Source organism: Dermacentor silvarum, chromosome 4 (assembly GCF_013339745.2).
Source record: "Dermacentor silvarum isolate Dsil-2018 chromosome 4, BIME_Dsil_1.4, whole genome shotgun sequence".
NCBI classification, from domain to species: domain Eukaryota; kingdom Metazoa; phylum Arthropoda; class Arachnida; order Ixodida; family Ixodidae; genus Dermacentor; species Dermacentor silvarum.
In genome coordinates, this window is record NC_051157.2 from 143878885 (window position 1) to 144010121 (window position 131237).

Sequence of the window (131237 nt, forward strand, 5' to 3'; positions counted from 1 at the left end):
GATACCCTGTGGAGTGACAAGGTGGCCTAAGAACTCGATTGTAGTGGCGCCAAAGACGCACTTATTGGGATTAATGACGAAGCCGTAATAATCCAGACGATGAAACAGGGTGCGCAGGTGGTCTTCATGCTCAGGGCCCGATGAGCTTGCGACCAGGAGGTCATCAAGGTAGGCAAATACGAAATCGAGACCTCGCGTGACCTCGTTGATAGTGCGCTGAAAAGTCTGTGCGGCGTTGCGCAGTCCGAAAGGCATCCTTACGTAATCGAACAGACCAAATGGGGTGGTGATGGCCATCTTTGGAATGTCAGCAGGTTCTACAGGAATCTGATGGCAAGCCTTCGCTAAGTCAGTCTTAGAGAAGATCGTGCACCCAGCCAAATTTGATGTGAAATCCTGTATGTGAGGAAGTGGGTAGCGGTCTGGTAAGGTGTGGGCATTGAGAGCGCGGTAATCCCCACATGATCTCCAGTCGCCAGGATCTTTCTTCGGCACCATGTGGAGTGGCGATGCCCAGTTGCTGGAGGAAGGCCGCACAATGCCAAGTTCAAGCATGTGCTCAAGCTCACGGCGGGTGATGGTGAGGCGTTCTCCAGATAGTCGACGAGGTCGTGTAAAAACGGGAGGTCCAGTGGTCACAATGTGGTGAGTGACGGAATGCTTCACCGGTGACTCTCTGGTGTGCGGCTTCGTGATGTTGGGGAAGTCAGCGAGTATTTTTGCATACGGCGAAGCGGGTGTGAGAGCTCGAAGGCTCGTTGACGAGGAAGTGCAGAGTATACCGTTGATGGATAGGCGCGTGTTGAGATCGATGAGGCGATGAGCATGCATGTCCACAGCAAGGTTGAAAAAACTGAGGAAGTCAGCTCCAAGAACAGCTTGCGAGACGTCAGCGAGGATGAAAAGGCAGCGGAACGTATGGCATAGTCCAAGGCCAAGTGTAAGAGAGCGTTGGCCGTATGTGGGAATGGCGGAGTTGTTGATCGCTTGGAGTGGGCAGGTCTGTTTGTTGCGACGGCGATCCACACAGGAGGCCGGTATGACGCTAACCTGGGCTCCTGTGTCGACGAGGAAGCAAGCGCCAGTCATCTTATCGGAAACATAGGAAAGGCGGCATGACTTTCGACCAGTACCACTTGCCGCCGTCAGTGGCCGGTCGTCGCATTTCCCGACCAGGAGCACGGGCGAGTGCACTTGCGAGCAGAGGCCCCAAATCGGCGATGGTACCAGCACATGGTCGAGGACGAGCCGTCCCGTGGCGCGTCGGTTGTCTGAAGTCCCGGAGAGCGTGGAGACGTCGAGGAGCGACTGTGGAACTGGAACCTGGATGCCGATCGGCGATGCGCAGGTACGAAGTCATCGAGACGTCTGACAAGGGCGTTCAAACGGTTGTCGATGCTCGCGAGCGCGGGGTCTGCAGCGGTGGCCGGTGGCGACGTGGTCACGGCGTTGAGGCTATGTGCCCGCGAGTAGTCTGCCACTCGATCAGCCATTTCAGCGAGCGTGTCTACTGGGACATCTCCTGCAGCGACGAGGACCGGGACCATGCTCTGCGGTAAGCGCTGGAGGAACAACTCTCGCAACAGCTTCTCCTCTTGAGGGGCGGAGGTCCCGCCAATGAGCTGGCGCATGCGTCGCAGGAGCTGGGATGGGCGACGGTCACCGAGCTCTGTGGCCGTGATGAGCTGTTGGAGCCTGCTGTGTTCAGACTCGGACTTGCGGGAAATGATAGCTTCCTTCAACGTGTCGTAGGGATGACTAGGGTGCGGCGAAGCTAAAATATCTGCGAAGTCTTCGGCTACGTCCGGAGGTAAGGAGGACACCAGATGCCAGTACCTGGTCTGTTGGCTGGTGATTTGCCGTAGACGGAAGTGCACCTCGACCTGCAGTAACCATGTGCAGGGGTTGTTTGGCCAAAATGGTGGCAGGTTGACGTGTTGGATCGCAGCCACCGCAGCACTGTTAGGTCTGGCGTCTTCTTGGGCGTCAGGACCGGTAGGCTGGGTGGAAGAGCCGGCGGGATCCATGCGGGATGGTTGGGGTTGCGTGTTCTTTATCGGGTCACCGTTAACTGTCGGAGCTAACACGAGAAAGATCCAGCCCTGACGGCGTTGAGTTTTCGAACTGATTTTTTATTCTCGCTCTGCACCTGCCGCGCGGTCGAATGCCAACTTCTTCCTTGACGGGCGCCGCATGCTGAGGCGCTAAAAAAGCATAGATAGTTGGGCCCTGGATTGTGTCCGAAGTACCCCAAGAATGCCAATGCATTAAAAGCAAATAGTTTGCATGCTCGAGGATATCCAACGGTATTAATAAGAACACTTCCTTAGTGAAAACTGGAGAGAGAGAACTAAAGAACTATAGCAGCTATTAAGGGCTCCTTTAAATGGACACTAACGGCAAAAAGTTGATCAGCTTAGGCTGACTTATGATGGTTTACTGGAATTTAATCTGAGCTTGTCCAACGAGAAATTGCATAATAACCGAGAAAACAGCGAATGAAAGGTGAGCTACCCTTTCGCAAGGGACGACGTGGCAGCGATGACGTTAATATCTGCCAAGTTTCAGACCCTCCCCACCCCGGGGGGGCACCCTTCCTGTCTTTCCCATTCACGTCACTAACTACACCACAACGTTCGACCGTCAATACCCGATAGTCATTCTCCATCAGAGAAGACCGATGTATCTGACCTTAGAACTGAGAGTCATGTTGATTGGTGTTCATTCACTGTGAACTGCAGCACGACAGGCTGACGGCGGACAGAAACGAAGGGAACACATACAGAGCGCTGATGCTCAACTGAGCTTCACTTTAAGGAACCAAGAATTATAATAATATGCATGCGTAGACGTCGACCTGCCCGTTTCAATACACCGGCTCAAAGCTACACGCGTTATGCAAATATTCCTGCAGCGTTCTGCCGTCTGTGCGGTAAATTTTGTGTACCGTGTGCCTTTGTTGTGCAGAAGCGAGTGAAAATATTGAACAAACTGGGCGTTGTGTAAATGTGAAATTAGAGCACCAAAAATACAAAAGCAAGATCAATAGGCGCCTTTAGCGCAGCACTACATTTCGTGCGGCTGCATTCCTAAGTTCCAAGAGACGACTGTCACTGACGGGCATAACGACAAGGGTAAAAAACCAATTCTAGAGGACTTCAACATTATTAATAACAAATAAAAATGCGTTAGCTAGGCGCTAGCCTCATTGAATTGGAAGGAGGTAGAATCCTTCCGGAGCAATCATAAATCACAGCATGTTGGCAACGAGAGCGCGCAGTACCCTTCCATAGATTTTCAAATTTGTTGTTGTATTATTGTTGTTGAGGTGTTGCTGAAGTGCACATGTGCGGAAAGTAAAAGAGAGGGGAAGGAGAAGACTGCAGGAATGTTTGCAAAAATAGCTCATGTTGCTTGAGCCCAGGGCCGGTAATAATGAAACGCGCAAGTCTACCTCACGCGTAAAATTTGGTCCTTTTCTGTTCCTTCAAAGAAAACTCGGTTGAGACGTAGCTTTCTACAATTACTAGAGGTAACTGTGACGCTGCTGTTCTTCAGCCACCATGGGAATTATGGGTAGTACATGGATTTGTCTGATCTTCGTGCTTGGGGCGTCATACATTCTTGTGGCTTCGTCTATCACGCTCTATATGGTCCTTGGTTGGACTGAATTTCAAGCAACTTATGATTTTTTAAATGGAGAAGGTAAGAAGACTCCGCTATAGCACGCATAATCGCCGATAATTGCAGTGGTTCCGCTTGACCATGCGTGTTTGGCGTGACTGTTTCAATATCGGCCTTCTGTGCTAAAGAGGTCCTGCGTTCGAATCCTGCTGTCGGACAATTTTAGTAATGTTTACTTAATGATTGATAACGCAGTACTTTAAAAGAATAGTGGCTGCAAATTCACGAAGTCATTGAAACCCAGGAGGATGAAGTTTAGGCAAATCCATGTACTACGCATCATTGTCACGCTGGCTGAACTGCACTGCTTGAAGCTCCCGTGGACACTATATTTATTGTACGAAACTCTGTGGGTTAAGTGTAACCGCTCTGTCCGTATTCACATCGTTTCTGTTCGCTGTCCTCCTGTCTCGGTGAAGATCCCAATGAAGAAATATAACCGTTTAGCTTGACCTTTCCCCCCGCCCTATACTGAAAAGCTAACATGCGCTACAACCTGCATATCTACTCAATAGCGGCATCCGCACGGCGCGGTGGTTCTTTGGATACCTCTCACAAAAATTGTTATAATTATACTGTCGTGTTTCTATTGACTTTCTGTTGCCTTTGGTAGAATGTCTGTTGATAAGCGATGGAATGCAATGCATTATTTCTGTAAGGGACGGTGATGCGCTGCACAACAAGGCACGCCGGATTTAATTCGCGGCGGCAGCGGCTGCACTCTGACCGGGACGAAATGCAAAACCTTTCGTCTACGTTGCCCTGGGTACATGTTAGAAAAATCGCAGGTGGTTTAAATGTAATGCGGAACTTTTCGTAACGGCATCCTTCATCACCAACTCTGCACTTTTGGGACATTATAATCCATAATTTATTTTTAGTACAGTAGACAGTTGCCAATCAAAACACCAGAGCGGGGACGTCATACTCAGGTACCGGCTCTGCGTATCTAGCACGAAAAAAAGAAAGGAATATAACGTTTCCCTCATTTTATTTCATAGTGAAAGAAGACCACGTGGCGCGAAATTAACAACAGAGCTTTAGAATAGTGCTTTATATTAGTACTCTCTGTACTTTATGAAAGAGTGCTTTAGTATTGCTCGTTCGTTTTCCTTTAGGCGGCATCTAATCATGCACGAAATCCAATGTATAAGAAAAAATGTTTCTTTGCCAATCAACGACCTGTGTACAGAGAGCGAGTGAGAAGAATTGGTTTCATAAAGGTATAGCCTCGGATTTAAGAGTGACGTGTAGAAGAAGGCGCCGTGCTCACTCTAAATTATAATTAAATTATGGAGTTCTACGTGCCAAAACCATCATCTGATCATGAGGCACGCCTTAGTGGGGGACTCCAGAATAATTTAGACCACCTGGGATTTTTTAACGTGCACCTAAATCTAAGTACACGGGTGTTTTCGCATTTCACCCGCATCGAAATGCGCCTGCCGTGGCCGCGATTCAATCCCGCGACCTGGTGCTTAGCAGCCCAACACCATAGCCACCAAGCAACCACGGCGGGTTGTGCTCACTCTGCAAAGGTGATGCTCAGTTTACTGAGCGCAGCGCAGATCCCTTCAAACTGCTCGAGCGTCACCTCGTTGACAACGTCTTGGTAGAGCTGGCGCGTCAACAGCACCAGCGTCTTCCTGCCCACCGGCGGCCAAGGTCCCGAGGCGACGGCCCGGTAGACAATCCTGTGGCCGACGGCCTTAGTGTCGGTTCCGACCACAGACTTGAAAAGCTGCGCCGGGTACTCAGGGTCCTGGATGCGTGCGTCGTCCGTCATGGCTCCTTCCGTGTATTCTGAAGAGAAAGGCCAGTGGGAAAGAAAAATAATGAAATGCAATCACGTTTATACGGCATTTACTTTTGTCGATGTATGCTAGAGTCGTATTAGTGATGTAGGAGAAAATAAAAAAAATAGTGTCGCAGTTTCACCCGAAAGGTGAGGCATCAATTGCAAATTAGTAGAGAGCTATATGGAGTAAGGATAGTAGTTTTATCCGCTGTATAAACTTGGACATGCAGCAGTACCAGCAACGCGCAGAACTGTTGTCGACGCCGTCGGCATTTTGCCCACGTTCGCACCGATTGCGCGCGGCGTTGGTGACTGTTGCCGGTGCCTCTGGCGGCGGCTCGGAGGTTTTCGACGAGATCAGAACGGGACACTCGTCGAGCAGCGTCGGAAGTCTTTACCACCTTGTCGCCTCGCAACCTTTTTATATAAATACATATTTGGTGCCGCAGCTAAACGTAGCCTACCCTCCCTCCCTCCCTCTCTCCCGTCCCCCCAGGGCCTCTCGCGCGACGGAAGAAGTCGCGTTTGTTCTTCGCCATGCGTTCGCTCACCGTGAAAGCGAGCGTCCCTCGCGCGCTTTCACTCGCACATACAGCATACAGCGCGCAGTGACGATTTCATTGCCATTGGACTTTATACGGAACCTCACGGCGACGGCGACGCCAACGGCAGAAATCGGTTTAGAGTCTCCATATAATTGCTATCGCAATAAAGGCATACCCATACTCCAGTGACTATTATATTAGATCCAGTTACCTTGTGCGAATGTCACTCCGATTCTCACGTCACCCTTATAAGCGATGGCATGCTGGTGACCTCATTCCATCTGATATCGGATGTTTAGACGTGATCGATCGTACCGGGGGGGGGGGGAGGGGGGAGTTTCAGTTGTTTTAGAACACACGCTCTTCGTTATAGTCCAACCACAAATAAATGAGCACGAATGCATTCTCTTGACTGTAAACTGCTGGGGTCATGTCTGCACAGTATGCGAAGTGTATAGGTGGCCTCCATCTGCCCCTCCGCAGCTCTTAATTAAACTACGAGTGCAAAGCAGACAGTCTTTGCTTGTATTATTATTAGCCAAAATAAGGTACATGCAGGTAATTACAAATATACGTACTATTCTACGTACCTCACACTATTTTTCCACATAGTCCCCACATCGGTTCAGACATTTGCCCCACCACATCACTAAACTTGAGATGCCCCTGAGGTAGAATTTGTCCGGCTGACTGTGGAACCACCGTGAAACTGCTGTCTTGGCTTCACTACCTTTTGCGAACTCACGACACCACCACCTCACACTTCTCAAAGCGAGACACCTTTCCCCATACGTGGGCTGCATTTCCCCATGGATTTTGATGGGCGTTCGTCCCTTGCTCCATAGAAAACGAATCACACTTCGTTGCTCGTACGCCGGGGACGTGTGAAGCACAACCGCCATCTTCAAGAACTGACAGCAGCGCCGTGCCACGGAGCTACCGGAAGATAAGGCCGGGCCAGTTCAAGAAATGTCCACCTCTGGGGAATGGATATGTTGACTTCGCATTTACAGCCTTTATTTGGCTAAAAGAAATAGGGGGCAAATACTCTCCGATTCGCCTTAGTACATGACCACAAGTCAACGCATGTATGCGGTACAATAATTATGACCGGAGACTTTAATTTCCCGTCCATTAACTGGTCTTGTAAAAACATCATCGGGTTACTGGATGACACACCGCTTGACGTAATGCTGGCATGTGACTTAGAATAACTGGTGCTTGACGTGACCAGCGAATGCAGTCAAGGTGGTAATTTGTTTGTCAGCAGTAGCCTAAATGACTATGATCTAACAGTAGAAGACGGCATATCCGACCACAATATAGTATTACTCACGCGCCCGCTTACACGTTCTATTGAAAATTGCAAGCCAGCTTTAAAAAACAGTGAAACATTTCCTTCATGCGGATGACCAGTCAATCTTGGATGAGCTTTGGAACTGTGATGATCGTCTGCCAAATGTAGACGCAGCCACATTATGCAACAAATTCAAGGAAGTTGAAGTTTTCTATAACTAATGCCCTACTCGAGGCATCTGTTATATTCGCCTAAACTCTCGGATCGACCGATATATGTCACACATTATACGAAGGCTAAAAAGACTAAACCGAAAAAAAAGAAGAAACGTAGTGCAGATTTGAATCTTTCGGTCGGGCTTATGAAATACGCTATTGTCTACCAGACAAAAGTATTTCTCTGTTACATTACCGCACATGTGTGAAAACAAACATGGGCAGGTTTTGTCATTACATGAAATGCATCAGTGTTCACGTTGATAAGGTAATAGAATTGAATTGATTTTTACTGAATTCTGGGGTTTTACGTGCCAAAACAATCAACCTCTCTATATGGCTTTCATAGATTATGAAAAGGCATTTGATTCAGTAGAGATACCAGCAGTCATAGAGGCATTGCGTAATCAAGGAGTACAGGAGGCATACGTGAATATCTTAGCAAATATCTACAAGGATTCGACAGCTACCTTGGTTCTCCACAAGAAAAGTAGAAAGTTACCTATCAAGAAGGGGGTCAGGCAAGGAGACACAATCTCTCCAATGCTATTCACTGCATGCTTAGAAGAAGTATTCAAGCTCTTAGACTGGGAAGGCTTAGGAGTGAGGATCGACGGCCAATATCTCAGCAACCTTCGGTTTGCAGACGACATTGTCCTATTCAGCAACAATGGAGACGAATTACAGCAAATGATTGAGGACCTTAATCGAGAAAGTGTAAGAATTGGGTTGAAGATGAATATGCAGAAGACAAAGATAATGTTCAATAGCCTGGCAAGGCAACAAGAATTCAGGATCGCCAGTCAGCCTCTAGAGTCTGTACAGGAGTACGTTTATCTAGGTCAATTACTCACAGGGGACCCTGATCACGAGAAATAAATTTACAGAAGAATAAAATTGGGTTGGAGTGCATACGGCAGGCATTGCCAAATCCTCACTGGGAGCTTACCACTGTCTTTGAAAGGAAAAGTATACAATCATTGCATTCTACCGGTGCTAACATATGGGGCAGAAACTTGGAGGTTAACAAAGAAGCTCGAGAACAAGTTAAGGACCGCACAAAGAGCAATGGAACGAAAAATCTTAGGAGTAACGTTAAGAGACAGGAAGAGAGCGGTGTGGATCAGAGAACAAACGGGGATAAACGATATTCTAGTTGACATTAAGCGGAAGAAATGGAGCTGGGCAGGCCATGTAATGCGTAGGATGGATAACTGGTGGACCATTAGCGTTACAGAATGGATACCAAGAGAAGGGAAGCGCAGTCGAGGACGGCCGAAAACCAGGTGGGATGATGAAGTTAGGAAATTCGCAGGCGCAAGTTGGAATACGCTAGCGCAAGATAGGGGTAATTGGAGATCGCAGGGAGAGGCCTTCGTCCTGTAGTGGACACAAATATAGGCTGATGATGATGACGTGCCAAAACCACGATTTCATTATGAGGCACGCCGTATTAGGGGACTCCGGAATAATTTTGACGACCAGGGGATCTTTAATGTGCCCCCAATGCACGGGACACGACGGGCGTTTGTGCATTTCGCCCCCATCAAAATGCGGCCGCCGCGACCGGGATTTCTTCCAGCGATCTGGTGCTTAGCTGCGCCACACCATACTTTGATCACACGCACGCGCGCACACACACGCGCACGCGCACACACCACCCACCCACCCACCCATCCACCCACCACCCACACACCCACCCACACCACACACACACACACACACACACACACACACACACACACACACACACACACACACACACACACACACACACACACACACACACACACACACACACACACACACACACACACACACACACACACACACACACACACACACACACACACACACCACACACACACACACACACACACACACACACACACACACACACACACACACACACACACACACACACACACACACACACACACACACACACACACACACACACACACACACACACACACACACACACACACACACACACACACACACACACACACACACACACACACACACACACACACACACACACACACACACACACACACACACACACACGCGCGCGCGCGCAATTAATCCGACAGTTCGACAGTTAATCCCATCGGAATGCTGGTTTTGACGATATAGTTTAGAGCTACGGTGACCAATGCAATGATTAAAAAATAAGTGATTGGATTGACGGGCATAGTGAAAAACAAGCGTAAACACAGTTGTTTGACGGCTGCTCATGTCTTTGTTCTTCATTGCGGTGCTTTAGTAACCATTACGTCGCCTAAGTTCCGATCATTGGCTTTTCTTCCTGCCGCTAGATACAATAGGGTAGCAGCTGCTCTTCCACGTTGCGCCTGAACCTACGGAACAATTGAGGAAGCTCGCGTCACCCCTTTATCTGTCTATCTACGATGCGAACCTCTTCGAGTATTCCTGCGACTGCTGTGCCGTCATGGATGCCACCCCTTATCGACACTTCCCGATATACGGCCGGAATCCACTTTTTCAAGAGCCATTAAACGCCAAGAATCTACCATACCATCATACTTTGCCCCTGCTGACCTTCCACGTATGCCCCCATGGGTAATGTCCAAAATACGGGTACGTCTATCTATTCCCGGAATTTCTAAAAAATCGCGAATACCTACCGTCGGCCTCAGACATTTAACACTTGAATATATGTCGAAAGAATATGACTCCTCGGTGAATGTGTATACAGACGGATCGGTCTCGTCGTATGCGTCTGGTGCGGCTTTCGTCGTGCCTGCGCATCAAGTCATTCGACGGTTTCGTCTGTGTAACAAGACGACTACAACATCTGCGGAACTAGCGACAATCAGAGAGGCCGTTCAATACATTTCGCGACAGCCTCCTCAAGTAGGGACAGTCTTCAGTGAAGAAAAATCGGCTCTGCAACTACTTAGACTGGTGTTGAAAGAAAGCGCTTACAGAGTGTTAGCTCTTCAAACTGCCGAGCTATACACTTGAGCCCAAGAAAACGGCCACCACATCACATTTCAGTGGATTCCCAGTCACTGTGGTATACACGGCAACGAACTGGCTGATGCCAAAGCGAAGAAAGCACTCGAAGAACCAGAGTCAATACTTGCAATTCCTTTTTCAAGAGCGGACGCCAACTGCCTCCTCTCCAGTGTCATCCGAAAATCGACAGAAAAGCACTGGGGCAATCCGGATAATGGACATAGACGACTACAGAGATTGGACCCTACCATGGAATTTAGGCTGCCACCGATAATTCAACGCAGCTGCGCCAGTCTTCTGCACAGACTAAGACTAGGGGTAGTGTTTACGCGCGGATACGTGCACCTCATGCGACGCACCGAGTCTCCAGACTGTGAGTTGTGCCATGTAAATAGGACTATAGGTCATGTGCTTTGTGGCTGCCCTAAGTACGCGGAAGAGCGTCAAAGGTTGAAGAAAGACCTTACGCGTCTCGACAGCCCACCGTTGTCGGAGGACGTTATTTTAGGCCCTTGGTCAGACGCTCAATTGAGTTTCAATGCCATCCAGGTGCTACTGAACTTTTTAAAAAGTACGGGCCTGGACTGTAGGATTTGACCATGCCAAATTGCCATATGTTTTACATCCTCCTTCTCTCGTCATCGTCACCCATCATGCGCCTCTTTCTTCCCTCTTTCTTTCTTCCCCCAACGCCGAGTAGCTGGCTACAGGAATTTACCTCAGGCCGACCTCTCTGCATTTTCCATCATTAAACTTCTCTCTCTCTCGTCGCCAATTGGCAGCGTCAGCTAACGCTTTTATTTATTACTTTGGATCCGACAAAAGCACCGATGGAGTTAAGCAAGAGCGAGGTCACATAAATGCTGATGCAGCACCATGCGGATGCGGATACATTAAGACTGCAATTATTGTCCGTAAGACTGCAATTATTGCCCGTACTATTCCTCAGTCTCTATCGCAGTGTTCGTTGCCGCATGTGCTCGGGCGTTCGACTACTGAGCATAACTGCGTCACGCATACATTTGATTTGCCGGAATGGTCTTGTTGGAAGCGCCCACGGCACTTTAGAGACAAAATGAATACCATGAAAGCGCTTTTGCATGGCTGCAGAAGCGACAAGCACGTTGATAACACGCTGAATGCAAGGAAAAAAAAGCCGTCAGATCCCACGCCCTGTGGAAATCGATGTTATGCGAAGCAGTGTGCCGGGAGCCTACCAAGTTAACGAAACCACCATGAGAGCACCTAGACGTAGGCGGCTAGCTATTTCCTGACCTACACTGAAACACATGTCGTGACCTATCATTTATGTCCGAGCCAATTTCAGTTGTTTTTGAGTGTTAATCTTTTTCGCTGTCATTGTCATTTTTGCTGAGTCATCCTCATGACTTCTACCATCATCATTTAGTGTTTCATTTACGTAGTACCCACGTCCGAGCACATTTCAGTGTTTTTGAGCAGTAATCTTTTTTTTTCGCTGAGTCATTGTCATTTTTGCTGATTCATAGTCATTATCGAGTCATTATGGTATGCTACTATCATTATCGTTACTATCATAACCATACTTGCACCCATTAATTACCATCATTAATTCTCGATTCTTTGCCACGTTTGGGGTTTTTTGACCCCTGAGAGCACCAAGAGGCTGTTTCATGACCTACATGACACACATGACATGACATTCATATCATGATCTATAATCTTATGTTCGTCATACACTCTTGTCATACTATGCCAATTTTGGTACGTACCAAGTTACTTCTTTCTGGGGTTTTACGTGCAAAAACCAGTTCTGTTTAAGAGGCACGCCGTAGTGGAGGGCTCCGGATTAATTTTGACCACCTGGGGTTCTTTAACTTGCGCTAAAACGCAAGCACACGGGTGTTTTTGCATTTCACCTCCATAGAAATACGGCCGCCGCGGCCGGGATTCGATCCCGCGACCTCGTGCTCAGCAGCGCAACGCCTTAGCTAACTGAACCACCGCGGCGGCTACGTACCAAGTTAACGAAACGACTATGAGAACACCAAGACGTAGGCTGCTAGATAGATAGATACTCTCAAAGTGGCAAATGTTCGCCAAGAGATTATCGCAATTAAAAAAAAAAGAGAGAGATAACATGTGAAAGTTGGTGAGGTTTATTTTGCCTTCTTGTACTGTGCCCCAGCTCGACGGATTCTCGATGAGTTGAATTGAGTTGAGTTCATTTATTTACCACATACATGGGGTTTCACATAAGTGGTTGGGACGAGGGAAAAAAAAGCTGCATTAGAAACAGCTTGACTAGCACTACGTCCCCGGTTCACTAAGGCAACATGGCAGTAAAAGAAAAATGAGAAAAATAAAAATGTCAGTGTCAAATGAGAATACACATGATATACACATAAAACTATTAAAAAAGTGAAATTCAACTTAACGTATTTAACACAGCGTGCTTAAAAAGAACAGAAGTGTTGCAGAGTGTGCGAACATTTTCATAAGAAATTTTGAAATTATAAATGAAATTAATAATTCAATAAAGGCAAGCAATAGTTTAATGTTTGAAAGCCGCAGCCGTAGTAGAGCGGCTTTCAAAACAGCGTGTTCTGACAGCTTCTTTAGAACAGCGTGTTTAAGCCAGCCGTAACTTGTGGTTCATGGTGCGTATCAAGAAACTATACCAAGAAAGACAGTAAAACAGCGTTCCCCCGGTCCCAAGGCGAGCGTCGTAGCCACTAGGCTATACAGCCACCCTTGAAGAACATGCATTTATGCGAACGATATGATTGCGTTCGAGCGTCGTCGTCTTCGTCCACAGCTGGCGCGTTCGTACGCTCGTGATGTGCGAGGTGAAGAGGTTTTGCGCGCTATGAGAGCGAGAGAGAGAGAGAGAGAGAGAGAGAGAGACGCATTCACGGAGCGGGCCTCCTGGAACGCGGTGTCGGCATTGGAACGCGGTGTCGGTGTTGCAAGCTGCGCTATGCAACGCGCAGTGACGGCCGTAAGGGCACGTTCACACTGGGGAATCTGGCGTCTACAGCGAACGGAATTCTCCTGCCGCCGAATTTCGCGCCGGTCACACTGCTAGCCCACCGCGCCGCCGGAACGCGATACAGCGCCATCTGCGGTGTAAAGCGCTAACCTACAAACAAGCGCCGGATATACCGGATGTGCCCGCAGCCTCGAAACTGCGCAGTTATCTCCGCTCGTGTAGAGTTCGCGTGGTTTTATTTTTGCGCCTCATCGCTGCAAGCAACGACAATGAACCCTGAGCAAGAAGAGGCAGTACTGCTAGGCTTGTTGTCAAGCACCTTTCTGGCGATGCATGACGCGCAGAAGCATTCGCAGAAGAGACGACGCCAGCGGCGATGGTGTGTTCATGCTGCTTTGCAAAAGCGCGAAAAGCTTGGTCACGCCACCAAACTACTACCCCTTCTGCGAGATCACAACGTGGAGTACTACAGAGAGTAAGCTCAGATGTATTGTTATGCGTGATAACAAATATTAAGTTTCGGACCAATTCGATCAGCATTTACGACGTCGCGACAGACACGACTGCGACAACGCGCGCGCGTCCGACTCGGCCGCCATCTTCGAAATTCTCACTCGCGCTCCGATTGGTCCACGGTGAGGGAATCCGGCGGCGGCTGCCGCAAAAATCGGTCCGAGACCGATCGGCGCGGAAAGGGCTATTCCGGCGGATCTCGCCGCCGCCGAACAGGGTTCCGCGCCGCTCCAGACGCCGAATGTCTCAGTGTGAACGCGCCCTAAGTCCGAGATGCGCGAAAAGAAGTTATCATCCTCATGAGTAATAAGATGAAAAGTTCGCGCGCACTTCCGGAAAATGCTGGGCTACGATCGCACAGCTTCGCTGTTTCAAGCGTTGCGCGGCCGAATGCAAGGTTAAGCGTTTTTTATTGCGATAGCAATTATATGGACACTCAAAAGCAGATTTCTGCCGTCGGCGTAGCCGTCGCCGTCGCCGTCGCCGTGAGGTTCCGTATGACGTCAATGGAGATGAAATCGTCGCCGCGCGCCGAACGCTGTATGTGCGAGTGAAAGGGCGCGAGGGGCGCGCGCTTTCACGGGGAGTGAACGCGCGGCGAAGAACAAACGCGCGTTCTGCGCCGTGCTCCCTTAAGGGCTGCAGAAGTAGGCGTCTCTTTCCTCCTTTACAATCACCATATATGTAGAGCAAACGCGCCTTCTTCCGACGCGCGAGAGCCCGTGGGGGAGGGGGGAGGGGGAGGGAAGGGAGGCGGCGTTTAACTGCGGCACCAAATGCCTATTTATATCAGAGGCTCCGGCAACAGTCACCAACGCCGCACGCATTTTGAGCGAACGCGGGCAAAACGCTGACGGCGTCGACAGCAGTTCTGCGTGTTGCCGGTGCTGCTGCATGTCCAAGTTTATACAGCTGATAAAGCTAATATCATTACTCTGTATAGCTCTCTACAAATTGGCTATCGCAATTGATGCTTCGCCTTTTAGGTGAAACTGCGACAACTTTTTACAGTATCAGATCTAAAGGAACTTAAAGTAATAAAGTGTATTCATATAGCACATTTAATTAAATTACATTATATTTAACGTATAGGTCTGAAGTGTGTGAATTAAATGATAGGTTTGCAACAGAACGTAGGGCCTTTCCTTGTAGGATGAGAAGATTATTTACGGATTTCTTTGTTAGTTGATGCGCCGAACGCGGGTGTTACTTTCAGAAAGCAAGAAATATCGCTGGCGTCTAAACACGATTCATAAAGTTAAATTAGAGGCACGAACTAATCATCACTTGCTTGAATGCTAGAATACTTTTAGAAAACGTGCATATGACACCAAATTAAGCAATAGGTGAAATTGGCGTGCTCTAGTGAAATCGTAAATGCGTGAACAATATCTGAATAGGCAACCGGAATTGAAAACGCGGTGTTGTATTGCACCGTGATTGGAACTTTTTCTGCAGACATGAGTGAGTGGAGGTAGGAGCCTTGAGCGACGTGGCGACGCAACTTGCGGTACACCAAAACGCACACGCACCTTTCACTGCACCCACTGCACCAAGTTTTGACAAACCAATCAACGTGCGCTCAAACGCGACAGTAGAACTTCTGCGTTGGAAAGCGTTAGCATACTCCGGAGAACGCTGGGAGCGCTGAACCGCGTTTATTGCCGCGCAATACCGTCTCCATTGTGTTCTTACTTGCATGAAGGCTTCCTAAGGCACGCGAACTAAAAGCCACCGCAGCTTTTTTAACGCGAGAGCGTTAAGGGCCCCGTGTCGCAGAAAATGCGGCATCGGCGTCTGTGTCGGTGTCGGCGTAAGCATCTGGCAGAAATAATCATACCGAACCACATCATCCCGAACCACCCCGACCTCACGTGGCACAAAGCGTTAGTGAACCAAAAAATTGAATTTCCCAAAGTAAAATCCGTCAGAAAAATCGTAAAGTACGACTTACCCACAAGCTATACAGACGTGACAGCGTCGGATTGTAATTTGGATATACGAGAAAAAAAAACTGATAAGCAGCCAGGGATCTTTGAATGCTATCGCGTTCCACTCTTAAAGGCGAAGCTTAAGCGACCTCCATTTCTGATGGTGTTTCGCTTTACTTTGGTTCTAGGCAACATTGCGGGGAGTGTAGAAAAGCCGAGCATTCCTAAATTTGGATCGGGCCCCATATCGCGGAAAATACGGTGTCGGTGTCGGCGTCAATTCAGTCCAATAACGCTATCGCGTTCCGCTCTTAAAGGCGAAGCTTAAGCGTGCTCCAAGTTTTTACCGTGCATTAACTTTTTTTTTCGACGAAGCCAAAGTGGCTGGCTTATGTAAATGAGCGAACGTTAAACAACCTCGGAGATCTTTGAACGGAAAAAAAAACGAAAAAAAAAAAACGCATGAGCTGGGTGGTGCGGCCTTTCCCACTCTATTTGAGGACGCACCTTTCGTAATACAAGATTTCTGTTACCTCCTCGCTCAGCACTTACGGTCTACTTTTCGCAAGGCCGACAGCATCCACATTGCGTGGGGGGACACAAGCGCAGCGCGGACACTGGGCCTCTTCGATTATCTGTCCCTGACAGTCCCGGACTGCCCGAGGCAGCTAGTGCTTTCAGCCAATGAGCGTTGCGTGTGCAACTTCTCGGACAGTCCGAGACTGTCAGAGATGGATAATCAAAGAGGGACCAGGGTAGGCGGTCAGAACCGGTGACCGTGCGAAAACAGTCCGAGTCATAAAAAGAAAAAGGAAGAAAGAAAAAAAAAGTGCAGTGGTGATTTAGCTTTGAATGCGAGAGAAATGCGGTAGTATTGCGCCGCATCTGTTTGTGGTCCCGGATCCAACATGATTTAAACCACCTTCGCCACATTGATAAGTGTTGGTTCATGAGCTCACTCGACACACCTCCTGCCTCTTCGGGAAGCGAAGTGCAATTTGACGGTGGTGCGGAGTAGGGAGCCTACATGCAACGCTGTGTTATAGGCTCCCTAGTGCGGATCAGACATGCACCTTCAGTTGCACCGAAGCGCTTCATACTTATAAGCATGCCTGCGTGGTGACCGGAACGGCTAGCGACCGCGTCTCTTCTGTTCGCTATCTGAAATGCATACTATATACGAGGCTACACGATTTTCGTCGAAGGAAGGCTCCTTCTAGTTGTTGTCTTGTAAATACTAATTCGGAGGTTGCTGTACTCACCAGTTGGGACAGCTGTCGCGCTCAGCGTCTGCGTCGTCAAGCACACGTCGAGAGACTGCTGACGTGAGTTGCGAAACAGCGGCGCTTGCCCGGCCTCGCGCTTGGAGATGCAGGTATGATGATAGTGATGATCATTAATCCTTCAAGAAATGGTTTGAACGCCCATTGTGGGGAAATGAAAAAAATTGAACAAATACAAATGAAATCGGTCATACATGACAAAAGGAAAAATAGAAAATGCTTATGACAGTATAGTCAGCTTTGCAGAAAAAAAGGAACTAAAAACAGTTATAGCAAAGCAAATACATGCAAAATATTGGCGCGAACATGCATATATTTTTAAAGAATAGTGGCTTCCCTGAGAAAGAACAAGATGCACAACGTAGTAATAAATAATTTGTGTATTTCGCTAAATTTAGTTTCTTTCTGCTTGGTGACGCGTACGTAAGTTTTTCAAATCATCACATACGTTATCGCCTCCGGTACTGGCATGACCAGAAAATTCGCTGTTGTCTTTTACAAGACGATTTGGCCCAAGCTGAAATGCTGTACTGACACTACGGTGGACGTCCACACAAGTACAACTCAAGTGGACGAGTGCGTGCGCGCGGGAAGTGCTGGACAAGGCGTTCCGCATTTGCGTTAGTTTTATTCAGAGATATCAGTGAGAGTTTCCGCAGTAAGGGAACCCAAAGTGAGGGGCCGCTATCAGCCGCGCGTATGAAAGAACGCAAGAATTCCGATGCATCTCAAGATGAATGGCGACGTTAATGCGATTAGCATTGAAGCAATGCTGCGACGCTGTGTATTTCCGCCGCCGAAAAACGTCGTATCCTCCTAACTCCATGTGCAATAGATTGCACATTGCCTTCAACATTTATGTCGAAATTCACTGCGAAGTGATCATTCTGGATTTCAAGTATGGTGCATGCGTAACGGTAAAACAAGTGATTCACTCATATTCTTGTCATGCGCTTTCGAGAAAATTGACGCTCAATTGATCTAGACCTCTGTGTGGTCCCAGACGGCCGAAATCAAGCTTGAGGTGCGTTTCGAAATCACTGAGATTGTGTGTGTGTGTGAGTGAGAGAGAGAGAGAGAATATTATTGACTGTCCGGGATTTGAGATTGTGAGAAAATACCGGACGCTGCAGCCACGTAGCAATGTACTACACGTATAGTTACATCTTCATCTCTGCGTTTAAGCAATGAAATGCAATTTTACCATAGCAAAAATGAGGAGATGGTAATTTTTTTTCACGTACATGGAGACGCAGCTTCTGACATCTAACCATGGTATCTAAAATTTTTTAAATTGTCAAGTTCATAACGTAACAACAGACAGTAAAAACCACCTTCAAGAGCTATTATATCCCATAGCTGTGTTCGGGTATCGGGAGAATATATGAGGCGTGTATGCAGCCGGTCTCCTCTAACGCGCGTCCCTCTGGACAATTTGCGCCACCTAGCGCAGTCGCCACTAATCCCGCGCGTTGCACGGTCGACGCGATAATATGAGTGAAAGACGCGGGTTAGATTCCATCGAGCACCAGAGAAATCTCGACGTTTTTTTTGTCATCAAAAAACAGCACTTACCCATTTGCACTTACCCAGTGAACCAAGTTAGCGCCAATGAGTTTAACTGAAGAGCGGTACATACCAGTGTCGCATACCCATTGACCCAAGTTGGTCCGACGGTTGGTCTCGAACTTTGTTCCCTCCGCGCAGCAGCCCAATGTGCTCTTACGATTGTATCATGGACTACCCGGGGGCGGGAAGGAGGTTAGACGCGGTCAGACACGCAGACAAACTCGGTGAAGTTGCAAAAAATGTGAATTACATAATTAATAGTATAAATTGTAGTAACGATATTTCTCAGTTTTTGGTATTGGGCCGGCGCGAACCGAACATCTAGAGGTGCTTCTTACTTTTGTGCATGCGCACAGGTAGCTTGCTATATTTCTCGGTCCCCAAGGGATGAGGTGGGACAGGGGTGGGGGTTGAGTTTAGCCGCTTGGGTACGTTATTTCTAAAGCTTGCCGATGTACACGTGACAACGCTCCGTAAACGGAAACTACGGGAAAGTATCCGTGCACGTCTCTCCTAAAACCGTCCATAAACTTGTAGGCATACCAATTAACACGCATAAGGTCAAGCGCGCACAAGCAAACATGAATGCATCTCACTCAATGACCGCGGAAACCCGCTTTCAAAACACTGGAGTTAGTAAGCGCGGGGGCAGCAGCCAGCGAATTGACCTTCGTGCCGCCGTTCACCCTAACGTGAACTAAGCCGCGAAAAACAGCGTAGGGTGGACTCTGTCGCCGCCGGGTATGGCTATCAAAATCCAGCATCCCGAGCGGGCGCGCGCGTACGCCCCCCCCCCCCCCCCCCCCCCATCCCTACCCTCTCTCCGGAGCGTTGTGCGCGACTGGAAGACGGCGCGCTTCCTTCCCGCTCCCTTTCCTTGCGTGCGCGAGATTGAGTCGCGATCGGTGGCTCACCTTCGCACGCTCTCTCTCGCACATACAGCATACAGCGCGCGGCGACAAGATTATCGCCCTTGGACTTCATACGGAACCTCACGGCAACGCCGATGGCAGAAATCCGCCTGGACTGTCCGTACAATTGCAATAGCAATAAGATATATAATTAACTATCATTAATTTACTTTTTCAGGAAGGCAGCGGATTAGCGTCAAGAAAAACTTGGAGGATGCTTAAGCTTCGCCTTTAAGAGTGGAACGCGATGGCATTCAAAGACCCATGACTGTTTCTCACGCTTCCCGGCAACTGCAGCGTATGTAACCGCAATGTTTACCGGGAAACGCTTGCGGCGAACGCTATGCACGAAGGCAAGCTTTCTGGTAGAAACGCGGCCTCTTGCACGGGCCGATCCCGGAGGTAGTGCACAGCCGCGCCAAGAAAATTACCTCATTTACAGGTTTCTGTTATTGTTTCGCACTTTTAATATGCCAGTCTGAGAAGATTTAACATAAGCGTCATGCGCTGTCGGTGTTTTGTTTCATGACCTATGTTTAAGACTTAGAGATTGACTCCAACCAAATAAGGAAATTTACTAGCCCGACGTTTCGGAACCAATTGGGCTCCTTCTAAGCGGCACACCGCCACCTCCGAAGAATACCCCCTGAAGAAGGAGCCGAATTGGTTCCGAAACGTCGGGCTAGTAAATTTCCTTATTTGGCTGGAGTCAATCTCTAAGTCTTAATCAATTTTCCCAACCAGACAGGTAATTCTGTCGAAATATTTAGCTTCATGACATATGTTTGTGGGCTGTCATTCTCAAAATTTCGAGGAATAACTTTGTCAAGAATGTAAGACAAGTTATGAGCAACTTTGTGATAGAATTGTGTGGCAATATAACCCGCATATACCACATGTCAAATTGCAAGGCGTGGCATATCATTGTCGTCATCATCAGCTTATGCAGAGGTTAGGCAAATATTGCAAGGCATGGCTAGCATCGCGTCATCACCATCAGCCTATTATTTATGTCCACTGCAGGACGAAGGATTAAATATACATAAATATATAGGAAATCTTCGCTCACGGACAACGACGCCGACACCGGATTTTCTGCGACACGGGGCCCTTAACGCTCTCGCGTTAATGAAGTCTTTCACCATCAGCCTATATTTATGTCCACTGCAGGACGAAGGCCTCTCGCTGCGGTCTCCAATTACCCCTGTCTTGCGCTAGCTGATTCCAACTTGCGCCTGCAAATTTCTAACTACATCACCCCAGCTTGTCTTCTGCCATCCTCGACTGCGTTTCCCTTCCTCTTGGTATCCATTCTGTAACTCTAATGGTTCACCGGTTATCCATCCTACGCATTACATGGCCCGCCCAGCTCCATTTTTTCCTCGTCAACTAGAATATCGGCTATCCCCGTTTGTTCTCTGATCCACACTGCTCTCTTCCTGTCTCTTAACGTTAAGCCCAACTTTTTTCGTTCCACGCTCTTTGTGCGGTCCTTAACTTGTTCTCGAGCTTCTTTGTCAACTTCCGAGATTCTGCCCCGTATTTTAGCACCGGTAAAATGCAATGATTGTACACTTTTCTTTTCAACGACATAAGCTCCCAGCCAGCATTCGGTAATGCCTGCCGTATGCACTTTCATTGCTGTGCAAATATTCAGTGGCTGTACAGTGACAAAAGCAGGAAGTGGACGTTCATGCCGAGGTCTAGAATTGATTACGTCATTTAAGCAATTTATGTCAGCGGTAGCAGCGCACGAAATAGAAGCAGATGAAGATGTCAGCGGTCTCGTTCCCTCGCGGCCCGGCTGCACCGAGCGCGTGATCAGAGCACGAACGCAGCGAATGCTCGAGCACCCGTTCGTCCGACGTTCTTCACCGACGACCTTCTCTGACGAGCAAGCGGCGACCCCGTCAAAATATGGAGCCTCCCCAGTGTGAGTAGCTCTGATAAAAGTATCCCACATTTTCTGTTCCCTTGGCCACTGTTACGTGCGTGTTGCCAGCATGGTAGCGTTGAGTTGGCCGGGAGTATGTGTATGACCTTAACGGTCTCGGGCTTCCGATGCGGTCACCAATTATAGCGAGTGTGAGCGAAGAGAAGGTTATGCGAACGGGGACAGAACAGATTTCATTCCAAATCTAAATTATCAGTGTTGACGTGCTAGAACTGTACAACGGCTTTTTGACGAGCACGATCAAAATAATCGTTGACCTGCATCCTTATAATCGTAAAAATATAGAAAAATGGGTGGTTCACTTATCTGGAACAAATTACGGGACAAAAATGCTACCAAACATAACTGCAAGATTTATGATATTCACCCAAACAACAGTTCGCATAAATTTATTAAAAACCTCTAGTTATTCTATGGACTGTGGCTTAGCCTTTTATTTTTATATTATTCGCACTCTGAACTTTGTGACTACTTGATTGTGCATTGTGTTTCCTTGAGTTACAAAATGAAAATTCTAAACTATGGTACGTTCTGAATTTGATCACTTCATTTGTAATAAATATGGGGTCGAGTGTTAACTGTAAACTGTTAACTGTAACTGTAAATGTTAAAGTGCGTTAAGGGCCAACTACACGTACGCTTTCCGGTGCGCGTAATATCGCGCCGGCGAGCCTACGCATGCGCAGATGGTGCAGGACAGATCGTACGCACCGAAGCGCTGCGCGATTACCAATATCTGCTCCCCCATTTGGGCAAACGCAAGGCCCGCCGGCGTTAGATTTCAAGCTTCGGCAAGCGTACGTGTAGTGGCCTTTAACGGCCAACTGCACCGCAATTTTGGGCAACGCAAGAAAGCCTAGATTTGTTGGGCTGCTGAGTACGAGGTCGCGGGATGGAATCCCGGCCGCGGCGGCCGCATTTCGATGGGGGCGAAATGCGATAACTCCCGTGTACTGCGATTTAGGTGCACGCTAAAGAACCCCAGGTGGTCCAAATTTCCGGAGTCCCCCACTACGGCGTGCCTCATAATCATATCGCGGTTTTGGCACGTAAAACCCAATAATTTAAAAAAAAGTCTACATTCAGATAACATTCAGCTACAGAGAAGCCTCCTTGCAATATTCGTACGTTTGAAAAACTGAAAAAAGAAAAACTGCCATTACCTCTATAGCCGGAAACGACGCGTGACTCGGACGCGGCACTGGCTCCTCAGCATGACCTGCGAGATTAAGCACCGCCTGCAGCTAGCTGCGGCGCACTGAATAACCCTCGGAGGCGACGTGCTGGGACTTAGTCATGGTCACTGACTACCATGTGCACGCGTCCGCGTAATCGCTGTTTAAGGGTTGCTAATGACAAAACTAGGTGACTTCTAGCCCTGAAGATTTGCCAAGACTGCTTCATATTATATGTTACTCATTTATTACCAATTTAGCGAAAGTGAAATTTCACTGCTGTTGACCTTAAATCTATTCGGTCTTATGGTAAACATAATGCAGATTGCAATTCATTGTCTGCATTGCTTACCTTTATTTTAAATAGTGATAGACGTAATAATACTAGGACGATTCAGAAAATAATACATCCAAGCGCACCACTTTTACAATAGTGCTGCAAACATTTTGAACTGTTTATCATAAATGCAACGGTGTTTAAGCTATAGAATGTCGCTTGCCTCACCTTCCTACCTCTTCTCGTTCCAGAGTAATCAAGCTATCCATGGTATCCAGTGGTGACGTCCGGTTGAAACAGCGGGCTGTTATTGAATTAATGACTGCGGAAGGTTGTGGCTTGTGTGGAGATGTGATGTGGCTGAAGTTTGGTCTTTCACAGTCCTTGCCCACCTCCGCACAGTGCTGACGTCAATACAGGCATCCCTGTAAACTGCAATCGGACGGCGATGAATGTTGATGGGCGCACGACCTTCCGCAGTCAGAAATTAAATTATAGGCCGCTGTTTCAACCACTGGATGCCGTGGATTGCTCGATTACTCCGGAACGAGAAGAGATAGGAAGGTGAGGCAAGTTGAATTCTATAGCTTAAACATCAGTGCATTAATCATAAAGAGTTCAAAAATGTTTGTAGTACTATTGGTAAAGTAGTGGGCTTGGAGGCATTACTTTCTGAATCGCCCTCGTATATCCTGGCTGTATTCTGTCTCCGCTGCCATTACGCATTACCTTCATGTGCGTCGGGTGCGAGCTAGTCAAGTAGCTAATAATGTGGCTTTTTTCTCTCACCCCATAACGCCACTGGAACATGAAATAAACTGAATTAAAACGAATAATAAGTCGGTTAGATATGGTGCCTCACACGCCACGAAAAACGCAATCGACGAACTTCGTTAATCGATGACTCCAATGCTCTATCGTGCAACGAGCTACTCCAAACTGTAGTCTCCATCTCGTTATCTATCATTGTGGGATATTGCTGTTAGCGGCTGCCGCATTAAATGTACTTCAACCTACTACCGGCATCCCATCACTTTAACACCTGGTGGTTGTGCAACACTGGCGCCGTAAATAAACCAGATTGTTACAAGTGAGCGAAGCGCAAACTCCTTGTACACCCATTTTTCTCGTGGAGGCGGCGTGCGCGTTTTAAGACGCGAAACATACGGAGCGGCGCCGCGCCGTACGTTCAACGGAAATACTTTCTTTGTTGTTGTTTGTTCAGATCCCTCTTCCCCTGTTTCCTCGCTATATTCCCGCTTTTCAGACGCAATTGCATTTTAGCCATAGAAGTTTTTCAGCATTCATTTCATCAAGTGATGCACACGAAACGTGATAAACAATGCCGATGAATCCGTCTACACCAGATTACGGTGCACAATTTCCTCATTAGTCACTAAATGCTCAATTATTTCCTTCAGTCCCGAATTATGGAGCGTGAACTAATGCGTTAAAGTTGGTTTACTTTATCGAAGGCACTGCTGGGTCAAAATATGGAGGTGATATAATGATAGACTGGGTGAATTTTCTAGCGAGGCATCATAATTGCCGAGTACGTAAATCTATTTAGTCCACAGTCAGTCAAGTCGCGTATTTTCATTGGCATCTTTTCCCGAAGGCGGAGCATTCAAGGTTATATGTCCATCAAAGTTAAGCCTTGCGCTTGAGATCCTCGCGCGGTGCTATAATAATACACGGATGGATGCACTTTGCGAAGCAGCAAGCTGAACAACTGCAGCTATACGGAGCATGAACAGTGCTCTGGCAAATACCAAACGTGTCACAGATCTGGCGCGTTGAGGAATGCTGACAGTGGCGTTACAGGATTCGCACCTCGACCGTGCTCGACATGAGACCGAAGGAAAAAGACGGCGGCGTTTCTCAGTACAAATGAAAGGATTACGTAGAGTAAGCTTGACGTTTACTGTCCTTTTTGATCAGACTAGTGTAGGCGCCGCGGTGTGTTATGCGCACAGCTGCTCGGCAGGGGCGCTAATGTGTCTACGCCCAAAGCGGAAGCCAGGACACAGCTCTTGCTCCGCAAAGAGCCGGCTGATCGAAGCTTGACGATGCGTCCACTCGTCTTCGTCGCTTGCGCCTTAATAAGAAGGTTCAGTTTACCCGCTGCTTAATGTCCATACTCCTTGTCACTGCAAAACAGAGCTGGCAAAAAAAAAGAAAAAAAAAAAAACGCGAGTCGCATGCACAAATGTATGTTTCGAGCCTTCAGGGGCAATGAATTATTCGAGACATTCGTCTGTGCCCTATATCTGCTCTTCGAAAGAGACGAGTGAATTTTCGCTTGGGAATAATGCGAGTGTATTCCGCCTGCACGGTGCCCCCGTCGCAGTGTCCGAAGGAAATGAAGCGGCCCGCACGCGCATCAGGAACGCTCGGCTGTCGGCCAAGCACCTGTACATCATCCTCTGGAAGAACGTGTACGTCAAGAGGCTGTGCCGCCACTACATGGCCACGCTGGTCGAGATCGCCCTCATCGTGACACTGCTGCTGGGCATACAGGAGGACTCCGTGGTCCGGGAACCGTTTGTCAGACGAGGCGACACCTTCTATCAGCCCATGCAGACGAACGCCTTCTGGAACACCCAGGGGGACCTGGCCTACATTCGGGAGGTAACCGCTGGTTCCGTGCAGTTTTTCGGGAGATTATCTAGTTTTAACTAGTTATCTAGCTTACCAAGACTACCTCGTTTCCGGTGACTAGGGCTAGCAATTTCTAGTTTTTTTCCCTTTGTTATGGCGTAGTTTTGTTGGCTGCTGTTCTTGCAGTGCGAGCATAGTGGTTATTGCGAAGCCTCTCACAGGTGGTGCACCGCTAAATAGCCGAAAGTTTGACCCGGGGCCTGCTTATATACTTACATACTTATATAAACCAGTGGGTGTCCGATGGTGGGGCTCAAACCGTGCAACTCCCGCAGCCAAGTTTCGGGCCCCAACCGCTGGGTAACACTTTATTTAGACAGCTTGCGAAGCTGTGGTAACGCCAAAGGACAGTAGTAAACCATGCTGTGAAAAAATCGGGTATTCCGTATTGGGGACGCAGCCACAGTGGAGTACGTGAAAGGCCTTCTGCATACTGCTTAAGGTATAGGGGCAGTAGGGTACAGAAATGATAAAACCGAAGACACAAGTGACATTTATTCACGCGTTACAAAGCTTACATGCCTAACTTATGATACAGTTAGTGGGGCTCCTATGGTCTAATCTTGAAATCGTGCTCGCTCACTAATCGTAGTGGGTCCGCCGTGGTCAAAGCTGATGGGCGCGAACTGTCTTGCTGCCAGAGACTGTTCATAACATTTCTGGACCCTGCGTGCATGTCGAACGCGGGGGTGCCATAGCCGAGCAACCGTCAAACTTGTGCAAAAACTTGCACACTTATAAGCCTTGATAACTTCTGATGAGCACAGCTTTAATTTGATCAATTATGCATATCGTGGCACAATGAGCTTTCTCTAACGCGGCCGCTCCCGCTTGGACTATCTATCTATCTATCTATCTATCTATCTATCTATCTATCTATCTATCTATCTATCTATCTATCTATCTATCTATCTATCTATCTATCTATCTATCTATCTATCTATCTATCTATCTATCTATCTATCTATCTATCTATCTATCTATCTATCTATCTATCTATCTATCTATCTATCTATCTATCTATCTATCTATCTATCTATCTGCTTACGCCGAACCAGTGATCCAAATTCTTTACTAGCTTGGGCCACTTGATCGTGATGTGCTCGGGATCGTGATGCCGTCGGTGTCGTTCCGTCGTATTGATTCCAACTTCGTCGTCCGATTCTCGTCATGCCGTCGCCGTCACGCCATCGTCGTCATACAGTTGTCGTCTGTCACACAGTAGTCGCCCCGTCTTGATTTCAAAAACCACATCGCCTTGCCGTTGTCGTCATACCACCTCCGTCAATCCATCGAGGTCAATCCTCCTTCGTCATTCCATCGCCCATCCAACGGCGGCATCGCGATTATGCCACCGTTGTAATGGCATCACATGTCATTGCGTCTCGTCATGCATTCGTCGTCATACCGTTGTCGAGATGCTGTCGTTGTCATTCCGTCGTCGCCATCCAAAAGTTTCGTCATCCAGTTATCATCACACCGTCGTCTTCAGGCCGTCCTCGTAACACACCATTGTCATCATGCTTTCTCTGTCACACTGTCGCCGTAATTATTCAAAATCGACATCCCATTGTCGTCATCTCATCATCGTCCTACCGCATTTGTCGTTTCATCAACGGTGTTCCTTTACCGACATTCATTCGTCGTCACTGAGCCGTCGTCATACAGTCGTCGGCATGCGATCATTGTCGGGGACGGCCCTGGCGAACGAGTTTCATAGCAAAGCTGGCCGATCCTGGAGACATCGCATACAGCCGACCCAATGAATAGCTCGGAATGACTACTTCACCAGTCGTCTTCAGCAATACGCTATGTCGCTACATTGCTCGAATGTTAAACGCATCAACGCCGACAGCTATCGTCAGACGAATTCTGCCTGATTGTCTTTTGTTATGGCCAAGAATGGCCACATACCAGTGACACATGCGCGGTATCGAAGTTGTCTAGTTCGGCACGTACTCAGTGGTACATACTCAGTGAACCAAGTTGTCTACTAGGCCAGACATCAGCCGGTAGCAAGTTGTCTACTCAGGCACATACCCAGTGGCTCATGTTGTCCGCCAGGCCAGATACCATACCGCAGCACATGTTTATTTAGGCACACACCGAGTGATCCATGCTGTATGGTCGTCAAGACAGCAGCCAGAACACACGTAACGGATCAAGTCGACTCTCCTCCCATAAACGGGCAGAAACATACAAACAGCAAAGTGCGGGGAAGAGCCAAATAAAGTTACCGCTTTAACAAAAATTACTTGCCGTGTGGCCTGCTCGCATCGCGGTTGAAAAGGAAAAGTTACCGCTTTCCGGCTTTGCGTCAACGTTCAGATAACGCACGTCTCTTGCCATGTGTAAGTGATGGTTGGACACGCATTCAATTAAATTTCATTTTGTTCTTTATCGACTTCAATATCGACACTATTGCTGACGGAGACCACTTTACGCGTCGGACAATAAGAACGTAATATTTCCGAAGGATCGAATTCATGACTTATTCATGCTAAAGGCTCTAGAAAAAAAATGGCGGCACCTTCATCCCTTGGAGATAATTGGTGACGTTCGTGTCGTTAGCAATGTGTCTTATGATGGGTGTGTAATTGGTGCAAATGGTGCACTGATTATGTGCCACTGGCACATACTCAGTAGCACATACTCAGGGGTAGGAAGCGTGATAGGAAGCAAGCTGATCGCTCACAGGCAACAACTCGCGCGCATCCTAGGGCGCTATAACGTAAAGAGATTCCAAACTGTTTCGATTACAAACTCCTGACGTCAAATTTACGTAACCACCGATGCAAGCAGCGGGAGGTGTCCCGCAGCGTTGTCTGAACAACCCAATCAAACACTCTCCTCGTTTATAGGAGGATCACCTTTGTTCGCTGTCCAAACCAATAACATTGTCTACACTTAGCGGTTTTTCTTATCTAATTGGCTGACAAGAGGCGAGGAGCACGCTCTAGTGGAGAGCGTTTTGCTGGGGCCGAGCCAGCACAGTGAAATTAGATGGCCGCATGAAGAGGGTGGTGCCGGCTTCTCCGATTGGTCCGCTTCGCCTTACTTACTTTGCGGTGGCTGCTCGAAAATCGCGGCGGCGTGCAACGGAAGGATAAGAATGCCGCTAAAACGGATCCTCAGCAAGGAAGAGTTGGCAGAGCGATGTCGTATGCATGCCGAAAGGGGTCGATAACGTTTTATTGCCACGCAAAAAGGTTTATCATGTGCAACTAAATACATGCTCACCGGCAGGTGCGAGTAGCGGGGGCCTGAGCGATCGGCGGGCAGCCATCTTCTATTTCTTTTAGAACGGGGCAGTCTCTGGCTATTCAGAAAAAAAAATTCAGTTTTGTTCGGCATATTAATGCATTTTTTTCGCGTACACGTCACTTTGACGTGGTGAGTTTTCGCGGTTTTGTGAGGTCGCGTGACAGACAGGCGAAGTGGGCGTAGCCAGAAAACATTGACCAATAGCAGAGGGCTAATGTTGAAAAGGCGTCGAATCAGAAATGATTACTTTTCTTTTGTGCGGTTTAATCATGCATAACCAGTGTGTACACGTTATATCAGATGGGGAGCTATCGCGGTTTTCGTGACGTCGCGTGACAGACAGGCGAAGTTGGGAGTGGCCCGAAAATGTTTTGACCAATCGTGGAGGCTGATTGCAGAAATTGGAATCAAAACAGTTTGGAATCATTTTACGCCATAGCGGCCCTAGTTCCAAGTGACCCAAGCTGGCGTCAAAGAGGTTCATTGAAGAGCGGCACATAATCCAGTATCGCATAGCCAGTGACCCAATTTGGTACGATGGTTGGTTTCAATCTCGGTTCCCTAAGCATAGCCGCCCGATGCTCTACTCATTATGCCATGGACTATACCCAGCGACCCAAGTTGGCGTGAATATACACATACTGCAAACGAGGTGAAGTTCATAATGTATGCTAATCGCATTTAAAAAATGGCTGCGCATCCATCCTTTGGACATAATTGGCGAGGTTATTGTGATTAGCAGTAGTACAGAATCGTGCGGTGAGGTTAATTAACACAATATTCCCGGGGAGCTAGTGTCACACAAATGAAGGCCAGCATTGGAATCAAACCTCTTGACAGAAGGCGGAAGGAAAACCGGCTGAAACTAATGCATGCAATTTATAATAACTCAACTCGTATGGACAAATTTAAATATATAAATCCTCCCCACTACATCTCAAGCAGGAGGGATCACAGCTGTAAAATTAGAGAAATTAAATGTCGTACAAATTACAGTGAAACACTCTTTCTTTGCAAAGACAATAACTGAATGGAACACTTTACCAGAGGAGGTGGTCACAGCTGACGGTGTCCACTTCGCTCATCTGATCAATAACTTGTAATTAATATAGTTATTCTTGCACTGTGCTGTTTTATGGTTTGTATAACAGTTTCTGAAATTACGAATGCCTCGTTTTATAATCATCATATCTTGAACTGTTTGTCTGTTTTGCTTATTTGTTTTTTATTATCTGTACCCACTTATCCTGCTGTAATGCTTCGGCGTTGCAGGATAAACATGGTGGGCGTGTGTACTTGGTGATATGTCTTATATGTTATGATGACTATTATGAAGAGCGGCACTTGCCCGGTGGCACATATCCAGTGACGCATATTGGAATCAAAGAGGGTCACTACAGGAGTGGACATACCCAGTCTCACATAACCAGTGACCCAAGTTGGCGTAAAAGATGTTAATACCCATACCAATACCGCGTAACCCTGCGACCCAAGTTGGCGTCAGAGGTTCATTGAAGAACGGCACATAATCCAGTGACCGAAGTCGTTACAACGGTAGGTTTTGCACCTGGCTCCCTCTGTACGGCACCGATTAGACCATGGACTACCGAGTGACCCAAGTTGGCGATGAAAACGGTTAGACACGCATGCAGACAGATAGATTAAAAAGGCTAATCGCATTAATGTTTCCTAATAAGAAAGTGGCGAGAGTCTTTCTCGACGCTCTCGCAAGCCAATATTTCAGTATCGTCCGCGACTCTCTCGTCATGATCTGCTTAACCAGAAGAGGAGCGCGGAGTGACGCAGGTGCATCTATCACAGACCGCTCCTGTGATTTTGTAATTACCGCACGATGCTTCATGGGCACCGCTATTGACCTTGGAGCTTACCATTGGACAATCTAGTGACGGGGGGAAGGTGTGCTCTGGGGCTGACGCAGATCGTAGAATCGCCGAAATGCGTTTTCTCAACCATGTTGGTTGGTTATGCACACCAAAGTTTTTGGCAACGTGCGCAGGCGTGGCTTGCGCGCTACAATTGCTGGCGTCAAACACATGATACCATCGTGAGTGCGAACTCCAAGCACATGACCTTCGTTAATCGTCAGTCACCTACTTATGCTCAGGCTGCGTGAGTCACCCGATATTGAGATAGCTCACTTGAGAGCTTACATCTGCTCCCACGCAGGTTTGCTGAATAAAGGCTTGTACGCAACCTTTCGCTGTTTTAGCATTTTTGTACTCCTAATCGCAGCTTTCACGCCCAGAGCTTCTGCCAAAAACCTGGCCTCCGTCGTAGCTGTTAATGCTGCAGTGAACAAGAAGCTAAACAATTTTTCTGGCGGTGGCACTAGAGCACCTGGCCTTCAGGAGCCTGGACTACCTTGACCCTGACGTTCAACATAATTTGTTTACAAGAATGGTGGGACCATTCCATGAAAACAAACAATGAAGCCCGAAAAAGCAATGGGGAAATCCATTGATACATTTAACTGAAAAGTATAAATAAAGAGTACTCCTCCAGGTGGCACGAATACAGATTTTAATGTCGCTTGCATCCTTCTGTGCGCATCACGTGCTCCCTTTGATCATAACTGGCACCCACATTCACGGAGAGGGAACGAGAGTATGTCAGAAGACCTGATGGAGACACATTAAGGCTACGTTCACACTTGGTCTCGAAGCAGGCGGAAGCGGCAAAAACTTCTAAAAATCCACCCGCCTAGGCGGCGAAGCGGGCGGAAAACCAGGCGGAAAGCAAAATCGGTCTCGGACCGATTTTTTCGCCATGGCGAGGCGGAATCGCGGCGGAAAGTCGTTCCGCTCGACCGGAAGCTCCACTAGCATGTAAACATCCGGTCGTAAAATTGAACATGGCACCAAAAGTGTAGGCTGTAATGCTGATCGACGCGATCAAGAACCAGCCCTTGCTCTACGACAAGAGTGGCACTACAACGTACTGTCAGCAATACTCGCGATAGTATTCAACGTCGCGCGACCGGAGGTACGGCAACGAAGCCTTGGCGTGACCCAACTTCTCGCGCTTTTGCAAAGCTGGGCGAACCCACCACAGCCGCTTCTGAGGTGTCCGCTCCTTCCGTTTATTCATTGTCCATTTCTAGGAAACAAGTAGGTAGAAGTATAAAAAGAATTTCTTCGCCCACTTCTGTGGCAGAAAAAAGTTGGGCAGATTCCTCGTTGGCGCTCCGCAATTCTCCTCGCACGGGCGCGGTATGTTGCAAAAGTTGCAGGGCGCTGTTTTAGTTGCGCGGTGGTTTTCTCGTCGCGACAATAGATTGGGAGCATAGGTCTCACGTAGGACGCGCAGGCTTCGGCGAGCCCCAACACAAGGGCTAGCCCAGGTTTTAGCTTTGGTGTACTGGAGGCGCCGCCAATAATACGAAATGATGAAATGTTATTACAACCTGTAAATAAAAGCTATTAAAGAAATATAATCACGCCTAGGCACCAACCTTTGACTCAGCGCTATACCATGCCCGTATGAGGAGAATTGCGGAACGCCTACGAGGAATTTACCGAAGGTCGCAGATGACACGCAAAGTTGCGCGAAATGAACACTTTTGATGACGGGTGTGACAATAAATGAACATACCGCTCTAAATGGTGCGATAATGATAGCCACGACGCCGACAAACGTACGCAGACTAGATGGATGTGGGCGAAAGCGGCAGCGGTGGCCGCGGCGATAGCAAAACAAATGTGAACAACTTGGACATGCGCGGAAAAGATTTTCCGGCCGCTTTGGCCTTTCCGCCCGCTTGCCGCTTCCCGAGTGTGAACGTAGCCTAAGTGTACGACGGACCTGACCAAGCTGTCCAGCTTGAAGTGATTTCGTGCGCTGTCGAACTGATCCAACACAACTTTAGCAACCTGACTTGGTTTTCAGGTCTACTACTTTGCGGCCAAGAACCAGTACATCAACCGGCTGACGCGGGACGCCTTCCACAGGCTGGGCGTCGTCGCCGTGACCGAGGTGCCCACCGTACGTCAGCTAATGAGCATGCACGAAAACGCCATTAGTGAGAACGATACGAAGGCTGTGTCATCGGTGTTGCTCCACTACACCAGCGTTACTAGCAACGACACCCACTTGCAACCCGCCAGCCTTCATGTTTCGTTCCTCGCTGGCAGGCTCCCATTTGACGTGCAGGTAAGCCAGGAAACGCACTAGAACTGCTTGCACCAGGTTTTTATTGTTGAATGGATTGAGGACTATCAATAAATAAATAAATCAATCAATCAATCAATCAATAAATCAATCAATCAATCAAATTTATTTTACTATCAAATAAACTCTGTGGTAAACGCAAAGAAAAAGCCGCCTGGAACGGTGCGCGCGATCCAGGCGGCTGTGACGGTGTATAGCTGTGGCACATTCGCCGGCCGCAGCTGCGTGGGGGGCGCTGCTGCTCAGGGTCCGATCGGGCGTGGCTACAGCGAACAGGATCTGGTCGCGCCGTTGGGCGGAGTGTCAACACCTGAAATATATTTCTTACACCGTGCCTGGCGGGAAAAAAAAAACGTGCTAGGGACGATTGTAGCGTTGCAGGAACTGTACTAAGAGACTAACTCTTTGTGATGGTAACCATAACAGCATTAGGGAAGCAGGGCAGTAATTGGTGATCCTGTCGGGGCAATCGTAATGAACTTCTGTGATGCCTGAGACAATATTTATTCGCTTGGTTATAAATGATTGGGCACATGGCGACGAGATGTGTCAGGGGAGGAGGGAGACGGTTGGGGCACATGCAAACATTGAGATGTCATGATGCGAACAAAAAAGCGGGTCTGGACCATTAGAACTTTCCACGCTATTTATGCGTTTGAATACAATTGCGAAACGCCTGGCAAACCCTTGCAAACCCTTGATTCAAATTTTTTATGGAGCATTCCAGGACACAGAAGCAATACACGTTCCAACTTCCAACTTACTTACGTTTAGCAAAACAATCACAAAAAATAATACTGTCTCACGTAAAGAATGTAGTCCTCTTTTTCAACACCAATAGACTCGACTCACGCAGCTACCAAAGGGCAGCAACGATATAATAGCTTAATGACCCTGCGAGAATTAGCCAATCTATAATAAGGTCAAGTCCTCGCAAAAACATCTGGGGCCAGATTCACAAAGTTTTGCTTTCGTAAGTTCGTTTTGCCATTAGCTGGACCTCTTCCCTAATGATATGTCTGACATCCGGACTGGCTAAAATTATTTCTTACGACAAATTATAACGTACGAAGTTTTTGTGAATGCGGGCCCTGATGGATGTTCTAGCCAACATAACTTGAACAGTTGAACTTCATAGAAAAGGAACGCTTGACGCGATGTTTGCACACACCTATTTCAAAATGCTTCCTTAGAGAGTCGCCTAAAGCCTAAGCTCTAATGAGTGTTTTAATACTTATGTGCTAATTTTAAGACGGCGTCTCGCTTTGCGCCGGTCAGCACAATTTTCACATGTAGCCACACTGACACAATTGAGCACCCTTCTCTCCTGTCGTAGAGGCAGCACGCCTTTAAAAAAGAAAATCTAATGTTTTACGTCAAAAACCCCCAATATTACTATGGGGCACGCCATATCGGGAGACTCCGGATTAATTCTGACAACCTGGGGCTCTTTAACCTGCACCGAATGCAGGGTAATCCGCCGTTTTTGCATTTCGAACTCAGTGAAGTGCGCCCGTCGCGGCCGGCATTTGTTCCCGCGACCTCGGGCTTAGCATCGCAATGCCAAAGCCTCTACGCTGCTACTGCGGGCCCTTAGAGACATGGACATAGTATAATTTCTTCTGTCTGTCTGTTGCTCTTGCAAGTATTATACATAGGTTGCCCAAAGTTTAGGGACCCATACCCCCGGTCGTACAAAACAACGCGGAACACTTGAAATTGAGTTTCGGCTTTTGCATAGGCTATGCCGCCGTGGGTACGCTATTTATAAATCTCCACAGCGTGGGCTCACAGGTGCGCTGCCTCCGCAATAAGAGGCAACCAAGTAGACCACCAATATCTCCTCACCCGCATCTCCGTGTTATGCCTTGCGAAGGTGAACTACCGGCAGCGCCTGCTCTCTCAGCCCGAGGGCCCCTCGGCCGAGGAGCGGTTCCCCGAGATGCACACCCTTCTTCCCATCATGGGAGCGCTGCAGCAGCGCCACCTGGAGCTGCAGGCCGAGATTGCCGGCTACAAGGATCCCCTGAAGGAGGTTCGGCTGGTCAGGTTCCCGTTTCCCGCGCACATCGAGCACCACGACCAAAAGAACTACGCCCTGGTGCTGACGCGTTTCTGCATCGGTATGCTTGTCCCCTTCTGCCTGTTCGTCGCCAGGCTGACCGACGAGAAGGCCACCGGTGAGAGTCTGGGCCTGGGTTTGCACACGCTGCTTCTGAACTTGTAGGCATTTCGGTGCGTCACAGCCGACTTGCTTGGCCAGCATAACGTTACGCAAGGAAGACGGAAAGGAAACGGGAGCACAGCTGTTAACAGATGTAACCGCTGTGTTAACATTACAGCAGGCTATGCGTATGCGAAGAGCTGTAACGTAGCTGCTTCAACTGATGTAACGAACGTAAACTTCTCTAGAACGCTTTTGCATGTGTGCTGGCGAGTGATTACACGTGTGCGGCTGTAATCTGTAGCAATTCATTTCGTTGTCGCATTTTTTTCTCTGTTCATCAATCGTTCGGACGCCAGTCGCGCTGCCGACTGTTATAGCCAAGATTGGCCTTTCGGAGCGGCGGATTAAAAAAAAAAAACGTAAACCTAAATTAAGTATTCCATAATACGACCTCAAGAAATCGACACCACACAACACAGAATTCGGAATAATTCATAACAGCCTTGCTATGCGGATGTATAACGGTCGCCGATGTGGTATACGCCTTTAACTGCCTTTAGGGATTTTGCAATGAAAATTCTAATTCATGTTATATAAGGTATTCTCCATGTTGCGTTGCGATTTTTTTCTTTTCCAAAGCGCAAATTTGAATCACATGGTTGTGTGCTATTTAGCTTATCCACAGTGACTTTCAAATGACGTGATATAAATGACTAAACCGGCCGTGAATTCTCCTCACGTTGTGTGCGTGTTTCCCAGAGATTTTTGTTGTATGTATCGTGCTTTTCTCCCCCACTGCAGGCGTCAAAGAGATGCTGCGTGTGGTGGGCGTGAACGACTGGGTCTACTGGGCGAGCCACTACCTGAGCTCCTTCTTCATGCACCTGATCGTCGTGACGCTGATGCTGCTGTTCATGTGCGTCAAGCGCAACGTCCAAGGGCGCGCCTTCATACAGTTCAGCGACCCCTTGCTCCTGTTCGTCATACTGATGTTCTTCTGCAGCCAGTGCCAAGTGCACGGCATGTTCCTGTCCCTGTTCTTCGCGAACCGTGAGTGACACGTGCACGTCTTTGGTATGCGCTGCGTTGGATTATCCGTCGATCTAAAGATACGGCGCAACCTGCATGAAAGCGCAAGAATACCTCAAGTACCTCAAAATGCCTTGGTTTAACAACGGATCGCTCTTGGTGTGCGTGCTCTATTCTATGCTACTGATGTCTTTCTTAATGGTTGTGCAGCGTTTTCAGGTATTCTTGCGCTTTCGCGCAGGTTGCGCTTGTTGCACCTTCATACAGATATCTTGCGCTTTTTTACTGCCCCCCCCCCCCCCCTCCCACCCCTCCTTTTGAATACGTGAATGGTTTGTGTAACCGCTGATTTAATCATTGCTTGCACATGCATAACATTTCTGTGTACGATATACATGGTTATTTAAAAAGCCTTAATGCCCTAACATGCTTAGGGGGATAGGAAATGCAATTAATCACTCACTGGCAACAAAGTATAATATTAATTATTATAGTGCCGTACTAAGAAACTTGTCGTATTTTTTTATTCAATTGAATGTAAACTCTGTGCCTACAGACTAAGTTGGTAGTGCGGAGCAGAGTGGTCCACTACCTAATTATGTAGTCCGCATGAGTCCTTGTGAGTTATGAAGTTGTTTGAACACGTGCTGTAATTCCCATTGCTTCCTCCAGTTGAAAAACAACAAAAAACGGATGTTGGTTCAGTGTTGGTTTCATTTTGGGGACTTCAAGTGGCTCAACGTCACTGGCAAGTCGCATGCAGACTGCGCCTTACTGGGAATGAAAGTTGTCCGTTATACGGCTAACTGGATATGTAGGGAAACCTTTTTTTTTGTAGTCGAAACCATGGAGCAGGTACAGGCGTCAGATATGTATGTCTTGTTAGGTGACATCTCTGTAGCCCCGATTAACTTGCATTCTGTGTCATGAATTGTCCCATGTTCCATTCATGAGTGCACAGAACGTCATCTGTCACCAGGCAAGAACGGTGGGCCTCGCCGCATATCTGTAAGCCGATCTTCCGACGCAGGCAAACTTTAAATGTCGTTTCAGCATTCTGCTACTCTGCTGTTGGGACAAAAATCTGGGCGTGTGGAACTACATTTTAGTCGAATAGAGCGACAGGCTCGCGATTCAGGTCCGTATTGACTCTAAGAAAGTGGTGGTTACTTTTTTTCTTCATTGGACAAAATTACCTGGCCCCTGCCCAAAACACCATCTATACCGCAATGTCGCTAATTGATGCTGGTTATCGTGATTATACATGCTCCAAACTGTCATTCTGTTATGTTTGATTCTTCCTAGGCGTCTTCATTATTTATAGAGGTATAGCGTTAAGTCACTTCATGCGGTGGTGATGAAAGCGTCTAAATGTAAAGAGAAAAGCGACCTTTGATCTGTGTAAAACAGCTACAGATCGAAAGATTGTGCATTGGAAAGAAAAGCAGCTTTGATGCTCCAAGACGGCTGCCTATAATAATATCTTCGGTATGTTTTTAGCAGTAGCGACAAATGGAGGCGCAAATAGTGGAAGCGCCTCTAGAGATGCAATAGGGGCGAAGCACTGAACTTGGCCAGTTTTCTCTGAGAAATTTTGTCAGGATATTAACACTGCTAAGAAAAGGTCACTAACAAGTCGCTAGAACTGCGAAAAGGCTGAATTTTTTTTAGGTTACTGACAACTTTCTCAGTTTAGTAACTTCATCTATAACCAACATTTCTCCAGGCTGCACTGCCTAACTGTGGAGCTCTTTCCAGAGCATGGCAGTACAAGCCAAATATTACTGAAAACGCTCACTGCGGAGGCTGTGGCTGCTGCAGCATTAATAAGGGCCGGTATTTTGTGGCGATGCCTTTCCAGTAATAATGCCTTTTCGCGCTTATCGCGCTTTGTCAGTGGTCGGAGTGACGGTCCGCTCGCGTTATCAACGGGATCAGCCGGCCGTGAGCGGTGGATGATAAGACTAGAGTAGAATAAGTCATAAGGCATCGCTACAAAATCGCGGCCCAGGGCTGTCAATGCTTCAGGGTAAAGGAGTAACTACATTAAGCATGTCCCTTATGTAGTTCCTGTGCAGCGTTTCACCACGTTGCACGTGCAATTGCGTGAGCGTGTTGGCACAACTTGACAACCGCGAGGTACGCACTTCGGCAGCGCGCATTGTGGGTACGTTGGCGCGCGACAAACGCTATTACGGGGCTTAAAATATGTCGTTAATAGATTCTACGAGTTTTGCTGCATTTTAGGGCTCGAGATTATCTAATGCTGAAATGAATCGGAGCGACCTTGACACCCAGAATACGTCATGTATACGTCTGTACGTCACTGCACATTTTGACGTCACCTTTTAATGTGCACCGCGCCTGGGGAGCTCATACGACTGCTATATTAGTCTAATAAATTTTAAGCATGAAGTGCTTTTAGCTCCCGTTGTCGGCGACGTTCAAGTGACCTTCAGCTAAAAGCCAGAGCCGTTATCCGGGCACTCAAAACGAGAACATGCCGGCAAGTTGCGAGAACAAAACGAGATCATCCGGGCAACCAGTCAAAACTTCACAAAATGCGTCCTCTGGAACACAACCGTTTGTACAGAGCCGCATTACATACGCTAGTTACTCTTCAAACAAGTTAGAAAAAATATTGCTTCTGAGTTCTTCCTAATGTTTCTTCACAATATCCCTCACGCTGTAACTTCTAGTACGCTGAAGCTTTATTTTTCATTTCCAATAGCGACGTTCAGAAGGCAGATACAGGGGACCCAAGGCCGCACATTTGTGGCCGACCACTTCGACGCGACATGAAGAAAAAATTGGAGGACGCTTAAGCTTCTCCTTTAAGAGTAGAACGCGATAGCGTTATCGGGACCCGTTGGCATCGCATCGTTCGCATCCGGCAAGTAGGCTTCATTCACTGCTACACAGAACGTGGAAAAGCCAGCTTACGAAGACCAAATTTACACCGATCCCCTTAAAGTCGGCTTCACTTTTAAACAGAAATGCATTGCTGGGAAGACGTATTTCCAGGAGCAATATAAGTCGTCTTATATTAAAATGTGAAAGCCCTAGGACCTTTTTTCATTATTTTATTAATTGTTTGCTATTGCCCCGACGCGCGCGCATGTCTAAAACTCATTTGGCCTGCGAAGTCCCAATTTGACCTGCCGAGGATGCCAGCGCTATCTGGGTAAGATTTTCGCAAGTAGGCTACCCGAGTGAGCCGGTGTTCTTATGGTCGAAATGCTGGCAAAAAAGGTTTGTGTTTGAGTTTCCTCGTAACAGAATTGTTTTCTCGTACATTGAAATAACATGATCTGAAGTGAAGGCGCGAAAACGACGACGGACGAAGAGAGAACACACACACACACAGGTCGCGTGTGTGTGTGTGTTCTCTCTTCGTCCGTCGTCGTTTTCGCCCCTTCACTTCAGATCATGCTTAACCAACACGCCCAACACTCCATCCTAACGTTGAAATAAGTCTGACGCCACCATGTCTGTAGGTTGTGCTTAAGTTGTACTTTACAATTTTCCTCACGGATTTCACTGTGATAAATTTTTGTTCACTAACAGCGTGCACCACGACGAAGGGCCTGCGCGGTCGGGATGGTTCAGCATGATTTTCTCCTGCACTAACACCTCGCGCCACGCAGATTGCCAGCGTGATTGGTGTATTTACGGATGATTTTTTTCGCCACGGACGCCGACATCCACGCCGGCACCGACGCCGACACCAGAGTTTCTGCGACATGGGGCCCTTAACGCTATCGCGTTAAAAATTGGCGGCAGACGCTGAACGCGTAGGTCTATAAGAAACGCGTTTGAAGGCGGCGGCACCACGGTACCTGCTCAGGCTGCTCTACCTTGGAATCTCAACGCTCCTTGGTGGCGCGCCCGGGCAGCCGCCATCTCCAATGGCATCCCGGACTAGGGGCTGCCACTGAGGCGCACAGCAAGCAACTCTCTTGTTAACTTGCTGAACAAAATGTTGTTTTACCACCACCACAGGCAGCCAGAGACTCCATATGGTAGCCATTTCATGCTTACATCCACTCTCGATAACGGTAGAGCTAGCAATTCCTTGCAGGCGACGCAATGGCGCGATTCTTCCTGTAGTTTGAACGACAGATACGCCGGATGAATGAAGAGAAATAACTTACTGTACGTGTTTGCAATGCAGCGCATTCTGCCGTCGCGGGTGCCCTGCTCTACTGGACGTGTAGTTGCGTGATGCCGTTCCTGTTCCTGGAACACGCTGGAGGACAGGGCTACTACTACATCCCCCGCAGGAGCAAGTTGTTGACCGCTATCTTTCCCGGGATGAGCCTTCACTGGAGCTTTCGAGTGCTAGAGCGGTTCGAGAAGTTTGGTAAGTCTCATTACGGGTATGGGATAAACTAGAGTTACTGTAAGCTAGGGAGCCTATACAGTAACTCTAGAGTGCACGCGTCAGGAACGCGTACCTATCAGTTGATCTCGTAAACCCGAAAATTGTGCGGGTTGGTAAATGCAGATGCGTATGGTCAACTTTCCAGTTTTAGTATAGCGCTTCGGCTGTTTACGTAGACGCATGCGAAACAGTTACGGCTACGTATTACGCATATCGGCATCTAGTTTATAGAAATCAAAGCGCTAAATTTCGCAGCATCGGCGGTGACTTTTGGTGGGCAAGCAGCCTCATATCAGGCGTATGATGATGCTTGCTCCCGGAAGGTGGCGGCACCGTGTGTCCCTGCTCTAAAACCACTATATATAAAAAGTAGCGCCATCCGCCTCCCTCCTCCTCCGTTCCGCTGTCGCGCTCAGGCGCGGCCAGCTAGATCGAAGCGCGATATCGACAGTGGCGCCGCATACGTCGGGCCTGCTGTGGCAGACGACAGCTAACGCGCTACCAGAGGAAATCCGCGGAAAACTTGGATCGCGCCCTGTGGAGCAGTTATTGAGGTGCGATTTTGCTTTGTCAGTCAGTAACTGGCCTTAATAATGGCGCTTAGGAAGTAGCAACGCGACAATGCGAGACGGCGCAAATACCAAGCGTGCAGCAAGCGTTTGCGCTCGCCGGATGGTAAAAAAAAAAAAAAAGCATTTAGCCCGCGCCTTGTCAGTTGCGGCAACTTCAGGCGCAGCAGCATGCCATCACAACGAAGTTCTTGTCCCTAACACGTTTGATCCCTTTGTGAGTACAGCACTTTCGTCGCACAGGCCCGAGAATGGCGGTCGGAGCGCGCTGGAAAGAAAAAAAATATATACAAAAGCGCAACGCGTGCTTCCACGTGACATGGATTGGCCAATGGGGGAGCGGAGGAGGCTGGGGCGACCGGAGGCGGCGAGGAGGAAACGCCGGGGTGAGCGCGTTGGCGGCAAGATCTAAGAATGGCGCTACTTTTTATATATAGGGGCTTTATCCCTGCTCCTGCTCTCAGTATTAGAGCAGATTAAGCCTCCGAGACCTGAAATTTTGGCGAGTTCGTAAGAATTCATACTTAAGGTGCGGGTCCTTGTTTTTTTTTCTTTTTTTTGCGCTTTAAACCAAGTATGCAGATTAAGCCACAGGGAGGATGAGGGAGAGAGAGCGGGCCTGGGCAGGCCGCATACTAACACAGATTTCACGGGGGAAGGCACAATCCCCCCGCCCCCTTTCTGGCTACGCAACTGGCACACCGCATATGACGGACCTAACAGCTGAGAATAGGTTTCACCCCTTTCGCGATCGTGCCTGCATAGTGGACACTGAGCAGCAAGACAGACGCAGCGGGAATCAATTTCCTGCTCGCATCATCGCACAGTGCTTTTCCACTTGTTGATTAAAGTGCGATGCTCTTAATGGCTATTGTTGCAGTGCCGAACGGAGCCAACTGGCTGAACTTCTACGACCGCACCGCCACGCCCGACAACGTTACGCTCGCGGAAATCGTCTTCGTGGGATTCCTGTTCGACTGCTTTCTCGCCATCCTCATATGGTACCTCGACAACGTGATTTCGCTCGGCCCAGGCATCCCAAAGTCCTACCTGTTCCCGTTTAAGGTAGGCGCTGCATTTGTACAGAGCGAACAGAAAGTGCCTTATTTTTAGATAAGGGCGCGGTTGGCGGAGACAGCGGAGCGAAATAGGCCGATAGGGGAGGAGAGTTTGAGAGGAGGGTTGCGGTGGTTCAAAGGGCGCTGACGTCACGCCGGACATCTCGGAGCATTGACAGGGGTGAGGAGCATGATGCCAGGCGTGTCTCATCGGTCCGCCTCCCCTTGATCAGTTAAGGCTCATGCGCACTATAGGCCGACACGGCACCGATTTTGGTCTTGCGGCTGTTGCCGGCAGCGTTTTACTTCCTTTAAACCATTGGCCACAGCGTTTTTCGTCATGTAAACTGCTGTCGCCAACAGTGGGCAGACAAAAGTGGGTGTCGTGTCGGTCTTGTGTGAATGAGTCTTTAGTCGTGGCTTCTCGACGATCACGGCGGCGTAAAACGGGTTGCAAAAGTGGCACGAAAACAGAACCTGAGCTAAAGAGTTGGAAGAACGACATCGCCTACCTGCCGAAAATATTCGTTAGCGTTATGCTTCCAAGAGGGGTGTGGAACGGCAGCAACGACTGCAAGGTGGTCACCGCTGAGGAAACATCTGATAGGCTCTACGAGTGGTGTTTACTTTTGCCCGTAGCCGTGCGAGATCAATTGATGTCTCGGCTACCGAGGCGTATGCTTTGATCCAAGGAGTATTTGCTGCAATCAAGCTGGAGGCCACGAAAAAGTAGAACGACGTGAACAAGCAGCTTGCCTTATCAAACAGTTTTGTGGTATAGGCGAAACATGGGAGTTTAAATGGAGCCTCAGAAAATTCTCTTACAAAAATAATTTACGCTTTAAATAAGGTTGTTGCGCTGCATTTTAGTGCATCTTGTTGGGTGTAGTGATCCGGCGAATGATATTACCTGAGGCACTGCATATTCAGCGATTCACCAGTTATTCAATTAGCATGGTTGTCATGCCTATAGTTATTGACCTTTCACTTTACCATAACGCAGTGATGAGCTTATGCTGGTACTTTATACAGTTGTGTTACTTCAACATTGAATACCTCTCCAGATTAGTCGCATTGTTCTGCCAAACCGTAGTAATATAATCAGTGCTCACTGGAAGGTTCTGCTGGCCTACTTCATGTGCTTGAGATGTTATAGAAGTATACCTCCGTATGTCTGCACCTATGCACTTAACTAAGGCCGAGCGAGGACACTCGCCTCGTCACTATTATTCCGTAGTGCTATGACGCGTGGTAATTTTTTCTTCATATTACCCTACAGGCCCCAACGGAGCATTGAGTAGTGGGTGGCATGGGCGTCTACAAAAAGAAAAAGTCGCAGTTTCGCCCGAAAGGCGAAGCATCGATTGCGATACCTAATTAGTTGACGGCTATTTTAAGTAACGATAGTACATTTATCGGCTATAAACTTGTAGACATTCGCTTACCAAGTAAAGTAACAAGCATGGTGTCACGCTAGCACAAGCAAACATGCACTTACCATTCGATGACCGCGCACACTCGCTGTCTAAACACTGGAATGAGGAAGCGTGGTGGCAGCAGCGAGCGAATTGACCTTCGGGCTGCCTCTCGCTTCCACGCGAACTAGGCGGCGAGAACACAGCACACACGAAGCTATCAGGACGCACTCTGTCCCCGTCGCAGGTCGCTTCCAAAATAGGGCCCGCGCAGGCGCGCCATACGCAGCAGCCGCCGCAGTAACCTCTCCCCCCCCCCCCCCCCACCCCTCCAGTGCCTTGCGTCCGACTGAAGACGGGGCGCTTCCTCCCCGCTTTCCTCCCTTGCGGTGGCGGGCGCGAGACTGAGCTGCCATCGTCGGCTCACCCTCGCACGCAATCACTGGCAAATACAGCACACGGCGCTCGGCGGCGATGCTATCGCCCTTGGACTTTATGCGGAATATCACGACGACGCCGGCGGTGACGATGACGGCAGAAATGCGCTGAAGCGTCCGTATAATTGCTATCGCATAAAATAACAACGAAGTCCTCCCCGCCCCAAAACAGGAACGACCAACACATTAAGTATACAGGAAGTTGCGAAATCGTTCATACAAGCAAAGAAACGAATTAAACATTGGAAAAAAGAATAACAGCGTACGCAAGCGCATAACAAACAAAACAGATATAAGGATTGTTGTGCAAAATGAAAACGACATGTGAGGTTTCAGTTGTTCGTGAAATCAAACCGGATCACATATCGACACAATATCGTAGGAACATTGTTCCTTAGTATTCATCACTCACCTGCGCACCGCGCAGACCACCATCCACTCCACAAGTCGCCGCTATTGGTCGGAAGCTTCCGAACCATATCGCCTCAAAATCACCGTACAGTAGATGAAAATAGCCATGCAAACATTCAAAACACAAAATGTGTATTGGGGTAAAATCCGTTTTCGCCGCCAATTATGATCTGTTAGCGAGATAAGGATTGTTGGGCAGCCATATTCAATTTTTTTCGGAACGTTCCTCCCTGCAGTCTCCGGCTATACATAAAATTTCAGCTTTTGTTTGGTATATTAATTAATAATGCATAGTGTGATACACGCCGCTTTGAGGTAGTGAGTCAGAACGATTTTCACAAATAGCGGGGGTTTGATGTAGACTGAGGCATAGAATCGTAAAGAACTTTTCTTTGGTTCGACATAACGATGCATGAGCGGTGGGAACGTGTATTTTTGAGACGCTTACACACCACGTGAGTCTGAAAACAATGGAACTCAAAGGCCGTATACTGCAAGGATTCTCTTCCTCCGATTGTCTTCACGTCTTATCACCCGTTCAGCCGAGCGGCCGATCATGACAAATAGCGGGCCGCAGTTTCCCGCCAGCCAATCGCGAAAAACAATGAGAAAGTAAAAATAAATCGAATCCTTGCAGAGAGCCCTTGGTAATTTGGTGATGCAGTAGTAGTTGCTTGTGTCACTCTTCTTTTGTGTTGTCCGCATACCTCTGACACCATATGGAGTACGTTCCACTCTAACTGGGGGCAATACATTGGAGTAAACGTTCTGGATCGCGGATTACAGGAACGCTTGAACACACTGTACCATGTGAGGACTCTCCGGCTTCTAAAAAAAGATCGCGGATTACAGGAACGCTCGAACACACTGTACCATGTGAGGACTCTCCGGCTTCTAAAAAAAGCTCGGCCAAAGAGCTCAGGATTGCTTCCAGTCTTCGTGTGTGTTTTTCTCTATACAATATTCAGAGTTTGTCACGAAACAAACATTTCAAAGTGCATATCGACGACATGGGGACGTGGGTTAGCAGTCCCGTACGTCTACTGGGACTCTCGTAATAGTACAGTTCAAGCCCACGCAGCACAAGATGGGGTGACGAGGTCTCGACGTGATAGGCGATGCACACAGGTAGACGACCACACGATTGGGAAGAAGCAGGCCGATGTTTAGCTTGTTGTTTACGTCTGCGACTCCACAATTTCACAAGTAAGGCACCCGTGAAATTGCGTAACCAGGCATTTAACTTTTTTCATCGCTTCACTTGCGAAAGGTAAATGCGGGAATTAGCTATTTCGACTTTAAAACACCTTTGGAACATTCGCTAAAACCTTATCTAAACTTTTAAAATGCCTGTAGTGATCATTACGGTAGAACATGCGCTGGAGCAAGCAAGGCTCCTGACAGGCTGAGTTGTTGAAGGTGTGCAGGCGTCGTTAACCCTACTTGCAGGACTACAAAATGCCTGTTACAGCCGGTGGATGTCCTCTCCAATTCGACATGGGCGATATTTCCCAGTTTGGGCCCAAAATAACGTGCTCCTTTCTTTCTAAGGAATAGTTGACAGCTTTAGAAGCCTTTCGCAGATGTCTTAACTATGCGATTCGAATTGAGCGACATCCTGCAAACGGATCTTGCAGTTTAGGAAAAATGCATTGTTTTCTCAACTGTTTCTTTAACGTGCAATACAACGCAAGCGCACGGGCATAAACGGCCGTGTGCTTGCGTTGTAGTGCACGTTAAGGAACCACAGGTAGTCAAAATTAATCCGGAGCCCTCCACTATGGCGTGCTTCATAATCAGAACTGGTTTTGGCACGTTAAACTCCAGAAAGAAGAAGAACATGAACGTTATCTCGGAGAATCTGCACGGTGGGGCACTGACGACAACGGCGAATAGCGTTTCAAAGCTTGAACAAGAGCCGGCAGCTTAAGCTGCGAACTTTAGCATCACAGCCACCCTTTTTTCTTTATTAGAAAGGGAAATTGTCGAAACATTTTACTCCCCAATCTGCATTTTGCACAAGTCTGAAAGCTAGTTTGCCGCATTGTCACCGAAGCGATAAATCGAAGTTCTTCTCTGCCGATTCGCAAATGCTTCACTAGGCGCGTCTGGTGATATTTTCGAGTACATTTTGTGTTCTTGATGCCTACACTGAATCTCGGCGAACGGCATTTTCCCCTGGAAGTGGAAATTGCAATCCACCCGAAAACAGAACGAAGGTATACGTAGAACGAAGGTATACATAGGAAGCGCGTAAGTATTCCTCAAAAACCAAGCTTCGCAAGTTGAAAGCTTCATGAAAGCTTTCCTTTCGTAGACTTTGCTTTCTCCAGAGTGCGCGCCACTGCATAAAGTACGCATTTACTACAGAATTGCAATTTCTCGATCACGCATACGCGCTTGCTTTTATTTCTCGCTTATAACAGGCAAGCTACTGGATACCAACCATGACGGTGGCACCACCGCCATCGAGAACGGCGGGCGAGCTGAACAACTTCGAAGAGGAACCCATGGACCAACTGGTGACCATTGACCTTGTCAACACCTGCAAGGTACAGAGGCACAATGCCTGTGTATAAAACGATGAAAAAAAAATAACAAAAATGTTCGTTATTGCATTAGCAGTTGTCAGACTATTCGAAAAAGCCCGCAAAATTGAGAATTGAGATATATAGTTATTTTTGGCATATTGTTACGTGTGAAAGGACACACAGTGACAGGATACGCAGTGACAGGATAGCCGTCGACGTCAACGTCAAGAAGGTTTTGGTTCGTAGGCAACGTGAGCAGAGGATTTGAGGGCAGGGTCGACAACGCAGCTTCACCTCCAGAAGCTGCAGTGTCTGGTTTAGGTGCTTGGAGAGGTGTAGGGTTTGAGCCGGGCGACGTGGACAATATCACTGGTGGTCACAGCGGAGGACGTAGTGGGCGTGGCTAGAACGATTTCGTAGGTGACATCGGTCACTTGGCGGAGCACGCGATATGGGCCTGTGTAACAGGAGAGCAGTTTTTCACAAAGGCCAACTTTACGCGATGGTGACCAAAGCAACACGAGGGTGCCGGGCGCAAAATGCACATCACGGTGATGGAGGTCGTAGCGTTGTTTCTGTTTTTCTTGAGACACTTGCAGACGAGCACGCGCAAGTTGGCGAGCATGATCAGCACGAGCGATTGCATCACAGGCATAATCGCTAGTTGAAGCTGTGGGGAACGGGAGCACAGTGTCTAGGGGTAGCGTCGGTTCGGAGCAGGGGCATCAGCGACAGTGGGTTCATGGCGGGAGGCATAGGGAACAGAAGGTCCGAAGGTCTGCACACGAGACGCAAGAGCCTTCCTCGCGGCAACCTTGCGCCCAAGAGGGTCGCCGAACAGTTCCCGAAGCTGTTCTTTGAAAGTGTCCCAACTGGTGAACTCGTCGTCATGCGTTTGGTGCCACACGCGCGGGGTGCCGCCGAGATAAAAGATGACATTGGCGAGCATAATGGTTGGGTCCCACCTGTTATTAGCACTGGCGTGTTCATAGAGCTTGATCCACTCGTCAACATCCTGTCCCTCCAGGCCAGAGAACACACCAGGGTCGCGATGTTGGGCAACCGTGACGATAGGCGTAGTCGGGCGAGCCGAAGCCGTTGCAGAGGCGGTCTCGTCACCGGGGGGCATGGTGACAAGCTCGATGTACCGACCACTTCGGAGTTCCGTGGTGAGGACGGGGATCGCTAACCTCCACCAGAATGTTACGTGTGAAAGGACACAGACGAAGGAGGCTATTTACAGGCTATTTACACAGAAGCCAGAGAGCCAGGCCCACAATCGCTCGCACCAAGAGCACAGACACACTTCGTCGTCTTTCGCGCGGCGGCTCGTCTCTTCAACATCTTTCGATGTTATCGTAATACTATTAACACGTTTTTTTTCGAAGTCTCCTCTTCCAATATTATTTTTTTTGATTGCTACATTGTTTACTATGTATGAAATGGTTACGTATGTTGCTCGTAACATACGTAACCCCCCACGTGCACACACAAACACGCACAGACACACAGTGCCTTGCACGCGATGGAAGACGGCTCGCATTCTCCCCGCCTTCCTCCCATGCGCTAGATCGAGCCACCATGCTTGTCGCCTCACTCTCGCATGCTCTCACTCGCACCCCCAAAGCAAACGGTGCGCGGCCGCGATATTTGCGCACTTCGACTTTATGCGAAAAAAAAAAAACGGCAACGGTGACGGCGGAGATTCACCTGGAGTGTCCATATAATTGCTACCGCAATTAAAAAAAAAACGTATGGAGCGTTAGACACAATTGAACTTGTTGACGTGCACGAGTTCGTTACTTGGCGTATGCGTTGTATGCAAAGCGCTGTATGCTGTAGTTGTCGAGCCACTGCCATACAGACGTTCCTCTCCACGCATGCAGGACTATGACGGCGTTGTAGCCGTGGACGACGTCTCCCTGCGCATTTACGACAACCAGATCACGGTGCTGCTGGGACACAATGGAGCCGGCAAGTCGACGCTTCTCAACATGATCACGGGTGAGTGTATATAATAAGGGCCCCACATGCCAACTTGCACATAAACTGTAGCTTAACTTCGCGGGCAGTTATCGTAAGCAATGTTTAAGGAACTCAAAGATGTAATTTAACTGAAAGATCTCGCTAAAGCATTTTTTTCTACAGCTGTTTATGCCCTTAAAATAATACGACACCCACCGTGGTTGCTCGGTGTTATATGGCTGGCTGTTGCCGGGCACGACGCCTGGGGTTCAATTTGGGGCCGAAGAAGTCGCATTTTGAATGAGGTGACATAAGAAATTATAGAAAAATGCTTGTGAGCGGGTCGTCAAAATAATCCCGAGGCCTGCACTACGGCATCGCCTCTCACCGTACCCCTCTTACTACGGGATGCTAAACCTGTAACGCTCAACGTGTCATATACTGGGTGTTCCACGGAACCTTAGCCAAACTTTAAAAATATGCAAAAGCCGCGTAGCTGGACAGAACCAGGGTTATGTTGTTTGCCGTCGCTTGGAGATAGTCGGATTATTTTTTGCATTCCACCCAACCACATAATCAGTCTTAATTATCCAGCTTCACAAATATTATAATTGGTTTTAAAGTGTCAATGAGGAAATTGTAGAGCAACATAAAAAACTCCTTATGCAGCTTTCTGTTGGTCAATACGTGCTACATAAGTCTCTTTCCAAGCATGAGAGAAGCCCCGCGAATACAAGCAAAGTGCGTCGAGCGGCCAATAGCGCGGAAATTTTTGGTTTATTCGCGGGCTTCTTTCACGCCTGGAAAAACTTTTATATAGCACCTATTGAGCAACTGATAGCTGTACCGGGAATTTTTCATGTTGCTCTACAATTTTCTCATTGACACTTTTCAGATAATTATAATACTAATTTGACAAGCTGAACAATTAATTGAGGCTAATTATGTAATTAGGCAGATTGCAAAAAAGCTGATCATCTCCAAGCGACGGCAAGCAACATTACCTTGGTTCAGTACAGCTACGTGACATTTGCATATTTTTAAGGTTTGGCTCAAGTTACGTAGAACACCCTACATGCAACGCTTAGTTCGAAGCTTCAGAATTACTATTTAGGCATGGTAACATTAACGCAAAACCTATAAAAAGCGCTTTCTACACTGGAGCGACTTTCTATAGTTGTGGATAGTTCAGCAATCGCTTACTAATTACCAAACTAATTAAGATATAAATATTCGAATATTCCGTTCATTTTTGCACAAATGAGCGCTCAACGGCCATTAATAGAAGTAAATGTGTTCTAATTTTCCTTGATGTGGAAGTGTGTTTGCGCGTTACAGAGTTAAACCCCATGAGTGAATGAACGAGTCTGACGGCGATCTTGAAAATTTAATCATATTGCGAACTATTTTTGTACGCGTGCCATTGCTCTTCTTATAACATATGGACCCAAGTACAAACACTTGGGTCCATATTCACATAAATACATCCATCGTTTGGAAGAAGTCGCCACCGAAATGGATGGCGCGCCGGTGCTTGCGAACGCTGAGAAACGCGTCGTGCGGCAACCGGGCTCCACTCTCGCACTTGGATGGATGGATGGATTGATGGTCTGAGCGTCCCTTTTGAAACGGGGTGGTTGGGTGCGCCACCAAGCTCTTGTTAATATTTCGCCTAATGTCCTACCTTTATTTTTGAGAAAACACACAACTACAAAGAATTCCAAGCATCAAACGTTTTGAACCATTACTGGGAACTCTGTTTCTGTACGTTTTCGTTGTTCGAGGTCTCCCTACACTTCTGCCACCAAACCTCCAACCACCTCTTACTAATCTCTATAGCGGCCATGTTTACTGTCCCCCCGCTATCCCTGAACCCAAGGGCTTCAAGGAGGTTGGAGGAGCCTAGACTGGCAGCTGGATAGATTTCTTCACATTCCAATGAAACATGGTCCATTGTTTTCCTAGCTTTACCGCAGCAAGCACATGCGTCTTCATCCTTGGTGTACCTAGCTTTAAAACTACTAGTTCTAAGGCATCCCGACTTCTCTCGGGACACCTTGCGCCACCTAGTGGCACTGCCGAGAAATCCGCGCGTGGCCTCCTAGACGAGAAGCGTGGCGCACCGGTGCCTGCGAACACTGAGAATTGTTCCCTCGCTTGCCACACATTCAGTGGCACGTACTCAGTCACCCTATTGATGATAGGGCCTTCGAAGAGCGGTACATACCATGTGCATTCATGGCGCAGATCGCTAAAGCGTTGGCGTGAAGGGCGTTCATTGAAATGTGACAGCACTACGCATTGCATTCGTGGCGCAGCCTGCTACTCCGTCGGGTCGCTGTCCTTGAGGAACCCTTGTGATGTGGGTTCGGTTCCGCTCAGCAATGAAGAAATTTAGGGGATCTTTGCGGTCATTGTAGAGAGGCACATTCCCTGTGGCACGTACCTAGTTACCCAAATTGGCGTCAAAGACGTTCATTGAAGAGCAGCACACACCTACTGACACATAACCAATGACCCAAGTTGGAATCGTGGAGGTTCATTGAAGACTAACACGGATTGAGTGGCACATACCCAATGCTCCAAGTCGGCGTCCGAGTTTCTTCGAACGGCGGTGCTTAATTACCCCGCAGTGTTGTACACCTTCCTCTAAAACAGGAACGAAAGCTCGTTCCTCCTTCCTTCCCAATATTGAAACGAGTTCCCGTTACAAGTTCCTTTATTGCGAAAGGAACGCGATCCAATTGACACGTTCCAATGTTCGAAGTGTAACTGGAACGCGTTCCTTTCGCATTAAAGGAACTGCTGCCGGCGATGTTCAAATTCGTTGAACATACGTAGTTGTTTGTGAGCTTTAAATTGCTCATTTTATTTCGCCTCAGGATTATCCGACACTATATTCTAATTAAATAATTATAAAATGTAGCGTTAATGTAACTAGACGTTCCAATGTACGAAGTGTGTTGGCGAAATAAAATGAGCAATTTAAAGCTCACATACAACTACGTATGTTAAACGAATTTGAACATCGCCGGCAGCAGTTTAGCTGGAAATAAAAAGAATCCAAAGAAACGCTGCTATAAGAATTTTTTCCGCGGGATCGAATCCCGGTCGCGGCGGCTGCATTTCGATGGGGGCGAAATGCGAAATTACCCATGTACTTAGATTTAGGTGCACGTTAAAGAACCCCAGGTGGTCCAAATTTCCGGAGTCCTCCACTACGGCGTGCCTCATAATCAGATCGTGGTTTCCGCACGTAAAATCCCATAATTTTTATAAGATTTTTTTCAAGGAGCACCGGACATACTCCAGGGATGTCTAACTGCAAATTTGGTGCTCGTCTATTACAAGTGCAAAACATATGACACTTTCCAATTCGGTCTTGCACAAGAAACCACATCGAAAGAAGCAATACATAGGCGTTTAATGAATGCTAATTCAATATTGCAGTATGAGTGGGAGCAAGAAATGTCCAGAATACATATTCGCAACTAAGTTAAGTCCCTTGTTTGAACTCAGCAAGAGTTGCATCTCGATGTAGGTGCCTGACAGACAAACCCGTTTTCAAGCGAAGCTTGTATTGCCTCAAAAGCGTTGGCGGTGGTGGTGGTGGCACGCTAAAACCCTATCGAAAACGTGTCGAAAACTAGCGTCTCGTTCGTTTGTCATAGACCAAGATTAGCATGGAAGGATACGAATGTATGACTAACATGAATGTATAACGTTTCATGACGTCAGTAACATCACATGCATGATTAACAATAATAAAATCACGCGTGGTGCATACCCGCATTGGATATGCGCGTACGAGCCAAGTACAAGAATGATAGGAAGGAAGGGAGGAAAGAAAATAAAGAAAGAACGGAAAGAAGGAAGGAAGGAAGGAACAAAGAGAGAACGAAAGAAAGAAATCACCTGTGGATAATACCGAGGCCGCACATTTGAGCTGCGCTCCCCGACTAGAGCATGTGCGGGGAAAGCTGCGCCGGCGCTGGATCACGTGACGCGCTCGACAAATCAGGGTCGTTTGGTGTCACGGAGAGGGAAAGGAAAGAGGCTTCCCTCGCCTCCAATCAGTGCTGACGTCCGGATAGGAAGGCCCGCAAGTGGTGCGTTCCGCCGAGGAACAGGCTGCGTTTGAGCGACGGCGCCGCGAACTCGCTCGGGAAAGGGCTCGTCGTCGACGTGCCGATTTTAGCATGAGGGCTTCCGAAGCCCAGGCGAAACGTCAGCGAAGAGCCGCGGACCACAAGTTGCGGGAGCGCGATCTTGAGGTCAAACGTCAGCGAAGAGCCGCCGACCGTGAGTTTAGGGCAAAGAAGCGGAACACCTGCGACAGCGTCGTCTTGCCACAAGCTTCGCTTACTCCCATTTTCTCTACAGGGGAAGGGCTGGTGATTTTTTCATTAGTACTTCGTTGGCAATGTTGAAGAGCCGTTCCACCGAAGCGCTTGAGGGTACTGCCGTGTTCTACCTGAGGAAAAGTTAGATCAATCCCTCGAAGTTCTTCATCTGCTACAGCGGGTAGTCAACTGGTACCAGCAAGTACCGCGACAGCTCATCCTGTGCCTCGGCTGGAAGGGTTCGGTGCCCGTGAGGAGGTGAGGACTGGACTTTCCATCCGCTGCGAAGTCCCTCGAGTGGCGCTGTGATCCGGACGTCATGATTCCTTTGCGGCAGACCGCCATGCCGGCATGGAGGAAAGAAACTACAGGAGGGAGGCTCGCGCGTCACGTGGCAATCTTAAAGCCTAGCAATAAAAACATACAACAGAGATCTCACGAAAAAAAATGCCCCACAGTCACGTGACAGGCAAGCGGTACGTAGTTCTCTGCGCCTCACGTGGTTGCCCATCCGCCCTGTGTGACGTGCTGCGTACGCCCTGCGTGACGTGTTGCATACGTGCGTGTGTCTGTTCAATGCCGTGGAACGTTTACAGAAGGAACGCCGTTCCCTCTGCCGTTCCTTCATAAACGTAACGAGTTACCGTTTCAGTTCCACCGACCCTTAATGGAACGGTGGCGTTACTAAACGTAACGAGTTACCGTTTCAGTTCCACCGACCCTTAATGGAACGGTGGCGTTACTCCGTTCCTCCCAAAAGGAACTAGTTCCAGGAACACCGTTCCTTAGAACGCCGTTCCGTACAGCACTGTTACCCAGTCACACATCTACAGTGAGCCATGTCGGCGTGAAAGAGGTTCGTTGAAGAGCGGCACCTATGCAAACATTGCCGCATACTCAGTGACCCCAAGTTGGTCCGATGGTTGCATTCGAACCCGGTTACCTGAGCGCAGCAGCCCGATGGGCCACCGATTCGACCAATGAATAGCCAGAAATCCACTTAGGCGAAAACGGTTAGATACTAACATAACAAACATACGAGTCGTATACACGTACACACAAACACAGACAGACAGATATACAACGAAAGAAGTACGTGAATACCCTAAGAATGCTAAGAGATTAAAATGCGGTATACACGCGCCACATGGGCACCTACGAACTGCCTTGAGATAAGGTAGCTTGTGATTTCCTAAATTAGTTCAACCTAAAGTGAGCCCAAGTTGTGTGCTGAGGTAACATCGCTTCGAAGGCAACCATCGGACCAACTTGGCCTTGTAGCACGGACAAGAATGAGTATTTAACAAAAAGCCAGCGAGAGGCCTATGTACTAGGCGCAGTTTGGTTTGTGTATGCAGTCAATAATTTCACCACTAGTTGAGCCTATAGTACATATAGGCTGAACTAATGTTTCAGCAAGAGATCTACAAATTTTATGCGAAAAGCTATCAAAAGCGCTATGTACACTTGTTGAACATAGCGATTCTGAGAGTGATGCTGGCATCCTCGTGTTTAATCACTTAGTGCCGTGTACGGCGTGGCGCGGCTACTGATATTTCGTCCGTATAGTGTTGGCGGTGTTATCGCAAGCTCTTACCTGAGCATCTTAATTCTACCCGATAGTCTCGAAAGCCTTCCTGCGCTTCGGACCCTGCACAGCTTCTCGGCCGGCTAATCGCGAACAATTGCAAACCATGGCCACGAGACAGCACCAGCGCAGTAAACCACACGGTGAACAGTGAGACACGGCAGGGAATGTAGTATACGTGTAATGAAACTTTTGTACCCAACTTCAGAGCAATTGTTGGCGAAAAAAGAGGTGAATTATTAGTAGAATAAATTGCATCTCAAGCAAACCTACCCTAAATATTTCTCGATCGATCAATTACGGGTAAGTTAGAGCGCCCTTCGGAGTCTTTTCATGTTTTTGAATTGAAACGAACGTTATCAGATTGAATGCTTTTGCTTCAAATGTAACCTAATATTAGTTGACAGTCACTCTTCTTGGCCCGTCATTCTAACGATGTCTCCATTCGCAAGGCAGTGTCAAAAGAAAATTGAACGCGGCGTTGTGGCCTACAAATTAAGGCGAACTTTTCTTTGGCTCTTCCCGGATAATTAGCGTTTTTCGTCGTTTTCCTCTCAAAATTTAATTGCGGATATGTGCAGACAACTAGGGAAACTGGTATGTCCTGTCTTGTCAAATAGACAACTTGGACCACCAATGTACCCGAATAGGCAACTTGCTGCTGGCTTCTGGTTGGCCAAGTAGACGACTACGGTCACTGGAAATGGGTCACTGGGTGCCTGAAAATACAAATTCGGCACTGGATATCTATCTGCCACCGGGTATGTACCCATGCTTGGCTAATCTCCCAAAAGACGTCCAAGATGAGTGCATTAGACAGTTACACCAATACGCACAAGAAAAAGAAGAGGCGTATGACCTGGACGCAGACGCCAAGGATCCGGTTCCTCGACCAGATTGTTCCCGTGGTGTTGGAACCTAAGCGATACGTTTCTTCACAGATTTGCATAATTCTTGCCTTCAGCTTATATGAAAATACTAAACGAGGCTGGTGGCAAAAAGTTAAGTGCTATTTCATCAGCATAGTATGTTCATAGTATGTTCATAGATTTGGGTCCAGGTCTTTGATGATACGAGTAAATATTTTCTTAGTGAACTCTCTGCGAAGATAACCGCCCGAATTTCCTGCAGGTTTCCTGCCATCTAGCAGTGGAGCAGTGTTGGTGAATGGCTACAACATAATGACCTGCACCGGCGAAGCCCGGCAAAGCATGGGGTACTGTACGCAGTACAACGTGTTCTTCGAGGACCTGACCGTCGAAGAGCACGTGATGTTCTTCGCTATAGTAAGCGTCACTGAGTTCTCTTGGCGATATTGACTTGTTGATGCAGGGTTTCCGAAGAAGCCGCGAGCTAAAAATGTTTCCTTCATGTTTTAACGAATGACTCAGAATAACGAATCGAATAACGACTCCGTTAAGCTGACTTGTTCTTATATCGATAAGAGCAGGTCAGCTGAACTGAGTCGCCTCTCAGTGCTTCAATGCATATCAGTCCCAGGGAGAACACGCTTCAGGATCATTCAATTCCCAAAGCATCTCGTTCGTAAGTGATTTTTGCCATGGGCCGGCTACCTTCGCTAGTAGTATGTCCGGCATTAGAACAGATGGACAATTTTTTTTCTCAATAACAATTCTAGCGTAAGAGTTCATTGTGAATATGGGCATGGAAGGTTTTACGTAAGTTGCTGAGACAGGTGGTGGACGGAAGGCCATCCGTTCGGTCACGTCCACGAACATGCCAACGAGGGCGGCAGTGATGACGTAGTTGAGGCTACACTGTCGCACTGTGTTGGAGCCGTCTCCCGGGAATCTGCCATAGCGGCCGAGTCATGGCTACGACGTCATGCTGCTGAGAACATTGTTTCCGTATGCGGAGGCCATATTGTAAGAGGAACGGAATGCAAAAGTAGCGAGTGATAAGTGCACGATAAGGAGCACTGGGTGATTTTGAAGATGTTAAATTCAACCATTCTATCGGTCGATTAGTCCACCGATTGATCAACCACACGTCAGCAACCGAAAGGGGCCACCAAAAGAAAGTCTGAATGAAGCGAAACACTCGTTCTCCGTCGTAGCCGCGAGGCTAATAGGAATACACCGCCGCGAGCGGGCGTGAAGCTTGACCAGAGGTTACATAAAAATGAGACTAGCTCATTTACCTCATTGTGTCCCTTGTTCGACAACTTTGTTGAGACTAGCTAATTTACCTCATTGTGCCCCTTGTCCGACAACTTTGTAGTTTTCCTAAAGACTTTGCGATGACTTCGAAACCTGCCCGTGGCATACAACGGTTGATTGTGTTACTCACCTACTTGGTCCACCGTCGTCAGACCCAAATGCGAAACGTTTTATTACTATTGCGACATACAGCTTGGCGCTTTTATAGGTTTTTCTCAGTACACTAAAATTAGAGAAGCATATTCCGAACCTATTGGTATTGGTACATATCCTATAGAAGTGTACCAATGGCGTCAGTATTGCATTGATGTGAGCCTTTCGATGATTAGAAAGGGAGAAAACTAACTCGGGGTGGCTGGCGACCTCATGCTATTTAATTACCGCAGCACCCCGCAACGCCAAAGGAATTACCAGCGTTTGCTCATGACTCGTTAAGAAAGGCGAGATTTCGCTGGAAAGGGAGCAAACGCCTTTGAAGTTTCTTGGCCCAAATTCGAATGAAGTACACGTAAATGCTTTGAAAATGAGCGGCGTTTCGACTTCATATCAGAGACACGTTCGCAGAAATTCGGGGCGACATCCAGAAACAGGAAAACAACATTTTCATTTTCTTCGCTCTTGTTCAGACATTTGCCTCTACAAGGCGACGAAAAATTGTCTTCAGAGAATTCTCTATCAGCATAGGGTGATTTATAGCTTCTTTAATGCCTTTTTGACGCGCTAAAGCATAGTTATGCTAAAAGGTCACGTCGGGAACCGCGGCTTTCATTTGAAGCTTCAATGAAGTTTCGCAGCGTAAATTGTTCGGTAACTTGCTTCGTGAACTATGCTGAGCGCGACATGGGCGAGGATAAACTTTCTAAAGGAAAGTCATTGTCCTCGCCTATTTCGCGCTCGTTTTTACTCAAGTTTCGCGGCGTTTGTCGTTCAATGTGAACGTATACCTTCTTGCAGGTGAAGGGCGTGCCGCTGAGTAAAGCGCGACAGGAGGTCTACAACTTGCTGCAGGACACCAGCCTGTACATCCATCGCACCGTTCTCGCCGTCGACCTCTCGCCTGGCCTCCAGCGCCGCCTCTGCACAGCGCTAGCAATCGTGGGCATGCCGAAGGTTTGTCCACGATGCACTGCTCGCTTCAATTTCTGACGCTTCGTTTGAAATCGGCGAAGGTCACAGCGATACTGCAGAGGTGGAGGTGCTAGTACACAAATCGCCGAAGCACCATCGATACACAAGCGAGGGCTTGTGTATCTATCCAGCGAATACAATTGACATTTTCTGCCGCACGGCATCGACATATTTAAATAGTTGGCTACCTCGTGAGTTTGAGGCATTTTTTTTAATATAGACATTGATTCCGCAAAGCTTCAAGGGAGAGCCGAATTCACGAAGCATTACCATCGGCCTAATTGACCAATATGTACTAAATCGCCATAGGCTGACATTTTACTACGGGCACAGTTCTAGCGCAATAAGGTTGTGGTGAAAACTGCCCAAGGCTATGCTGTCTTCGAAGCCTCTAACCACAAAGCTTTTTACGAACATATATAGTCCGTTATATAGTTCACATCAGTCGGAATAAAATTTGCAGGAGCGAAGCAACTGCGGCCCCGTATATTTTAATAAGAATTCTAGCTTGAGACCTAACGAAAGCTTTCCAAAATATTCACGCTCTCGTAGCTGCTACCATTATTAACTGTAATGAAAGGTCGTTATCCGTAAAATTGGAAAATGCACACCTTTAAAGCATTGCCGTTCGCAGTGTACTTGGTTTGACACTGCACATAAAGACCAGCGCGCGAAGAACGGACTTGAAAGAAAGCACAAACGCACTTCTTCTTCTCTCTTTTAAATGCGAAGCATTTCTTGGCGAACATTTCCCACTGTGACAGTATCTATCTGCCTATCTATCTAGCCGCCTACGCCTTGGTGCTCTCATGGTCGTTTCGTTAACTTGGCAGGTACCAAAATTGGCATAGTATGACAAGAGCGTATGACGAACTTAAATGATAGGTCATGACATGACTATCATGGCATGCGTGTCATGTATTTCACGAATCGGCTGCATGAAATGCCATTGACCCAGTGAAAAAAGATTAACACTCAAAAACCACTGAAATGGTTTGGGACGGGGGTACTAAGTAAAGGAAACACTAAAGGATGGTGGTAGAAGTAAGAGTCATGACCATGACTTGGGAAAAAGGGCCAATGACTCAGCGAAAAAAGATCAACACTCAAAACCAATGGAATGGGTCCGGAATTTTCCTAAGTGATGGTCGAAGTCATAGTCACGAGCATGACTAAGGCTTTCGGCTTAAGGTCTCTTAGGCGTAGCTCAAAGGACTCCTGAGGACTCATGACATGGATATCATGAAATGCATCTAGGTCATGAAACAGTCGCCTACATCTTAGTGCTCTCATGGTCGTTTCGTTAACTTGGTAGGCTTGCGCACACTGCTTCGCATAACATCAATTCCCACAATGCTTGGGATCTGCCGGCTTTTTATTGCGATAGCAATTATTAGCAACCGAATTTTTGCCGTCGTCGTCGCCGTCGCCGTGAGGTTCCGTATAGATTCCAAGGGCGATAAAATCGTCGCCGCGCGCCGTATGCGCGAGCGAAAGCGCGCTGGGGACGAGCGCTATCACAGAGGGCGAACGCACGGCAGAAAGCAAACGCGACCGTTGCGCGAAAGACCGTGGGGGTATGGGAGGGAGGGAGGGAGGTGGGGCAACGCTGTGCTGCTTCCCCAAATGCTTATCTTGCAACCGGGCGCAAGGGGAACTGGCCACTCAATCTCCCACGCGAAACCAAGAAAGCGGGAAGGCAGCGCGGGAGGAAAGGGGGGGGGGCAGCTTCTACTCTGCCAACAACTTCTCCTCTGCACAACTCCTCTGCACTTTGCCCGGCGGTGGCGCTCGCCCACACCGTCTCTTATCTCCACACGGCTGTGACCTTTGTATGCGCGGTGCATTCGCCGCTCAGTTTCCGTTGAAGCGATAGACCGCGCGAACCTCCGCTTGCTGCCAGCGTTTTGACAGTCGTTGTCTGCGGTCATTCAGTGTGATCTATTCATGTTTGCTTATGCGCGCTGACGCCACGATTGTTAATTCAGTTAGTAAACAAATATGTCCTAGTTTATGCAGCAGATAAAACTACTATCCCTACTACTAATAGCTCTGTACTAATTTGCTATCGCAATCGATGCTTCGCCTTTCGGGCGAAACTGCGACATTTTTTTTGTTTTTTCCTTGGTGAGATTTTCACGCGCCACTACTGCTTTGCTATTTTACTACACCTTACCTACAAATGAGAAAATACTTTTTGCAGGCGAAGTCTTATGGAACGTGTACACCTTCTGAATGTGAAAATCACAATAGTTTGGTGGAGGAAATAAAATTATGTTTAAGCAATCAACCACGGAAAGATGTCCATAATAATGAAAATTACAGATGATTGCCCGTGTTACAAATTTCATGAACGAATATGTTTATCTTTTGGACGATAAAATTAAGGTAACATAATGGACAGGTGGTAATGCGATGTAGTGTTCATAAAATAAAGTTTGGTGGCACAACAGAAACACACTTCGTGTTATACCTGTACTACTCACCATTATATACAAATAAAAAATTCCGCCGTCAATGCACCCTGTTACAAAAGCACCAACACGACAAGTGACTTACGTCACACGCGCACTCACGTGTGCGGAAGTGCAGCATACGTACTCACTCTTCTAGGCCCTCCGCCAAGGGCAAGTGCTTTATTGAAGAAATCAATGTTTGAAAGTAAGCTTGCGTCAGAAAATGCGTAAAATACGACTTACACACAAGCTGCGGACATAATAGCTTCGGATTGTTCTTCGAATGTACGAGACAACATACATATGCTACGCGGGAACTGAAATGTAAAGCCCTTTTTCCAGCTGCCGTTTGAGGTCTGTCTGAGTGAACGCGACCTTGAGGTGGTGGTACCGTTAGCACAGCGTACACTCTTATACCTGTAGGCCCTCCGCCGAGCGCAAATGTGTTCATTCATTCATTCATTATTCAACGTAAGACACGTCAGAAAATTCATAAAGTCTGGCTTACACACAGCCTGCAGACAGATCACCGGATTGTAATTATAATATACTAGAAAACTTAATTCGGTTACGAGGAAACTCAAACACAAAGCCTTTCAGCTGCCGTTTGTTTTTGGGTGAACACGCCGCGAAAAATCCCGACCAACTAGAGGCTAGCAGCTTTGTTGTAATATGTGGTCCACCAGCAGGGATCGCTAATTCAAAACTGCGTGTGTTATTATTTTAGGGTAACGGGCAAGAACACTGCTTAAGCTCGTGATGCGTCTGAGAAACCGCAACCGCCAATTAGTGAGCTGTGCGAGTCGGCGCGCGACATTCAGGTGGTTATCTTGGACGAGCCAACTACCAACATGGACTCGGACGGACGGCGCGAACTGTGGGAGCTGCTGCTCAAGCTGCGGCGCACCACCTGCGTCCTGCTGACCACCCAGCACTTGGACGAGGCGGACGTGCTGGGCGACCGGGTCGCGATCATGGCCAACGGGCGTATAAGGTATATTTCGATGGGGGCGAAATGCGAAAACACCCGTGTACTTAGATTTAGGTGCACGTTAAAGAACCCCAGGTGGTCCAAATTTCCGGAGTCCCCCACTACGGCGTGCCTCATAATCAGAACTGGTTTTGGCACGTAAAACCCCATAATTTAATTTTTAAGGTATATAGCTCGCAGAAGTTGAATTGTGCGAAGCGAATGATGATCCAGGAGGCAGCAGTAGCACTCGACGAGGATTATACTCGAGGACAACTTTCTGTGACAATGAAAAGAAATTTACAGGTTCGAATCTTCTGCACATGAGTAAGTGCGCAAAGTAGTCCGCCAGGACCTTACAGCGCTTTCGGTTTCTTGGAAGCAACACTGGGAATCAGCGTAGTAACGACGGGCGATGGTTTCGTATTTTCCGAGACACGAAAGAGGGGGAGAAAAAAAAAGTAAATTTAAAACTCACTTCCGTGTGTCTTATTTTGCTGCATTAAAATAATGATTAGGTCTTGCTTAAGCTAACGCCGTTCAGAATGTAGGTTCTTGTTCTTGTGGGCAGTTTTTCTCGGTAACTGTAGATGCATCACCACAGAAAGTTGTCCGCGAGTACAGCACTTTTCAAAGCGAAGCTTTCGATGTGAAGTAGGGCGGGTTTTGATGCCGCGGTCGCCGAGACGACCGGGTTACTCGGAGGTTACTTCCCTGTGTTACTGGCATTACTGCGGATGTTAATAGCATTTAGAACTTGACTTTCTTTGTGGGAGGCGACGGGTGCAGATTCTGTGGTCGTTGGTGCCCGACTGTAGAGGGGAAAATGCGGGAGATGAGCAGGCAGAGGGGTGATGGCCCGAGCAGAAAGGTGGGCGGGGAGTTAGTAAAGTGCGCCGATCGGCTGGAGCAAGCGAAGACGTCATCAAGGCCGCGACCTCGGAGTGAGACAGCACGGTACGCGTGACGGTGGTGGCAGCGGTGCTTTGCAGTCAGGCGGTTACGTTGAGAGAATTCTGGTGGTTCTTTATTGGGGACTTTTGCTTCTAATGTCCGTTTGCGCCCTATCTTGGGGCCAATCTGCGATGGGTTCGAAGACTAGGCGACCCGGGATAGCTGAAAGCTTCATGTGGCCTGTGTGCTCGCACCGTGTTCGCATTGCAGTGAGAGGTGAATTCGAAGGTGAATTTGCTCGCTGCTACTTCCTCTCTTCAACACGCTGGCATTCTGACAGCCAGTGTCCGCGGCCTTCGATTGAGATGCGTTCGTGTTTGCCTGGCCGCGCGTGTCAGCGTGCTTGTTAATTTAGTTTGTAAGCGAGTGTTTACAGCAGTTTATGCACACCTTATACAAGTGCTAACCTTACTTCGTATAGCTGTCTAATATTTAACTATCACAATCAATGATTCAACTTTCGGGCGACAGTGAGACTTATTGTCTTTTCGATGACATATTGCTTTTGATTCCTCATAAGGCTTTATGCAGGATCTGTATGCTTGCTTCTTGCCTGCAAGATCCACCATCACTAGTTCCTGCACCTGCTAATCTGCTCACGTTTTGCGTTAAGAGAGAGAGATAAATGAGATGGCAAAGGACAGGGAGGTTAACCGGAAGGTAGATATCCAGTTTGCTACCCTGCACTGGGGAAGGGGTAAGGGGAGACAGAAAGATAAAGAAAAATGCACACACATAGAAAGGGAGAGAGAGAGATCAGAACACACACACACACGCACACACACAAAGGAACTCAGGAGTGTCACAGCCGTTCAAACAGGGCGATCAAATTAAAGTTGACAGTTTTTTTAATTAGGCGTTGAGACGTACGTGAAGACCACATTTACAGTAGGATTATGTGGCGAGGGGGACACTAAGTGAGATGATAATTATCGCTGCTAGTCGAGCAATTAGCAAAAATGGAATAATTAACTTTTGACTGGCTGCAGTAAGCAGGCACGTTTGTATGGGTGCAGATTCTGTGGTCGTTGGTGCCCGACTGTAGAGGGGAAAATAGAGGTAGTCGATTTTCACTTGGCAGAATTCTTCTAGCGAATCTGTGCTTTGAGATATCGAACAGCGAAGTTTAATTGCCGTCCGCATGATTAAGCATGCAAGACAGTGATGGCCGGCTCAAAGCTCCTGATCCGGTGCAAGCAACTAATCCGACCACTGACCGGATCAGGCCTGCGTGCCGTATTTGGCAACCCCTTGTTATATAGTACATTGGATTACCTGAACTTAGTATTTCTGTCTTCAACGGGCTGGCGACTCCGCAAATTGATCGTTGTCAACAGAAAGATTGCGTTATAATTGCGACAACCAGCACCGATTGTGTATGTGCTCAGATCTGGCCTTCGTGTCTGTACAAAACGATGCTTTCTTAAAATATTTACATATATAAATCATAATAAAAATTGGCCGTATATCTGCTTGCTTCGCTGCAAATGACGTCGAAAGACGTCAGTCTTCTGCCTCCGCTGATACGTAACACCCTCTCTTCTCAACCCTCCCACCCCTCACGCTCTTCCCCTCCCCTCTCATTCCTCCTATGATGGATGCAATGGAGGTTTTGCTGAATTCAATTCAAATTTCCCGCGTTCGCCCTGCTCTCGCGCCATCTGTTGGGACCTTCTATTACCGTTGGCCTAAAGCCGGCTACAGAGCCACGGCTGCAGTTTGTTTTTAACGCGTAGCGTCTCTTCGACACCATTTCTAACACATTGGTTCTTCATTTACTAACGTAAAAACGAGTTCAATCTGTACTCTTAATTAAGTGAACGCTGCGGATCATGGTTATGTACATATATTTTGCCTCAAATAGGCCTGAGGTTTCCTTTACGCTGTGTAATGTTGACGTGTATGACCCCGTGCCACCGGGCGGTTGAATCAAGTGACAGGCCGGGCGGTTCAATCAAGTGACAAAATTTTTCGTGTTTAGGTAGCCCAAGAAAGACTATCGTCTCTAATAACGTCACAAGAATGTCTGTTAGCCACTAGCAAGGAAATGACGAATCTATGTGCTGCATACCATTACCACTGTAGCAGAATAATCGCTGCGCCGTAGATTCGTCTTGTACGGAATATTCACACTAAACTGTGGTATTCACGAGTGAAGGCCCACTAGTGACCGCGATAGAGGCCAGCTGGGGCTAAAACCAGATCAGTATGACAGGTGAGGATCTTCCCTATTGCAAGCGTGTGGCGGTCCTTCTTTCATGCATCGATTTCTGTTTCGTCGCAATAAATAACCTTTCTGTCTCCACGAAAGGGGAAGAAATATCAAATTGACGCGTTCTTTCCTATGCTTCGAGTTGTAGCATAATTCGGCCTGTCACTGCAGTCTGCTAGCTGCTGGGTGGCTCAGATTGTAGAGCGAGCACCCCGGAAATGCGTTGGTTCCGGGTTTGATACACCAGACCAGGCGAAAATTTTCTTCAACTGCAAAGTTTTATGCTGAGAAACCCATTTGGGGTTTCCTTTAGAGCATCGTGCGCTATAGTCGGGCGGATGAAAATTTTCTCTTCCATGAACCTTCCTCCACCTAGCGGATTTCCGCAGGTTTGCTACCTTTGTCCCTTCGGTATACATTCGGTAATTGTGAATAAATTTTCATCGTTTGTATCACGCAGGTGCACCGGCTCACCGATGTTCCTGAAGCATCGCTTTAGCACTGGCTATCGCATGCAAATCAACAAGCTGCCAACCAAGTGCGACGTGCCGGCCATTGTGGAGCTGCTGCGCAAGTACGCGCCAAAAGCGAGTGTGCAGAGCGACTCTGCCAACGAGGCGGTGTTCCTTCTGGGACAGATCATCGCCACGAAAATCATCGTTGACATGTTTAAGGTGCGGCGGCGACACCATTTACTCACCACTCTGGAACAACAAAGGGAGCAACGGCTACTCCTTTTTGGTGAATTCGTTTATCCAGCGCCTAGAAGCAACAAAGGAAGTAACCGCGGCTCCCTTATGGGGAAAAACATTACCCAGCACTTAATAAAGGGGCTCTGAAACACTTTCTGAACATAATGAGAAAATGTTGCTGATCTGTAGACGAGGCCACTGTTACCACGTGAACCACGTGTTAATAAATTATGGGGTTTTACGCGCCAAAACTACGATCTGATTATGAGGCACGCCGTAGTGGGGGACTCCGAAAATTAGGACCACCTGGGGCTCTTTAACGTGCACCTAAGTCTAAGTACACGGGTGTTTTCGCATTTCGCCCGCATCGAAAATTAGGCGTGGTCCACATTACGCTGGGGAGCTGGGGATTTACAATCTCATGCGAAAAACAACGTAAATCGCTCGGTCTCTCCTTCGGAATGTCGTCCTGCAGCATCATCGCAAGCAGCCATGCCCACCAATAGTTAGACGGATTGCGTGAGCGCGAAAACATGGTCAGTAAAACTATAATTGCTAATTTTGATTTAAATAAAGAAAGAAATACACATGCCTGCCATTTTAAAACGACAAAAAATATTTCACCTTTGCACTTCTGGTCTACAGACGCCAGTTGCGCGTAGCTGCGTCTGCTGAGCGTGGCCTGAGAGATGGCACCGGCGTGCTGCATAGCGCAGATGCCGCGGCCGCCACTTGGCGCCGCGACAAGTCCCATCGTCGGCGAGACGATCAGACAACCGCGAGCGCTGATTCATATCTTTAATAGGGAGGCCATTCTATGATTAGTTAGAAAAGTGTTTCAGTGCCCCTTTGAAAAGAAGAAAAGTAACAGCGACTACTTTTACAGCGAACCTCTTAGATTGTAGTTGGGCGGAAGTTTTCGTGGCATGCTCACCTAAACACGACAGCTGGAAAAGGGGCTTGTGTTTAAATTTCCGCGTAACAGAGTTGTTTCCCCTTATATTTGAGGTACAATCCGATGCTAGCATGTGTGCAGGTTGTGTGTAAGTGGTACTTGACAAATTTTCTGACGCAATTTAATACTTTTAAGCGTTTATTTAGTTCAACAAGGCACTAGCGCTTGGCGGACCGATTAGAAGAATGCGGACGTATGCTGCACTTCCGCGCACGCGCATGCGCGCGTGACGTACGTTGCTTGTGGGGGTGGTTCTTGTTTAACGTCGTCTGACGTACGTCAGTTGGGGCGGTGGTACATGTCTAGCGTCCACACCAGCTTCGCTGTACATCTGATTTCACAGGGTGGAACGGAGGCGTAATTTATGGCGAAATTGTCTACCCGGTATTTAATAACAGATGGAGTAACTGGGACTCTTTATTTATGAAACTGCGATTCCTTTTAGGGGTGGTAATTAACTACGCTCTAAACAAACTTTACAGCCTTCGGAGCTTACATTGTCGTCAAACGATAATCTTCATCTGTCTCGCGTGCGTTGTTTTCTTTTCTTTAACACTCTATAATAGCTGCTTTCCTGTAAAGAACGCTGTGTCACGCTGATACGCTAATGTCGTTCGAGATCTGAAAGTACTGGACGTACAGCGCTTAAGAAAGGCTCTTAGAGCGGAGGACGATTATTTTTTGGTGACAAGAAAAGCTCCGAAGGGTGTCGTGAGCTTAGGTACTAATAGAAAGGAACCTCTCTTGCATATAAAATATGCTACATGATAGCAGTGTTTAAGATGTGAAGCGCTAAAAAGAACGCGGGAAGAAGTTTGAAGATTTCACTGAAGGCATTGAAGATCTTGCCTTCAATAGATCTACAGTGAATATCTGGGTGAAACATATTGGTACCGGAGGCGAGGACAAGCTTGTTTAGTTTGGTTTGTGGCACAGCAGGCCTTTATTTGCTGCAGACACATCACGTGGCTTCCGAGGACTAGACGAGTAGAGCGGTCTGTCTGTGCTACTCAACCATTCTTTCGTGAAAGACGAGAAAAGCTGGAAAACAAATCATTTGCATCTGTATGGCGTCCCTGTGGAGCTCCTTTGGACCTAAAGACTACTACCATTGTAAGCAGACTCGTCGTCTAATGCAGGATATCGAGCAACGGACAAAGGAACTTGGCATCGAGTCATTGGGCCTCACCATGACCTCCCTCGAGGACGTCCTAATCAGCGTGGGAGAGGAGCATCACGTGCACCGCCAGCAGCGAGTTCCGCAGGCCCTCCAGGATGACGCATCGGCCATGGAAGCCAAAAGTAAACGACAACAGTGACCACGTGTAGATGTCCTGTCTCGCGCACTGCGCGGCCCATTCACCAGCGCAGCTGCGCAACACAAAGAAGGACACACACCAGAATTTCGATGCAATGCTTGGTCAGAATTAGTCCAAGACCTTCACTCCAATACGGCGTCTCGTAGTCCAGGCGCTCAAAAGATTCCGTCTCGAACAACAGGAACTTCTTGTGTGTGGTACTAACCAAATATTTTCCCGGTATCGTTACACGATAATAAAATTCAATATTTGTATCAAATTTTCTTATGCGTTTGGCCACATCTCTGGCACACGCCTCGCTGCCTGCCACGTTATCGAGGCGGACACGCAGAGGGTCGGGCACCGCAGGAAAGAAAACACGTAATTTTTGGTCGCTCCACCATCACTTTTGAAGCGCCGATTACGTTTATTTTTTCTTGTTGGTAAGCCTTCACTGTTGTTTGCAAGCAGACTGAAGTGGTTCTATTGCGTGATGTCTATGTGAAGTGAAAGAAAGGAAAACACTTGCAAAATATCACCCCCAAATTCAGGTTGACCCACTCCCAAGTTAAAGTTGCCCCACCCCAACCCTATGTATTTCCTAATGAGCCCTATGTATTCTTATGGGAAAGGTGTCATGCTTTTGCATTACAGACGATTTTGCGGCCAAAATTGCTTGGGTAATCGCCAAAGAATGCTGCGCATTAAAAAAATTAATTCGGAGGTTTTACGTGTCATAACCGCGATTTCATTATGAGGCATGCCTGAGTTGTGGACTCCGGAATAATTTAGACCCCCTGCTACGCCTAGGAAACAACAACAACAAACGTTTTATTTCGATTCACTGCTGACCGCAGAAGATTGGGCTGTAGGTGTTTTGCAACACCTGACAAAGGCCCAGCATCCCCTCGGTAGTTCAAGCAGATGCGGTTGCAGCATAAGATCGACAAAATGTTAGACAGTGTTTACAAAGTTACTAAGTGGAATTCAAACACGTTCGATGTCACACGTTATAAGAGGAACAAATAAAAAAGTAACTTGTACGAAGCTAAGATACATTTCAACGATGCAAGTCATTATGTAGCATGCAAAACAGTAGTTCAAAACATTTGTCATTGATGGTTGCAAATCATTCATTGTAGATATAGGAATCATAAGATCACTGAAGAAGAAAACACTACATATGTTAGGATACTGTTTTACATCTCTCCTAATAGCGAACTGTTTAAATGAGTTGAAGGAAGGTTACCGTTGAAATGTTCCCTAATTAAAAAATAGACTTCTGGATGAGCGTTTAAACTACGAGGTATATTAACCGGAAGTTTCTGAAGGCCATGATTTGTTCGTGCCGTATCAAAGTCATAGTGCTTATATAGAAAATAGTACACTAGGAACTTAAAAGCTAATTGAAGAGCAGGCATCCCTGGCACATCCTGCATATAATATACGGCAGGGCCCGTGAAAATTTGTGATTTGAAGTACAGCTCATCTCTCCTTTCGGTACTTTCGGCACTCCGTTGCTTCTTTCCTTCTTATTCCCCTCGTTTTGGAACTGACAGGCTCAGTTGTCCGCGTGAAACGCGTACTATATCGCTCGTCTCCCCTTTGGGAAACACGCAGTTCCCGTGGTGCAGAACATGGTCGACACGACAGCCTCGGAGGCGACCCTGCTGGCTCGCCTGCGTGCCGTGTTCACCAAGCGTGCCATCCACGTGTGGCGCGAGAAGCGGATGCCGCTCTTCAGCTGGGTGCTGCCGCCGCTGTTGCTGTGGCTGCTGTTCGTGCTCGAGTTCTGGGGCTTGCGCGGCAGCTTGCGCGACGTGCAGAACGTGGACGACACGCTCGGGTACAACTTCCCGGAGATCGTCGTGTTCGCCGTGGTGAGTCGTCGTCGTCGTCGTCGTCGTGAATCGGCCCTCCTCCGTGGATCGCGAATGCGGCGGTGACTTGCATTCGCGAAGCTCCTTGCAACGATGCGCGTACAAGCCTAACGTGAAACTGTTGGCGCACATTACACAAGCGCCACCACAACAAAGCGTCGTACCGTAGAGATCAATGTAGCGTGCACGACCTCGTTCAGGCGCTTTCCGTTGGTGCTGCGACGCCGCGATGCACGTTCGCGGCATCCGTATGCTTGCGCGTAATTGTAATGTTTTAAAGTCTTGCGCTGGATGTCGGTTATGGTCGCCCACTGATCAAGCACCGATGCATCGTGTGGATACGTTCGTCACGCGCGCAAACAGGTGTGCCGGAGTGCAGCATATATCCTCATTCCAGTAGACCCTCCGCCTGCCGCAAGGGCGTTATTGAACTAATCGAATTTCTCAAAGTAAAGTGCGCCACAAAATTTGCAAAGCATGACTTGCGCGGAACCTGCAGATACGATAGGATCGGGTTGTACTTTGAACATACGTGAAAACATAATTCTGGTACGCTAGCTCTGGAGACAAAATGTTTCTTTGTCGACACAATGGTGTGCAAGCACAGGCGCAGAAAATTTGTCGGGGTAGCCGTATATACAGCTCGGCTGTAAAAATAGCACGCGTGATATTGGTCAGCATTGTCCTTTCGTCAACGCTTGTGTGAGAGGCGACGCGACGGCAGTGCAAGATCTTTACGAGTCGTGCCTCTGTCAATCATTTTGTAAGGTGGACGCGTCGCCTGCTAGGAATGAGAAGTGCGGAACACTGTTTCCTGCAAAATTTACTAGGGGGAACAGAATAAGAGAACAGAAGAAACCTTATTAAACACAACACGGACATTAGTATCTCCGCAAATACGTTATAACTGAAAATTGCTGCATTTATAACGCAATACTGTGTTGAATAACGAAACTATAACGAAACTTTGTTGAAGCCTGACAAGCTGTGCAATGAGAGAGGCACACTAAAGAAATTATCATTTGAGATTATCAAGAATGTTAATTACTTATGCGTGGTTCATTCCTTTGTACAAAAATAATTTCCTTGTAACATTCTCCATTGTAACAACTAGGAATTGGTGCTGCCTAAGGCTTGCGGCCCGGCTTGTGGACAAATTCGAGGTGGGGGGGGGGGGGCGAGCCCCCCTTACACCTCCATCCCCCCCCCCCCCCCACACCGTATATGACGCTTATGCTTGAGAGAAATACTTATGTGGCCTAAACTTTATTTACAATAGTGCAAACTTTGTGCTACTGGGCTTTACCGCTAGCTCACCACTGGGCACAAATGGAAAAAAAAAAAAAAACATGTCGCGTACAGAGGTTATGAAGCGTGATCAGAAGGAATTTGCGAAATACCGATAAATATTATAGCAAATAAGTTCTTATGGTGTTATTTTACAAGTTTCAACGTGTATGCTCACGTTTTCCTGTAAATAACGCTTTGTGGCCCGAATGTTTTTGACGAAGTGAAAATTTACATTACGTGTGTTTGTACGAGAAAAGACTGGGAAGAAATAAAGGCAAAATTCTCGCTGCAGTTTCTGGGAAATTAGCCAAAGGATTTTTCCCGCGAATTTTCAACAACACAGTGCATTGTAAGCGAAATCTTGTTGCAGTGTACAGGTGAGAAATATAGCCAGAGATAATTTGAAGACCATTTTTATGCCACCCAAGGCAGGTTATACATGCATGTATTAGGCAGCAGGCTTTAAACATAACATCACGGAGGCCTAATTAATGTTAATGTGATGTCCAGCATGGATATTTATGGGAATATCAGGGAAAGTCCTATTTATAGGGGTACGAAGTCAACACATTATGTCATTAGCATAGCTTACACTCACATTTTCTGAAAGTAGTTCCGCTTACGCTGCTGAGCAGGAGGTCACGGTATCGAATCCCGGCCGCGGCGGCCGCATTTCGATGGAGGCGAAATGCCAAAATGCCAGTGTGCTTGCGTTGTAGTGCACATTAAAGAACCCCCGGTGGTCAAATTTAATCTGGAGCCCTTCAATACGGCGTGTCTCATAATCAGAACTGCTTTTGGCACGCAAAACCCCAGAAAGAAGAAAGAAGAAAATAGTTACGCTGTTCTTCTCGATGTCGGATAATTCCTGCAAAGCTATACGATTCCACAGGATTCATTGGACCAGAATGGGTTATTGCTTACTTTCGTGTAATTAAGGTTTCTGTCCTCCCCTGCTAGTCGTAAGCAGTGTCGGAAGCCTGCTGCTTTTGTCTTTCAGGGTTTCTCGCAGGTCGACGACGAGGAGGAATTCCGGCAGCGCTACTTCGAGCCCATGTTCAGTAATCGGCGCCAATACTTCATAAGAGACGTAGCTACGGATGTGGACGTTGCCCGCGCTCTTCTGGGCTACGCAAGTGGCAACTTCTTCAAATACGTCTTCAGTGTCCACTTCGGCTATCAGATTACCAAGGCGACGGGGTACGTCGCTATTTAGCCGTGTACAAGCGCGGTCGCGTTGCATGCCAAGACGTCATCACGATGACGCTAAATTATGGGGATGTTCCTCGCTGCAGTAACAACAAACAAACGAAAAAGAACGAAGTACCTCAGTATGTTTTTAAATGGCCACTAGAAGGTTCTTCCAATAAATTTCATCCCGAGTTATCAGCTATACCGAATCTATTCTTTTTGGCCCATAGGAATAAAGTTTTGTTTTGAGTTGTCAAATCTGCGTCATTTTTGTACGTGACTGATCTCGCCGTCAAACTCAGTCAAAATGCCGCCGCTAGCCTGCATGTTAAGGCAGTTATTCTTGCTAAGAGAAATGTTTTTGGAACTTAAAAGTTATGGAACTTAAAACTGAAACTTAAATCTTAAGTTATATTGGGCTTCACCGATATCTATCTATATCTATCTATCTATCTATCTATCTATCTATCTATCTATCTATCTATCTATCTATCTATCTGTCTGTCTGTCTGTCTGTCTGTCTGTCTGTCTGTCTGTCTGTCTGTCTGTCTGTCTATCTATCTATCTATCTATCTGTCTATCTATCTGTCTGTCTGTCTATCTATCTATCTATCTATCTGTCTATCTATCTATCTATCTATCTGTCTGTCTGTCTGTCTGTCTATCTGTCTGTCTGTCTGTCTGTCTGTCTGTCTGTCTGTCTGTCTGTCTGTCTGTCTGTCTGTCTGTCTGTCTGTCTGTCTGTCTGTCTGTCTGTCTGTCTGTCTGTCTGTCTGTCTGTCTGTCTGTCTGTCTGTCTGTCTGTCTGTCTGTCTGTCTGTCTGTCTGTCTGTCTGTCTGTCTGTCTGTCTGTCTGTCTGTCTGTCTGTCTGTCTGTCTGTCTGTCTGTCTGTCTGTCTGTCTGTCTGTCTGTCTGTCTGTCTGTCTGTCTGTCTGTCTGTCTGTCTGTCTGTCTGTCTGTCTGTCTGTCTGTCTGTCTGTCTGTCTGTCTGTCTGTATGTCTCTGTCTGTCTGTCTGTCTGTCTGTCTGTTTTCCCGCAATCCTGGGTCGAGTGGGTAGAGCATCGGGCTGCTGTTTCTGAAGGAACAGGGTCCGAAAACAACCGTCCCACCAACTTGGGTCATTGGATATGTGTACCTGCGTCCTGTTCTTCATAGAACCTTTCTGATACCAACTTGGGCTGCCGGGGGATGTGCCAGTAGGTGTGTGCCGCTCGTTAATGAACGTCTTTGACGCCAAATTCAGTAACTATAGGTAATTGCTACTGGGAACCTGACACACTATAAATGACAAAAAAATACAATTTTAATTTCCCCGATGCTCGGCATAATCGAACCCACGCCGAGCGCGGCTTCACGGCGGCACCAACAGGCGGCACTGCGCGTGCAGTGGGAAACAGCGTGCGGTAACAGCAGTGCAGCGGGAGAGGAGCTCTGCGGCATTTCGACCAGTCGAATGTACCGCTAAACAAATTCACCGACGATTACCATACTTCCTAATGCGAAGTTTGAACGCAGCTCTATACGTGTTTTCCTTTCGCGATATATTGGCGGGCGCGGACAATCTGTCTCGTGCGGCACGTTGCAAGCGGAGCGAAGTGTGGCGCGACTGCCTCGATAATCGGGAGATAGCGAGAGGCAGCGCGTGGGTGACCCATGGGCGCGATTTACAGCAGCCGCCGCAGACAGACCTCCACTCATGCAGTGCTTTGTTTCCATATATGGTATCGTTGGACGCGCTCGCCGCATCCCATCGGTGAACAGACGTACGGTGTGCTTCTCTAGCGCCATTTCGTAGCGGTCGTCGCCTATCTTGCGCGGCAATACGCATTTCTTCTCACGCTTTCGCCATACTCTCCTGCTCCGCTTTCTGCCTCATGATTCCGCTGCAGTCCCCCTCCTCCGCTTTGTTCCTCGCGCTTTCTTCGCCATCGCAGTCTTTCATCGCCTGCTACGCTCCGCGCTCGCTCTTTAATTCTTCGAAGACCTTGTTCACTCGGCTACGCCGAGGGACAACGCCGACGCTAAACGCAGGAACGGGTGCCTAAGACCTGCGCTCTAATATCCTTGAATTCAATTTCTCTCGTGCTAGGCTGAATCGTACCCACTTCACGCGGGTTCATCAAGGACAGCATCGTGACGCTTTAGCAAGCTGCGCCTCAAATGCACTGGGCATGTGCCACTTTTCAATGAGTGTCTTTCTCGCCAACGCTTCAGCGAGCTGCGCCATGAATGCACAGACTATGTGCCATTATTCAATAAACCTATGGGATGCGGCGCAAGGAGGTGGCCGCCGTGTCCACGGCGGTCAGCCATAGAACCGCGGGATCTCGGGCGCGGCGATACCGCGGCCGCTCAAGTCGATAGTACTAGCGTGTTTTAACGCGATAGCGTTAAGGGCCCCATGTCGCAGAAAATCCGGCGTCGGCGTGGATGTCGGCGTCCGTGGCGGAGAAAATAATCGCGAACCACCCCGACCGCGCAGGCCCTCCGCGTGGTGCAAGGTGTCAGTGAAAAAAAATAGAATTTCTCACAGTGAAATCCGTCAGAAAAATTGTAAATTACGACTTAACCACAACCTACAGACATGGTGGCGTCGGACTGTTATTTGAATGTACGAGAAAACATAATGCTGTTATGAGGAAACTCAACCACAAACCCCTTTTGCTTGCATTTCTGCCCTACCAACAGCGGCGCGCTCGCGTAGGCCACTTACCTTATCCAGATGGCAGGCGCATCCTCGGCAGGTAAAATTGGAACTTGGCCTGCCTAATGCACTTTGGACACGCGCGCACGTCGGGGCACTAGGAAACAATAAAATAATAAAAAAAGCTCCTCGGGCCTTCACATTTTAATATAAGACGGCTTATATTGCCCCCGGAAAAACGTCTTCCCGGCAATGCATTTCTGTTTAAAAGTGAAGCCCACTTTAAGGGGATCGGTGTAAGCTTGGTCTTTGTAAGCTGGCTTTCCCACGTTATGTTTTGCAGTGTAGCCTACTCAAGGAAATATGCGATGCGAACGGGGCCCGATAACGCTATCGCGTAAAAAAAAAAAGCGAAGTTTAAGCGTGCTCCAATTTTTTTCACCGGCTCTGGAGGCGATAGTGACGCCGCAACATGGGGCGGCCCCCCCTGATAGCGCGAAGCATGGTTGAAATAGTTGCACAAGGCGCGTGTCAGGGTTGCGGTGGTCGGGTTGTCGCGAAGGGTGTGTTTGTGGCGTCGCCGCGCATGCGAGAGCGAAATTTGCGCCTATTGGAGCCGGTGGAAGAGCCTTTGAATCGGTGAGGAGTGAGGCGCTCCCGAACGGGAAGCGCATAGCTTGCGGGAACGTCCAAGGAAGGCGAGCGACGGAACGTAGGATAGCGGAAAGCGCTCGAGTTGGGCCCAGTGAATACCTTGGAAAGAGTCGTCGCGCAGCTGCCCTTGAGAAGGGGAGGAGGCTTACGGACCGAGTAGAGGTTTGATGCTGGGGCCGGCGCGTGCTGACGATCGGCACGGGTGGACGCAGGCGATAAGGGACGACAAGACGCGAAATGACACGACGGTTGAAATGGAGAGAGGCTGAGAGCTCGAGGTGGCGTAGTGAGCGAGGATGGCTGCCCTCAAGTCCTCGTAGAAGTCGGGGCCGGAGGGTGGCAGCCGGAGTCAGGAACGCAGTTGGAGCCTTGTAGATACAGAAGTGGTTGTCCAGCTCGACGAACCATATGTCCGGCATGTCGATGTCGAACTCCTGGACACCCTACCATTGCGGGACGTTTGCCGGACCACGTGAGGCCACGTCACTCTTGCCTTGGTAGAGTCGGTGCGTTAAGGCTCTCATGGCTGGGCTTGTGAAAGGCGGTGCGAAGAGGTTGCCGCCGTGGCCACGGTTTATTTAGATCGCGCAGTCATGCAGCCGCGGGATCTCGGGAGCGGCAGACAGCGCGGCTGCTCAAGTCGAGAGCGCTAACGTGTTCTTTTTCTCGCGCTCCCTGCTTGTGAGCCGTCTTCTTCTTCACCGGCTCTGGAGGCCAACGTTTATAGAACCTGCTTCAGTTGCCAAACTCTCCGCCTCCGCTGTACTCCCGAAGCGGCGCAAGAACGACTTCCGGTACAGGGGGCGCGACCGCAGCAACAGGCTCTATGTAGCAGACGACAGAATACAAGCGAAGGCGGCGGCTCACTTGCAGTTGCGACTATTTGCGCGCAAATATTGAGTGACGTAGCCAACCAATAATTTCCCTCTTCAGCCAGTCGTGCAGTTAATATCTCAGGACTGTTCGGCACTTGTAATGGGAGCTCGGTTGGCGCAGGCTCGCGTCAAGTGCAAGGCGACAAAGGTCAACGTTGCTCACTGATTAAACGCACCTTGCAACCGCTTGCGACGACAAAAAGAGTAGTTTTGACGCAGGTTCTATATACGTTGACTTTGACTGACTGTTTTCCTGGCTAGCAGAGAAAACTGAAAGGTTTTCGTAGGTTGGGAAGCAAATGTGTGCTATTACAGAATTTCGTCGGAGGCGCGGTCGGCGTGCAGTCTCGTGTAGCCGTGCTTATTATTGATTTTTTTTGCCTGCATTTCTTGCGGCGAGACCCTATGTGATTATGAAAATTGCAATTCAGATTAGATTATGGTAGACGCGTTCAGCTTAAGAAACAGCGGAGATACTAGAAAACACCGCTGCACATTGATTATTCAGGTCGCGAATGCAGCGGAGTGCATTTCATAAATTTTAAGCTCGCAGACACATCATAGTTAGTATAATAACATGTACAGATTCGGTTCTCAGTTCCCAGATAGGATTCGGCTCTCAGCTCCCATGATACTATAATTCGTACTGAAGGCTGAATCTTGCATAATGAGCCTTAATCATTCATTAAGAGGAAAAATAGCTCTTAATTTTGTTTCAGTCAGAATCAGAATCGGTTTTATTGAAAGTGAATAAAAAGATTACAGGCTGTTAATATGACTATTGGTTGGTATGATTAGTATGATTATATGGTCATTGTTATTGCCACTCTTCGATTACACTTTGAAGATTACCAGTTTTTATGTTCCTTCTTTTAAAAATTCATTGAATATTACAATGCCGCCTTATGTTTTTGATTGTGCAAGGACGTACCTCCTTTTTGTTTAACATAGGTGTGAATGCTCTCCAGTGCAACATTGTTAAAGCCCTATTCACAAGGCATTCCAGAAAGAATTTGGTTAGGTCGACTACATGTTGGCAACGCCAAGAGTTTCATGGCCCTGATAAGGCTGTATGCCTTTGGGCTCGCGATTCTTAAGAGCAGGCAATTCATCATCCATGCCGTGCTGTAGCGTGCCCCTTGAGGAGCTTTCGCCTTCGCTTGTTTTAGAGAACTTTCAATGGCAACTTGTTGAATAGGTGGTAACACACTCGGTGCTTCTTTGAGGTTGTAGTCGGATTCAGATATTCCAGTTTTTTTTTTAGCTCTTTCAGATTGTTTAAAAGTTTGCTTCGCCGAGACGCCGCTCGCACGGCTCTTTTTTGAAAAATGTTCAGTTTCTGCTGCCGCTGCCTTTGCCTACGACCTTCCTGGCCCACCTGTCTGGTCAACCTAAGTTTAAGCTTCGAGCAACGGCTACAGTTTGAGCTCTGTGTTAGAACTTCACAGCAGCTGCTTCTTCCTTCATACAGCAGCCCTCCTGCGCATACTTTTCGCAGCCCTGGCACACGTTCAGTGCGTCAACATGCGCGAGCACATCTGTCAGCTGTGACACAGCGATGACAACAGCTTTAAGGGATTTAGCCACACGACCATTAGCACTCACACTCATCTTGAGCGACTATGACGCATTTTTCAATAACCAGCGTGCTTTGTTCAGCCTTAATCGCGTAAAAGGCAAGAAAACTACTCTTCTCGTCATAATCGACAATTCTACGCCAACTCGTAGATGGCAAGAAAGCGTCTTCGATATCCTTCAAAGTGAGAACACCGCTATTCAAAGTCAAGTAAAAATTTCCTGCCGAATCTTGAGGTTCACAGCTTGACTGATTCGAAGATCTCTCTAGCACAAGCGTGTCCCGATCTGGCGTCTTCCTTTTTTTTCGTTTGCGCCTTTGAAAGATACGATGGCAGGTTGGGGAAAACTTTGGGCACACTCCCTTCCACAAGACTCCATTTACCCCTATCGATTTCGACTTTTTGCCCGTTAACAACGTGGGCGTACGTCTTCAATATGTCCTGGCAGTGGAAATGCACATCGCACGCTCGCGATTTGTCTGACAGCCTTTTGTCCAGACGAGGAATGGCCCGATCCCACGCAGCGCGTAGAGCCGGATCACGCGGGGCCCAGAAGATGGGCCTCGATTTTCGTTGGTCTTCTGGCCGCTTTTGCAGCCGGGCACGCAACACGTCGGCATTGCGGTCTGCCTGTGTACTGCAAAAATCCACACGACACGACCAGACACGACGCACGCCTCCACTTGTTTGCCCACGCCTGATGAAACTTGCTAGAGCCTGGTGCGACTACAGCGCCACTCGCCGCCGCTGCTTGCGGCGGCGCCGCGCAACAGCGACGAGTTTGAAAACTTAAAGAACTTCTATAAACGTTGCTGGAGGCAATAGTTGCGCCGCTACAAAACTATCGCCAACTTTAGTCAATGAGTACGCGCTACTGGGTGTGGGGCCAGAGAGGGAACAATTCTCTGTGTTCGCACGCACCGGCGCGCCACGAATGTCGTTTCGGAGGTGGCGCGCGGACTCCTCGGCAGCGCCACTATAGATGGTGCAGTTTGTCCAGTAAAAAGGGCGATAGAGAAGCCCAGCGGCCGCATGATGCACTTCTTAGAGAATTCACCGGGTCGTCATGCATTTTGGAAGCCACGCGCAGGCTTCGCAGGGGCGCTGCTAGTTGGCACCGAGTGTCGTGGGAAGCCCTAGTGAGTAGTGCCGCTGCAGCACACGCCCCATGCTGTATGTATGCGTAAGGTGTTTCGAGGGGGCAATACGTTGTCACGCTATGATGCTTTAATGCTAAGTGCATTACTGCCGACAGTCATCTTTTTAAATGGCCTCAAGGAGGTTCTTCCAAGAAACTTAATACTGAGTTAAGTCTAGCGAATCCGTTCTTTTTAGCCCATACCGATAAACTTTTGCGGTGAGTATAGCGCTTGTCATGTCTGCGTCCTTTCTTGTACGTGACTCATCGCGGCTGGAAGAATCAAAATGATGCCACTCTGATGCATGTTCAGGTAGTTATACTGGCTAAGAGAAATGTCTTTAGAATTAAAAATTTATGCACAATAGTGCATAATATTTAGTTATATTGGGCTGCACCAATAACTCAACACATAGCACTCGATATTACATAGCGGAGGGAAAGTTGCACTGCTGAAAAAAAACCGCAAATACTTCGAACACCATATCTTTCACCCCAAGCCTCTCGTTTTATTGCGGTAGCAATTATATGGACTCTCCAGGTGAATTGCCGCCGCCGGCGTCGTCATTGCCGTGGTGTTCCGTATAAAGCCCAAGTGTGAGAACATCGCGGCCGCGTGCAGTGAGCTTCATGTGCGAGCGAGAGCTTGCGAGGTTGAGCCGTGAAGGATGGTGGCTTGATGCGGCAGTGTCTTCTCGCGCTAGTAAGGCAGGAAGGCAGGGATGGTGCGCGCCGTCTTCTGAAGCGCGCAAGGGGGAAGGGCGCATCTCCTCAGGTTTGAGCGAGTCTCGTCCTCTACTCCAGCTGCGGAGGCTGAGCGCGGCCGCGCGCGTCTTATCTTGGAGGCAATCTGCGCTGGGTTCGAAGGCTAGCCTACCTGAGATAGCTGATGGCTTCGTGTGCGCTATGCTCTCGCGCGCCTAGTTCGCGTTGGAGAGAGAGGAAGCACGAGTGTGTAGAGCTACTGTATATGCTCCCCTTGGGGAGCAGAGTTGCGCATCTGATTGAACGCGCCGCTCGCGCCCCTATTCACCAAATCTGGTCACATGCGCAAAAAGTATCCTTTTGAGCGAAAGCCAACTTCAGGGCTGCGTCTGCGCCATAGTTTCTATGGCCTGCACTGCCGCCCGCCGATTCCACCTGGCCTTCGCGGAATGAGGCAGCAAGCACACTCGGCAGCTGAGCCGCGCCATATCCTGCATTCAAGAGGAGTGGCTTTTCTGCTTAACACGGAAGCGTCGGCGGGTAAGATGGCGGACCTATATGCGCAACTCTACTCCCGTAGGGAGCATATACAGTAACTCTGCACGAGTGAGGATTCGCGCGCCGCTGCTGCCGCTCTTCGTCAGGCCAGCGTTCTGACAGCGAGCGCCCGCAGTCATCAAGTGAGATGTGTCCGTGTTTGCCTGTGCGCGCGTGAGAACGTGCTTATTTAGTTAGTAAGCCAATGTTCACAGCCGTTGATGCTGATGAAACGAGTAACCTTACTTTCTATAGCTGTCTAATTATTTGCTTTCGGAATTAATGCTTCGCCTGTCTTTTATTACTATTTTTTAATTAGGAGCAGGGCCCCAGGCAACATCGCCGGTTAGCCAGCTTTTCCCTATCAATAACATCACGGCACCGGCCTCGGAAAGCCAGCGCTCCCTGCTTTTTGCTTTTTGCCTCGAAGTGCAGGCCCGGAACGTGACCTGCGAGACTTGGCGTATTGGCCGAGAATGTTTGGTTCAAGGTAGTCTTTAATCGATGCGCATTTGTTAAGTTGCTAAGCCGTAGCCTTGCCTGCAGAGTGGGAGCACTAAGACCTACCGCGTGCTCCGACGTGACGATTACGCGTTGGACTGACTCGTTTGAATTACTGGTGTCGCACAGTGCTTTCCTACTTCTTTCTTTCACCCACGGTTGTGTCTGCATAAGGGTTAGGTCCCGATTGGGGATTTTGGGTCGAGCGAGCGAAATTTCTCTCTTCCGACTGTGGGTTCCGCGGAAGAAGCCGCCAAGAAAACCAGACACAAAAAAGCCTCCTTGTCGGCAGCCCGCCAGTGTCTTGAGGCGCAGCACATTGCGTCCTTGTCGCAGCACCGTGCTGTGGTACAACGGGCAGATTCAGCACACGGCGCCGCTGATCACGACCGCGTACAACAACGCCCGGCTTCGCAACGTGACCGGCGACGCCGACGCCACGTTCAGCTTCGACGTGACCGCGCCGCGACCGGAGAAGAACGAGACCGTGGTCAAGCTGGGCGTTTCGAGCGACGAGGCCGAGCACATCCGCAGCCAGAACACGTACCGCGTGCTCCTGCCCAAGGTGCTGCGCTCCATTTTCTTCCCGCTCGTCTCGAGCCTCATGTGCAGCAATTTCGTCCTCTTCCCGATCGCCGAGAGGGCGCTGCAGGTGAGTTTGGCCTTTAGTTTGGCCTGTTCGGCCTAAAGTCCCTATATAGTAAAAGTACCGCCGTCTACTCTTTCCTCCGCCGTCTCCTCTACTAAAGCGCTTTTTTGTATTTACTTTTTGCTTGCGAAAGCAAGTCGACGGTGGCACCCCTAAAAAGTCCACGTTGAAGCTTTCAGGCTGGGCGCGCGCCGCCGCTGCTACCGGCGACTGCGCGGCTGCGCAGAGTGACTTTCAACATGGCTCTGAGGCGGAAAAACACAACATAGGAAGTGAAAGTGCGCGCTAGTAGTAGTAGTGGTAGTGGTTTATTAAGGAAAATGACGCCTATTTTAGCTGCCCAATAGGGAGCACGGCGCAGCGTCGCTATCTTCGTCCAATCGGAGATACAGGAGAGAGAGAAGCGGCGTTGATCAAAGGATGGCGGTACTTATCCTATTTAGGGACTTTAGTTTGGCCGCATTTGACCGGTTGCTCAGCGTTCGAGATAAGCGCGTCACGTTTATAGTGTATTGGTGAAAAAAAACAACATATAAATAAGATGGGAGCCAGGGTCGTTACTGGCGTATACGTAGCTTTAGGATATAGAGATAGATGTTTTGATTAGGAGAAAGAATATAGTCACGTTTACATGAATGCGACAGAAGTGTATGGAACTTCTTTTAGCGCATCACGGTAATCGCTACGTGACAGCGTTTACGTTTGGTGCACTTTCCTTACTCCGAAAAAAAAGAAAGAACAAAAGCCGGAGCCTGTTCCCGGCGACTTGGGTTCCTCCAGTCAGTGAAAGCGAACACAAAGGTAGGAATCTTAACTTTTCCTCTCCCCCTCAACTACGATACGCTGGCGTTTGCATTCACCACATGACATTTTCCCCCACCTCGAGCTAACTTCTCTTGTCTCATGGATCTCATTTGCTTTCCTAACGCATCATCGCCGTTTACATGGATGCGATGTACTAGGACTGCGATGCGACGCGCGACTTGTCGCATTCATGTAAACACCGCTTACAAAGCAGAGAAAGTCAAATGGTAGACCAACAGATGCAAAACCTGATAAGCTCTAGCAGGCTTTATGTGGCTGTTTGGCACCACTCTGCTTCAATGAGAATGCCATTAGAAATCATCATCACCACATTTGCAAATTTCGCCAAGTTGGCGTTTTGAACCATTCGGACAGGCCGTAGCAGACCTGTGAGCCAATCACAGCTGACAAGATGAGAATCTTAACAATATGGAGATATTCATAACCAAGTAAATATTGACGAAACTAATTACCTCTCCAGCTTACAAACAGGTCCAACCAGACATAAGCATTTCCAAATGCTTGCTGAATACCCTTTCCATACCAATTGTTTCAAAACAACATTTTTTCCCCATTAACTATAAGAGAATGACGTAACTTTCATCTGCGCATTATTGAAAATGCCTCACTGATTCAGTTTTTATCTGCAATTGAAACCGAATTACCACACCTGCAAAATTGCGTTATCTTTATACGTGATTGATTTACGAAACTATGCTTATTTTTTTCCTTTCTACCTTCACAAATTTTAAGTGTCATAGTATGTATTTTCTTTTTGTCTTCTAGCACCAATGTCACATTTACAGCGTTTTCTTGTCCTCCCCCCCCCCCCTTTTGGACTTATTAATCTATTGAAATTATTGTTCCAATTCTTTTCCTGTACCCGTCTGTCTATATTACTCACAGTTGTGTCAGTCATTTTACTTTAGTTGTAAGTAATCGTAATTCAATTTCTACCAGTATTGTATTACAATTTGTGTTATTCTTAATAGTATTTGCCCCACTGTATAGGCTCACCTGCTATCACACCCTTGTGATTGGCAGTATATTCAAATAAATAAATATGTGACAGTGCCTAGAATAGCAACACCTTTGGTCGGAGTTGAAAGGATGCTGATACTCATTTATTCACTTAATGAATATGCACCCCAAAGCGTATACGACGCCCCAACCGGCGATTGCTTTGTGTTGCCGGGGTACACCGGCGCGTACATGCTTGTGTTAGCGTTGCGGACTTGCAGAATTTATACAGTGGCGTAATGAAGTAAATTCTAGAAATACAGTATTGTTAAATATTACAGCACGTGCGTTTGCACGCTTTGGACTCTACCTGAAAGGTAACAAGTGCCCTGAGGTGTGGCTTAGCTAAATAGTTTTGGTGGCGTTTGAAGTCGAGCATTCCGGATTAGGGCTACACCAGCCAAAATATTTTCATTTTAGTCTTACAAGATCTCGCATTGACAAAACCTCGACAAAAGAGTGGTGAAATATCGTCCAATATTTGACATTTACGTGAGATGAGAGAAAGCGAGGGCCTATACGTCATAACGTTCTTTCACGGCGTAATGTTTTTCACCAACACTATATACGAGTTATTCAGAAATCGTCACACCTTGTGCTAGGCGAGAGCCACCGATTCGATAGGTGCCGATGTGTTTGTTCATGCGAAGCTTAGGGGCGTCCACGCTATGTTTTAAGTTTTCGATTTGTTCCGAAACCCCGTGGAGTGGTCTCGCAGAAAAGCTGTACTGCACCAGTTTCGAGTGTCCGACGAAATGCATTGGCTTGCCAGGTTATTTTTTAAATAATAAGCTGTTTCATGCACTACAGCACGAAAGTAACTGGAACGCCAGTGCATTTCGTCGGACACTTTGAAAATTATTATCTGAAAATTGGTGCAGTCCAGAGAATTCGTTCCAAGTGGAGCTCCCTAGGCACAATTTGTAGATTAAAATATGCACCGTAAAGTAACTAAAAAGGTAATTAGCGTAATTATGGTAATTATTTAATTAAGCATTTTTGATTTCTAGTAGAACTGCTTTCTGCCAGAGGCAATGTTTAAAAGTTTGGTGCAGCTAAAAAGAAGCACCCTATAAAAGAACGCTTGATCGTTTACGAAAGCAGTTTTTCTCTGAGATGTTACGCTTTAGACACTTTGGAGCTATTGAGACCTTTGTATTTAGGCTCTCTTCAACGGGCAGATTAGTCAGCACGTAGATGAAGGAAAAATTGCAGCGAGAATAGGTGATGTCCAAAACACGGCGAGCGTGACGTGTTTCCGGCTCTGCAATCACTCCCGATGCATGCAGCCAGAAAAAGCATAGGCTCGAGAATGCATGAAAATGCTGACGAAGAGCTTGATGTGCCACAGGTGAAGCACCTCCACCTGCTGACAGGGCTTAGCCCAGCGCTCTACTGGGTACTGAATTTTATCTTCGACTTCATGTTCTACATGGGTACCGCCGTCTTCGTGCTGATGCCGCTGGCCTTCTTCGAGGAAGGAGCGCTGTCCAGCACAGACATAAGTGAGTATAGAGGCACGTCAGCCCCTGTTTGGCGAAGCGGGATGCATGGAAAATGGCAATAAGAATTTCGCTACATGACCGAAATGTTACCCATCCAATGTGTCGAGAAGAACTTTGTCACACTTAAAAAAAGGAATGCCCTTTAGGGCTTATCTTGTCCTCAGGCAGTAGGAATCCTTCTCGTTTGCGTTACTTTTCTTTAAAGCTTTACGCTCTCCACTTTCCTGTCGAGAAGGATACGCCACGCGTATACGCGTATGTCATTCATGACCTGAATGTACCGGACGCTAAGCGTTAAAGAGCAGGTCTGCGCTATAGGAGAGGATAATGTTTTGGGGGCAGGGCACGGAGCAAGATAATTCAGAAGGAGGGGAAACTTACTCCCCTCTCCCGCGGTCAGATAGTGTAATGATTAGAACACGCCTCACGCTTTGCGAACTGGCGTACCCGACCCGCCATCTGTTGCTGGCAGTTAAAAACATTGTCGTCAACTCCAGTCAGACCCTCAAGATTACATGGTGAGCCGGCACGATCTCAGAGGCCGGGGCTTCGCGAGTCAGTTTCGTAAGATGCATGCCGAAGCACGTTAAAAGCATGTGCAAGGCGCTGCTGCGGTTACGAAATGGTACAACGTAACTAGCTGCGTGGCTTCGGTGACTGGGTGAGCAGACGACGTTCTGATTGGGTGAGCAGACGACGTTCGGCGGAGCGCTAGTTATATTTACTTGTTTTATCTAGGGACGTTACTTGTTTCGCGGACGCGGACCACCGGTTGCGCTGCACCACGAGCGTCGACCGACATTACCTTCGTGTCATCAACCGCACGGGGCTGGAAACCGGTTTCCTCGTCACCAAATGCACGACGCTAAATCATCGCTCTGTGGGTAGAGGGTACTCCCCAACAGAGGGTGGAAGCTTATCTTAGAATGTGCGAGACCAAAACACTGCCACGTTTTCCTGTGGCACGCGGACATTGTGCGAGCGAGTGCATAGTTGCGAAGCAACCACGGCACTGCGTGAGGCAACCTCACGAAACCAGGAGTAACTGGTTAGTGCTTTAATATTTGTTGGTTTTCTTACAGCCTCTATTAATCAATCGCAGGCTGAATTCATAGGCATATATTTTTTTCGGACGATTGGTTGTTATTGAACTGTCGCCTACTCTACGAACGGACTTATTAGTTCATGAAATCCAATCAAAAAGTATACACAGGAATATGGAGCCATGAATTGGTCAACACAAGCCAAGAAGGGAAGCTTAATTCAGCCAGAATACAACGTTGCGATAAGTTACTTCGCTTTGTTAGGGCGTATAAAGAGAAGTCTCGTTGTCAAATCCTTGGCTTTAGGCTGAAGCTTCCCTTGTTGATGCACTGTAAATCAATATGGCGCCGGGCGCTGGCTCTGTGGCGCGACAGTTGTTTCAGATTCCTGCAAGATCTGGCGAGCCTGCGGATCTGGCTACGACGGAAATGAGACGCTAATGTAAAGAACAACAGATGCGCTTGCGTTTGATACCTTGTTTGTACTCTATAGATTGCTTAAACCTGATAAATAAAGTGTTGCCCGATAGACGGCAGTGTTCGAACGCATACCGTAACTGGAGGTCTGCAGCGCGTCTGCGCCGGTTTTTGTCCTGCCCCGGCATTTGTATCTTTTTATCCTGACGTTCCATTACCTTGCTCAATGTCACGACTGCATGAAACATACGATTCTATGTTTCTGAACAGTTATCTTTTTCTCTGAATTCACACGAAAGTTTTCATATATTCTTGCGTGATTTTGTAATCGTGTTATTCATGGGCACCTTTGTCATCGCATTTTTGCTTCTCCGTCATACTATTACGTTACAGATGTTCTGCTTTTTTTCATTATTCTCCGTTCATTGTGTAAAAAAATTTCACGTATAGGACGTAGTGAGCTGCCGCCAAGGCCGCGATGCTGTTGGCAGCCACTAGAAATAAAACAAATCTAATCAAATCAAATTGTAAACGTACAACGTTTCCTACAAGATAAGATTAGTCTGCTCACTAGGCTGTGTGAACTCACGTGACAGATGTTCTACTTTTTTTAATTATTCTCCGTCCATTGTGCAAAAAAAATTGACGTATATGACGTAGTGAGCTGCCGCCAAGACTGCGATGCTGTTGGCAGCCACTAGAAATAAAACAAATCTAATCAAATCAAATTGTAAACGTACAACGTTTCCTACAAGATAAGATTAGTCTGCTCGCTAGCCTGTGTGATCTGGCGCTGCTGTCGGTATACGTACGGAAAGCTCGTGGTTCCGGCGCCCTTATTAAAATCTACGTGCTCTTGTTGCTGGGTTTATGCCATGCATTTCTATACATTGAACATCAAGCACAATGTCGAAAAAGTACTGCAATCCCGTCGTCCCTTTCACTCTTTGTCAAATGTTAATTATACGGAAAGTTAAGTCGCCAGTCTTGCCTTCCCGTGATAAAGAGTCTCTTCTTCTTTGTGACAGGTCTGATATTTGTGCTGAACCTTCTACACGGATACGCGGCGCTGCCGCTCATATACCTCACCTCCTTTCTCTTCGACAACCCGGGATTCGGCTTCACTGCGCTTTCTATCCTCATGTTCGTCGTCTGTAAGTTCTGCATGCTTTATGGTAGTTAGAGCTGTACCATCTCTCTTAAACGATGCCTTTTGTGGACCTTTCCGGGCTTGGTTCACCACGGGTGCTACCGCTGCTGTCTTGGCGAATAGCTCAAACAGGGGAGAGCACTCGTATATATAACGAAGGGGCTGGCTGTGTTCTCTATACTGAATTACGCAGTGAAACACCAAACGGTACCTAAATATCCTCAGTGTTATAAATATACGCCTTCCACGGCCGAATTATTTTGTTAAAGCTAAGCGCTCTACGTTTCTTTCCCGTGGTTGGCATGTTTCCATTCCCAGGGTTGGTTTCTCGCCGAGTAAAGTGTGGGCCGACCCTGGAGAATGATTAATAGCTGGTGTCGAAAACATGACTATACACAATGACGTGTTTCTGGCTCGACCAATATTTCCGGAGTATGCAGCCCGCAAAAGTAAGACCTTCGAGATCGGATTCCTCTAATTCAGAGGTTAAAGATCGCCGCGGAGGCGGGGATTTGGACACCATGCAGGTGCGCCGATACTGTAGACAGTGTAATCACAGTCTCATGGGCCATGCTATGAGGGCCTCGGTGTCTAGCCGCCTTCACTTACGCGTAGGCACGTTATCACTATCCTGCTATCCTGCAAGATGCTATGCAGAATACGGACAGGTATAGCGTATAATTAACTGCATCACGAAAGTTTCGTTTCGTATAGATTTCAATAAGTGCGTCGAGTCTGCATACTTTTTTTTTCTATTGCGATAGCGATTTAAACAGCCGCTCGAGGCACGTTGCGCCGCCGCAGTTTTCTTGAATGTCCTGCTTGTGACGGCGCATGCGTGTCCCGCGCGTGGAGGATTAGGAGGGCCTACAGATACTCGGAGACGCGTTTGGCTCCAAAAAGCGACGATGCAAAGTGGACGCATCGTCCGGCTCCGCTCAGTCAGCTCGGCCGGAAGTATACTGTTCTGACTTCCACTGCTGACATGAGGGTTGTGAGCAAGCATATTAAAGTTCCTTCTTAAGGCCGATCCACATGACGGACCAAATCACTCTTTTGGACCGCGGTCCGCGCATCACGTGATAGGACGTCAGCAGTTCGTGCGGACCGCCGTTGGTCCGCGCAAGACCGCGGCCCTCGCGGTCCCACAATTCGCCGAGGCTTTTCCCTCTTCAGTTTTGGCGACGGACCGCATGCAAAGTGCAGAAATTTTCGCGTAGCCAACGAATGTTGTTTTGCAACACAGTGTCTTCAGCCAAATCCAATCTAGTTTTCGGGTCATCAAAAGCCAGCAAAAGCTCAGCAGACGGCACCAACGCGCGATACATGCGCGGCGCGGGCGCGAGGGTTTGGCATGGGTTCGCGAGTTTGTTGAGTCGAGAGCACTGCGGCCGAGAGTGTAGCTGGTTGGTACGCTCTGTCAACCTAGTGGACATGTCCATTTCGTCTGCTGTTGAAGTTCTGATTGGCTGGGCTGGGCTGCGCTTTAGCAGGAGCCACGCGCCACAGCCAATCAGCACTTTAGTAGCAGACGAAATAGACATGTCCACTGGTTGGACTCTTACAGAATACCTCCCCAAGTCTATATAGTAATTTGCTACCAACAGTTTGAGACCAGCAGTGTCAGTTTATCGTGGCGCGCCAAAATGAAAATCGAATCGCCGCTGTCGGTGGGAAATACTGAGGGTGGTCTCGACTCGCAGCTTCGATGGGTTGCCTGGGCGAGGTGTTCATGGAGCACTACGCGAGCGAGGTGGACAGCGCCTTCCTCTCGGCAGTCGTCGGCACCGCTCGCCAGGTGGTGCGACTGCTGCCGTCTTGCTCCTACTCGCGCGGCATGACCAAGATCTTGCAGCTCGCCTCCGAGAACTACGTCTGCCGCGTCGGGGGCCCCGAGCTTGACAGCCAGTGCGACAGCAAGGTCTCCGAGTCCAAGCTCTCGCTACAGCAGTGCTGCCGCTGTGAGTGCCCTTCTCAACGTTCACTGCACTCTCTTTGTCACCTGCGGGAGTAAAACAAGTGCAAAACAGCGTTTGTCACGGAGGCTGGACCCCACCAGTCCGAGGTGTCGTGAAGTGTGGCCAACGTTTTAGGGGATGTGGCGAATATTCCAAGTTTTGAACACGCAGAGTAGTTGCGTAATATTCGAAACGTATTAGAAACTTTTCAGTTATCCGGCACCCGAAATACGCTTACTACACTTCATGACGTCTTGGCTGGTGGCCCAGCCTCCGTGACGCATTGTCACATTGAATGCGTTGAATTGCTGTACGTGACACATTGAATATATCAATAGAATATTGCACAATATCTATTCGCATTCGAAAACGCACTATTCATCCGGCAATCTATTTCTGTTGATTTCTCAAAAGCATTCCGTAGCATTGATAATATAATACGTTTTTGCAAATTAGAGAACTATGGCACAACTGGTCCAGCACTGACACTCTTGCAGCGATTTCTCCTTAACAGGATTCATGTCGTTACTGTTAATAACTATACGTGCGTGTAATCCTGCCCCTATTAACCGAGGTCTTTCGCAATACGAGGCACGTTATTATTTTTAATCTACATCATTCACGTGCCAGTTAGCCTCAAATATTGTCCCTGATATTTTACGTGGATAACCCGATTTCTCATAATTCCGATTCTGTGACTCATTTTTAAACTGGAAGCTGTCTCGAAGAGTGGTGAAAATTTAATAGATTATCTGTTTGTGCATCCAAAACTAGCTTCATGCTTTTCTACTCATGCGAATAATGAGTAGAAAGGAAAAAAGAAAAAAAATTGCGCACTATTATTTGCCTTTATGTAATCGCTAAAGTAATTTCTTTAGGTGATCTTACATCCTATCTAGGTGTTGACACCCACTTGAACTTATCCGATCCTATCCCGCCCATTTGTAAAAAAGATTTCATATGGCATCACGGCGCTCTTAAAACCTCGAAGGTGTTTTACCATAGATACTCTTATTGCATTGCTTTTTGCATTCATACGTAGCCGTCAACTAAGTTACTTCATTATATCTTCTGAAAACTAATATTCTGACTATATTTGGCATTCGAAAAAAAAACTGCAAAAGCAAGCAGTGCGCATTGTGACGGCCGCTACGCGACTATCGCCGACTCATCCCATTTTCATCCAACTAAACATTGTTGCTATTTATGACCTCTATATTTACAGATTTTCGGCGCGTAATAACCAACTATTGCCTAAAATAGATACCAATTATAGTAAGATAATCATTGTTTTTTTCATCGAATTCATTATGGTGTAGATTTACACTTGAAAGAAATAATGCCTATTCATGTATATAAGCGAAAGCAAAAATTCTCTCCTTTAATGTTCAACTATTTTGTTCGTGAAACTGTTTTTTTTATCCTGTTTTTGTTATTTCTTACATACTGGCTCTGTCATTTTCCTCTATGTTCGCTTTAATGTTTTAGTTGGAAGTATGATCATAGGAGGTAGAAAATAATAGAGATTGAAAAAAAATCTATTCGGTATTTTCACATATCCGAGAGTAACCAAATATTTCGCAACAACCAACCCACAATCTGGCTACTGTTTCCCGTCTGCGAAAAACAAAGTATCACAAATTATCAGACGTGAAATAAAGACAAAAGCTTTTGAAACAGTGCAGAAACAAAGTGAGCAATGTAAGCTTTTTTCAGTTTCGCGGAGGAAGCCTACATGACAGCCTGTCGTTTTAGTTCGTAGTCCTTTCATTCGGTGTTTTTGGCAGTTTTCTCGCTAGCACGGTTATCTTTTATGCTACAATAAACGATGTCCTTGTGGGCGAGGAAAAACCAGACTGTCGTTGGTGCCTGGTATCCACAAATTATATTTTACCAGGGCGCGCTCAATCAGGCGGGAGGGGGGCCGAGCGACGCTGGCGTTCGATCTTGCAACCGCCGATTCCACTGTTCGCGCACCGTAAAAGTGCTGGGCGTGTTGTTTTTTTGTTGTCGGATCACTGTGGCACGTAGTAGCACGCTACAGGGCCCCCGTCTATCAAGGAAGCCGCGGGAGCGGAACGAATGGCGAAGAGCGGATGGTGGTGGTGCGAAACGCAAGCGGCAAGTAGGACTGGTCCGGTCGGGAGGGAATGTGACAGCGGAAGTCGCTAGATCGTCAGAGTAGGAAGGCTTCCGATGGTCGACGGAGCACCGTATCTTTCCGCCCTTGATGAGCAACGGAAAGTATTTAGGGGCACGCTTGAGTATTTTGAACGGCCGATCATACGGGGGCCTTAAGGGAGGACGCACATCGTCGTGGCGCACGAAGACGTGCGTGCAGTTCTGAAGGTCAGGGTTGACGTATGCACGACGGGAATAACGTCGTTGTCGGGGGGGGGGGGGGGGGTACGACAGTACGCATAACGCTGCGTAGACTGTAGGCGTAGTTGGAAATGTCAGCAGGTACGGTGGCCGAGTCGTGGAAGAATTCGCCAGGAACTCGGAGCGGTGCCAAACGGAAGCTCGGTGGCGCTAGAGGAAGAGTCACTGTGAAGAGCTGTGCAGATGCCAAGCATAACGTGAGGAAGGCGGTCGATCTATGATGAAAGAAAAGTCGAAGCCATGAGTGAAGCCTTCAGTTGGCAGTGAATACATTCGATGATCCCATTGGATATCGGGTGGTAACAGGTAGTCGTGATGTGACTCACGCCGATGAGCCGAGACGGATTTGTGAACAGTGTTAAGTCGAATTGACGACCACGGTCGGTCGTAATGTTGGAAGGCACGCCGTAGCGGCTAATACAGAGAGTGATGAGTGTTCGAGCTATCGACTTCGCCATTTTGTCCAGGAGGGGCATCGCTTCAGGCCACCTGGTGAACTTGTCAATGCAGGTTAACAGGTAGCGGTGGTTCTCGCAGGGAGGAAGGGGGTCGGCAATATGGACGTACAGATGGCTGAAGCGTGCGTCCGGGGACGGGAATGTGCCAAGAGGAGTCGCAGTGTGGCGATGCACTTTCGGCTGTTGGCAGTTGAGGCACGCTCGTCACCAGCGACGATCGTCTACGTTGATACTAGGCCACACATAACGATGAGTGACGAGCCCCTGTGTTGCGTGAATGCCAGGATGAGCCAAAGAATGGAGGGCATCAAAGGCGGTATGGGCGAGGCACGTAGGGACGAGGACGTCCAGTCGCTGTATCACAGATGAGGGGCATGTCGTAGTCAGGGAGCAAGATATCTTCAAACACCAGACCGCTCGGCCAAGCAGCTAGAGCTCTGGGCGGCAGCCACGGCCGTAGAATCGATGACCAGCCTGTCGGGGTCCGTTGCAAGAATGGCGGCGCAAGAAGGTGCGTCGGTAACGGCGTTGGATTTTCTGCTGACATGACGAATGTCGCTGTTGCATTCGGAAATGTAGGCGAGCTGTCTGATTTCACGGGGAGCGTAGGAGGTGCTGCTCTATGCTTGGGCGGCTGTCATGGGTTTATAGTCAAGGGGGACATGAAAGGAGCAGCGGTAATAGTTGGCGAGGCCAAGAAATTTGCGCAGTTGCCTGGTGGTGGATGGCTGAGGACACTCATGGATGGCTGTGACACGGGTTGGGAGTCGACGAATGCAGTGTACGTTGACGCGATGGCAGAGGAAATCCAACTCCGTAACACCAAACTCGCTGTTCCGACCGTTAGCGGCAAGATCAAACTTGCTGAGTCTTGGGAGCACTTGACGTAGGTTGAGCTGGTGAGCTTCGGCAGTGGTGCTGAAGACTAGGATGTCGTCAATATAGGTAAAGCAGGACGTCAAGCCACGTAATACCTGGTCAACGAATCGCTTACGAATACCGCATTACGAAGACCGAAATGCATGCGCAGATATTCGAACAGACCGAACGGTGCTATAATGGCGGTCTTAGGAATAACTGAGGGTTCCAAGGAATCTGGTGGTAGGCTTTCACCAGGTCGACCTTGCTGAAAATGGTGCAGCCGAGCAGCGCCGACGTAAAATCCCGGATGTGGGGAATTGGCTACCGCTCCGGGACAGTGGCCTTGTTAAGCCCTTGGTAATCACCGCACGGGCGCCAGACACCGGTCTTCTTGGGCACCATATGGAGTGGTGAGGCCCAAGGACTAGAGCAGGGATGAATAAAGCCAAGGTCAAGCATGTGTTCAAACTCCTTTTTGATGACAGCCAGACGATCCGATGCGAGGCGACAAGCCCGAGCAAACACGGGAGGGCCAGTCGTGATGATATGATGCGTCAGACTGTGAGCGACCGAGGACTAAAGGGAGGGTGGTCGGAAGATGCCTGGAAGCTCGGCAGGGACGACTGACCAAGGGTAGGGAACAACCGTGTGCGCCTGGGGAAACCATAGTGGTGGAGCGCGACAGGAAACGCCTTGGCTGGATAAGTTCCTCTCGGAGTCCGGGATGCGTCTGTGCCGCGTGTCTACGATGAGCTTGTAGTGCCAGAGAAAGTTGGCTCCGATGAGGCGGTGGCGCATGTACAAAGATCCAGCGAAAGGTACGTCTGATGCCGATGTCAAGAGTCACCGACTTTTAGGGCCCATTCACACTTGCGACTAGGCGAGGTCGCGCGACCAAGTTGGTCGCAAAGCGACCAGTCGCAAGTAGTCGCAAATGGTCGCTTTTCTCGAAATGCGACCGTTTCGGGCCAGTCGCTCACTGCTCGATTTTTCAGTCACGTGACCACAGTCGCAGAACAGCTGAACCAATCAGATGCGAAGGAACAGGACGTCCGTATACGCTGACGCTTATTTTACGCGGCGATGACATTTCAAGCAGACGTGAACGGCATATCGTGATACATTTCGGTTTAGCGACTCGTCTGTCGCATTTGTAAGTGTGAACATCGTTCGTCTTGAGTAGTTTTCTGGTCGCCAGTCGCAATTGGTCGCGCGACCTAGCCTAGTCGCAAGTGTGAATGGGCCCTTAGTCGTAGGTCCGGATGGTTAATCTGTTGACAGCCGTGAGAGAAAGTGAGTCGAGAGGACGGCGTCGCTCAGCCAACGTACGAGGAAGAACGCAGATATCGGTGCCAGTGTCGACGTGATAATGGACTTTGGTGACACGATCCACGGTGATGTGGAAGAGGCGACTGGATCTGGGGCCGGGAACAGCGATCGCCGCCACTGTTCGGCCCGGCCTTTTACCGCATAGGAGCAGTGCTGGTGGCCCTGGTTTGCGTGATAGCCGTAGCGTCGGTGGTAACAGCAAAGCGTAACGCATGCTAGAGAACGGGATCCAGAGGGATTGAGGCTGGGGCGGCGAGGTCGTGACGACGAACGCGACCGGTGTGTTGGGACGGCAGCGACCTCAGCTGTCAGTCGCTACTTGCTGGGTGAGCTCATCGTTAGCTTCGAGGAGACGCGCATAGCTGTTGCCAGCAGCTGAGACGTGCAACGGAGGGTCACGAGGGCAATGAACTGTGGCCACGGAGGGAAAGCCGACATCCACAATTTTGTTGGCCAACTGAGCCAGAGATTCTAGTGTCGTGAATGAAGACAGCGGTCAGTATCATGTGCAGCTGCGATGGAAGGCGCTGCAGGAAAAGTTCCTGTAGAAGTGCGCTGTCCGCTGAAGGAGCCAGGCCTCCAGCCAAGGCTTGTATGCGACGCAATAATCGGGAGGTTCGCAGTCACCACGCTCCTCCACTGTAAGAAGTTGCTGTAATCAATGCTGCGTCGTTTCAGTATAGTGCGCTGGATGAGCGTCGCCTTCACAGGAGCAGTCGACAGGCGGGGAGCACAGAACATCGCAAACAACCGCAGGCACTATTAGGTGGTAGCGCTCCAATGGTGCACGTGGTCGAACATGGACAAGTGCGAACTGAGGCTGTGATGGCAGAACAACTATTCGATGGTAATGAACCAAAAGTTCCGAGGCAGACGAATAGAACTCGGGGAGCTTGAGAGTGGAGACCTCGGGGTCGCGGGGTGGTGGCGCTGATGACGGTACTTGAGCAGAGGAATCCGAGGCCATGGCTTACTGAATAGTAGGCGAAGTGCGAAGGCAGCGGGGCTCGAGCTCCTGGCTGTGGTAGGCCTAGCGAAGCGGCTGAGGCAAGTGTAGGGCAGGAGCTGAGAACGATGACGTGAAGTCTGGAGTAACCAATTTGTGGGAGAGGAAAAATTTAGAGCCCTTCCCCTGTCGAGAAAATGGGGGCACAAGAGAAGCTTGTGGCCAGAAGACAGTGTCGCAAACGTTCCGCTTCGTTTAGCCTAAACTCAGGGTCGGCGGCTCTTCGCTGACTTTGGCCTGAACACCGCGTTCATCGAGTGTGATACAATTGTTCATGTTTGTCTGTGCGCGCTGACACTATGCTCGTTAATTTAGTTAGGAAGTGAATGTTTGCAAGTTTATACGGCCGCTGTAACTACTATTCTTACTTACGTCTATTATTTGCTATCGGAATCGATGCTTCACCGTTCAGGCGAAGCTGCAACTTTTTTTGATATCGCCGCTGAGCATCCCATTAAAAAAAAACGATGTAGCTGGCGCTCGCAATTCGTAAAGTTCGAAAGTGAAGAGTTACAACTTAGCACTGTTTTGTACTTTGTTCATATTCCTGGTCATATTTTTAAATTAGGAATATGTGTTAAGATAAAAATATAATATGGTATAATAAGCTGTATAGCCAACATTTACTAGCCCTCGCCGACTCTGGCCATGTTCGTGCATTTGCGATAGGCGTATCTTGTATCTTAAGATAAACGATACTTCAGCGGATGTATAAAAGATAGATATTGATACACGTCTTTCTCAATGCATTATGATACAGATACATGATACTCCAGTCTTATGATTGTATCTAAAATACATGTATCTTTGATACTGCCAAGCCCTGGTACTCAAATGAGAGGTTCAGCCTTGTCTTTGTCTTCCTTTCTTGTGTCAGTGTTTCTTATTGTGCTAAGTTACTTGTTCAGTTATTTAAAACCTACTAGCCCAACAATTAACTATTATTCAACATACTAATCGTACCCGTCACTGTTATTGAGGAATGTACAGCAGTGTGCATTATTATAGCTTTTTTTTTGGGGGGGGGGAGGAGAGGGGAGGTGGAGGATGACACATGCAGAAAACGTTTTCACGATGGTTTTGCAGACGTCACCAGCCCAGACCGGATGGAGTACGTGATCTACCCATTCGACGTGCATCCTTACTCGGCCTTCTACGAGGTCGTCACCCTGTCCGTAGAGGGCGCCGTTCTGTTGGCGCTGCTGGTATTGCTCGAGTACCATATAGCAAAGATTGATCAGGCGCTGAGCGCGCTTGAACCGGAGGTCTACGCTGACAACTTTGTACCCTTCTCGTTGAAGCCTGGAACGTTGCCGAAAATCACCGTATCGAAGAGCGTGAAGGTAAGTTCATAATCTAAATGGTAGCGAAGATGTACAGCAATCATAATCATCATCGTCATGGTAGCGCTATTTCGTACCCGTATCCAAACAAAGGCATAAACCGTTATCATTGTATTCGATCCTCGCCCGCCTCCGCCAGCCTTTCAGTTCTTTTGGTAACTAAGCTGTTATTCTAATCATCATCATCAGCCTATATTTATGTCCACTGTAGGACGAAGTATTGTCCCTGCGATCTCCAATTACCCATGTCTTGTGCGAGCTGATTCAAACTTGCGTCTGCGAATTTCCTAACTTCATCACCCATAGTTTTCTGCCTTCCTCGACTGCGCTTCCCTTGGTATCAATTCTGTAACTCTAATGGTCCACCGGTTATCCATCCTACGCATTACATGGCCTGCCTAGCTCCATTTCTTCCGCTTAATGTCAACTAGAATATCGGCTATCCCCGTTTGTTCTCTGATCCACACCACTCTCTTCCTGTCTCTTAACGTTACGCCTACCATTTTTCGTTCCATCGCTCTTTGTGTGGTCCTTAACTTGTTCTCGAGCTTCTTTGTTAACCTCCAGGTTTCTGTCCCATATGTTAGCACCGGTAGAATGCAATGATTGTACACTTTTCTTTTCAACGACAGTGGTGAGCTATCCAGTCAGAATTTGGCAATGTCTGCCGTATGCACTCCAACCCAATTTTATTCTGTAAATTTTCTTTTCATGATCAGGGTCCCCTGTGAGCAATTGACCTAGATAAACGTACTCCTTTACAGAATCTAGAGGCTGACTGGCGATCCTGAATTCTTGTTCCCTTGCCAGGCTATTGAACATTACCTTTGTCTTCTGCATATTAATCTTCAACCCCACTCTTACTTTCTCGTTTAAGGTCCTGAATCATTTGTTGTAATTCGTCCCCATTATTGCTCAATAGGACAATGTCATCTGTAAACCAAAGGTTGCTGAGATATTCGCCGTTGATCCTCACTCCTAAGCCTTCCAAGTCTAAGAGCTTGAATACTTCTAACCATGCAGTGAATAACAATGGAGATATTGCGTCTCCTTGTATGACCCCTTTCTTGATAGGTAACTTTTTACTTTTTTTAGTGAAGAACCAAGGTAGCTGTGAAATATTTGTAGATATTTGCCAGGATATTCACGTTATTCTAATACCAATCATTTAGTCTGTTTCATTACATTGTGTGGCCTGCGCTCTTGTTTATCGATGATAATGGCTAAGATTTATTGATATCCTCTTTCAAATTGGTCTGTGACAAATAGTTGCTTAGCCGGCTTGAGCTAATCAGGTATGCTATACATGTTTTTTATTCGAGAATTTTTGTATAAATCTTTTATCTTTTTTATTCCTCAAAACTTCTCTCTCTACCTTGCACCACTACCGATGCCTGTAACGGATCCGGTCGTATCAATCTCTTCCCTGCTTTTTTTCCAGCATTATTCTAAACGTGTCTTGCTTATCTCGACTGCTGAACAGCTAATGGTTCCCTTGGCTTTAAATCCCAGCCCTTCCGGAAGGTTGGGGATTAAAGTCTTCTCCACCTTGCGGTATCACGCAGAAATCATTTGCCGTATTCTGGAATGTGTACATAAACCATGGTTATCTCTGGGGTGATACCGTGGGATTCCATTAGGATGTGCTCAGCAGTGTCCGGCTTTCTGAGGCAGCCGACACGCGCCGCATCTTGTTGGGTATATTTGTTCCAGTGTGTTTTTGTCCTTAGGCAACAAGCTCGACTGTCAAATAGCGAGGTACTGCCCTCGGTGTTATCGTAGAAAATTTCTCTTCTAATTTCCTGCTTGCCTTTCTCGTCAATCTCCGTGGTCTTTGTTGTTTCTGTCTCGGCAAGAGCGCCATATGCCTCGGTTCGCTCTCTAAACCGCGCTGCCATCTTCAATGAAATCTCCAATTCCCTCATATTACTTAATATCGTTTGTGACATGGTCGGCAGCTTCGTTTTAAATGTCTTTGTTGGCTTATAAGTTTGGGTGGCAATACTTTCTACATTACTCAAAGGACAAATTCCTATAGAAAGTTCATTTAGACAACTTTTGAGGCTGTACACAAACAGTCAATACGAAATGTCTCAACTTTATTACCGAACTACCTTTAATTCTTTGAAATAGCGAAATAGACGATAAATGGGAAGCTTTTTAAATATTTTCTTGGAAGTGCAGAAAAATGTCTTTCGGAATGTTTTCTTGACCTTTTTGAAGGCTCAGAGACAGTCGGTAATGTCGTTTAGGTTTTTATAGATTTTCTTTGCCGTGTGCACCAGTTGTGTCCTGCTAAGTGGCAGATGATTGGCACGAACAGTAAAAAAAGGCGTGGCAGAGTACATAATTTAGCATACAAAATGTCAGTGCTGCGCTTTCATTCCGCTATTTAATTGTGTGGAGATGGTTGTATTAGCTCTCTGAACATGACTGCGCAGACGATCAGTTGATCGTCTACGAGGCAGTGAAATTGCTTGACATCGGTCATGTAGTGTGTGAGTCAGCCTCGGAGATCCTCGGCTGGCAGTTCTTTTCGGAAGCCATAATCGTGAACCAGGAACCTATCAATAACCACCGACGCAGAACTTCTTCAGCGCAGCTCATGGCTGATGCTGTCTGTGGGTGTAGCATTAGCCAAGTTTGACGCTTAGAAAAAAAATGATATAATATGAGTTTTTGAGATCCTTGCGGTGTTCGGTCGTCTGTCATCTTCCACCACCGAGATAGTTGCTGTGCACTAATTTCTTTGTTAATTTTAAAGAACAATTTAACCAATAAAACAATCAACAGCTCGGCTAACGTTATCTAGGACACCCAGTATAATTATTGGAACACTCGCAATTTTCAATGAAAGCGAGCCCAGCCTGCCAAGTTATGGCTACCCTCAAAAATAAACTTGCCGGTAAAGAGTGTTCATCTACTGTTGTAGAAAGGCCAAGAACAGTTATTGGAGCGTTTTCAGGCGTGGTTTTCTCACTGCTTGAAATTACGGGCTGATGAGCGGCATCGCTATTTGCAGTCCGGCAAGGATGTGGACCCGGACGTTGTGGAGGAAGACCGCTTGGTGGCCACCTTAATCAAGGATCAGGCGCGATTCGCTGACCCTAAACTAGTAGCAGCCGGCTTACCGAAGGAACAGGCTCCAGTCGTCGACACAAAACCAGTGCCGGCCGATGAACAGGCGCCAGTGGCTCGCCCAAGATCAACGCCGGGCAGCTTAGCCAACACGCAGCTGCAAGTCGCTGACGCAAAAGCAGCGGTGGCTGGCTTAGTCAACGCACAAGCGCCACTCGCTGACGCAACACGAATGTTAATTGTGCAGCGCCTGCACAAGACGTACGGGTACGTCGAACCCAACCCGGTGCTCCAGGTGAGTATTCACGTATAGTGATTACGTGTGATGGATAAGAGGAGTGTACGCCTTGAAATGTACAGGGTGTCCCAGCTAAAAGTAGCCAACGTTTTAAAAACGACGGAGTGTGCTAGGAGGCTAAAACCAACTCAGTGGGGTTGAGGATCGCGTGCCCTGGTCTGCGGTATTTTTTTCGTTTTGAAAAGTTTTAAAAAGTTAGGCGATTAGTTTATGGTAATTAGCATAAACTAATCGCCTAACTTTTTAAATATTGACTTCACCAAGAAACTGTCAATACGAAAGTTGTAGATCACATTTAAAAATGGCTTACTCAAGTGTTTGCAATTAAGTACCATTGATCGAGAGTCTTGCAATTACCTTTAAAGAAAGCCTGCGAAATACAAAAACAACCGCGTGATAGCGCTACTATTTCAGCGCCCCTATCGTTCTTAAGAACGATAGGCAGAAAACAGCACGTTGCAGACGGGGACAATGGAAGATACTCCCTAAGGCGTACTTCGCTAACGCATAAAGCATCACGGCTGCAAGCCAGTTTCTGGTCGACTGCAGAGAATGGACGCTTACTTCGTTTGATAGTCGGGAACCAGCCGCGGTAGGTCCTCAGCTATGGCATTCTGCTTCTGAACATGTGGTTCCAGGTCGCGTACCAGTTGGCTGGCGCGGAACCTAAAAACGCTTGTCTACCATGCTTTTGGCGCCCGTTAATTATTTCCAGGTTGTCAAAACCACACTACGACGCTTTTAAATCCACGCAATGTGTTCCCACGGGACGTTAACACCCAAGACAATTAAATCAAAATTGTGGTGAAGCGATATCTGAACTAATTCTAGAATGGCTCCTCTCGAAATTGCATGAGCATTAATGGTAGCTCTTCGTAACAGTGTAAAGGCACAAACTAAAAATAGACAAATCACTGTGCATTCATATACATGACACCCATTTGCCTGTCTTGTCTTATTTTAGTAGGCTGAGATGGCTTCAACCTTACGACCACCTTAAGACTGCCGAGAACACCGTGTTTTGCGCTATATCGCATTGACCAAAGTGCCTTTTGTAAACGTATGCCTCACGTGAGTCGACTGTCCACTGCTGTTTGCGATCGTGTGCAGGGCCTCAGCTTCACGGTGGCCTACAGGCGAATGTTTTGGCCTGCTTGGCGTCAACGGCGTGGGCAAGACCACGACGTTCCGCATCCTCACCGGCGACATTCTGCCGCACGCTGGTGATGCCTATATCGGCGCGTGCTCACTTGTGAAGAACACGAGAGAGGCAAGAGCGCGCTTCTGTAGAAAACGAGGCTGTGTTACGTCTATTTTAATATAACTAGGAACTTCCATCACTGACTACTAAGCTGTAGTGAGTGCACTGCGTCGATTAAAGGGGCCCTGAACCACCCCTCGGTCTTGGTGAAATAATATAGTCCGCGGGTATACCATACGCTGCTGTCAATATCTCAGCCAAGTTTTGCTGTCGTACGCGGTGCGTGGAGCTCGCAAGCGGAGCGCGAAGTTAACTTTCTCTCAAACGCTCTCGTATCAACAAAGGCCATGATACTCACTATCGTCTCTGTGCTTTATTACGTAATAACGCACATTCCAATAGGCGGTTGCTATTGGTCGCTGCGGTCGGTTACACCGCGGCCGCCGCGGGGTGCCGCCACGAGTCCACTGGCTAAGCGCACTGCGGCTCGCTGAGGACAACCGCGTTTGGCTTAAGTTTAGCGCGTCGTAGCCTCCAAAATTGGAAGTCGTGGCGTCTACGTTCACATCCAAACTGAAATTTGAACTGCGCGCCACGGTGACGTTTCGAAGGCGGAGCGTTGTGGCCCCGCCAAACTCCGCCGTAGCCGTGCAAGGCATTGAAGGAAGGGGGAGCACAGCGGATGCCGTGTTTGATTGCCAATAACTCCGCTTCTGCTGAACGCATTGAAGTAGTATTTGCGGCAAAGTATTTCGCAAATAGCCTATTTTCACCTTTTTATTTCGCCACTTCGATAAAATTGGTTAAGGGCCCCTTTTAAACTTTTGTAAGTTCGATGCGAAGTATGTATATATTGCAAGTATTTTATATTTCCTGGCCCCGCTACGAACGCGCGAACGCGACGCGCGTCCGTAAAACCTCCACCCCTTACTTTAAATATTTCCTCCCACCTACACAGTGACTCTTTCTCATTAATTTATTTCCCAAATGCTTCTGCCACCGCATTCTAAACTCAGGCGAATGTGCCATCCTGAGAAATTGTAGGTTTACTCATTGATTAATTATTATGTTGTAGGAATTTGCACGTAAAACATTAAAACATTTACTATAAACAGCTGTTTATGTAGGATTGCAAATAATATTGACAAGGAAGTGGTTGAAAAATAAGTTCCATTTTTCCGGCGTGCTTACGAATCGCATGGTACCCTTTTGCGGTGCCTTAGTCTATCACATGGATAATCTAAACACTTTAGAGAAAAGTTCACCCCTGGGCCGTCTCCATTATACTACATGTGCAGAGCGCGTTGCCGAGTAGCGTTGAGGCATATTCAACGGCAAAGTTGCATTTATCTGCCAAGGGATCGTAAAATATTTGAGAGAACTTGCAAAAGTTTTATAAAATGTAACACGTACAGAAAGAAATGTTTAAAAAGGGTTATGTAAAATTTAAGGCTTTTTAACTCCCAAACATGAACAAACTTAAGCTTCTCTTGGCAATACAAAGAGAAGTTTGATGACGGTGGTGTGAAAGTTGAGAAAACGAAGCCCAGCTGTTGCGACTGCGTATAGTTTCGTGATCTGAAATATTATGAGCCTCCCCCCCCCCCCCCCCCCCCCCAGAAAAAAAAGTTAACCTCTCACTTATCGCATATCGCGCACAGTTTCAACGATACATCGGCTACTGCCCCCAGAAGGACGGCCTGCTGGACATGCTGACCGGTGAAGAGACCCTGGTGCTCTTTGCGCGTCTAAAGGGCATTCAGATCACGCAACAGTACTTGGACACGTTGCTGGACATATTCCGCCTGGAGGAGACCGCCGGCCAGCTGGTTGGCACAATGAGGTACTGAATGAATGTGTTGGAGTTTTATTTTGTTAATTTTTCGTTTGTTGGTATTTTCCCCCATGAATCGACATATCTTGCTACTTCTCAATTCAGGCCTGGGAAAGAATACTCGTAATTATGGCGCTATAATACTTAATCGACCTGTCATCTGCACTGCAGCTTTTAGCGATTTGAACAAAACGCCCTCGAACATAGCCAGGAAATGTAAAAGCGTATTATTGCAGCACAAAATTCTGGCGAACATTCCTTACCCTTCATTACCCTGGCTGGAACCTAGACGTAACAATGTTTACTGACGACGGTCTCATACGTCAGTGCTTACAATTTGAAGAACATAGCTAACTGAATGAAATATTGAACGGATAGTTCCTCTGCAATCTTGCAAAAAAATTTAACTTTTTAAAGGTTGCCTATGGCAGATGCCAAAATTTTAGTTGATGAGCTGGTCTACTCGAAGAGGCGGACATTACTGGCACAAAAATTGAAATGCATAATCAACTAATTACCAAAACTTCACTAATTATGTTTTTGACTAATTGCCTGATGGCCCATATTGCAATTTACAAATTCTAGCCAGGGAATTCGCAAGGCGGATTCACTTGGAACGAATTATCAGGATGACACCAGTTTCGAGATATTAATTCCCGAACTTTGTGGAGAAATGCATTGGCGTTCCAGTTACTTTTGTGTTTCAAAGCATAAAACGACGTTTTTTTATAAAGTAACTGGAACGCTAATACATTTCTCCGCAAAGTTCGGGAATTAACGTCGCGAAACTGGTGTCATCCTGAGAATTCACTCCAAGTGGATCCGCCTTGCGAACTCCACGGCTAGAATTTGTAAATTACAATATGGGCCATAAGGTAATTAGTCAGAAACTTAATTAGTTATTTTTTTAATTATTCGGAAATGGATTTCAAAATTTTTTTACAAGTAATGTCCACCTCTTCGAGTAGACGAGCTCATGAACTATAATTGTGCTATCTGGCACAAGGAACCTTTACAAATTCTTGAGGAGGAGGAAGAGGAGGAGGAGGAGGAGGAGGAGAAACTTTATAATACAGTAAGCTATGCGGGGTTTATTCCTGGGTGGTTCCCTCTCACAGGGCTCCACTGGCAATCGCGGCTCGCCGGGCCTGGTCGAGGGTCGCCAGTTGGCTTCCCAGGTCCAGTTCGGAGAGTCTTGCCTCCCAAGACCACTGTAGTGAGCGTGTGTGACGTCACTCGTGGCGAGATTGCCTCGTCCGGTCTGTCTGTGCATTGGTGTGTTATGTGCGTGAGTGTTGCTGTGTGTGTGCTACGCCAGGGACATGTCTGGGACGTATATCTGTCTGGGGAGATGGCGTGTAGTCGGGACAAGTGTGGGTATGTGTTTGTTTGCAGGCGGCGCCAGTCCCTAGCCTGGAGTCTATTGGGAGCTTTGTGCGGGGGAGCGTATTGTCTTCTTGCAAGACGTTGGTCCTCCAGTATTTCTTGACTCGTGGTTAACTCATGGGTCGCTACTCGGTCTGTCGGGATCTGAAGAACGGTGTGGTCTGCCGCTCGGCTAGTGAGACCTCGAGTTCCGCAGTCCACCTCTTCGTTGCCCCGCAGGCCTTCGTGCCCGGGGCACCAGACGATCCCGTGAATCCCCTCTAGAGAGCTTGTATAGGGAGTGTTCCCTTCAGGTATAAACGACACGCCGCTTGTGAGTCCGTAAGGACGCGAGCGTTTCTTTGCTTGCTCTCGGCGTCACGAAGTGCGAGAGCGATCGCTGCTGCTTCTGCTGCTGCGCTGCATGTGGCGCGGATGGAGGCAGAGGCAACGAGGTTCCCCTGATTGACAGCGGTGATCGTGTATTTCGTCTCGCGTCGTGGCGACGAGGGATACGGGCTAGCGTCCGTGTAGTATACATCTGGGTCTCTGAGACAGCGTTTGGGCAACATGCGGGCACGCGCTGCTCTCCTGCCTTGATTGTGAATTGGGTGCATGTTCTTGGGGTTAGGGTCTACTATAATGTTTTCTCTAATTTGGTTAGGGAGGAGTTGTGTTTTTTCTTCGCAGTACTGGGGTGTTAGCGGGTACCCTAGGCGTTGAAGAAGGTGCCTTCCCTGTTTCGTCTTGTTGAGGCGCTCCCTCTGCGCTATGAGTGTGGCGTTTGCCAGCTCCTCGAAGGTGCTGTATACCCCTAGCGCTAGTAATTTCTTTGTGCTTGTGCCTGACGGTAGCTGTAAAGCCGTCTTGTACGCCGTTCTTATAAGAGTGTCCATGCGCTCGGTCTCAGTCTTGCGCTTAACTTGATACGAGGAGTGCGTACGTGACACTGCTGATAACAAGGGCTTGTACCAACCTTATGGTTTCGTCCTCTGTGAAACCATTTTTGCTGCGCGCTACAACTGGCGATGAGTGATGCGATGCTTCCTACTACGTGATTTAATTTGTCTGAGGCTTCCCTTATGCGATTGTTTTCCTGGATGTGCATGCCCAGTGAGCGTGTTGTCGGGACTCGCTTTATAGGTTGCCCTGCAATCTCGAGATGTATCGCCGGTGCTCGATGTTTCTTAGCTTGCATTGGGCCGGATTTGTAGGTACTCTGACTTCTGTGGGCCACATCTCATTCCTGCTGCTGTTAGATATGACTCGATGTGTTCGATAGCAGTAAGTAAAGTGTTCTCTCTGTCACCGTATGAGCCCTTGGTGGCCCATAGGGTGATATCGTCGGCATAGAAGGCACGTCCGAGTTCTGGGATGTTTTCCAGTTGTAGTGCAAGTTTCCTAAGCCCGATGTTGAAGAGGAAAGGAGATATTTAGATCCTTGCGGTGTACCCCTCTGTGGTAGATCATACATGTCTGATTTTATGCCTGCTATGCCGATGCGGGCTTTGCGGTGACTGAGAAAGGCGACGGTATACTGATATACTCGCTCCCCGCATCCAATGGCGTAAGACCATCTAGGATGGTCTCGTGTGCTATGTTATCAAAAGCATTTTTCCACGTCGAGGGATAGGAGTATGTTGTTGTTGCTGCCCGGTTGTGGGTTGAGTACTTCTTCTTTCAGGAGGAGGAAGACGTCCTGTGCTGACATCCCTCTCCGGAATCCATACATGGAATTTGGGTGTAGTTCATGTTCCTCCATGTGTTGTTCAATTCGAGTGAGTACGATTCGTTGAAAGAGTTTGTCCAGGCAGGACATTAGCGAGATCGGTCGTAGTTGATCGGGCCTGCGTGGTTTGCCCGGTTTGGGTATAAGGACTATCTGAGCGGTAGTCCATTCCTCGGGTAATGTTCCCCCCGGTGTCCACATTTCTTCGTTCAGCCGCTGTGTAAATGCTCGGAGGGTTTCATAACTTAGGTTCCTCAAGATGGCGTTGGTGATCCCGTCGGGACCCGGTGCCGTGTTTTTCTTGAAGCTCTGTGCGGCCGCGTATACCTCTGCATACGTGATGGGTGCATCGAGCCTCTCGTTCGGAGGTCCCTTATAATGAGGGTATGGCTTCGGATGCCCGGTCCGGATTCCCGTGTATCTTTGCTGGAGTTCCTGTATGAGTTGGTCCTGGGTTCTCGGATATTCGCCAACAAGTTTTTGTATGGTTGTGTTTGTTTCTGTTTTTGTACTTGGAGGATCGAGGATGCTGCGGAGTATGTTCCACGTCTTTTTGGTGCTGAGCGTGCATTTAAGCGAATCACAGAACGTGCGCGTATTGTCCCTTTGCACCTTCAGAGCATACTTGCTGGCCTTCATAGTGATGTTTGCAATCCGAAGTCTAAGTTTCCGTTTCCGGTTTAGTTTCTGTTTGCGCCATTTTTTGGTGAGACCTCTTCCCATAAGTGTATTAGATGGTTGTCGATTGCTGGCATGTCGGTATCGGTTTGGTAGACTTTGGTGTTGGCGTCATATAATTCTTTGATGCGCAGGGCCCACTCCTTGATCGTGGCATAGCGGCCTTGGTAGTCTGGTAAGGGTGGACTAATAAATTTTTGAAGTGTTCGCTGAAACACCTTATATAGCTTGCAGCGCCCACCGACGCTGATAAGCGGGGACGCTTAGTTCGGCGCTCTTGACCGGCGCTTTGGGGCCGGCTGCGAATGACGACGACAGAAAAGTTGGCCGGCGCGTGCTAACGGCGCAAGCACGGCACGCGCTAGTCCGTTCTGAAAACCTGCTGAGCTGCTGCTCTTGCTCTGGTAAGGAGCCTACATGCAACGCCGTTTGCTCTGGCGCTCCGCTGCGACCCCTCGGTTCCCCACAAGCTCTTGTGTAGCTTCTTAATACATTTTTAATATATTGCCAAATATAATGTATCTACCTGTAAATCTACGGATGCAGATACACTTTCATTGACTTTTCTGCGCCTTTATATGTGCAATAAACTGTTGCTACTATTATAAACCACCATTTAATTTTTAACCATAATCGGCCAGTGCAGAGCTGTGGACGATAAAAAGGAACTGTAATTGCGTGGAGGAATCGTAAAATCACTCAGTCACTGCGGCCTTGAGCATAGTTAGTTTTGACCAGCACTGTGATATGAACGTTTCTGGGAAATTGGCATTTGGAATGCCAGTGTATTTCATAGCGCATTTCGGGGACGGATATCTTGAAGCTGTCTCTACTATAGCAATTGATGGTTAATGAACGTGACTTTTAACAGCGAGGCTGTTAAAGCTGGAGGAGAAACGTCTGAAGTCCGCAGAAAACCCTGCGCCGTTGCCTAGCAACAACCAAACCACAGCTGCGCACCACCTGGCCCAACCTCACCTAGCCGCGCATGCGTGGGAGCAGTAGCGATGACGTCACCTCGCGTTTCCTAGTAACCGCCGGCGCAGGTGCGCGCTCGCTTCGCCCGACACAGACACGGCTCCGCCGAGCACCCGCCAGCTGCGCGCTACTGCGCATGTGCTGTGACGTCATCCGGAATGTCCTCTGCTCCGCGCCGCCCGTACACTGTGCATAGCTTTCGCCCAGTGTGCATGCGCTTGGCCTCTGAGTTTGACATAAAAGGGGCTGCGCCTAGTCGTGTCAACTTTCGCTGGACATCGAGCGGCTACCCTCCAACGCGTTCGGCGTCGGCAAGCAACAGCGTTCTTGCTACTGTGCCAACCTTGGTTAGCCTGCCTGCGTTTGTGGCATGCCAGGAACGCTGTCGCTCGTAGGCGCTGTCGCGTTCAGCGCTAGTCACGCGAAATGTCGCGAAAGGGAAGGTACATCCGAAAATAATCGCTCGAGAATACCTTCCCTACATGCGTAATTAAGTTAAACGAAGTTAAGACCTAGCAGCAATCAAGTTAATACCTAGCAGTAGCAGCCAGTAAGACTTGAGCATCGACAGTTTCGCTGGGTCTAAGCTTTGCACGACCGAGTGCACACTTGCTCGTTTTTTATCTAGCCGCGGACCTCAATTCCACATGTGCGAGAAATGCTCTAAAGTAAATAATAATGTAGTTATTCGCAAGAAACTGTTGATTAGGTAATTGAACATTACGCTTTGTTGTGCCAAGTACTCGTAGCTAATTCAAATAATCCACGTAAATTTAAAGTGCGACTTCTGTCAAGTGAATTCTTTCTACAATAATGGTAACCGCGGGAGACGAACTATTGGACCGTGAAAGGCAGTCTTAGAGCAGCTGTACAGCTGCGGTCCCACCGGCAACTTATTTAATGGTTGCTTACGAGAATATAGATCATTCTCCCTAACTTTTTATTAATACATAAACCGGTCGTGCACAATTGAAACACGCTGGCTTTCATAAAAGTGCACATATTCACATTTAAGTAGTCAAGCGACAGTGTTTACCTTGAATAACGGCAAGGGCCGCGAGGGCGGGGACGTAATTGTTGCCTTTCGTCAGGTGTGAAGATAGCATTGGTGCTATTGAATTTTCAAGGAGAACATGCTTCGACACAAAGCGACATATTATACAAGCTGTAGCGTGGCACCTGGGACTGGTTCATGTAACAGTTGTACTCCAGTGCTATTGCTTTGCGCCCTATAACCAGTGGTGATAGCGGAGCTGCGCCCACGGGTGTCACTGAGATCGGTCGGAGTGAGCGGTGGATAATATGAAAATAGTGGGAACGAGAAATAGAAATCCCCAATTTTATTGCTTGGCACAAGGTTTATATTGCTTGTTCCTGTAAAACTCGCATCGACTGACGATAAGCTTTCGGCTCTAAATTACTTTCGCCTTGTGGGCGCAATATTAAAAAAAAAGGTTGCCGAAATTTTGAGTAAGAAGTTATTATTCTAGCAAAGTATGTCGGTAGTCCATGAAGACGTGTAAAACGTGCACGTTTACAAAAATGAATGTTAACAGGGCCTTTAAGCCCAGAAGTACGCATGCGGTTGTCTGCCTGCGCGCTCAGATGCTTGGAAAGGCATGGAGTTTCGGTTTTAAACGTTTTCTTTAATTGTGTGCGCATCCCATGAAGCACAGACCCGCTCTGTATATTTATATGCTGATATTTGTTTGCTACATATATGTGCTTGAGTTAGTACCAGGATTGTTCATATGAGATGCTCAGATAAGTTGTATGCATGCTCCACTTGAATATAACCTCCATTCGTTCGCTCATTTTGCAGCGCCGGTAACCGCCGCAAGTTGTCGCTGTGTGTCTCCATGATCGGCATGCCGCCTCTGCTTCTTCTCGACGAGCCCTACGCCGGGGTGGGCGCCATTTCACGCCGGCGAATTGTCAGCTGCATGGGCGAGCTGCAGCGTCTTGCCAAGATCTCCATCGTTCTCACCTCGCATAAGTACGGCGAACTTAAATGAAGGTGGCATCACTTAACAGCATGCGTTGCTTGGTTGTACCAACAATACTCAAAGGCTAGAAAACAAATTAACTTCTTCAAGCGTTTATGCAACGCGCATATCGTACGTCATATCAGCTCGAACGGTGTGAGCGAATCTTGGCTGATGTGCCGTTCCCAACCTGTACAAAAAAGCTTTAGGAAGCACCACCAAGGGCGTAGAAGTGAGAAGGACATCTTGCATTAAGAAAAGCGAGCATGCATGCCTGATAAACTGATGTTGAGTAAATTATATTGTCCCTCGTCAGGACCAAAAACCATCTTGAACGTGCTCGTTCTTTCAGCGCACTTTTTTGCTAGAGTTCTCTTGCTAAGGCTTTCGGTGTTAGGAAAACAAATGGGAGCGTCTGTTCATACAGCGCCACAAGCACACGTGGGGCATATATGCACTAACACCCCTACTCTGTATGGCGACCGCTTTAGGCGTTCTTAACTTGTTCAGAGTAAACCTCAAATGAACTCGAAGCTGAAATAGTTGGGTCGTGATTCTACTATAATGTGGCTAGTAGAGTGGAAATAAGGGAAGTACCAAGCACCAGCCTTGCCATCATTTACTTCATGCTTCTATTCTGTTTCCAGTCTGCTGGTCATCGTACCATATTAGTAAATGCGGTGCAAACATGCAATTGCGGCGTGCGAGCATGCTCGCAGGCCGCAATTTATTTGAACTGCTATTTTTGGCTGCGAGACATGCAGAAACACCAGCAGTTAAAAGAATGACAAAGAAGAAGAAAACACTCGTTCTCGCCCAATCTTTACTGAGGAGCATGTCGCGTTTACAGTTCACTGGGAAAACCTGCGTGTTTGTCGAAGCATCACGGAGACATATCAGGCAGCACTGCATGGCTTTAAGCGACGGTGATTGTGCGGGAAACATATTCTGTATTGTACACGACGCAGCCTGTCTGACGTGGAGTTCCTGTGCAACCGAATCGCCATTCTGGGCGAGGGCAAGCTGCAGTGCCTGGGATCGCTGTCGCACCTGAAGGAGAAGTTCGGCAAGGGCTATACCATCTTGGTGAAGACGTTATCGGACCGGAAGCAGGACCTGTCCTACCAGCGGGACGTCAGCAGGGCTGTCAATAAGAGCTTTCCTCAAGCCGAGCTGGTGTACACCTACGAGGTGTGTGCATTAGGAGTGGTGGGTGGTGGGTGCTGTGTGGCAAAATCTAGCCAGGGGAGCTGCATCGCAAGCCGCACTTCACGGTTTCGCGTGTGTAATCATTTAAATCAGCAAACACGCCCGTGGGCCGTACTTTGGATGGACGTTAAATAACCCTAGGCGGTCAGATTTATTCGGAGTACCCTCCTGCGTCATGTCCCGTAATTATACCGTGCTTTTGGCACATATTCCATGCCCAGAATTCAATTTTTACTGGTAGCAGTTCTTTGAGTGGCTTCTAGGTTTTTCTTCGTACGTAGACATGAATGCATACAGAGAACGTTGGGATTATGTCACTTGAAATTTAAGGGCAACAGCTGCGCGAGGATGCATAGCTACGAACTATTTCTTCATTACGTCTATGCGTCTCGAGGCTACCACAGCCACACTTGGCATCTGTGGCTACAATCGACTTTTTCAGGGTATGCTGGAGTTCCGCATGTCCCGCGTGGAAATTCCTTGGAGCGAGATGTTCTCCCGCATGGCGCGCATCAAGAAGCGCTTCAAGCTGCAGGACTTCTACATCTCGGACACGTCGCTGGAGCAGCTCTTCCTCAGCGTGACACGCAAGGAGGCCAGCGAGGCGGCCGCCGCAGCAGCCGCGCAACAGCAGCAAGCTCCAGTGGTAGGACACACCATGGCCACGACCTTGGGCATCTAGCGCGCTCACCGTTGACCTTAACTCGTACCGCCAATAAAATCCTACGGCGTGTTTATTCAGTCATTCATTTGTATATAACATGCGCAACACTCCTTTGTATAAAACATTCTAGTACCACGGTCGCTACAAATAGCGGCCGTGGTAGCACACTAGATTGGTTGGACCCCCATATCCTTAACCTTGCGAGGGTCACCACTGTACATGTACGGCAGTGGTTAATCGGCCGTGGCCGTACTTATACGGTGGTGACCGAACATTTGAAAAGTCGCTCCTTAGCGAAGTGCAGCCTAGTATCGCTCAGAGGTGTTGCGACTTCGTGTGATTTCTGAACAAATTGTTATTGGGCTTCCAGTAGAACTGATTTTTTTTTGCCAATAGTTAAGGAGCATTTTCGCTTTGCCCATTTATAGTTTTTTGCCGCGTGCTGACGACTACTGCTAGCTTATTTTGTATTCGAAATTCTTAAGGGTGGAATTTCGCGTTACGAGCCTCAAAAATCTCTCTTGTTATCACTCGAGGCGTTACCGCGAGATGTTTACTCGCATGGCCTTCCCTATGCGCGCGATTACCTTGTTTACAAGTGGGCGTTCACAAACCAGCAATAATGCTGCGCGTGCGTGTTTTTTTTGAGACGTCCGAGAACTAAATTTCTTCTAGAGATCGAACAAATGATTACTGCAAGTTTTTCACTGGCTTCTTTCTTATGACGTGTGCGCACACGGAATACCTCGCTTTTGCTATGACCTATACCTGGCGACTCACTTTCTGTGGCAACACGGCCCAGGCTACGGAGCCTTAGCCTTGGCCGTGCTGTCACAGAAAGTTGTCGCCAGGTATAGGGTTACTGGAGCCACCTCCAAGAATGATCCAATTTATTGAGGCGGAAACCTTATATGTCTCATCGTTCAGTCGACATTCAACGTCCTTGAGCGAAAACCGTGTCGTCGAAGCGAAATCTTACACGATGACGACTCGGTGTGGTAATTCACTTACTGCACCGACCCTGCATCGTTACCTATATTAAAACGCTCGCGCAACAATTCTGATGGTGCGCGGGTCAAGCATGCATCGCTCATGCAACAATTTTGATGGTGCGCGGGTCACCATCGTCATCGTGCTAATTCAGGTAGAGTTAAATTGGGCAATCGAACCCACGACCTTTGGTGAGAGTCGAAGCCTCGCGCTTATGTGGGAACCGAACCCACCACCTTTGGCGTTAAGGAGAATTTAATTAGTTAATTACTATTGGCGTAATTAACGCACTCGAACCCACGACCTTTGGTAAGAGTGGCACCCTCGACCTTTGGTGTTAATTAGGTCGAGGTTAATAAAGACACAATTAAGGTAGCGTCAAATAATGCACTCGAACGCGCGACCTATGGTACGAAAAGACAAGTAATAAGTAGCAACGCATTCGAATGAGAATGTGAAGTAATTTAATCAATGTCTCTTGAGTGCGCAGGCTTTCGCCTTCGCCCTCTTTGGCTTATACATGCTAAAGTGACTGTCAACCTTTCCCCATGATTATATAGCCATTCATCATTGAGTTGGACTTTACATGGAGGCGGCCGCACTGACGTCCTTGCTGGGATAGCACCCTTGGCGCGGCACTTAAAATGAAAAACAAAATTGAACGGTACAAAGTACGGGCTCTGGCTGCGTCAAGCTTATGACACGAATTATAATGTGTGGAATTTAGTACATTCGTAAAAAAAACATCTTGGCCCACCTAGGTGTTTAACAAAAAAGTTCGGCAGGTGTTGCACTCTTGAAACACCAGAAGGCGAAAGCCTGCTGCACATTTGGTAATACATGAAGTTATAATATTGGTATTAGACTTTGTAAGACATATTGGTAATGCATTAAGTTACACAATCGGGGCTAGACTTCTTGCAACACATAACGAGCCGCAATGGGAAGTACACGTGTAGCACTAAGGCGACCTCCTGAGCGCCACATGTGAGCACTTAACGTTGTACCTAAAGTGCAGCATGTTAGTGCACGCACTAGGCCGCACCTTTACTGAGCGAGATGGCTGCGACATGGCGTGTGTATACTCCATCTCACAACCTGTTAGCACTGCTGAAGGTACGAGGTGTACATAGGCCATATCATTGCGCGGCGGTATATAGTTCCGGGAGTAACTGGCTGATTATTGGCTACACTAGAGAGTTTTATTATTGCTCGCTACATGATACGGTACAGCCATACGCGACATGTTATGGCCTTTGTGCATGCACGTCGTATACGGAGAATTACTGTGGCAGTTACCGCCGGTGACCATACCAGCTACCCTAACAGTGATCACCTTTAGAAACATGGCAGCACCCATACAGCGCCGACCACCCACTTCGATCCGAATTCGCGCTTTTTATTGACTCTCCGCCCTGTCGGCAAGAAATAAGGGGCGAAATCCGTCATTCCCAAGTCTTATCTCAAGCTGAGTTCAAAACATTAGGTATGTTTTGTCGTAATTATTAAGACCGGCTGTTTGTTTATACACTGCTAGGACTACAGACATGGCACCCAGCCGTCAAACGGATTTGATTTCTAGTTAGCAGATTGCGCCACAGCATTAGCATTGGTGATGCATTGACGATGCGGAACGCTATAAAAGCCCAATTGTTCCCTGCATCATTCATTTATTTCCCCGCTCTGGCATGGCACTGGATGAAGGTAGCGAGCAAACAACAAGTATAGACGCCGAGCAGACGCTGTGCCGCAGGTGAACATTAATGAGGGCGTTCGTCCTCATTACTTGCTAAGGAGGCTGCAAGGTAACTGCAGGGATAGCGTACAGGTAAAGCGAAGCCCTGCGGTCGCATGAATGCAACGCATCTTCTGGTTACGGCGTCAGAACATTTTTTGCGTCAATCCACAAACCATGGAGCATCTAAATGAATGGCAAGCAGACGCTGAGCAAACGACGCGGCGCGGATGAGCACATCTCGAGGAGCATTCGGCCTTCCTATTAGCTAAGAATTCATGTAGCTTCCACAATGCTGATAACGGCTTGTGAGATGAAGCATAGGCTGTGGATGAAGTATAATCACGCGCGCACTAGGCACACCTTTAGTAAGCCTAGAACCGTGGAGCAGCCGTGGCTTCAGGGAAGCGTGCTCGTCTTCCATCCGGGAGGCCCGGGTTCGAAACGACGTTCGAAGCTTTGTAGGCCTGTGCTCATACTTCCGCCGGTTCCTACGAAATTTCGCTAACGTCCCGCGCCCGCTCACAGAACTTCTAATGAAAGACGCGGTCTTTGTCTAGGGTCCAGAACAAGCTACTGCGTTGACTGAGCTTACCGTGCGGCTCACTTCACCACCAGTTCTAGACTATTTTGACGTGACCGCTCCAACGGAAGTTCGAACCGATGCCAGCGGTCATGGAATCAGCGCTGTTTTGTCTCAGCGCCAGCAAGGTTGCGACCTTGTTATTGCGTACGCTAGCCGTCTTGTGTCCCAATCGGAGCGTAATTACTCCATTACTGAACGCGAATGCCTTGCCCTCGTTTGGGCAGTGGGTAAATTTCGCCCCTACTTGTACGGCCGGCCATTCACAGTTATCACCGACCATCATGCTTTATGCTGGCTTTTTTCTCTAGAGGATCCTACTGGATGTCTCGGTCGGTGGGCTCTATACGACTCCAAGAGTACTCATACACAGTTGTGTATCAGAGCGGCCGATTGCATGAAGATGCTGATTGCTTGTCGCGCAATCCAGTAAACCCACGAGAGCTTCCAGACAGTTGCGAGTGTACCTGCGTGCTGCCGCTTGCGGTTTTTCAGAACATCGGAGATGAGCAACGCCGTGACCCCAACTTGCGACACGTCATTCTCCGGCTGACTTCTGAGACACCTTTCCCTTCTCTGCGTATTTTTGTGCTGCAGGATGACGTTTTGTATCACTACAACACGCACCCCGCGGGTCTTGAACCCCTCTTGGTTATTCCTACATATATGCGTCAAACTGTCGTCACACAGCTACATGATGTACCTACTGCGGGTCACCTCGGAATCTCTAGGGCAAATGAACGTGTTCGGCATCGCGTTTTTTCGCCCGGTATTGACCGTTCCGTCTGCCGTTACGTCGCTTCCTGTGAAGAATGCCCGCGGCAGAAGAAACCAGCCGTAGTCCCAGCTGACCACCTTCAGCTGGCCGCCCTTTACGTATCATCGTAGCCATTCTTTAGGGTTATCTTGAGCTTCTTGACCCTTCTCCGCTATTTGCCTGCGGATATAAGTGGATAGCAGTCGCTACCAACTACACGACCCGGTATGCGATCACTTGGGCGCTTCTAACCAGCTGTGCAACCGACGTCGCCAACTTCCAGCTCGAAGACGTTATACTTCACCACGGCGCTCCTCGACAGTTCCTACGAGACCGGGGCCGCTATTTCATATCGAAGGTTGTCCAAGACCTCTTGCACTCCTGCGCTATAAAGCACAAGTTGACAACGGCATACCACCCTCAGACCAATGGCCTCACATAGCGTCTTGCTATGTTTGTTTCCGCCACCATGTCGCTTCATGGTTATGGAACCACGGCCTCGCGGAGTCTTGGAGCGCGAAGTGCACGTTGCGCAACTTGCGGTCTTCGTTCCATCCGTTGCATTTGGCGACCAGCTCGAAATGGTCTAGCCAATCTTCCACGTCTTCAGTAGCATCTTCTTGGAATGCAATCGGCGTCTGTGGCTGGTTGAAGATTATCTGCGCCGGCGAAACAGCCGCAGCAGCAGGAGGCTGTGGGCTCAGGTTGGAAACAGACCGTGCTCAGGTTGGAGCCCTTGAAGACGGCGGCTGGTGCGTACGTGCACAGAAGTAATCTCTCCCGGACTACTCACTGAGGATAAGTCAGGGGTACGCTGCGTCTCCGGCAATGGTATCATATACCCTGCACCTCCACCAGTAAAATGTCACGAAGATAATTAATTCGCACTCGCCGAAAGAGAACAGACTTCTTTAATGATGGCCGACACTCAAGAGAACGCGCGCACACCTGCGTTCTTCGTAGTCTTCTCTCTGGCGATCTAGTGCCTGTAGTGGGCAGCTTACTTCGCGTCAATATAAACGTGTTTACTTCTTCCTGTACAATTATTGCGAAGAGCGATAACAATGGTAAATAAATATTGCGGCTTGGGAGCGTCGGTAATTCATTCCGAAGCGCCGTCTGTTCTAGCTTTGAAGTGAGCCGGAAAAGGCCTAGCGATGATATCGGCGCCGTCGAGCGATCGGCGGCGGTGAGGCTACCGCACAAATGGGTCCCGGTCTCATCCTCTCTACGGCAAGGAAATCTCGCCTTTCGCGAGGAAAACCGCCGTCGGACGGCGGCCCGCGAATGGCAAACGGGATACGGCGAGTTACCGTGCCGGTAACGGGTCGTGTACTCCGCGCTTATCGGCTACCCGCTGTTGCTGCGGTGCCGGCCAGTGTTCATGCGCGCTCGTCTAGAAAGGCCAACACTGTCGCACTGTATTCGCGGAGCTAATCAGACCGCTAAGCACGACTGTATTGGAACGCGAGCGATTGGGCACTTGCGTTGCGGGCTGTAATTACCGATTCGCAAGGGCGCACTGTTACGTTTGGCCGAGTTGAGTTCCAAGCCGGGAGAAGAATACGCCGGGAGAAGGAAGAACGTACTTTTAATGCGGCATGCTTGCCGAACGTAGGTGTACAAAAAGAAGCGCCAACGGCGTGATCCGCAGTCCTTTATAAAGGAACGCCGTGATCAAAGGGCGAGTGAAAACATATCAGCGCACATGCGCGAAACAGATTATCGTCCGGAACAGATGAGCCAGACTTTTGGGCGCCGGCTGATAAGCGGTGCGCAAACGCAACAGCACAAGCGAGCAACACGACAAGGAAGAGCAGGGAGCGCGCGTACCTGCTAGCAGAGAAACCGGAAGTCGTAGGTTCTTGTTTGACCAATGGGCATTGTCCCCGACGCTGACATCACCAGATTCATCCTGCTGACATCGCGACGACCGCTGGGGGATACCGGGAAGGCCACGAGAGGTGTACGGCGTTGTTTTTTTTATTGCGATAGCAATTATATGGACACTTCAACCGGATTTCTGCCGTCGGCGTCGCCGTCGCCGTCGGCGTCGCCGTGAGGTTCCGTATAGATAAAATCTGCGCCGCGCGCCGTATGCCCCAGAGGCAGCGTGCGGGGACGCGCGCTATCACGGAGAGCGAACGCACTCAATCTCCCACGCGCAAGCAAGAAAGCGGAAAGCCAGCGCCGGAGGGAGCAGGGGGGGGGGGGGGGCACTTCTCTGCCAACAACCGCGCTCGTCGCTCGTCCGCACAGTCTCTTATCTCTCCCACGCGCAAGCAAGGAAGCGGGAAGCCAGCGCCGGAAGGAGCGGGGGGGGGGGGGGGGGGCGCACTTCTACGCTGCCAACAACCGCGCTCGTCGTTCGTTCGACCGCACCGTCTCTTATCTCCACACGGCTCTGACCTTTATGCGCATTCGCCGCTCAGTTTCCGTCGAAGCGATAGACCGCGCGTACCTTCGCCCCCTGCTGCGGCGTATATATCCGCTCGCTGCCAGCGTTTTGACGGTCGTTGTCTGCAGTCATTCAGTGTGATCTATTCATGTTTGTTTGTGCGCGCTCACACCACGCTTCTTCAATCAGTTAGTAATAGTCGGGCCACATTTTCCAACGCACGCTACACATGCAATGCTGCCCGGGTCGGCAGTGCAGCGCTACAGGTGTGTCCCTTCGCACGCGCTGCCCACGGGAAGCGCTTCTCATCAACACCACCGTTTCACACGCGCCTTCTCGTGGTTATCGAGTCTCTCTTCATGTCGGTCTACTTACGCCGCAGCACACCTGCTTACTTAATCAGCTCATGTTTACTACAATTCATATTGCTACCAAAGCCGCTCACCTTACTTCGTATGACATTGCTGTGTTGCTATCGCATTAATCGCTTCGCCCTTAGGGCGAAACTGTAACATTTTTTATTTGTGGCGCCCCCGCGGCGCGTAGCGCTGCAGCCTTTGGCATCGTTGATCGTGACGGCATTCTGAACTCGATGCGCATGTTTACTTGAAATGGTCAAAAAATATCTGAGGTGGTTTAGGGGCCCTTTAAGCTTCACCTTTAAGAGTAGAACGCGATAGCGTTATCGGGACCCGTTCGCATCGCATCGTTCGCATATGGCAAGTAGGCTTCATTCCCAGCAACACTGAATGTGGGAAAGCAAGCTTACAAAGACCAAGCTGACACACGGGCACTCTAAAATCCTTTAGGCAAGGGGACATCTACCGGAAAGGCGTTCAAGCGCAGTGACACACTACAAAGGAGTATCTCCCTCCCGGCAAAGTTCCTTTGCGGGAAAGATCGGGCATCTACTTTTCGAGCGGAAAGGTGTACTCTCGCATACATCGTGCACAGCTCATCAATAGACGAAAACGTGTTACGTTACTACGGTGCCCCGTAAGTATCTTTTTACCTTGAAAAATGTATTAATTTTTAGTGGTAATGCGATTTGTCGTACAGTGAAGATTTACTCTAGCTATACTCTCAAACGCTCGCACCATATTGCTAGCGCCGCCGTGTTGTATTCCGAATATGCGCATTATCATCAAAACTGGGAAAAAATGTTTTTAAGTTCTACAATCACTAAATGTAAGCTACATGCGCAGCTTTCTGTAAATGTTTTCCCTCTTTCTTCTTTAACAAACAACGCTTTTTTTGCGCGTTCATTTGAGGAACCACCTAAAGAAGTTGTGCGATGCCGTGTGTCATCGGCGCAACACCTTTCTGCAAAGGGTCCTTCGGAGTAACAAAAGGGGTTTCCTGCAAAGGACTTTACTTTTGCCCCTGTGTCAGGGGTATTACACCGATACCCTTATTGTCAGCTTCACTTTTAAACTGAAATGCATTGCTGGAAAGGAGTTTTTCCAGGGGCAATATGAGTGGTATGATTATAAAATGTGAAGGCCCTAGCCCCTTTTTTATTATTTTATTAATCGTTTGTTATTGCCCCGACGCCCACAGGTCTGGTAGAAATGCTAGAAAAGGGGTTTGTGTTTCGGTTTCCTCGTAGCAGAATTCGGTTTTCTCGTACATTCAAATTACAATCCGATGCCGATTGGTAAACAATCCGACGGCGAATCCGACGCCGAATGGTAAAGTCGTACTTTACCATTTTTATGACGGATTTCACTGTGAGGAATTCAATTTTTGTTCACCAAAACCTTGCACCCCGTGGAGGGCCTGCGTGGTTGTTGTGGTTAGATGATTTTCCCCGCCACCCACGATCACACGTTGATTGCCGACACCGCATTTTTTGCGACACGCGGTCCTAACCTCTATCGCGTTAAAAGTGCGGTGGCAGAGGCCGCGTGGCACGGGTCTTCTTCGTCTTCCTGCTGGAATAAACGTCCGCCTAAGACGCGCTGCTCTCGGCTCTTCGGATGCATTGTCCTTCAGCGTACTTGAAGACTGGTCTACTGGATGACGAGGTCCTCGGGCTTTACAGTGTATACGCAGTGATGTAATCAGGACGAAGGCGATGCGTGACAATTTTTGAGAGAAGAATGGCGTTAGCAAGTGTATGTACAAAAACGTAAGGCACGTATCGAACAACAGTTGAGGATTCTGTGCCTCTTGTGTAAGTGGCAAATGCTGGAGGATTATGCCAAGAACGAGCACACACCTATAGTGGCACATACCTAATGGCTAAATAAAAAAAAAGTAAAGTAAATCAAATAATCCCCTAAATATAATACCCTATGCCATTAAGGCGTCGGTGAGCTTCGTAGATATCAGTGGCCCGACATTCTTTGTTCAGGTTTTAGTAGAAAACTTGTATTGTGATCGTGTTTATATGGAAACTGCAGGCGCATTTTCACCGTTGCCGTCTCATACAAAGTTAACGGTACCTGTAAAAGCCTGGTTTAGTAGGAAAAGGCATTTTATTGCGGTAGCAATGCTCACAGAGCTATCTTGAAAGCGATCTGCGACGCGGCCGAAGTGTGCGCGCACGGGGGCCTCATCTTCAAAGCGATCTGCGATGGGCCAAAGTGCATTCACTGAGTGCGGGCAGCTTCGTATGCGCTGCGCTTTCGACGTTTACATCGCGTTGAAGCGAGAGCCAGCGCGAAAGGTCAATTTGCTCGCTGCTGCTGGCGCGCTTTCTCAGTCCAGCGTTTGTACAAGCTTCCGCGGTCATCGAGCGAGATGTGTTTATGTTTACCGTGCTTGTTTATTTAGTTGGTAAGCGAATATTTCTAACTTTTTACGGCCGATAAAACTACTATCCTTACTTCTTCTGTCTACTAATTTGCTATCGCAATCGACGCTTCGCCTTTCGGGCGAAACTGCGACTCTTTTGCATCTTCGAATAACTGTCGTATCTGTAATGTACCGGGCGCTGTAGAACGCTGCATCGTTGAAGACAAGGGCGCCACCTTATTTTGGGACGTTCTCCAAAGGACTTTTACGAAAGAATCTTAACGTAAATCCTCATACCATACGATATCTTACGCCACCTCAATGTGAAGATGCAGCTTTTGAGATGCTGCTACATAAGACATTGCACAGTTTATAAAAAAGTCACACGGTAGATCGGAATGCAGAACCAATTTTGTTTTAGTAGTCACATTTCATTCAGATGATTTCACAATCGCAAGAATTTTGTAGATCAAAGGGGCTTCCAACCAGATTGGTACCCGTTGTTGATAGAGTGTATCATTCTGCCTCCCTTTTAGAGAACTGTGTATTGTGATAATTGTACTCTGAACTGCATGTTTTGTGCTTATAGACGGGGCTATATGTGTTATCGCTGATATGCAAATAACTTGCGCACGTATATTTTACATTTCTATAAAGTACCATGAAAAAAAGGCGGTCGGGCTGGTGCGAGCATCGGGCTGGTGCGCTGGGAAGCCGAGGTTTGAATCCAGCCTCTGGATGCGCTTCATTTAAAAAAAAGTGATTTCGAATCTGCTCGACAAGAACCCTGACAGCGACCGACAGACCGACCACCGATCGAACCTGGCGCAATTATGGAATGATAGGCGAAGAAAGGAAAAATGTCGCAGTTTTGCCCGAATGGCGAAGCATCAATTGCGATAGCAAATTAGTAGAGAGCTATAAGGAGTAGGATAGTAGTAGAGTAGCTATAAGGATAGTAGTTTCATCGGCTGCATAAACTTGACACATTCGCTTACTTACTGAATTAACAAGCGTGGTGTCAGCGCGTACAAGAAAACATGAATAGATCACACTTGATGACCGCAAGCAACCACTGTGAAAACGCGGGCGTAGGGAAGCGCGGCCGCCGCAGCGAGCCAAGGTTCGTGTGGTCTATCGCTTCAACGGAAACTGAGCGGCGTAAGCACAGCGCATACAAAGGTCATAGCCGTGTGTAGATCGCTTGCAAGATACGGTGCGCGCGACAACACCGACAGCCCGTACCGGCGCAAAATATAAGAACGGATTTGTTGGCAGAGTAGAAGCCGCCGCCCCCCTCCCTCCCGCGCTGCCTTCCCGCTTCGCTCCTTTCGCGTGGGAGATTGCGTTGCCAGTTCCCCTTGCGCCCGGTTGCAAGATACGCATTTGGTGCCGCAGCACAGCGTCGCCTCCCCTCCAGCCCATAACCCCACGGCCTCTCGCGCGACGGAAGTCGCGTTTGCTCTCCGCCGTGCGTTCGCTCTCCGTGAAAACGCGCGTCCCCTAACGACGACGGCGACGCCGACAGCAGAAATCCGCTTGAAGTGGCCATATAATTGCTATCGCAACATAACAAACGAGAGACGAGTTACAATATGATTGTGCTCCTTCACTTTCGCGTAGGCTCTCGAGGAGCAGGATGTGTGTTCCGGCATACTTTGAGCCCGATATCTACTAGATTATTTTATCGGAAATGTGTAGCCCCTGCAAGGAGTGTGTATGCTGCTCAGTAGCAGCCACCGGATTTGATGGCTATGCTGAATGCATGCGTATACTTACCTGATTTTTAGGTATTTTCTATTCATGATGCAGTGTTTTTAATGTCTGTTTCTGCTGCGTGCTATTGCGGTCTTCCATGTATCCATCGTCCTTCAGGGGAAATAATAACAGGCTGCTGCTGATGATGATGAATCAAAGAAACAAAAAAGGTTGCGCGATCACTGAGTGATTAGCGCGCTCGACTTCCGAATGCGCATTGCTTCAATGACTGGCGGGGAAGTTTTCTTCACGCTGGGGCTATGGCGAAGCTGGGGATAAAGACATGGTCTAACGACGACGACAACAATTTTCGTTGTGTGTCATCGATGGAAACAACGGTCGCCGTCAGTGTAACTGAACGATGGACGGACGGAAAATGCTAATCCAATATCGAGGCTTAATCTCTGTTGCAGTGAAATGTAATAATCTCAGTTATCGATTTTTTCGTAACATATTCCAAGGCACGAGTTCCCCAAAAACCTTATTTCGTTAGAATTGTTCGTAAAAGCAGGTAAGAGAAAACATATCTTGCGCGTTGCATTAGCGAAGGCGCTCGGTCAGTGGCAAACAGCTCTTACAAATTAAACGCTTTACGAACTGGGCCATTCAGTTATTATCTCTTTTACATTCATGACCCGTTTATTCAGGGGCGAGAAGTTGGAGTGACGCCCTCCGGCGAGTGACGTCACGTTCTGTACACCGCTCGCTCACTTTGTGCATGCTAGGAACCAAGTTGCAATAATAACGCGCTTTGGTCAGCTAGTGGCTTGGAAAACAGTGATAAAGATGGGACTCAACAAGAAGACGCTAGGCACGAGGCTATTTCGGCTGCTTGCTGCTGTCACGCCAGATAGATAATTTCCGCAAATTCAGCGCTTAAGAATTTGTATAATCTTTTGCTCGAAACGGGAAGATTGCCATTATTACCTAGTTACTACAGACATTGTTCTTAATACAGAGCAGCTACCTCTAACATTGTTAGCGCTCCTATAACACAGATGTTATCTGAAATATTCAATCCAGCTTCCATTGGTCTTGTCAGTTGTAGTCAAATATAGGCACTATAGTAATGCGGGAAAGGTAGAGTTCGGCGTGCATTTTTTTATGAAATGACTTTGCTTGCTTGCTTGCCTCAGAGAGTGGCTCGTACCCACTATGGGGGATTGGCCAAGAATCGAGTGATTGAAGGAAAACAATTATCGGAGTCTAATAAGGATCACTTTTGAAAAATTTTGAATGACTAAAGGAATTTATTCGTATAAAATTTAGAAATTTGACTTCATTGCAATGCCTTCGTTCTTGGGGACAGCCGCTCAAAAAAAGAAAAAAAAAAGTTGTCGCAGTTTCACCTGAAAGGCGAAGCATCAATTGCGATAGCAAATTTGAAGAGAGCTATACGGAGTAATGATAGCAGCTTTATCAGCTGTATAAACTTGGACATGCAGCACCGGCAACACGCAGAACTGTTGTCGACGCCGCCGGCGTTTTGCCCGCGTTCACTCAAAATGCGTGCGACGTTGGTGACTGTTGCCGGAGCCTCTGATATAAATAGGCACTGCGTGCCGCAGCTAAACGTCGCCTCCCTTCCCTCCCCCTCCCCCACAGCCTCTCGCTCGTCGGAAGAAGGCGCGTTTGCTCTACATACATGGTGATTGTGAAGGAGAACAGAGACGCCTACTTCTGCAGCCCTTAAGCGAGCACGGCGCAGAACGCGCGTTTGTTCTCCGCCGTGCGTTCACTCCCCGTGAAAGACGCGCCCCTCGCGCCCTTTCACTCGCACATCCAGCGTTCGGCGCGCGGCGACGATTTCTTCTCCAAATGACGTCATACGGAACCTCACGGCGACGGCGACGGCGACGGCGACGCCGACGGCAGAAATCTGCTTTTGAGTGTCCATATAATTGCTATCGCAATAAAAAGCATTGTTCAAGGCTATTTTACAAGTGCGTGTCACATGTATTATGCACTACACGAATACATGGACCGCAATTGCTTCAAATAAATGTTTTGTGGCTAAGAGGCGGCTGTAGGTTACGGCCAAGTACTATTTCCTCATATTTTAAAATGAATCTAAAATGCTGGAATGCTCGCATGAGACAATCGGCGCACATAATCAACGAAATTTGTTGCACTCGAGAGATAAACTGTACCATCTATAGCAAGCACAATTGACATTTTGAGCCTTAACGTTTTTACAAACTTGTCAAAAATCATACGTTAGAAAAACAGTAGCCCAAAGTTTACAAATCCATAAATCTGCGCCAATAACCAATATTGTGCTTCTGTAAATTGTATTTTTTAGAATGACTCAAGCGGAAAAATTGTATAGCTGAAATTTGAGCTTGCGTGGAATTGTTATTCTTTACGAGGGTTAGGCAGAAGTCTTACTCTGCCTAACAAATTTGGGGTGTATTCCAAGGCGGTGTATATTACGTACCTTATTGTACACCTTACGTGTGTTATTAGGTACAGTTTACAGAATTGTGATATTGTTTTAGAGCGCCGCTCTTAGGCGCCTGTTCGTGCGTTGAGCGTCGGCGTGCTTCGGCGCAACCGAACGAACGAGCACTGCGAAGGATGAAAAAGCGAACGCGGAGCACAGTGGTGGATGAAACACAGCGATAGCGAAGAGAGCGCGAGGAAGAAGCGGAGGAGGTCAGGTGCCCGTTCCTGGTTGAGCGTCACCGCCCCTCGGCGTAACTGCGCGAACGCGCTCGTGCCACTGCTCGCGCGTTCGTCACTGTCTTCTTTCACAGCTGGCTCCGATGCCGCTCATCATGCCATCGTTCTCATACTGCCCCTACCTCTGCGAAGGCGCTGATGGCACTGGCCCACTACCAGTCGGTGCGTGATTTAGGTTTTAAATTCTTTGCGACAATATATCACGAAATGAAAACACGTATACATCTTCACATCGGTCATTTTTTTTGCGGAATCGCGGTTAGTATAACCTTGACACTTTAGTGTTTTTTTCATATATGCAATTTTAAACAATTTCGCTCAGAACAATTGGTGGCATAAACTGAAAATTGACTTCCTGCTGTTACTGGATTGTAATATCTTAAATTATTCTTAAATCTTGTGAAAGATTCTATGTTAATTCAATGTGAAGGCCACCCGCTAAATACTTTTACTTCAAAAAAAAAAACATAGCAAAATAAACATTTAGATTGACGTTTAGCAAAATTAGGTCAAAACAAGTATCAGGAGGAGACAAGCCCTGAATGTGGTGAATTTTAGCTCGCCAATGCTTTTTGTGAGCACTGCAGGTGTTTAAAAATTTCAGGCGATGCTTGTATACGTTAGCCTGCGCCGGCGATGTAACACTAAAACTCTGGCTCCAGCGGCGGCTCGCCAGCGCCGGAGCGTGAGTCGTTAAAGCACGGTGCCAGCTGAGTAGGTGCGCGCTCACGCTACGTGCGCAGCCAATCAGAGCCGTTTCGCTTCCGCCGGGGAGGGATGATGATGATAAGTGGTTCTTGAGGGAAAGGGAAAGGTTGGCGCTATCTTCTGCAGCCCTTGAGGGAGCACGGCTCAGCGCCGGGGAGGGAAAGGGCAGGAAAATGGTTTCGCGCGCGCTGCGCCCGCTTCGTTTCCATTCAGTCAGTCTCGAAAAACTCATGGGAGGGCCGCGCATTGTGTGTTCCTCGAACAACATGCAGCTCTCGGCGAGTGCCGACGAGAGATCGCCCCTGAAAGCGCGCGTCGACGACGGGCCGATCATATGGTGCGAGCCGCTGAAGCTGCGGCATTCCGCTAACGCACAGCAGATCACCTGACCTTCCTTTGGTCACGGTCAAGTTACTCACAAGAAACATACCCGTCAAACACAAGGTGCACCCAGAACAAGCTTCGCTCGCCCCCATTTTTCGGTAGGGGAACCGCTGCTTATTATTGCGATAGCAATTATATGGACACTCAAAAGCAGATTTCTGCCGTCGGCGTCGCCGTCGCCGTCGCCGTCGCCGTGAGGTTCCGTATGACGTCAATGGAGATGAAATCGTCGCCGCGCGCCGCCGAACGCTGTATGTGCGAGTGAAAGGGTGCGAGGGGCGCGCGCTTTCACGGGGAGTGAACGCACGGCGGAGAACAAACGCGCGTTCTGCGCCGTGCTCCCTTAAGGGCTGCAGAAGTAGGCGTCTCTTTCCTCCTTTACAATCACCATATATGTAGAGCAAACGCGCCTTCTTCCGACGCGCGAGAGGCCGTGGGAGGGGAGGGGGAGGGAAGGGAGGCGACGTTTAGCTGCGGCACCAAGTGCCTATTTATATCAGAGGCTCCGGCAACAGTCACCAACGCCGCACGCATTTTGAGCGAACGCGGGCAAAACGCCGACGGCGTCGACAACAGTTCTGCGCGTTGCCGGTGCTGCTGCATGTCCAAGTTTATGCAGCTGATAAAGCTAATATCATTACTCCGTATAGCTCTCTACAAATTTGCTATCGCAATTGATGCTTCGCCTTTCAGGTGAAACTGCGACAACTTTTTTTTCGGTTCATTTTTCCAGAACTCATTTATTTTCGCATTTCTTTCACACCCCCTCAATAACTACGTTTGCTAATAAAAGATTTTTAGTATCACCTTGCACACGTATTTCTTACATAGTTGGCTGTGGAAAGAAAATCGTGCGAGAAATTTTGATACGGCTTCCTTTTATACAATCCAGAGCAAGAGCAAGTTGTTTTTTCGTTATTTAATTATTACGCTCTCAAGATTCCTTAGTTCTCGTTAGTTTTGGTTAATTGCACAGATAAACCTCTCTCCTATGTTACTGCCAAAATTGTTTTGCTATGGCGAGTTAAATTTATGTTACGAGTGCTGCATGGAGTAACGCCCACATCTGTTAAAGAAAATTTACACTTAATGCAACACTTTCAGCTGACTAAAAACATTATGCTCTATAGGATGGTCTAATAATCTGCTGTCTTATTCTCCGGAAAGATTTTTAAACTTTGCGTCATACCTTAAAGGCGATGGAACATTTCATAGTGGCCTGCAGGTGCTTTCGTTAGACGATACGGCACACTCCTGACACTATGGCGCAAACCGGCCGTGATTGTGCCACAGTACCTAGCTCACGAAACCTATCCGTTCGTTACAACTTGAAATTGAAATCAGGAAGGAGTCCTTAAAAGCGCCAGTTGGAGAGCCTTGGCCATAGACTACACAGTAACGCCGAATTTGTGCTGCTCTAAAGGAAAACTAAGAGGAAGACGTGCTCAGCCCCATGTTTCTAACTCTCCTGGTTTAAGTGCAAACAAGACTGTCCACCTCGTGAGTCCATGAAGCACCACCACTTAAATATACCATAAGCCTTCTTTGAGTGTGCTATATTTTGAACACAGACCTCAGCGAATTATTAACATTTTAGTATGTCCCACACAACTAACGAGGCTTCCACTTCTTGTTGGTTGAAACCGCAGTCTCAAAGGCATATATAGCCCACAAAGGTGGGCCGAGCAACTATGTCAGCTTTGGAAAACGAACTGTCATAACTGTTGCTGAAACAAAATGAGTTTGTTAATCACAGACCCGAGTTGAACGTGTAGCATTAAAAAGGATTAAACACAGGCCACTGCAATTCCGTGTACTGACAACTTTTTTTGACAGTTGCAGTTTGTTCCTTTTAGTTACTGCCTCGTAAAACGGACGTCGGACAACCTGCATTTAGTGAGCAGTTCAAAGAGAATGAATTTGTGTGCTAGTTAAATTTTCCTAGTACTGCCTGACGTTTCATTCAACCAATGCGGTAATTGGGCATCTTGCCATGAACTACTAGTCGTGAGAAGCCAAGTTTAACGAGTTAAGATCAAGGTAAATGCAGATTTTATATGTAGCAACGGGGGAATTGGTTATCTGCTTGTTCAACCGTGGCATATATTACTCCCGCGTTTTATTCAGATACGCGATTCATTATCCACCCAAACTGACGCTGCAAGAGTTACAATCACGTATGAAAACTTTCCTGCGTGCTGCACCCAGCTCCAACGGCTGGCGCTGTAAACGCTGCCTTTGATGAAGAGACTGCTGAGCCATTTTCATAAATATTTTACGCACAGAAACAGACAAAATAAAATCAGCCGCCATCCCGCCCTGCGAACGTGAATGTCCAGCGAAGCTGTATCAAACGCCACACATGGTCGAGCATTGTATTCACGCTGTTCTTCTGGTGTCTAATTTCCGTAGTCTAGCCATGACAGTCTTAGAATTAACTCAATGAGTTGCTAGACGGGTCTTCCTTTTATTTATGAAAGTGCGGTGATGCGTCATAAACTATATATATATATATATATATATATATGCATACATATACAGTATATACATATACTGTATGCCTGATTGCAAAGAAAGATATGCCGTTTGCCTTGAATTGTTAACCTGGGATTTTGTGTTTACGCCACGAAAGTTTGCGACCAACGAGAGGTATACAGCTTCGCTGCAAAAATTATGCGTGGCTCTGCTACCGAAAACAACAGAGACCAGTGGAGCTGGGGAAAGCCTAGTAAAGTAGTGGCAAACCACACACTTAGTTTCCTAGCGCTCAGTGTTTCTTCGCGATGAATTCGACCGGCCACGTTCACAAACCTCCGGATCTTCATTTCTTCGCCTACGTGAACTCTCGGCTTCCCTCAATCTAAACCCGGAATGTTCTCTTCTGCGACACTTGGTTTCAGCTTCCCTAGCTCTCGCTTCAGTCTTTCGGAAGCAACTACCACTTTTTTTTTTATGTAGAGGCTGTGCAACTAGTGTCATGTTGTCTGGTCGAAACCTGCTGAGCCGCCGCCAGAGGCATCGACTGCAGTTACGAACACCAGGCGCGTTCGGCACGAACGCGGGGAAACGCAATCGGCGTCGGCCACAGCTCTCCGCCTCACTACCACATGCCTTCACTCATCCTCTCCACCTCGCATCCGCTATTGACCCTTGTCGCGGCGATCCCGTGGGCGCTGGCATGTTTGATCACGTGGTGACGCTTCCATTGCTTGCCTCGACTGCCTCCGTTGCCTCCTTGTTTACAATGGAAGTGTACGACGCCGGCGCGGCTTGGTAAAACCTCTGTTTTCGGAGATATCGTAGACGGTGACTAGGTGGACGACACGAAGCTTTGATCACAGCTTCAGAGAACATGCAAAAGCGCCTTCGGAGCTGATTAAGCTGTAGGTCCAAACGGCGCAAGCAGCGTATATGGTGCTTGTTCTAAAAGCGGGGCTAAATATGTATTCCAAGCTATCCAAGCTTTCCGATTATGCATTCAGTCAGGATTAGTGTGTTTTGCTCTTTGTTCTTTATTCAGCAAATATTTTGAAGCAGTGGCTTGTCAGTTTCTGACTCAGCGAAGTTCCTCGATCGGTGCGGCCACTATCTGATTATTTTCTGCCTAATCGCTCGCGGGTGGGTTCAGTTCCGATAGATTTGTTCTTGCTGCGCACAATGTTTGAAACGTAGCTGTTTTGTACATTCTCATACTTTGTAGCAAATATATATTACAGCTAGTAACTCGCTTACTCTTGTGGACCGTCACGAAACATTCAGTTTCGACCATTCGTGCGCCATAGGTGTAGTCCGTCATTTATTGTGCATATACAGTGCGCATATATTCAAGAATGCGCCCATTCAGTTATTCTTGATACGTCGGCGATAGAGTGGGCGTAAGTTTTCCTGCCATTTGGGACAGATGTGTATATATAACGTGCGCGAAACTTCCTATGACAGGAAGCGGCGCTACTCCCTTTGTCATTGTTTAACTAGTGGTACTCACTCTTGCCGACGTTCTCGGGATGAAGCCCTTTCTTTGAAGGTTAGCGATACAAGGCTGGCGGATGAGCAAATTTCTGTATCCTCGAGGAAAGCCTTACATCACGAAGGGCCGGTAACACGTCCGCACAGTTGCAGCAGCGGTCCGCGAACTTGGCCACACAGATTCATTCTATTCCTTAACATGCCAGTCACTATTATTGCAGCCAACTACTGCACACGTCATCAATCCACATGATTCAATCTAGCATGATTGGAGCACAGTGTGTTAGCGAAAACTCAGTTGCCTTTCCGACAGCTGATCACACAGAAGCAAGATAGAAGCGGTAATGGTTTCGTATTCGTGCGCTGTCGCTGAGGAGAGATATGGCGCGCCGCCGTGAGCGCCATCTCGTTTCTCTAAAACAAACTGCTCCGCGAAAAGGGTCAATAGGGAACCTAAAATCGTGGGGCGGCGCCACCAGCGCGCTGCTATCCGCGCCACCAACGGAGGCGTCCCCAATCACGCAGGCGCTCCACCGGGAAACGAAACTTTGCCACCGTGTGTCAGCGCCCTTCGAGCCCTTCTTTCCGTGGTTGCTTCCGACTGTGCTTGCGACGTTTCACTGTTATCGACGTTG

At 48.1% G+C, this 131237-nt stretch overlaps 3 protein-coding genes across 4 annotated transcripts in view; 2 read left to right on the forward strand and 1 right to left on the reverse strand.

Annotated features, from left to right (window-relative positions):
• Positions 1-17284, reverse strand: part of LOC125944799 (uncharacterized) — a 21570-nt gene extending 4286 nt beyond the window's left edge. Inside the window, exons 1-2 of the mRNA XM_049666160.1 lie at positions 17202-17284; positions 5214-5487 (exon numbers count right to left, since the gene is read on the reverse strand). Of these exons, the coding sequence (XP_049522117.1) occupies positions 5214-5470 (257 nt within the window). The 5' untranslated portion in view covers positions 5471-5487; positions 17202-17284. The remainder of the gene's footprint in view (positions 1-5213; positions 5488-17201) is intronic.
• Positions 17285-21535: 4251 nt separating this feature from the next.
• On the forward strand, positions 21536-72516 carry LOC119448963 (phospholipid-transporting ATPase ABCA1-like). Of its 2 annotated transcripts, XM_037712167.2 has the most exons (16): positions 21536-21635; positions 25459-25739; positions 32940-33203; positions 35098-35401; positions 36190-36438; positions 40592-40780; positions 42251-42435; positions 47118-47243; positions 49109-49226; positions 56250-56404; positions 58253-58408; positions 61704-61876; positions 65479-65692; positions 67805-67967; positions 69584-69843; positions 72134-72516. In XM_037712167.2, the coding sequence occupies exons 1-16, from the start codon at positions 21620-21622 to the stop codon at positions 72347-72349; spliced, it is 3069 nt and encodes a 1022-aa protein (XP_037568095.2). In that variant the 5' UTR covers positions 21536-21619; the 3' UTR covers positions 72350-72516. The 2 variants fall into 2 exon arrangements, with proteins under 2 accessions (XP_037568095.2, XP_049522118.1); XM_049666161.1 differs by lacking the exon at positions 21536-21635 and having other exon boundaries at positions 25283-25739.
• Positions 72517-79245: 6729 nt separating this feature from the next.
• On the forward strand, positions 79246-111947 carry LOC119448964 (phospholipid-transporting ATPase ABCA3-like). Its single transcript, XM_049666588.1, is given in 13 exon segments — positions 79246-79250; positions 81295-81610; positions 84783-84936; positions 87425-87550; positions 89250-89507; positions 96627-96883; positions 99906-100256; positions 101370-101390; positions 101392-101529; positions 103122-103303; positions 109867-110040; positions 110998-111220; positions 111681-111947. Coding segments are annotated over 13 exon segments (2445 nt in total). The 3' UTR covers positions 111921-111947.
• Positions 111948-131237: the final 19290 nt, after the last annotated feature.

Excerpts from the sequence above, each read along its gene's own strand:
- LOC119448963 (XM_049666161.1), top strand. The coding sequence starts at position 25,344 with ATGAATTATTCGAGACATTCGTCTGTGCCCTATATCTGCTCTTCGAAA. Across the intron at positions 47,244-49,108 it reads ACCTTGTCAACACCTGCAAG|GACTATGACGGCGTTGTAGC; the intron begins GTACAGAGGCAC and ends CCACGCATGCAG. Across the intron at positions 61,877-65,478 it reads ATGGCCAACGGGCGTATAAG|GTGCACCGGCTCACCGATGT; the intron begins GTATATTTCGAT and ends TGTATCACGCAG.